The sequence below is a fragment of the Rousettus aegyptiacus genome, unplaced genomic scaffold, assembly GCF_014176215.1.
Source record: "Rousettus aegyptiacus isolate mRouAeg1 unplaced genomic scaffold, mRouAeg1.p scaffold_m13_p_3, whole genome shotgun sequence".
Taxonomy (NCBI): Eukaryota; Metazoa; Chordata; class Mammalia; order Chiroptera; family Pteropodidae; genus Rousettus; species Rousettus aegyptiacus.
This window is the reverse complement of record NW_023416306.1, coordinates 83704207-83848385: the sequence shown is the minus strand read 5'-3', so window position 1 is coordinate 83848385 and position 144179 is coordinate 83704207. Positions and strand designations below refer to the sequence as shown.

At 34.7% G+C, this 144179-nt stretch overlaps 2 protein-coding genes across 3 annotated transcripts; both read left to right on the top strand.

The window, feature by feature from the left end:
* Positions 1–1018: 1018 nt before the first annotated feature.
* On the top strand, positions 1019–5794 carry TMEM202 (transmembrane protein 202). Its single transcript, XM_016126986.2, has 5 exons — positions 1019–2173; positions 2409–2664; positions 4181–4330; positions 4660–4791; positions 5251–5794. Exons 1-5 carry the CDS (start codon positions 2093–2095, stop codon positions 5499–5501), a joined length of 870 nt encoding a protein of 289 aa, XP_015982472.2. The 5' UTR covers positions 1019–2092; the 3' UTR covers positions 5502–5794.
* A 39134-nt stretch (positions 5795–44928) lies between these two features.
* Positions 44929–138719, top strand: ARIH1 (ariadne RBR E3 ubiquitin protein ligase 1). 2 transcript variants are annotated; one of them, XM_036218317.1, is made up of 15 exons: positions 45437–45601; positions 65920–65987; positions 80184–80251; positions 100424–100568; positions 106038–106130; positions 106653–106708; positions 117444–117510; positions 118498–118604; positions 120872–120914; positions 121420–121491; positions 124219–124349; positions 127870–127927; positions 132969–133229; positions 134193–134305; positions 135312–138719. In XM_036218317.1, exons 1-15 carry the CDS (start codon positions 45571–45573, stop codon positions 135394–135396), a joined length of 1398 nt encoding a protein of 465 aa, XP_036074210.1. In that variant the 5' UTR covers positions 45437–45570; the 3' UTR covers positions 135397–138719. The 2 variants fall into 2 exon arrangements, with proteins under 2 accessions (XP_036074209.1, XP_036074210.1); XM_036218316.1 differs by lacking the exon at positions 65920–65987 and having other exon boundaries at positions 44929–45601.
* Positions 138720–144179: the final 5460 nt, after the last annotated feature.

Sequence of the window (144179 nt, the reverse complement as noted above, 5' to 3'; positions counted from 1 at the left end):
CATTTACATTAGTATTTCATCTGTCTCAGGATGGCCTGTACCAAGGTCATGCTCAAACAAAGTTTGAAAGACAATTAAAAACAATTAAAATAGATAGTATTTACTGAGCACTTATTAATTGCTTGATATAAATAACACATTTATCAATAATAACAATAGCCATCAATAATAGAATTTATTGGGTACTTAAGGTATTGTATTAAGAGACTTATGTGTATAATCTTATTTCATCTTCACAAAACTGCTATGAGACGGGAATGATTATTATCCCAATGTCAGAGTGAAGAAACTGAGAGTCATTGAATTTGAGGAAATTTCCCAAAGGAACCTAGCCAGTAACTGTTGGGACTAAATAAGTATTGAAATGCAGGCCTGCCTATTCAAAATCTATATCTAGCTCTCTAGCCAACATGTATATATAATAGTCATGCTGTACAAGCCAGTTTGCTGCAGATAGAAAAATCTTTCCTATAATCATGCCAGTAGAGCTAGAGTATTCCAGCAATTGAAACCTGACAACAAATCACATAGCATGGCATAGAAGACTTTTTATGATTTAGCGCTTGCTCATATCTGTAATCTTCAACCCTTACCTTTGATTTTGTTCCTAGCAGAAGCACACTGCTTCTAATGCCCTGAGAACCTCATGCTGTTTTTTCATAGCTTCCTGTGTTGAGTCATACATATTCTCTTTGCCTCAAATGTTCTACCCGAATTACCTGGCAAATTCCTTTAAAATCCAGCTAAGATATCACCTCTTCCAATAAACCTTCCCCAAGTTTCCTCTGACAATGTTAACCATTCTGCCCTTTGTATCAACTTTTGGTCTTTATTTAATAATGTATTGCAAAAAAAAATGTATTGCTCACTCGTTCATTCAACATTAAACACTATTTATGCCAGACACTAGGCTAAGTATGAAGAGACAGAGAGTCAAATGACACTTTTGCAGAAGGAGGACAACATGGACTTTGAACTGCCAGTAGTTCCCACAAGCTGAAATAAAGAGTAGGTTTCAAGTTGGGGTGGTTTGGATTATAAGTATGCTAGCAAAATGTGATAGAGTGTTCTGATTCAGCCCAAACTTAGGAATCAAAGTTTATCTATTTGTGGAAAACAAGAGCTGGTGATCCAGCTGGGCATTTATCTGAATGGACATTCACACTGTGGAACAGGATGGCACCTGTTCAGCATCTTAGGTTGATTTTTAAGCCCTTGTGGGGATAGGAGTTAGCACCAGCTCTGAGAGAATTGTTAGAAAAGGGGACTTTAGGATACTTTGGACATAAATTTTGCTGGTTGTGAAACCAGGGAAAGGCATTCTCCTCACTCCTGTGTATAACCCAACACTGCTGCAGTTTCTTGAATGGTAGCTTTCAGTGCATTGACTAATATAGCCTCTTGGTTTACTAGCCAATGCTGTAACTGACATTTTTGCAGTGTGCCCTATCAGCAGTGGCAGTGGTGGGGGAGAGGGGTAGCTCCATAAATGTCTTCATGAGCAGAAGACATTAAAGGAAGGGAACCAGAGCAAGAAGGAAAGAAAAGGGTAGATGCTGTGTGAAGGACTATGGCTGATAGACAGATTCATGAGCCTGTTGAGATACATTTGGGCCTTTTCACTTAGAGCTGGGGCAAGATCATGAATTCTGGGCTACTGATGATACACACACACACACACATCAGTATATTGAGATCATGTATATAATCTTATTTATAACTACAAGCTATCGAGTCTTGGAGACATCCGAGATACACTTTTTTATTTGCTATTAGGGAACTGTATCTTATTCATCTTTATGTCCCAGGAGCTAACACGAATCCTGACCCACAGCAACTGCTGACAAAATATTTGTGGATCTGTTTAATAAAGGAGTTGTGAGGAGTCAGAGAAAGGATAGGGAGGAGCATCATCACACATACAAGTACATGCTTAAAATGTAATGATTTCTCCCTGATCTGACCAGACCTGGAATATAAAACAGAAATGGGATTGATGCCATAGGTTCTGGCCCTTTTTGATTCTGCCAGCACGTGTGAGGAGGTGCTCAGACAAATTCCGTGGCAGTTAGAAAGTGAACTGGCTGCCAAGATGGAGAGGGAGGAACAATTAGTCTTGACCTTCCACAATCCTAAGGTTCCCAAACTTAAGGGGAACCGAGAATACCAAAGGGTGAGGAGCTACCTGACTACAGGTCAGATGGGAGGATGAGGACTTACTTAAAGGAAGCCTAGTCAGAGTATCCTAAAGATAGAGAAAAGATTATCCTTTTGTTTTTATAGAAGCGGTAGAGATAGATAACCACAAATCAAACCCACATGGGGATACTCAAGATAGAGTGGAGGAGGAGACTTTGGGGATCAAGGGTTATCTTTTTGGATAGGCAATATTTCCCTCATCCTTGTAGCCTACCCTCCCCACCAACAAACATTCGAGTGCCTCGATGCTACCCGAGAGGCGGCAGGAGCATGTGGATCAGACACATATCTACATCCGAATGTTCTGTGGCAGCCTTTGTGGTTTTAGCCTCCTACTGCTGACCTGTGTGTCTGTACTGAACTGGGTGCAGTTCCTGGTGATCAAGAATGGTCTTGAGCTCTACGCAGGACTCTGGATCTCATGCCACCACGAGCTGTGCTGGACCAACACACCCAAGCCACCTTGTGAGTGCCACTAAATTAAATGCCACAGCACCCCACAGTTCCAGAGCTTTCTGCCACATTGGCTTTCATCTTTCTTCCTCCAAGATCTTTAGGCCCTCACGTTTCCAAGTCCAGGATGGATCTCTGCCAACTTGTAAATATAGCCATCCTTTTCTTTGGTGTCCTCAGTGTACCCTTTCTCTTTCTCCCTCCTACCCCAGGGTGTTTTCTTTCCCAAATTATGAGAGAAACTTCTCTTTACTCTCTAGGAAGAACTCTTTTGTCATTTATAAGCTGATACTGTGAAATAATGTGATTTGTATGACAATGTGGCTTGCAGAATTAGAAAAGAAGTGATTAACTATAGCTGAGAGATAAAGCAAACTGTCTCATCCTCTGCCAGATTTAACTTTCAAGGTCAACTTGTTCTTTTGCTAACAGCAGAAGAGAACTTAAATGCATGTCATACATGTAGTATAACAAATGCCAGGTATTTGGAGTAAATTATTAATGTTAAATTTTATGTGAATTTAAATATGAAAATACAACACAAAATATTTAAAAATAAGCTTTGAGGGCTGGAAGATACCAAATCATGACTTTTCAATCAGAACCAAGAATTAGAGGAAAGGCGTAACTACACTAAACAGTTTCTTCATTATATTTACACAAAGAAACAGATATTGTGAAAGAAAATATACAAGAGTAAGGCATTTATTTCTCCTTTTCAGAGAAGGAGGAGCCCTAGATGCTGGGAGGGGTGGGGAGGGGTGCATCTAGGCCCAACCCTGAGGTGGAGCATCAGTTATTTGGCCACCGGCTAGGGCTTTTAGAACTATGGGGCGGGATCCTAAAGCAAGATCTTGGGAAAAAAACTAAAATTAAAGTTAGGCAGACAATTCAACAGCATCTTCAACTGAAAAAGAAAAACTAGAAAAAATATATGCAACAAGTATGAAAGATAAGAGATTAATAGCCTTAATATATGCAAATGCATCAAAATTATTGGAAAAAGATAAATACTCGAGTAAATAATTTTTTTGTAAACAGAAATGAAAAATGTCTAATGAACATAGGACAAACTATTTTAACCTCAACCATTAAAGAAAGGCAAATCAAATGGTCGACGAGAGAATTTTTCAACCATGACATTCACAGAGATTTTTAAATGGTAATATATTATGCTGCACACTTCCATACACACTAGGGACCATGTATATGGGTATAACCAAAGCAATATGATTAGGTATATATAGAAGTTTACTCACTAGAAAAATGGAGTTAAAGATATAGGCATAAAAATTCAGCTGCAATTATATTTACATACCCACAACTATTTGTATATTATCTTTAGTAAAGAGATTTCAGTATCAATGAATTGCTGAGAAAGAAGATCCTTATTTGTACCCTGGATGCCACATAGCAAGCTCAGGTTTATCTTCCTAATCCTCACTGCCTTCTCAAAGACTCTATCTGTTTTCCTTGTGAGATGTTCCCCACTGGACTAACCGAATCTTTCCTTTCTTCTCCTTGGCAGATTACCTTCAGTATTCCAGGGCCTTCTTCCTTGTCTCTGTTCTCACTATACTCATTGGCCTTAGCTTGCTCTTCAGCTTTTGTCTCCATAGAAAAGGAAACGTGACTACCAACTTGGATCTGAAGGTATCCATGCTCAGCTTCATCTCAGGTACAAACATAGACTTGCAGAGTGATGCCAGGGTAAAATTGTCAAGAGAGCAAAGTTTCTCTGTGGGTCTTTCATCTTTTCTCTTGTCCCTTTTCTGTTCTTCAGTATTACATTAAGCCAGCTCCTGCCCTGTCTTATTGTATAAAATACAATTTAAGTGACATGCCAAGGGAGAGGTAGAAGCCCCTTTTTTTTCTCTCCCATGTTGGTCTATTCCCCCAATTTGATCCTGTCATAGATATGGCATTAAATCAGAAGAAGAGTTTGGGTGGTAGTCAAGGCAGACTGAAGACACTGATGGGTTGTGACATCTTTTCTTCTGGTCCTAGCTATCTGCTTGCTCCTCTGCCTCATCCTATTTCTGGCACAGGTTAACTGGCATGCCAGGGAAGCCCTGGAGTCAAATCTCCTATGGTCCTATTATGTTAACTGGTGGAGTGTCTTCTTAAACATGTTTTCTGGTGAGTCAATCCCCTGCTTTATGCTATAAGGATGGAAGGGGAAATCAATTCTTGAAAGGGAGGTAGACTCTAGGAGAAATAGAAGCACTGACTGTTCCTATATTTAGAATATTTATACATCAAGAAGCAGTATGGTATGGAATTGAAAACCTGGAATTAGTAACCTGTTATACTACTAACTGAGCCATTGACAGATTGAGTGATTTGCCTAAGACTGCACAGAAGTAGTGTAATTATGATTTGAATCCAGGAGGTTCAAGCTTTATCCTAACCATGTAAGAAATACTATAATGGAATGAAAGCACAGGAGGGTAAATTAACTCTGCTGGGGAAGAATAGGGTTGGCTTCACTGAAAAGAGGCCTTTGGAACTGAGTTATTTAAGAGATGAGTAAGAATTTTAAAAGCCAAAAGGCCATGTGTCTATTGAAACTCACCTCAAATTCTTCTCTTCCCCTAGGGATCATCTCTTTCCTCAACTACCTAACTTTCGATACTCCTTCCCTTGATCAAAATGTCACTACGAGTCTTGCAGAGAGGTCAAGGCTGGGGATTGGTCCAGTGACTACTGCATTACCAACTGAGGATGAAGGGTCAAGGCCTGAAGTGACATCTTTAAGTGATAGAGAGGAAAAACTACCAAATGCAGACCTACCAAATGCAGAAGTACCAAGGGTAGAAGGACCAAATGCAGAACTACCCAATACATAAATGTGATGGTGATAGGAAAACTCAACTATTTCTTGTCTTAAAAATGGGGGAGAAGCTTACTGAGTTGCGAATGACTGTGCAGATTCTAAGAAAACTCTCATAATATCATGTCCACATTACTGAAGGAGACAAGGAGACAGTATTAAAGCTGATGAAATGTCTTGTGTGTGTTGGATCCAAAATATGTATGATAGTTATAAAGTAATGAAAACTAAGTAAATAAAAACATTTCTATAGGAAAGTATCAGTGTTTAGGATCATGAATGAAAGAAACTAACAATAGAGGTAGTATGTGGATCAGAGATCTCTTTGGGCATCAAAGATCTCATGAGCCATGGAGAAAAATGTCATCTAATTCTGTTTGCAATTTTCTTTGTTATGTGTGGATGAAAGGTACTTGGACAATATTGTTGAGTCTGAATTGGAGATCATTACCAGAAATGGAATGAACACCAATAACAATAATACCTATCACCTAAAGGTGTTGAAAGGTCCTGGGGTTCTTCTGGGGGAATCCATGAGGTTCCATTTCCTATGAGGATCAGTAATTTGAAACCTTTACAGTCTATTATGTGGACCCATTGCTTCTCCATAGGCAGAGAAATACCTTAACTAGGCATCCAAAAACTCTGAAATTCTATACAAAACTTGCGTTTGTACTTTTCTGTGAAGAGGGCCATGGCCTCCATCAGATTCTTGACAAGCCTATGTCTCTTGATTCCTTAGGCATCGATTATGTTTTAATGAACCAAATGAAGATAAAGGGCTTTTGTCAGCCTAAGTATATTAGTGGACCAAGCTGGAAGATTTTTCCATGTTTTATATATCCTGTAAGACTAAGTAAGTGGGGGGCAGGGGGAGGATTCTGGCAATTACATAGATCTTTTGATGGCTAAAGATCCCTTTCAAACCCAGACCAGATTCCATGAAGAAAGCCTCTGACATTTATTTTGCCCTTTATTCCTTTAGTAGCTGCCACTACTACTGAATTGGTTGAGGTCCATTCTTCTCCTCCCCAAGCCTGGCAATGGAATGGACTACAGTGCCCAGTTTAACCTCTTGCTGTTCTTAAAGATGAGCGCTTAGGTCTTTTGGGTTTAAATATAGAGTCACTGGTAACACCTTTGTAGGAAACAAACAAAACAGACATGGGCAATTATGTAATTCTTATAATCCCAGTCCCTGATCAGTAATTCCCAAATTTTTCCAGATGGTAATGTAAGCCTAATAGATGAATATTTCTGCTTTTATTCTTATATTTATCAGGACATGTTTGTGTGTACTCATACACAGAAATATACATACAAACACATATATGCACACACCTTACTTTGGCTCTGCTTTAGAAAACTCTTTTTCCCGTGTTGGCTTCTCGTCATAGCAGGTGATCTTAGGGCAATATGACTCACTTCAGAGGCTCTTCAGGCTGTTCCTGGGTCTTTGTCTGGTTGTAAGAATAGACATGTAGACAATTCTAACTCCCCTTCCTACTGTCACCAGTCACATGAAGTATACCCCACATACTGACTAATTAAGGATTTGTTGGATTCATAAGCTTTATTTATAATTTGGTTTTAATACTTTAATTGTATGACTAAATTGACAGGGAGCTGAGTATTGACTACTCTTTAGAGAATGGAAGTCTTAATTGGGGTGAGGAGAAGGAAGCAGGCCTGAGTAAGAGTGGAAGATACCAAATAATAAAACAATAATGATAAAAACCCTGGCTATTAGGGAAGAATGGAAGAATAGGCAGTAATTGTAACAAAGTTTTCAACTTTGCTATCAGAGGGTAATCTTTTAAGCAGAGACAACATTTCATTGTTCCTTTAGAAACTGAATACTCTATTTTCTTTCTCTATTTCTGTGCTTCTAGAGAATTCCTTAAAAGGTTTAAGTGGATTTCCAGTAAGTTAGCTCAGTAAATGATCTTTTGATACACCTCCTCCACTCCACATGCATTGCATGATTGATGAAGTGGAAGAGGGAGAGGGAGAGAGAGAGAGAGAGAGAGAGAGAGAGAGAGAGAGAGAGAGAGAGAGAGAGAGAGAGAGAGAGAGAGAGAGAGAGAGAGAGAGAGAGAGAGAGAGAGAAAGAGAGAGATTATATTAATCCAGGTTAAAATGAGACAAGCATTTTCACTGACCAGAAAAATAACAAAAACACAAGGCTATTGTTCAAGTTAAGCCATAGACTTAATGGGCTCTAAGCAGAGGTGAGCAGGAAGATAGCTAGTTCCTGTGGCTTATTTGGAAGTACAAACAAAAGAGGTAAAAGGAGACAAATACAACCTTGTTTGACCAAGCAGCCCTTTGATTCATTAACCATGTCTGTGATAGTCCCTGACCACATAACACAACAGGAAATCTAAAATACCATATATTGAGACCCAACCCTGGACTGGGGCCCTTTGGTCAAAGTAAGGAAATTTCAGAAGTACAGGATGGAATAAGCATAGAAACAAACAAACGAAAAAGGTGACAAAAAACTTGTTTGTACCTACAAATAAAAATTGTAAATATGTAAAAAAAAAAGTTCAGAAAAAACTCAAAGTTAACAATCAGAATATAAATTCATTTCAGATTATTTGGAGTATAGTGTGATAAAGACTATTCTTAGGATGTACAAAGAGATATATGATGGAATATAGATTACAAAAAATATACGAAACTAAAATAGGTAGAAATAAAATAAGAACAAGTTTAAATGAAAAAGAACCAATTAGAAATCATGGAAATAAAGACCTGAAACAATAAATAGCTTAGAATAAAACATAGGTATTAAACTCATGGACCTTGGATTTTGAAAGGATTTTATGAATTTGACCTCAAAGGGAAGAGAAGTAAAAGCAAAAATAAATGAATGGGGCTATAGTAAACTAAAAAGCTTCTGCACAGCAGAAGAAACCACCAACAAGACAGGGAGGCAACCATCTGAATGGTAGAAAACAACACCTTTGATAAGGGCCTAATATCCAAAATATATAAAGAACTCATACAACTCAACAGTAAAACAAACAATCCAGTTAAAAAAATGAGCAGAGGACCTGAACAGACATTTCTTCCAAAAAGACATACAAATGGCCAACAGACATATGAAAAGATGTTCATCTTCACTGGTCATTAGGAAAATGCAAATCAAAACCTCAATGAAATACCACTTCTCACCTGTTAAAATGGCTATCATTGACAAGTAATAACAAGTGTTAGAGAGGTTGTCGGGGAAAAGGAACCCTCATATGCTGCTGGTGGCAATGTAAATCGGCACAGCCACTATGGAAAACAGTATAGAGGTTCTTAAAAAAAATAAAAATAGAATTACCATATGACCCAGCAATCTTTCTTCTGGGCATCTACCCAAAAAATTTTGAAACATTTATCCATAAAGATATATGCACCCCAATGTTCATGGCAGCATTATTCATGGTGGCCAAGACACAGAAACAACCAAAGTGCCCTTCGATAGATGATTGGATAAAGAAGCTATGGTACATGTATACAATGGAATATTACTCAACCATAAGAAAAGATGAAATATTGCCATTTGTGACAACACGGTGGGTCTTGAGATTATCGTGCTAAGGGAAATAAGTCAGACAGAAAAAGTTGGGAACCATACAATTTCACTCATATGTGGGATATAAAACTAAAAGCAACATACAAATATGACAAACGAGCAGAGATTCATGGATACGGACAATAGTTTTGTGGTTACCAGAGGGGAGGGAGAGAGGGGAGTAGTAGATAGGAGTAAAGGGGGTCGAATATTTGGTGATAGAAGGAAATTTAACTTTGGGTCGTGAACCCAAAAGAGCCAAAATAATTTTGAAAAATGAGATGGAGACATTTACCCTAACTGATATGGTTATGACTCGTCAAGCTATCGTAATCAAAACAGTGTGGTATTAACACAGGTTTAAGCAAATGAGTGTAACAGAATAGAAAAACTAAAAACAGACACATGCACCTGTGGAAATGTAATATACAACAGTGGTAGCATTCAAAAATGAACAAGGAGATTATGGATTGTTCAACTAGTAGGGCTGCTTAAATAGAGAAAAAAGATTCTTGTTCTATGATCATATTTAAAAGAAAGAAGGTCAGATACATTAAAGCTCTAACTGTGAAAAAGCAAAACTCTAGAGACCTCCACTGGCCCATTTGGAGGAAATTTGGGCATCAAAAAGAATAATGACAGCAATATATTATAATACTTTGAATTTTAAAAAATCCGTGTGAGTATATGACACTCAACAAAAGAAACAGTGAAAGGAAAAAATAGAGGCAGATTTTATAGAAGAATGCCAATCATAAATATGAAAGTAATGATGAAAAATCATTATTTTATAATCCCCAATATAATTCAGGCAAGTATTATCAGTATATCATCATTGAGTGAAAGATGATTGGGAAACAAGATATCAAATTATCCTATTATTGAACACTTATTAATTCCAAAGGGGAAATGTACCCTTACAATGGAAAGACTTGGCAATTACAATCTTAACTAAATAATTAAGCTTAGCATTGCCAATAGAAGAATGTGCTTCTTGATGTGACATAGGGAGATGTATACAATTACCTTGTGGTGTTTTTGCTAGATATGTTTGACTTGAGGAGAATGATAAAGAATCACACAAATATAGAATGTAGGGCATTATTCTGGATTTTTCAAGTGTATAAACATTTTTTAAAATTAATAATTTTTGTTTTTGCTATAGTTGGCATACAATACTATACTGGTTTCAGGTGTACAACATAGTAATTAGACATCTATAAATCGCATAGTGATCGCCTCAATAAATCATGTGCCCTTTTGACTCTGTACATAGTTATTACAATATTATTGGCTATAGCCCTTATGCTATACTTTTTATTTTCGTGACTATTTTGTAACTACCAATTTTTACCTCTTAATCCATTCTCCCTATTTTGCTGACTCCCACTCCCCACAACCACCCTCTCCGCCCTGGTAACCCTCAAAATGTTCTTCATATCTATGAGTTTGCTTGTTTGTTTGTTTATTTTGTTATTTAGATTCCACATATTCGTGCAATTGTATAAAGTTTGTCTTCCTTTATCTGACTTACTACACTCAGCACCTATCCTCTAGGTCCATCGTGAAATATTTTTCCAGCCCATTACTTTTAGTCTGTGAGTGTCTTTTAATCTGAAGTGAGTCTCTTGCAGGCAACATATGTAAGGGTCTTGTTTTCTTATTCATTCGACCACCCTATCTTTTGACTGGAGCATTTAATAATTTTTTATTTGAAATACTTGTTGATAAATATATAGTTATTGCCATTCTTTTGAAACATATTTTTTTCTTCTTCTTAAAGAAGTCCCTCCAACATTTCCTGTCATACTGGCTTGGTAGTGATGAACTTCAGCTTTTTCTTATTAGGGAAACTCTTATCTGTCCTTCAATTCTAAGATAATTTTGCTGGGTAAAGTAATATTGGTTGTAGGTCCCAGGTTTTCATCACTTGGAATATTTCGTGCCAAGCCTTTCTGGCCTGTAAAGTTTCTGTTGAAAAATCAACTAGCTGACAAGTCTTATGGATATTCCCCTGTATGTAACTAATTGCTTTTCTCTTGCTACTTTTAAGATTCTCTTTGTATTTAACCTTTGTCATTTTAATTATGATGTGTCTTGGTGTGAGTCTCTTTGGGTTCATCTTGTTTGGGACTCTGAACTTCTGGAGTTGTATGTCTATTTCCCTCACCAAGTTAAGGAAGGCTTCGTCTTTATTTCTTCAAATAACTTTTAATTCCTTGCTCTCTCTCTCTTCTCCTTCTGGTACCCCCATGATGCTAGTGCTGTTATACTTGACTTTGTCCCAGAGGCTTCATAAACTATCTTCATTGTTTCAGATTATTTTTTCTTATTGTTCTGATTGGGTGTCTTCTGCTACCCTATCTCCTACGTTGCTGATCTGATCCTCAGTTTCATCCATCTGTTGATTCACTAATATTCTCGGATATTGTATTCTTCATTTCTGACTGGCTCCCTATTGTGTTTTTCATCTCCATCTTTATGTTTTTTTAATCTCTTGGTTAAAGTTTTCACTGAGTTCATCTGCTCTTCCCCTAAGTTCCCTGTAACCAGTGTTTTGAATGCTGCATCTGGTATATTGCCCCCAAGATGCTACTCTATAGTTTTCTTCTTGACAAGCAGACACCATCTATCTTGGTTGAAACTAGAATACTCCTACTCCTGACTTGTCGTTCCATTTGCAACCACTCTATACATATAAATTAACATTGTTTTCTACAACATTATACAATATCTGGCTCCAAATACTCTTTTTTCCCATCTTGTATTCAGCTCTAACATCCTAACATGAAGAGTGTGAAAGAGTATTGATTCCATTTGAGACATAGTTCAGCTTCCATGCAGATGAGCCAGAAAAAGTAGTTTTTTCTCAATAACCACTGAGAAAATTCTACCAGAAAATCTAGGGAAGCTTTGCTATTTCCTACAGGAAGAGAGCCTGCCTCATCTTTGGACCATTAAGACAGCTTTACCCATCAATATATGATGTCCATGTCGCGTTCACTACTCAGAACTGGGTCCTTGTTTGTTTTCCTGTGATCTTATTTCCTTTTTATTCATTTATTTAAGAAATATTTATTGAGTTTCTACAATATGTCTGGCAGATAAACAGAACAAATGCATATCTTGTTCTCTGATTTAGTAAAGGAGGCATATTATACAACAAATAATTACTTAATTACAATTGTGTTAAATGCTAGTGAATGAAATTATAGAATATTGTGAATGTATAATTGAGGGATTACTTAATCCAGGCTGAAGTGGAGTGTGAGGGAAGGCTTCACTGAGGAAGTAATATTTAATCTAAGATTTGAAGAGTAGAGTTTGGCTAGGAGAAGAAACATTATCTGAAGAACAGCACATAGGAGAAGTTTAGGACATTCCTGTGACTAAAAGAAAGCAAGTATATCTGGAGAGCAATAATCACAGAGTAATATAGAATAATATAAGGTCAGAGAGGTGGGAAAAGCTAGTTCATGTAGACAAGGAGAAAATTTTTGTAGATCGGGTAGAGGAAGATCAAGATCAATTTTCCCTATTCTAGAAATTTAGATAAATGTAAATATATACTCTTTTGTGTCCAGTCTCTTTCACTCAACATAATATCTATGAGAGTCATTCATGTTGTGTGCATAGTAGTTTATTCATTTTTTATTGCTGAGTATTTATTCAAATACATGAACATACCACAGGTTCTTTATCCATTTTCCTAGTCATGAATATTTGGGTTATTTCTGGCTTTGGCTATTGTGAATGAAGCTGCCGTGAACATTCTGGTAAAGTCCTTTTCTGTACATATGTTTACAATGCTCTTGGGTAAATATCTGAGAGGAATTATAGGTTATAAGGTGTGCATATATGTTTAGCTTTAAAAGAAATTGCTGAAGTTGTACCATTTTACACTCCTACCAGCAATATATGATCATTTCAATTGCTTCACATCTTTGCCAACATTTGTTGTCGATCCTTTCAAATTTAGCCTTTCCAGTGGGCATAACATTGTATCTCAATATTGTTTTAATTTGCATTCTCCTCACATTTATTGATTTCAAAAGCACCTTTCCACAGCCATTTGTATAACATTCTTTGTAAATTGTCATTAATTCTTCTATTCATTTAAAAAACTAGGTTGTTTATCTTTATTATTAGTTCCAGAAGTTCTATATATATTTCAGGTACAAGTTCTTTGTCATCTATGTTTGCAAATCTTTCTCCCAATTTGTGGTTTACCTGTTCATTTTCTTAGTAGGGTCTTTTAATGGCCAGAAGTTTTAAATTATACTATTCATGTCAATTTCCAGTTATATTCATTTATTCATATAGATCTGAGTTATCACTTGGTGGTACGTCTCTTCAGCCTAAAGAAATTTTAACATTTCTTGTATTGGTGGTCTGTTGGTAATGTACTCTTATCAATTTTCATCTGAAAATATCTTTATTTCACCTTAACTGTTGAAGGACAATTTTGATGGACAATTCTTGGTTGACAGTCTTATCTTTAAACACTTTAAAGAATGTTATTCCACTCTCATGTTCACTGCAGCACTATTTACAATGTCTAAGATATGGAAATAACATGAATGATCATTGACAAATGAATGGATAAAGAAAATGTAGCATGTATATATATATATGGAATATTAGTCAGCTATAAAAAGGAAATTATGCCATTTATGACAACATGGATGGACTTTTATAACATTATGCTAAGTGAAATAAATCAGACACAGAAAGACAAATACTGAATGATCTCATTTTTTTTGTGGAATTTTTTTAAAAAAACTATTTATAGATACAATAATAGACTGGTGGTTGCCAGAGGCAGAGGGTAGAGGGTAGGAGAAATGGGTGAAGGTGGTCAAAAGGTACAAACTACCAGTTATAAGTAAGTCCTAGGAATGTACTGTTTAGCATAGTGGCTATAATTAACGATATTGAATTGTATATTTGAAAGTTACTAGGAGAGTAAATCTTTTTCCCCCTATTCTGGAATGTAAAACTCTTTTTAATTAAAGTATAATTGACATATAATATTATATTAGTTCCAGATGTACAACATAATTTGACATTTATATATCTTACAAAGTGATCACCACAAGAAGTCTAGTACCCATCTATCGCTGAATAAAGTTATTGAGATATTATTGACTACATTCTCTATGCTGTTCATTATATCTCTGTGACTTATTTATAACTATAGTTTGCACCTCTTAATCCCCTTCAAGAGAGTAAATCTTAAAGTTCTCATCACAAGGAAAAAATTATAACTGTGTGGTGATGGATGTTAACTCCACTTACTGTGGTAATTATTTCACTATATATAAGTACCAAATCACTGCATTGTATACCTAAAACTAATGTTATATGTTAAATATGTATGTTTAAATATTTATTATATTATATACTTATATTTATATATACATATATTTAAAGTCACTCCATTGTATCCTAGGCTCCATTCTTTCTTTTTAAAAATCTTAATAGTTGACTATTATTTCTGATGAGAAGTCAGATATATATCATTGTTTCCCTCTTGCATATGGCTTTATTTTGGCTGCTTTCAAGATTTTATTTTTGGATTCAGCAATTTGTAATGCTTAGGTATTTTCTTTATACTTTTCCTTTTGGGTTTCTTTGAGTTTTTTGGATCCATACATCAGTGTTTTTCATAAAATTAGTAAGCTTTCAGTCCTTATTTCTTCAAATAATTTTTCTGCCCCATACTTGCTTACTCTAGGACTCTACTTACACATTTCTTTTCATCCAGTTGGACCCTGACACTGTCTACTTTTCTTCGTTTTTTTTCTCTTTGTCAATTTTCATTAACTTATATTCAAGTTCATAATATTTATTTTCCCCACTGCCTCCAACCTGCTACTAAATCCACACAGTGAATTTTTAATTTTAGATATTGTATTTTTTAGTTTCGGGATTTCCATTTGGTTTGTTTTTATATTTTCTATATGTTTGTTGAGACCACATATCTGTTCATTCATTATGAACTTATCTTCTTTTAAATCCTTATAGAAATTTATAATGGCTGTTTTAAAGTCCTTTTCTTCTAATTGCAACATCTGGGTCATCTTGAGGTTTGTTTCTTTTGATTGCTTTTTTTGAGTATGGATTATATTTTCCTGTTTCTTCAAAGGTTTAGTGACTTTTTTGTTTGTTCGTTTTATGTTTTATACATTGTAGCACCTTTGGTCTCTGTTATTTTTCTCTACAGAGTGATTTTCAAGTCTTTTGCTCATTTTAAAACCAAGTTTTTTGTTTTCTAAGTTTTTAGTTTTAAGAGTTCTTCGTATATGTTGGATAACAGTCCTTTATCAGATGTGTCCTTCGCAAATATTTTCTCACAGTCTGTGGCTTGTCTTCTCATTTTTGACCACATCTTTGCAGACCAGAAGTTTTTAATTGTAATGAATACGAATTTATCAATTATTTCTTTCATGGATTGTGTTTTTGATGTTGCATTAAAAAATCATTGCCATACCCCAATGTCACCCATTTTCTTCCATATTATCTTCTAGGAGATTCATAGTTTTGTGTTTTGCACTTAGGTTTTCACTCCATTTTGAGATAATTTTGGGGAAGGGTGTAATGTCTATGTCTAGATTCATTTTTTCTTTTTGCATGAAAATATCCAGTTGTTCCAGCACCATTTGTTGAAAAGACTGTCTTTGCTCCTGCTTTTGTTCTGTGTCAAAAATCAGTTGACTATATTTATGTGGGGTCTATTTCTGGGATCTCTATTCTGTTCTGTTGATCTACTTCTCTACTCTTTCTATAATAACAGTTGTCTTGATTACTGTAGCTTTATAGTAAGGTTTGAATTTGGGTAGTGTCAGTCCTTTGTCCTTCTCCTTTAATATTGTTAGTTATTGTAGGTTTTTCACCTCTTTATGTAAACACTAAAATCAGTTTGTTGATACCCACAAAATAACTTGCTGGCATTTTGATTGAACTGTATTGAATCTATAAATCAGTTGGGAAGAATTGCTATCTTGATAATATTGAATCTTCCTATCCATGAACTTGGAATCTTTCTCCATTTATTTTTTTATTTTCTTTCATCAGAGTTTTATATTTTTCTTTATATAGGTTGTGCACATGTTCTGTTAGCTTTATACCTAAGTATTCCATTCTGGAGCTTGTTAATGTAAATGATATTGCGTTTTTAATTTTTAATCCTACTTGTTCATTACCGGTACATAAGAAAGTGATTGACTTTTGCATATTAACTTATATCCTTCAATCTTACTAATTACTTATTGTTTCCAGGAATTTTTTGATTCTTTTGCATTTTCTACACAATCATGTCACCTGCAAACAAAGACAATTTTATTTCTTCATTCCTAATCTCTATATTTTTTATTTCCTTTTCTTATATTAGTGCATTCTAATATGGCATTAAAAAAGAGTGGTGAGGGGGAAGAGAGGGAACATCCTCACCTTGTTCCTGGTCGTAGTGGGAAAGCTTCTAGTTTCTCACCATTAAGTATGATGTTAGCTATATGGTTTTCTTGTAGATTTTTAAAAAATCAGGTTGAGCAAGTTCCCCTCTATTCCTACTTTGCTGAGAATTTTTATCATAAATAGTTGTGGGATTACATCAAATGCTTTTTCTGCATTTATTGATATGATCATGTGATTTTTCTTCTGGTTTTTTTTTCTCCCGTTGACATTATCAATTACGTTAAGTGATTTTTTAATGTTAAGCCAGCCTTTCATTCCTGACATAAATCCCATTGGTTATGGTGTATAATTCTTTTAATACATTGTTAAATTCAATTTGCTAATATTTTGTTGAGGATTTTGCATCTATGTTTATAAGAGATATTGGTCTGCTTTTTTCTTTTCTTGTGATGTCTTTGGTTTTGGTATTAGGGTAATTCTGTCTTCATGGAATAAATTAGATAATACTCCCTCTGCTTCTATTTTCTGGAAGAGATTGTAAAAAAAATGGTATAATTTCTTCCTTAAATGTTTGGCAGAATTAACCAGTGAACCCATCTGGGCTTGGTGCTTTCAGTTTTGGAAGATTATCAATTATCGATACAGGTTTAAAATAGATATAGAATAATTCAGATTGTCTATTTCTTGTTGTATGAGTTTTGCTTGTGTCTTTTAAGCAATTAGTCTGTTTCATCTAGATTATAAGTTAGGGACATAGAATTGTTCATGATATTCCTTTATTATCCTTTACTGAGATCTGATGTCCCTTCTTTTGCTTCTGATGTTAATAATTTGTCTTCTTTCTTTTTTTCTTAGTTAGCCTGGCCTAAAGACTTATCAATTTATTGACCTTTTGGAAGAATCAGCTTTTAATTTTGTTGATTTTCTCAAGCAACTCCGTTTTCAATTTTATTGATACTTGCTCTAATTTTTATTCCCTCTTCTGTTTGTTTTGAACTTAATTTGCTCTTCTTTTTTCTAGTTTCCTAAAGTGAGAGCATAGATTGATTTTTTATCTTCTTTACTAATATGTGCATTCAATGTTATAAACTTTCCTCTAAACTCTGCTTTCACTGCATCCACGAATTTTGATGTTATATTTTCATTTTCATTTAATTCAAAATATTTTAAAATTTCTCTTGCAATTTCTGCCATGATCCACATGTTATTTAGAAATGTGTTGTTTACTCTCCAAGTATTTGGGGATTTCCCAGTTAACTTTCTAATATTGAATTCTAGTTTAATTCTATTGTGGTCTGAGAACATACACTGTATGATTTCAATCTTTTAATATTTGTTAGGGTGTGTTTTATGGCCCAGAATGTGGTTTTTCTTGGTGAATGCTCCACAAGCTTGAGAAAAATGTGTATTCAGCTGCTGCTGGATAATGTTGTCTACAGATGTCAATTATATCCAGTTGATTGATGATGGTACTGTTGAGTTTAAGTATGTCCTTACTGATTTCCTTCCTGTTGGATTTGTCCATTTCTGATAAAGAGAAGTTGAAGTCTTTAACTATGATATTGATGTTTGCTTCTTGCAGTTCTATCAGTATTTGCTTCATGTATTTTGATATTATGTTATTAGGTGCATACATTTTAAGGATTGTTATGTTTTCTTGGAGTATTGACCCCTTTATCATTATGTAACCCCTCTATCCCTCACAACTTCCCTTTCTCTGAAGTCTGCTACTCCTACTTTCTTTCGATTAGAGCTAGCATGATATATCTCTCTCCATCCCTTTACTTTTTTTTTTTTGGCATTTGTTTGTTTTTATTAAAATTATTGGGGTGACATTGGTTAATAAAATTAAATAGGTTGATGTATCCAAAGATAAATTTCCTTCCATCACCAAATATTTGACCCCTTTTATCCCTATGTACCTCTCCCATTCCTCCTTCCCACTAATCCACTTTCTGTGTCCTTCACTTTGAAGGTAATTTCATAGGGTATAGAATTCAGGTTGGTGATTTTTTTCATCCTCAACACTTTGAATATTTCACTCCAGTCTCTTTTTGATTGCATGGTTTCTGGGAGAGGTCAGATGTAATTCTTTGCTCCTTTATAGGTAAGGTGACTTTTTTCCCTTTGGCTTCATTCAAGATTTTTTCTTTTCTTTTGGTTTTTGCCATTTGAACATGATATGCTTAGCTACAGTTTTTCTTCTTTGGCATTTACCTTGCTTGGTGTTCTCTGTATTTCCTGGATGTGTGATTTGGTGTCTAATATTAATTTGGGGGGATTCTCAGTCATTATTGCTTCATATATTTTTTCTGTTTTTCTTCTTCTGATATTCCCATTTTGTGTATGGTACACTTTTTGTAGGCGTCCCGCAGTTCTTGAATATTCTGTTCCATTATTTTCAGTCACCTTTCTCTTTGGATTTCCATTTTGGAGCTGTCTATTGACATATTCTCAAGCTCAAAGATTCTTTCCTCAGCCACATCCAGTCTACTAATAAGCCCATCACAGTCATTCTTCATTTCTGTTACAGAATTTTTGATCTATGGAATTTATTTTTTATTTTTTATTAGACTTTTCATTTCCCTTCTTATACTGCCCATCTGTTCTTGCATGTTCTGTACTTTATCCTTTAGAGCCTTTAGCATATTAATCATAGTTGTTTTAAATTCCTGGTCTGATAATGCCAACACTCCTACCACATCTGAGTCTGGTTTTGATGCTTGCTCTGTCTCTTTAAATTGTGTTCTTTGCCTTTTAATATGTCTTGTAATTGTGTCTTGACAGCTGGACATAATGTATGGGTAAAAGAAATTGCAGTAAACAGAGCTTTAGAAATGTGGTGGAAGGTATGGGAGAGGGAAGTATTCAATAGTCCTGTAATTAGGTCTGTTTTAATGAGCCTATGCCTCTAGACTGTGAACTTCACAAGTGCTTCTCAGGCCTCCCAACCCCCTTAGGTGGGATAGGATGGATAGAGTGAGCTGAATTTGGCATTTCCCTCCCTATATGAAAGGTTAGAGCAGGCTGGAGTTATCTATTTTCTTTTCTCCAAGTCAGTTAAACTCTGATAACCGCCCCCAAAGTTTAGGCTCTGGTAAGATAGCTTCTCTTTCGGGAAGGCCTTGTTAAGAAAAACAGAATGCTCTGCATATTTCAAACTGGTTCCTTTTCTCTTCCTTTTGCTAGAAGCATAAGGGGATTTGTCTCTGATTATTCATTAAGAGAACATGCTAGAGGTAAAATTCACTAGCGTGTTGGAACCGCTCTATGACTGGGTACTCCCAGATTTTTAATTTCTCAGTCTTATTCACACTAAACCTTCAGCAATTCCTTAATTGCAGTTCAGATTTTTCTGCCCTGACATTGGTTCCTGCAGAGGTTTCTGCTCTAGTAAATCGTGATTCTCTGTATTTACCTTTCCAGTTCTCCAATTTTGGGGGCCATGGTTTGCCTTGTGGTCTCACTACTCTTATTTTTCCACTTGTTTCATTTTTTCCTTGTTATAATGGAGTGACTACTTCCAAGCTCTTTGCATGCCAGACTATAAACTACGAGTCCACTTTTTTCTTTTTACCTTTTTAATTTTCACGCAATCGAGAAACATTTCCTGAATCATTATTATGTTCTAAGCACTGTGCTAGATGTTGAGTACACAAAGCTGAATAGGATATGTCCTTGCTGTTGAAGGAGTTCATGGAACAGAAGAAAATAGAGACAAATTGCAATACTATGTATAGAAGTTATGAACAAGGTAAACATGAAGTGCTGTAGGAGCACAGAGTTTGGGACTGAAGGTTGGATTCAGGGAAGGCTTCCCCAAAAAAGGTTAGACTAAAATGAATCTTGATGAATGTTAACCTAGACAAAGATGAGGTAGGTTGGATGTGTGATAGACAGTATGTGCAAGATAGATACCATATTCGCCATGTACAAGGGATAGACCATGGCAGGTTTATGAAACTGCAAGAAAACAATAAAATTGTTTGGAGCATGAGAAGAAAAAGAGGGAGTGAATGAGCTTGGGTGTCATAGGCTTTCTTCTTCATGACAGTGAGGACCATATGCAGCAGGGAACAGATGGCTTGCTCGAAATGGTTAATCTGGGAGAGTTAAAGGAATGTTTACAAAGTGTCTTTGCACTGAAAAGGATTTGTAGAAACCATCAGTGGGAAGTCATTACCACTCATAAGCCTGATCACTAAGCAAAAGGAGCAGTTACCAGAACAGAAAAAGGTGGCTGAAAGGAAAGGGCTGCCTGTTAGAGGGGTTCCACCTTAGGTAAAGGGACACAGGCAAGCTCAGCAAGCTGATATAGAACCAGTGAATAAACACACTGATTTCTGGGTCTCTGATCTGCTGCCCATTCCTGTCATTGGTCAAGCCTAATCAGAAGATGAATGGCAGGGGAACCCATTGATGTAGCCCACGATAGTCAGCCTCCTTGACCAAGGAGAGAGAGTGGATCGAGAGGGACACATGGAAAATATCCAACACATCACTGCATGCTCAGCACCTAATACAACACTTGGTTCAGAGGAGATATTGAATGATTGAATGAGGTTGGTTAGCAAGCAGAAACCCATTCTTGCTGGGTTTAACCTATTCATGCCAACAAGTTAGAACTTTACCTCATGGCAATGGGGTGCAATGAAAGTCTTTTAAGCAGAGGAGAGACACAATCAAATTTTTATTTTAGAGCCATCAATCTTGGTAACTTTATGGAGAATAAACTGAAAGAGAGAAAGCCTTATAGCAGAAATATAAGGTAAAAAATAACTGCAAAAATCCAGGACAAAGATGACGAAGCGATGTTCTAAGGAAGTAAACATAGAAATACAAGATTAGCTTAAGAACATTAAAGAGGTGGAACTGGCAGACTGCATTGGGATTGACTAGTGAGAGATAAGGAAAAGGCAGAGGATGGGGGTGCAGGATGGAAAGAAAAAGAATGACTACATTTCTTAAAGATCTCTTGGTTGTGGTGAATCTGCGAGAAATCTAGGTTTGGCAGGCAGGTGTTTCTAAGTGTCTGGAGTTGAGCAGGAAAAAGGGATTGGACTGGATCTAGCAAATAAGACAGTGACACTGTACCATATTACGTGTTCTGACTTCTGTTCTGACTATGTGTTCTATTCTCTGTGGTGGGGAGAGGGGGCAGGAAAGGGTGTTAGGGCAAAGAGCGTTAGGTTCTAGGGCAGTTGAGAAGAGCAGTGAGCCAGAAGCTAAGATGGGAAAGAAGGAAATGTGGTGACCTTTGACAGCGTTTGCAATGCCAGCATTTCGGACTATCCAACATACAGGGTGAGAAAGCCTTTTGTAGGCTGCAGAGAGCGTGGGGTCCTATTGGAGTAAACAGCTTTTGTGTGACATGGGGGAGAGGCAAAAGTTACTCCATTTTCAAAAAACAGAACAAGTGAAAAAGAAATATATTAAGAAAAAGTTAATATTAAAAAATAAAAACCAGTGGGAGGCTCTGGAGCCAGAGGAGAAAAAGACCCTGAAGTATGGAGGCAGGAGGCATTCCCCCAGCAGAGGACACAGGGCTTGTATTTTCTTTGACCAGAAATGGAGACACCTGCAATAAAATGCCTTTTATTATGCCCTTCTCCCCTCCTCACTGCAGCCAATTCTCCCCCACCGCATACACCACTTCTACGCTATCCTGCCCTACCAGCGACAGCTCCTGCAGAGGACCTGAAGTTACATCCTCATGTTCTACGCTTGACTCTTGGGCTTCATGTTGGTCCTGCTGCTCTGTTTGTCCCCTTTACACTGGGTTCAGCTCATCATGCTTAAAGACAACAGGTTCTTGGTGGGGCTCTAGATCTTGTGCCACATTGATCTCTGCTGGAGCCACATACCAAAGGCACTCTGTGTATACTTTCCAAATCCTCGAGCTCCCACCCTTGGTAGATCTGCTCAGATCCCCCACAGCTCGCCACTCTTCCTTCTTCTTTCCCACAACCCCACTTCTTTTCTTCCCTGATTGACAAGCATGCAAGGACAGCTCCTCCGAGTAGGGTAAATCTGTCCAAGTTTGTCTTGACTAGACTCCCCCAATGACTTAAAAGCCACAGTCTCTTAATTATCGGATGCTAACGCCTAATGACCTTGTGCTATTTCCTACCTTTTACACTCACAACTTCCCTCAAAAAGAAATATTAGTCATTTACACCTTAATATGCAAATTACCTCATAAAATACCTCTCAAGGTTACAGTTATAATTTCATCTTTTCTCTCATTGTTTAATAAATTATTTTCCTTGTTAAAAAAATCCCACATGTCAATGAGGAGATGGGAAGAAGGTCCTTACTGGTGTCTGTGAAGCCATCCACTTGTTAGCTCCTTAGTCTGACTCCGTTAACTGTAAGATAAGCCCTGATTCTATCCTCCTTTGTACCTTAGGTCCCTTGCCTAGGTCCTGTGTAGCCTCCTTTAAGGGCAGGTCACCTCTGCTCCAGCCAAGCCTCTCCCTTTCCCCCTCCCCTGGCTACCTCCAAATACTCCAGCACCTTCTTCCTCATCTCCGCCCCCACCATTCTCATTATTATATGATTCAGCATCTCTCTCACCAAAGGGCCACCAGGCAAAACCTACACAGATCTGGGCATATCCATCTTCTGTTTCATCTCAGGTACAACATGATGAGGTTGAAATCCTTGTATTTCTTCCCCTTCTATGCCATTTCTCTTTCCTTTACCAAATTACTTAACCCAACGGAAATGTCTCTAAGATGGGCTGGTGGAAAAATTGTATAGGCTCTTCTGGCACCCAGAAAATTACCATAAAGCTAGTTAGCTATCTAGTCTGTCTATCTTATTTATAGTCTCTACCTTGATAATCTTATTCCAGTCAAAACAGAAGCCTTTCACTCTCCCATCTTGCTTAATTGTCAATTGGGTCTTCCCATGATCACTGTCTCCACAGCATAACTGAGATGGCTGAGAGTGACAAGAAAGTGCAAATAGAGAGAGAAGGGTGGAATGGGAGGGAAGGCAGAAGGAGAGTTATAATGGCTTGTGATAGTTTTCATTCTGATTCCAAGAACCTGTCTACTCCTCTGCTTCATTTTGTTACTGATGCAAGTGAAGTTATACAGTAAGAATGTCTTGGAGCCAAATGTCTTATTAATCTACTCCTCAGTTGATGGGGCAGTATCTTCTGCATGATAGTTGGTGAGGTAATGCTCCTGTTAAATAGTGAAGGTACAGAAAAAGCAGTTCTACATGGTTGGTCCTCTGCACTCTTGTTCTCTCTATCTCTCTGTCTCCTGCGCACATGCATTTTTTTCTTTTTTCTTTTTTTTCCTTTTTTTTTTTTTGGTATATTAGAACCTCATAATTTGGAAGGGATTTGCAAAAGTCATTTCCCTGTCAGTGAACAATCTTTAATAGCAAGTGCTTCCAATTTATTTAAAATACTTTTTCTGTAATGACCCTGCACAGACAGAAGCAAGACTCAGGAAGTAGAGGAAGAAGGCAAACACATAAATGAACCATTCATAGTTATTCTGTTCTCCCAAAAGACAGTTCCTAAATTCTCCTCTTTTTAAAAAAAGCATATCAACCTTTTCATCTTTATGAATCTGCAAAATAGTGTCAACATACATTCCTCTGCAATACTACCAGTATTAAGCAGAGCAATAACATAGAAGTTTTGCCTATATAACACTTCTTTAATCCTTCTAAGCCATGTACATATTTTTACTAATTAACTACAACAGTGGTCTCCAAATCATTGCATCGCATACTCCATTAGTAAAACACTTTTTAGCAAGCATTATAAAAGATACATGCTTATTTATAAAGTACGTGTTCTGTCACTAATATATTCATTTATATTGTAAAATATACTCAGTCATAGAATTTAAAACATAATCTGCTAAAAATACAAAAAGAAACTATTAATTTCTTCCTATGCCCCAATGAATTGGCTTGCATAAACCCTGGGAAACACTACTACAGAAAAGCTGGGATCAACAGTTTTAATCCCAAGTCCCTGAAAATAATAAACAGGATATTAAGAAATGTTTTGTTAATCAAATTCATTATAACTAAGCCAGTGCTTCTCTTCAGGGTGTTTGATGACTTGAGATTTTATCTATTACTAATCCACGATGCTAACCCTGATCTTTTCTTTTTCTGTTAGGGTTCCTCTCTGGACTTAGTCATCTAAGTTCTCAGGTTTCTCCTTCGCATCAAAATCTCTGTGTGATCCCCATAACAAGGACAAGATAGAAAATTTAGTCACAGTGGAAATGGGTCTAACTGACATAAATGTAGGTGCTTCTCCATGGATGAGTCGGGCACCAGAAAGGCAGTCAAGTTCAGGAAACAATCAAGAACCCAAACAGAGGCAGAGACGCAGACACAGCCAGAGATGCAGATAGGGCCAGAGACCCCAAAAGAAAGTCATTTGTATGACAGACCCCAAAAATGCTAGAAACTCAGGCTGAATCAGAGACCTATCGACTCAGACGGAGCCAGAGATAGGAAATGAATCAGTAGTAAGGGATGGGTTTATAATTCAGGCAAGGTTAGCTGCTGAGACCAAGACCTGAGGCAGAGATAATGGGCAATATGACTAGTGAGAGACTTGAAGGTAATGAAAAGAAAAAGACTGAAGACAGGGATAATGGGGACAGAGATTCAACTAATAATGACAAGACAAAAAATTAATCTTAGCTTTAAAATGATAGTAGAGGGCAGATTATACACACACGTGTGTGTGTGTGTGTGTGTGTGTGTGTATGGTTTGTGGTTCTGTATGAAGAATAGTAGGAGCATCAGAGGTAACCCAAAGATGACAGTATAATGACTCTGTTGAACCTTCCCTAAATTATGTCTTGTTCATTGAACCAGTCAATATTATGGATGAAAGAAAGTCATTTGTAGGGGTCAAAGGCACCAACAACTTTAGAATAACATGATACTGATGAAAGTTTATTAAAGGAAATTTCCACATTAGTTTTGTGTGCTGTGACTGGAAAGGCTGGCAATAGATGGGTGTCTAGGCCACCAAGCCTTTCCAGTTTTCCATGACCACACAATGAAACATCTTGCCAAAATGGAAAGAGCATTGAGTTCGGAAATTCGAACTCTTACTTTTGGTCCTCACTCCTCTAATTGTTAGGCTGACCTTTGACAAATATTTCTTGGTCTAAGATCCTTCATCGACCAGCTAGACTCTAAGATTTCCTCTAGTGGTGTTTACAGCCACAGTGATAAACAATAAAGAAGTTTTTCCTGTTGATCTATATAACCCCACATTATTTTAGTAGGCAACTTAATCTAGTCAGAGTAATTAAATTCATTTTTCTACTTTGAAGGCTACTTTTGTCAAGTCACTTCTTGTTTTTTATTTAGACATTTCATTAAAAAAATGTAGGTCGTTCCCACTGTTTTGAACTATTTTCAGGAACAGTAAAGGAAGAAAAAAGGTGGCAAACCAACCTAGACTCTCTGAGAGACTGTACCATCTAGACTCAGGGAAATTCAGTGAGGCCTTGAATAATTTCACAAAATCTACATGGCCTTTGAAAACAGAAGTTAGTTTTTTGTTTGGCAATATGAGTAGTTAACCATGAAAACCTACTCTTAACAACTTCAACAGTCCCTATTTTACTACTGCTGTCTGCCTGTACCTCTCACAAGTTAGTCAAATTCTCTGGCCTTTAACTTTATCACCTTTAAAAGTGGCTTCAACAAATGATGTCATCTCCATTCTACATATTTTACTTTCTTGAGCATTAGATAAGGAATCAAGAGACAGTGGAGGATGCACAGGGCAGAAAACATTAAAAGATATTCCTCCTGGTAAATATGAATTGACAGATGTTTTAAAGTACAAATTTTCTAAAGGAATAGTTAAAATTTTAGTCATATCTCAATTCAAGGATTACTTAAATTGATCAGATAATTACATAACCGAACTACTAAGCAGATTCTCTGATAATAGAAGAGAATGAAGAAACTTTGTAAATAGAAAGTCTAGATGGCAGGAGAATTTTGAGAGCTTTCGGGCAGGATGCTGGGACTGGTTACCTAGAGATCAGGGATACTGAGAGAGTAGAATGAAATGTGGGAGATTGATAAAGATGAACTTCAACTCCCCCATAATTTTTCCAAAAACCATGGAGGCATCAGATGTTTGGCTGTTTTTTAATAGCATTTAAAAGGTGTTTTAATAGCACACAAAAGGCACAGCACACCCAATTCAGTCTAGGGGCTTAAGAGAAAAGTGCTCAGAGGTGGTAAAACAAGAATGAGCTCATTCTTGCAAAAGAGGAAATAACGTAGACTTCGACTAGCAGAAAAAAAATCACTCAAGTCTTTGTTGAAGTCTGTGAAGTTCTGTGAAGTTGACTTTCCTAAAGGTTTTTTTTGGAAACAGAATACTACTACAACAAATTGTATTTAAATAAACTTGTTCTTATATTTTGATGGTTGCCAGATGGGAGCAAGGTTGGCAGAATGGGTGAAAAAAGGGGAAGGATTAAGAAGTACAAATTGGTAGTTACAAAATAGTTAAAAAAATAGGAAACATAGTCAATAATATTGTAATAACTATGTATGCTGCCCAATGGGTACTAGATTTTGGAGTGATCACTTTGTAAATTACATAAATGTCTAATAACTATGTTGTACATCTGAAACTAATATAATATTGTATGCCAATTGCAACTGAAAAAATAAAAAAATATTTTAAAAATAAAATAGAGTGATATTAAAACAAACACATAAACTTGTTCTTAAAAAGTAAAAAGCACAATAAAAACAAAACTTCCTCAGGCATTTTCCTCTTTGGATTTTGCCTTATGTCATAAACTCTTGGCTTTCTTATTTCTCTTCCTTCCTTTGTCCTTCTTTAATTTTTTTCTGCCCTATTCAATTTTGAAGCAATATCAATTTTCCTTACATTTTCTTACACACAGAAATTTCACCTTTCCCCAATCCTTACTCCCAATATCATCTCTGGGTCTCCCTATGGAGATCCGAGGGCTCAACTAGTTATTTAAAAACATTGTTTTTAAAACTATAGTTTTTAGGAATGGTCCATCCCCTAGTATTAGAAAAGAGGTTTATTTAATTTTCTCAGTTACACTTTCTCTTTGCAGTATTTTGCATAACCGTTCCACAACTTCTCTTTCCAACAGTAGGTGGACAAGACAAAACACAATTGAACTGTGATGATTTTCTTTCTCATTCTTCTGGAAAATTACTAAAGCTTTTCTGTTTTTAGAGTGGGTATTTGTTTCACTGCTTTCCTCTTCAAGGTGTGCCTTTGGATTTTCCCCAGGCCTTCCTGAATGGCTAAACTAGTTCAAATGGCCTACATTTGGATAAGGTCTAAGGAAGAAGTCATTCTGATGCCTCATTCAAGAGTGTCAGTTGTTCCATTCTCCTCTTCACCTCACTGTTCCAACTTACCATCAGAACCAATTAAAAAAAAAAACATTAGTTATATGGATGAAAGAGCGACATTCAAAAAGCAACAGGTAATTTTAAAATTAGTAATATACCCAATTAGAAAGTGTAACAAAATACATTCATAATAGTAAAGAATAATACACCGAACAATAAACAAAAATAAAAACTGAAAAAGAAAAATTGGGAGGAATCATCTACCCATTGTTAAGGCTTGCTACAGAGCTACATAATAAAGGCAGTGTGGGTTTGTTGGAGGGATATATACATAGATCGAAATATAGGACATGGAAATAGATGAACACAACTATACTGGATTGAAGTGCAAAGACAATTCAAGTGAAGAAGGATAGTGTTTCAACAAATGGTTCTGAAATAATTAGATATCTCGTAGCTGAAGAACTGATCCTCAACCTAAATTGTACACCTTATACAAAAATTATCTCAAAATGGATCACAGACTTAAATATAAACTGTAAAACTATAAAGCTTTTAGAATAGAAACTAGGAGAAACTCTGTAGGATCTAGGTCTAGGTAAAGAGTTCTAGGTAAAGATCTGACACTAAACGCATCAATTAAAAAAAATTGATAAATTTAATCTCATGAAAAATTAAAAACTTTGCTCTATGAAAGACCTCATTACGAAGAGGAAAAACAAAAGCCACGGACGACTTGGAGAAAATACTTACAAACCACATATATGATAAAGGACTAGTATCTATAATATAGAACTCTCAAAATTCAATGATTAAAAAAAACACAAATGGAATGAACCAATTAGAAAATATACAAAACACATGAACAGTTTTTTCACCAAAGAGGATATATAATAAGCACACAGAAAGATATTCAACATCATTAAACATTAGGAAGATGCAAGTTAAAAAACCACAGATATCACTATGCACCCATTAGAATGGCTAAAATAAAAAATAGGATACTCCCAAATGATGTTGAGGAGGCAGAGAAACCAGATCATCCATATATTGCTAATGAAAAGGTGAAATGATACAAAATAGCTTGGAGGTTTTTTATAAACTTAAATATATGATTACCATATGACATAGCAATTGCACTCTAGGGCATTTATCCTAGAGAAATGGAAACTTATATTCACACAAAAACATGTACATGAAAGATTGTAGCAGTTTTATTCATAACAGCCCCAAACTAAAAACAATTCAACGTCCTTCAATAAGTGAATGATTATACTGTGGTATATCAACACTATGGAATATTACCCAGCAATAAAAAGGAACAAACTATTGATAAAGCAATTTGGATGGCTTTCAAGGGAATGAAAGTGGGAAAAAACAACCTCAACATTAATAAGCTGAATGAGCCTATTTATATAACATTTTTGAAATGATAAAATTTTATGGAGAAAAAATTAGTCATTATCAAGGGTTAGGGATGGAGAAGGGAGGAGGATGAAAGGGGTGTGGTTATTAAAGGACAACAGAAGGAATCTTTGTAGTGATGGAACTGTTCTGTATTTGACTGTTTTAGTGGATGCATGAAGCTAAATGTGTGATAAAACAGAATAGAACTAAATACAATTAAGCTTCTAGAAGAAAACATAAGTGAATATCTTCATGATATCAAGGTGTGCAAAGATTTCATGAACAGGACACACAAAAATAACACTAACAATAAAAGAAAAATGGATATATTAGATTTCATTAAAATTAATAACTTCCATTTTTCTGTTCATCAAAAGATACCATTAAGAAGGCAAAAAGCCAAGGCACAGCTAGGAAAAAATATCTGACAAAGGACCTGAATTATCATGAAGGAAATTGGTTTGTAGTTCTTTTCTTGTATGTGTTATTCTCTGACTGAACAATCCTATTCCTAGATTTCCACAGAAATACAGGCATGTGTTCACCAAAATTCACATATAAGATTGTTTGCAGCAGTTTTATTCATAATAGCCAGAAACCAGAACCAACCCAAATGTCCACCAAAAAAAAATAGATCAATATGTTGTGGTATATTCATACAGATGGAACACCACAAAGCAATAAAAGAGTGAAAACCACTGATACATGCAAAAACATGGGTGAATCTCACAGACATTATGTTAAGAAGACAGACATGAAAAATTCCCTAGGTATGATTGCATTATATGAAGTTAAAGAACAAGCAAAATGCACCAACAGTGATGAAAGTGAGAACAGTGGTTACCTTTGGAGAAGTACAGTAATGATGGAGGTTTTGGAAATGTACTATACTGTTATCTTGCTGGTGATTACATGGGTGTATTCATATGTAAAATTCATCAAACTAACAAATGAGCTCTGCAAGGTTACAGGATGAAAGATCAATATAAAAAAATCAATTGTATCTTTGTATACTGGCAATGAACATTATGAAAATAAAATTAAGAAAATTTAATTTACAACAGCATCAAAAAGAATAAAATAGGGATGAATTTAACAAAAGAAGTGCTGTAAACTGCAAGACATTGTTGAAAGAAATTATGTAAATAAATGAAACGACATTCTATATTCATGGATTGAAAGAAAATATTGTTTAGAAGGCAATCTTTGCCAAATTGATCTATAGTTTCAACACAATTCCTGTTAAAAATCCAGCTTCCTTTTCTTCCCCAGAAATTTACAATCTGATTATAAAATTCATATGGAACACAAGTTACCTAGAACAGCCAGAGACAGCTTGGATAAAAGAAAATTGGAAGGCTCACAGTTCCAAATTTCTAATCTTCCTACAAATCTACAGTAATCAAGATAGTCTGGCACTGGTAGAAGAATAGACATATAGATCAATGCAAGAGAACTGAGAGTTTGGAAATGAACCCATTCATTTATACCATACAAAAAATTTAACTCAAAATAAATTATAGACCTAATATGAGGTAAAACTATAAAACTCTTAGAAGAAAACGCAGGAGTATATCTTTGTGATCTTGAGTTAGACAGTGGCTTCTTAGATATGACACCAAAAGCACAAATGATGTAAGAAAAAAAATAAATAAATTAGACTACGTCAAAATTAACAACTTTTGTGCTACAAACAGTACCATCAAAAAAGTGAAAAGACAATTCATATAATTATAGATGGCTCACAGAAAATGAAATCCAAATGGTTCCTGAATACATTAAAAGATGTTCAACCTCAACAACAAGGTACTACTGCTTTTCATCTATCAGATAGGTAAATGTTAAAAATTTGGATATCACACATTTAGAGTGGAAAATGTAAATTGGTACTACCTCTTTTGAGGGCAGTGTGTCAGTAACAGTCGAAATGTTTAAAATGTACTTATTCTTTTTGACCTAACAATTCAATTTCTGGAATTTAATTCTACAGATATATTGATACATAAGGAAAGTGATTTACACATGTAGTCATTCATTGGTAAAAGTAAATCTTTAAACTTAAATGTCTATCATAGATACTGAAAATAAATAATCATTTATTTAGTCAATGAAATACCATTAAGCTGTTAAATAAAATAAGGAACCTCTTCATAAATCAGTAGGGAATAGTGTTAAAAATAAACAATTTTTAAAGGTGAAAAAAGAATTATATGTATTATTATACTTACAGAATTATATAGTATATAGCACCCATACATGTTATGCAAATTATATATAAATATATATAAAGTTTTAAAGGTAAAAAAGGAATTTTATATATATATATATATAACTTCTACGTATGTTTTTGAAGATGAAAAATAAATTGTGTATATAAAACAAGTTATATATACATAAAAATTTTCAGTTAAAAGGAAGAGAGAAGTGGTAAAAAATCAAGCCTGTCCCCTTACTTCAGACTCTGTTCTTTCCAATTTGTACTGCATCCTAATAGGTCAAATTTCTAAAATGCCAGCCTTCGTCAGTTTATTAAAATGAAAAATTCGGATTCAGTAGATTCTAGGGTTATGAGGTTCTGCAATTTTAACAGTTCCTAGGGGATGCTTTTGTTGCTATTCCATGGACCACAGTTTGTGTAGCATAGAGCTATAATGTAGACTAAATTCACATGACATTTACTATATGCAACTTAGTGTTATAGTGTGCCTTTGTTTTACAATGTGAATGTCTTGCCTACGCAACTGCATTTTATTCTAAAAGAGCTCTTATCAGCACTTGAATGGCTGATTATTTTTTCTTCCTCAAAACAATGTTTTCTACTGCTTCCTTGACATTAGCCCCCAAGTTTTACTTGTACCTCAATGGCCCCACCTTTCAGTCCTTGTATAGTGAGTGCTAAATAAATACATAAATCTCCTATGCAAATCCATTACCTATTGTTAATTAGATACTAATATAAATACTACGCCTAAACAGGGTTAGAAAGCCTTTCTTAGACTGTGCCCCCCAATAAAAGTTTATAGTTGTGTGGGTGGACAATTGCCATGTAAACAAAAAGTTGGTGATAAAGCTAAAGATCCAAAGACTCCAGGTCATGTACTCATTGATTAAATTATTAAATATAATTCTGCTATGGTTTGAGGGTTTAGAGCTGGTCACATTATACTTATTTTGAAACAAAGTGTTAGGCTGAATCTCCTGCTATTTTTTATGTATGTATACTTAAGACATTTTCAGCTATATAATGATTCCTGACTCAGGCTCAAACAATATGAAATTTTATTATCTCGCAAAACAGAAAGTCTAGTGGTTAGGGTCTCTCTGGGTAAAGTGCAACCATGTTCTGGCCCCATTTCTACGCAATTCTCACAGCTCTGCCCTTCTATCTGTTGGGTTCACCCTCAAGTGGATTCCCTCTTGGTCACATGATAATATCCAGCAGCAATAGTGGTAACGTGTATACTTGTTCACTTACAGGTTGAAAGAGAAAGGAAATCTCTTACCTACTATGGAATGTACGTCTTTCCCTTCAGTTTGATTAGATCAGACCAATAAAAGTCACCATAAGAAAGCTATGTGCTGACTGCCATAAGCCTGGTGCTGGAGCAATAACTAAGGATTAGGTTAGCTTCAAAGAATCATATGTAGAGAATTCTTAAGTGCCCAAAACTATGAGTTCAACTGATTTTGGACACAGAATTAATTTATGGAAAAGAATCATTAAGTCCATCTGGGTTCCACTATAAAACTCAACAGATTTTCTGCCTCTTTTCATGTTTCTGTTAATATAGCCCCAAATTATGTGAACTGACATCTGTGCCAATTGATTGTTCATATGTAGAGAATTCCTGTTTCTCTGCCTAAGCTTGAGTAGAGTTTTCTAAAGTTTAAAACAGTACCTAAACTCCATCCTCATCCTCCTCCATTTTAGTATCATGCTGTAAAAGACTTGTTTATATAATAGACTTTATATTGGAGGTATTCAAGCAGAAGCTATTTGAAAGTACTGATGGGATTGGTGTATCTGATCAAAGCCTGGACCAGAGAATACTTCCTAGGCATAGATGAGCAAAAGAATTAACTGGGTAGTTTCTAACAATACAGATTTCATATCTTGACCATACCGAATCAGAATCCTAGGAATGGAGTCCAAGATATATATCTCTAAGAAGCACTACTAATAATATTTTACAGCCAATTTAGCACCAATTCCCGGGGAAGTATTTAGGAACTCCGGATCAGTTTTTTTAAAACCAGTTTAAATATACATAAAGTTAATAATCCATCAGAGTAGAAAGAACATTGTGCTAGAAGTTAGGCAATTGCAATTCTAGTGCCAGCTCTATTACTGGTCACTTGGTGACATGCAAACCAGTTTACTCTGTTGAGGCTCAGTTTCTCCTTCTGTAAATGAGGGACTTCTAAAGTCCTTTCCAGCTCTAAACCCAGTCAATTCTATTTGTTTGGACATTCTGGGGAATCAAGCACATATTATAAAAAAATTTTAATTTCCAATACGCTGCCGTTTAAGAGAGATTATGCATATGGAACTTTGTCATCTCAGGAGAGAGGTTCTATATGGGGTCCATAGAACTCTCAGGAGTGCTATTACTGTTACGTTAACTTTGAACAAGTTTCTCTGAAAAAAGTGGTGACAAAAGGCCATACCACAAACACTTGGACAAAAAGCCTCTTTGTTTGCCAATGGTAAACAGGTATGCCTGCAGCTACCACCTGAAACTATTTTGGCTCTGACTCCAGGACCAAACTTTCTGCTGTTTGGGTGTTACAAACCACATTATACTTAGGCTAGCTTTTTAAGAGTGTAAAGAATTAGTTTTCTTATATAATTAATGCTTATAGGAAGGTTTGTCTCTCTCTTTCTCCTTGTCTTTTTCTCCCCCCCCCCACACTCCCCCACGTGTCTCTCTTTCTCTCTCTGTCTCTCTCTCTCATACACATATACACCTTGGCTCAGAAAATATGGTTTTTGAAGTCTATGCCTACTAAGACCCTAAGGCTACCAACTCCATCACGGCCCAAACTTCTACAGAAATTTCAATCCATTGTTTATTTAAAATTCTCCTATGATCCAGTTTTCGTCTAGTTATCTTGCTCGAATTCAATCCTAGTTTCCTGATTTATACTTTTCCTCTCCACCCCATGCCCTTTTTCTATTTTTCCCACCTCCACACACACATTCAAGTTCTTTGACCCTTTCTTCTCCAATTTTTTAGGTGCACGCCTGCCTATCTATCATGTTATAATTTAAATACTTTATTTATGCTGAATAACAACTAATGTTTATTTAATTCTTACTATGTGCCAGGCACTGTATTAACAATTTACATATTAATATGTCAATCTTTACTAACTCCTAAGAAGTAAAGTCTGTTAGTTCCTCCACTTTACAGATGAGACCGAAAGATTAATAATTGACTTACCCAATATTACATTGCTAGTTATGTGGTGACCCAGGATTTGAAACCAAACACTTTGATTCCAGAGCCTCTATTATACTGCCTCCTATGTGAACAACGATTAAAATAAAAAAACAGTAGATTAAGAAAAAAGAATGAGGGTTTTGATTTAAGCTTTTTTGACACTAACTAGCTAATAATGCCACCATGGGCAAACCATAACCCTTCTAATGTTCTTATTCAGAAAATAAAAAGCTTGAAGTAGAGATAACTAGAATTTCGTTTCACAATATTCTGTGGTCCTCATGTGAAAAATGTATCTTTGGATTTTATTTTTTCCTGACATGGAAAGGCTTTAGCATTTACCCTCCTCTTTCTCATATTTTCATATTTATTCCAATACTGGCTTACATACTAACAATTAAACATAAGTATACGTTCTATTTTTATTTTTGTAAAGCAAAATGTATTTGAGTGGGATAAAACTTCAGAAAATTTCAAATCTCATCCCTGTTTTTAGGGCATTTTAGATCTGACCTCTCAATGATGGCATAAGATATTTAAGGGTGAAAGATCATTGTGGTTTTGCCCAAGAAATCAGTGTTTACTTGGTACATATCCTATAGTTTCCACAGCTGTAACAACTGGTTATTACATATTGATCTTTCAAAAAGCAAATCTAGTCCATTACTTTTTTTTTTGATTCCATGTTTCTATTTATTTCTTGAATATTTTTTCCTTAAGTTTATCAAGTCTAATTCCATTTACTTTTAAGAATTAAGGTTGAGGTTAGAAATTTTAAGGGCTCCAGAACTAAAACTCCTTATTCCTTTAAGCTGAAATATGTTGAGAGGATCAGCAAGGTCAGAGAGAAAGAGGGCAGGTAGGGATAAAAGAGTAAAGCCCTTTTGCAAATAGGCACACATACAAACTGAAAGCAGGTTGTTCAATCTCTGTGAGTCTTCAATCCCTCTGTAAGAATTAAAGGTTATTAGCTTGTTAGCTTTTTCGTTCTTTGGAAAACCTTTCAATTGCCATTATAATTATTTTGGGATTTTATATTTTGCCTTTTTTTTTTTTTGGAGAAGTCAGTAGTAAAGGAAGAATTTAACTTTAAAAATTACCAGTTATACACACATATTGTAGAAATATAAGAAAATATAGGTAAATAAGAAAAATATCCCTTTAACCGAAATAGGACAGTTGCACAGCTCTGTAAGCTTATTTACAACCATTGTACATTTAAAATGGAAGTGACCCTTATGATATGTAAATTAAAACATAATAAAGTTTTAAAAAGCCCCTTATTTGGCTCATACAAGTGCTCACAACACACCATAGGACCGGCCTCTACCAATGCTTCATAACTGCCTCCCCCACCCCATTTAACCACATATCATGACCATCTTTCCAGACCAATTCGTATTTTTCTGCAATATCATTTTAAAATGTAGCATTTTTAAATTTTTATATTATAATTTGTTTAATCATTGTTTAATCATTTCCTTCCTTGTACATTTTGCAGCTAGAGTTTGGTACAAATTTCCTTAGGTTAAGTTACTAGAAGAATTAATTCTGGATTGAAGGGTATACTTATTTTAATATTTTTCTTACTAAAAAAAAAGATTTTTCTTGCTTACAAATCATCCTCTAGAAAAGCTGTACCAAATTGTACTTGCAGAAGTTGTCATTTTGTCCCTGTTTCTTTCCCATTAGTATTAGCATTTTATAAAGTCCCTACCATTTTGATAGGTGAAAATTCTTATTAATTTCCATTTCAGTTACTAATAAAGTTGACCTTTTAGGTCATTTGTATTTCAGTTTATATCTCTATCCCCCAAATATACTAACACATGTACATATGTATGCTTCTAATTCATATGAGATTTTTATACGTTAAAGATAAATAACCCTTTGTCACATTGCAAATATTTTCCCAGTTTGTCTTTGTCTTTTGTTTATAATGTTGTTTTTACAAAATGGAGCTTCAAATTATGTAGTCGAAACTATTAATCTTATGCTTAATAGATATTGCCATTGATAAGGCTTGATAAGGCTTTCCCCACTCCCAGATAATTAAATATTCACCAATATTTCATCTACAAATTTTGTTTTCTTCAGACTTAAATATTTAATTTATTTGGATTTTATTTTGATATATGAAATGCGGTAAGGATCTAATTCGGTTGAAAGAATGATTCAGGAAACAAATTAAGGTCTATTATTACTGTATTTTGTATGCCTTCTGAGTATCAAAAACTGAGTTATATATGTAGTCTATAGTAATAAACAGGACAGGAATAGTCTTCTCCCTCATGTAATTTACTAATTCAGAGAGCAGACATATTATTCAGGTTTGATCAATGCTATGAAGAAGAGCTAAATTCTAAGGTGGTGTGTACTAAGCAGAATCTAACCAATTATTTTGGTACTTATTGAACAATTGATCATTTAAAAGTTGATATTTTGGTTGAATTTCACACAACAAAAATTATCTCAGAGTATCTGTGGGTCAGAATCTGGGCGTGGCTTAGCAGGGTCCTGTGTCTCAGGATCTCAGGTGTTGTTGGGCAGGGCTGTTTGCCTGCAGGAAGATTCACTTACAAGCTGACTCATAAGGCTGTTGACAGAATTTAGCTCCTTATAGGATTTTGAACTAAGGCTTTTAGTCCCTTGTTAAAGATTCAGTTCTTCATAGGCAGTTCACCAGAGATCCCCCTCAGTTCTTTGGCAAACAGGCCAGGAGAATTCAACTTTTTCCTGGGGAGGATACTTTAACTTTGATAAACTGACTTGTTAAGAGTGTCTATATAGAGTAAAAATTAGCATAACATTTGTAGTCTTAGTTCTAGATTGAGGACTAAAATGAATGTATATACCCTGTGAATCTTCTGGTTGGTATATACTTCTGGCCTGTATATAAATTAACATGTGAGTGAATTAAGAATTCATAGAGAAGTAATTACATACTGAAGAGGACAAACATAATTCTGTACAAGTTATGAATGTCAGGAAAAGTTTAAGATGATTAGAGTGGGCTGAAGTTGAAACAATGATCGAACTTGAGTTTTTCTTTCAACCACATCATGGTTATATCTTCAGATTATTTTCCATTCTCCCCTTCCCATCACACAGACTATATTGTTGCACACAATGTGGCAATCCCAAACTCAACCACACAGGAGTGAATATACAAAATTATTTGTTTTTTGATCTAATGACATGAGTTTTATTATTAGCTCAGGAAATTTAATTTTAAATTATATTTAATCATTGGTAGATATTTGCCAAAATTCTGAAACCAGAACTTGACTACCAATCTTAGACTTTGAATGTGATAACCTAGTCTAGCATATACAATCTCAACATGGGGAATATTGCCCCCAAGTGAGTTAAAATTGTTTTTTGAGGGTGTGTGTGGAAAATATAATGTACTCTTTTTATGTATAAAGCACAGATATACATACAGTACATAAATATACAGCATATCTGTGGTATTAAAATTTCACGGGTGGAGGTGATTAGGATTAAAAGCTCTAAAGCTTCCTTAGAAATTGATATTTTTAAAAAATATTTTTAAAAAAGCTGAGAACAACTACCCTAGCATTAAGCTTAAGTGATAGCTGTTAAACTGATTTTTAATTTTTTTTTTATGGTGACATTGGTTAACGAAATCCAGTAAGTTTCAGCTGTACGTTTTAACAGTAAGGCATATATATATATGTATATATGTATATATGTATGTGTGTGTATATATATATACATATATATATATTTATATTGTGTGTCTACCTCCCATAGTTAGATTTCTTTCTGTCACCACATATTTGACCCCTTTTACCCTATCTACCTTCCTCCTTTCCCTCCCCACTATAGATGAGCTGTTTTGCATTCAGTATCTTCCTGTATCATTTTCTGTATTAGATTGTAACCTTCTTAAGGGTAGGAAATTTAACATGCTTTGTATTTTTTTTTTGTATGTGGGAACCTTTTTATACAGTTTTTTTGTACATATCCATTAATTTTATTTTTAAAATTATTTTTTAATTTTTATTTTTTAAATAGAGTTGACATTCAATATTCATTTATATTAGTTTCAGGTGTATAGCACATTGGTGAGATATTTACATAATTTATGAAATGATCCCCCTGATTTGCCTGGCACTATATATAGTTATTACAATATTCTTGACCATATTCTCTATGCTGTGCTTCATATCCCCATGACTATTTTGTTAACTACCTATTTGTACTTCGTAATCCCTTCACCTTTTTCGCTCAGCTTTCCAGGACACCCTTGTCTGCCTCCTACACTGAGATGTCTATCTTCTTGCTCTCCTAACCTCTCTCCTATCTGTAAATCATCGGTTTGTTTTCAGTACAGTATGAGTCTATTTCTGTTTTGTTTCATTCTTTAGATTCTACATATAAATGAGATCATGTGGTATTTGTCTTTCTCTGTCTGACTTATCTCACTTAGCATAATACCCTCTAGGTTTATCCATGTTGTCACCTTTGCTTTGTATATTCAATACCTACTACAATGGTTTTTGTCCAATTACATTCAGTAAATGTATAATGAATTGAATTAATGTGGAACACAACTTTCCCTTCTTCCACCCATCCTATTGTCCCATGTAATCCAGATGCAATAATCAAAATTAGTTGAATAAAGCAAGTAACCTGACATAGCTTCTCTCATAAAAATCTTAGGAAAATAATGTCAAACATTACTAAAAGAGTGAAAAATCTTCAAAGGATAGCAGGAGAAACATAGACTCCGGAGACAGAGATATGAATCGGGGCTTTGATTTCTAACTCTACCATTTGCAGGCTATAGAAGCTTTGGCCAAGTTACCTAAGGAGGAAGGGGAGAGAGGATAATAAAGAATGTGAAAGGGGAAAGGAATATGTGAAGTGTACAGAGAAGGAACAAGCGCATTTTTAATGATCTCATGTACATCCTAAATTTTAGGCATGTTGACCAAACAGGACGTAGTTCGAATACACCAGATTCTTTCATATTTATATATACTCCCTCATTCTAGAACATCATTTATATTTCCTTCAATACTCAGTTTGGCCACACCTCCTCTAAAAAGCTTCCCATGACACCCTTGTCTGCCTCCTACACCGAGATGCCTATCTTCTCGCTCCCCTAACATTCAGATCATACTTCATTATACTACATATTATAATGTAATTAATGGTGTATATGTCTGTTTCCCTCAGTAGTCTGAGCATCTTGAGAGCTGAAATGCTTTTATTTATCGTCTCATTCTCAACATCTAGCACAGTGCCTGACATACTCTTGGTGAATAAAACAACCTGTTGTGTTAACTAATAAAGAATCAGGCATATCAGAAGAGCATAGCAACATTTTTGACAATTTGACAAATGGATAATGGTCTGTATCTTCAAAGGGCCACTGCTTTAAAAGTGACTCAATAATTATCTTTGTATATTCTCAGGGCTGAAACAAAACACTGTACATTTTCTGCATCCAATAATGATGATATAATAAGTCCTTTACATTAAGTCAGTTAATTGTTACAATCCAATGAGGAAAATCCTATTATTATTGTTCCTATTTTTTTAGATGGGAACGAGGCTCTTAAGAGGTTAGGTAATTTGCTTAAAATTATATAATATTATATACACTAGTTGTGGAGCCTATGGTGCTAACTGACACACCATAGTACCTCTCATAGTTAGCCAAGAATATCCACTTTGTACAACATTCCTCTATCTGACTCTCTCTACCTGCAACCTCCCACATACACTCACCTAGAAGAAAACTAAAGCTCATAGCTATACATGCAGTTTATTATTATTCACAAAAAAATGTCCGCATATCCTGACTTTGCTTTATGTAAAAATATATACCAACTGATAACTATGGTATAACTCTTTGGAATTATTCCATTTTAATAACATTTGTAAATAACATAATGATTTGAATTATTTTATTAACCTTTCAAACTCTTTAAAATGGGAACTCTGTTTAGTGCTTCGGCATGTGAATGTGTCAAACCATGCATCCAACATGTTAAATTATCTTTCATGAAAGTAACATGTAAAGCATTTCATAAACAATTCTGGACAAGAAGTCATGTATCAAAAGTTGTCCACTATTACTTTACTGTGTGAATAGAGAATAACACATCTATTTATTCATTACTCTATTTTTATTACATATTTCCAAGAGGAATGAGTATTACATATGTTTATGCTGACAATCTGGACGTTTATCTGTTGGAGGGCATGTACTCCACTTCTAGTTCCAACATTGTCTTAACACGTAATATGGATAATTAGTTGTATGAAATCTCAGGTTCAGTAATAAAGTCTACAGATCTTGTTTTCTAAAAGGATAGTAGAGGATATCTTAAAGAAAGGGCTGTAGTCAGGAATCGAATTATATTTTTGGTTATTACTATCTCTCTCAGACTGCTAACGAGGCATAGAACCTCAGTTTCTCTAAGCCTTATTATTATTTACCGCCTCTCAACAATGATGTAACACTTAATTGTTGTTTGTAACAAAACTTGAAGTACGCAGATGTTTTTAAAGAAATGTATAGTACTCAATTAGCTTTTTAGTATCTCTTTGCACTTTTGCTAAAATTTAATTTAAAATTAACTTTATATTAAAATTTTTTCTTACCTTCTGCCTGGTAAAACACAGGAAAAACAAAAATAGTTTTTTAAAAAGCAAAAAATACTGCATTAAAACAGACTTTATAAAGAAAATGACAAAAAGTAATTTCTTTCCACTTAGTTTTAGAAACAGTGTTCTACTTATATAATAATTTTTGTGGGGTGCATTATAAGGTGACCATTTCATTTTGTCTGCGATTTCCAGTTTTAGCACTGAAAATTCCACATGCAAAGAAACCCCTGCTCTATGCCAACTGGGATGGTTGGTCACTCTTGTGTTCTGCCATTACTAGAGGCTTTTCCATAATTTATAGCTCTATTGTTTGTCCTTGAAAAATTCTAGTGCTATTTTAATTTCTATTTACTTGAAAAGCACTTGCATATTCTTCCTGTTGGTATTTCATTCATAACCATTTGGTGAGCATAAAAACATTTATGAAAGTTTGCTCCATGAGAATTTAATAAATGTGTACTAATATTTTTTTTACTTTATTTGGACATGGGGACAATGGAAACACCTAATTACCAACAGTGATTCTTTTGGCACCAAAGAAGAATTAACTTGCCTATTCAGTTTTTTCAAGGACCTTGTTCTGTTGTTGTTTACAGACTATATTTCTACCCCATAATCACCATAGCTGAGAAAGCAATAACACAGGCAATGCCTTTACAATCAAGTCATTTAGAAAACATTGTATGTGGGTCATCCCTTGGCCAATTTGGGGCCAGAGAGAAGTTGTTATACTGGTTTCCTTAAATAGCACAATAACCTAACCTGATTCTAAGATAATTTCAAAAATATCGATGAAATGAATGTTGCTTAAAAAAATATGGTTATGAAGGTTTATCCATGAATAGGAGATCCCAAAATTCAGAAGCATTATGATATTTCCTATGACATTGGCCAAATAAGAAGTCATAAGATAATGGAAAAGTTTCTGAGAAAGAAGCAGACCAACTTTTTTTCCCTAGAAAATGGGGATGACATTGACCATGTACATACATGCATAATTAAAATAAAATCAATTAAAAGGTTATAAATCCAATTGGCTATATTTTTTTTTCCACAAGATGCAAGGTGATACATGACACGTTTTTAAAGTTCTATTTTTTTAAGCAGTTAACTATGTGCCAGACACTGTGTCAGGTGTTTCAAATCATTATTTCACTTGATGCTCTCAAAGAATCCTATAAAAATAGGAATTATAATTCTCCAAAGTGAAACTCAGGGAGGTTCAGTAATTTACTCAAGGTTATAGACAGCAACTGGAGGATCAGAGGCAAATTCGGCTGTCTTCTTCAAAGCCTAAGCTCTTAACCTTTAGCCTACGCTGTTTCTTAACATTGTAGACATAAATCTGGTGAAATTCTATCTCCAACCCTAACTTCTCCTGATCTTCATTTTGTATATTAGTATACGGAACTACCTATTCAATACCTCTACTTCATCTCAAATTTAACATGCTTCGGTAAATGACACCCAGTTGTTTAAGCCCCAAATCTAGTAGGCATCCTTGATTCTTCTAGCAACCCCAGTCAAGCTATCAGCAAATCTGGCTCTACTTTTAAACTATACCCGAATTTGACCACTTACCTCCACTGTCACAACCCTAGCCCAAGCCATTATCATTATTCGCCTGGACTGCTGAGATAGCCTCATAACTGGTCCCTGCTTTCATAGTCCATTCTCCAAAAAGCAGCCAGTTATTTTTTTTTTTAAACACCATTGTATTATTTCATTTTTCTGCTTAAAACCCTTTAATGCTTCCCATTGCAATGATATAAAATTCTTAGGATGGCCTCCACGGCCCTACTGGTCCCTGCTTTGATCTGTCTTCTCTGACTATATCCCTTAACTTTCTCTTCTTTGATTAGTATGCTTCAGTCGCATTGGTCTTTATAATTTCAACTTTCTCTGTGATGTAAAGCCACCTACTTTGAGAGGATTTGGATAAGCAAGGTTGGGGTTTTGTGAAAACTAGTGAAGATTTGAAAGAGCTGGCTAGATGGGGGGGATAATTGATTAAAATTTAACAGGATTGCTGGTAGCGTCAAGGATTCCGTTGTGATTGCTGATTGGAATTTAAGAATAGAATTAATGCTGTTGTATAAATTTCTCCAATAGTGGTCATTGCTCCTGTTCCAAAGGGGAGGATATGAATGGTAGGGTTCATTCAAACAATGGGAAAAAAAAGATAGGGCAAAGAAATTTAGGATATTGATAAGTACTGCTGATTTTCTGTAGGTATATAACAATGCCCTAAATGTGGCAACAACTCAGAATTGCTAAATAGAAACAGAATCAAAGGACCAAGACCTACCAGCATAGATGTTAAAAGCTTTACTCTGCAAATCCTGAGATTATTTTAGGAAATCTGATTTATTTAAAATCTCACAAAATAGAGGCTTATTTACATTTTAAAGGAATTTTTAACTTTTCAAAATTTCCAAAGGGTACCTGTAGGTTGAACACTAAGGTTTATCAAAAAGTTAGATTCAGATTTGAAAAGATTTTCAATCTGACCAATTCTTTAAGTTTTCCCAAAAGGGAGCTTTCTTATGCCTCTTCTTGCTTCAGAACACTTTTTAATTTTTTTTGCGCTCCTGCCCTACTAAGATTGAAGTCCACTCTTAGAATGGCATAAAATACTCTTACTGTCCTGGCTCCTAACTTTCCTGATATCTTGTTATTTACCCTGCTACTCTTTATGTTCCCCAAGCTACTTTACACCTACAGCGCTTTGCTTCTATTCTTCCCTGAGGGCATCTTTGTTAAACTCCTAGCATGGGTCAAAACTCAGCTTAGGTATTTCCAAGTATGAGAAGAGCACTATATCCTTTGCTATATTTGGTCCTCGCAGTTATTTTCATTATTGCCTGTACTGTGTTGTATTAAAATGCACTTTATATACTCCAGTATATAATACGTATTATGCATTATAAAGCATTTAATGATATTTTAGGCCATCCAGTGGCTAAAATAGGGCAAGGATTCTGCGGCCTTGGTCAAAACCCCTTTCCAAAGGTATAAAATAGGTACTGCGACTCCGTGAAGATAAGAAAAAAATATATCTAAAACCCTTATACAGTGCTCAATTGGCGCTCGTTGAGCTTTCAAGAAAAGCTTCTTTAAAATGACGTCATTACAGGCTACTTAAAAACCACTGCAGTCTGTACCAAACGTACTGAATCAAACGAACTACTTAAAATGAGGTTCACCTGCCACAGTTTAGAGGTTCCGCATAAAACAGATTTCCATTTAGTAGCGTGAGCAACAGGAATTTTAGCTCAACAGCGGGTCTTCACCAGATTGAGAAGGGGGCTGGATCCCTATGGCCTGAGTCAAAAACCAATGGGCGGTCCGCAGGCACTTCTCTCGGGGACAAGGAGGCCGTATCCGCCTCAAGCATGGGGTTCACGGGTCTCGGCCCATAGAGCGACCGCCGTCAGAACCAAGAGAACGACTGTTCCGGTGCCGCGTTCCCAGGGCCAGGAAGGGCCGTGGGGTCTCCCCGAACTTCACGCAGGGGCAGCGGGGCGGGGCGCGGTGACGCCAGGAGTAGTGACGCGACGACGCAGCGCGACGCGGTGACGCACGCCCCTTTGTTGGCTCAGTAGCGGTAGCAGCGGCCGTGGAGGTGGCGCTGGGGTCTGTTTTCTGTCCGAGGCCGGAGCAAAGCCGTGTTTGACTGAGGCGGGCGGCGAGCGGCCCCCTCGCTCCTTCCCTCCCTCCCCGCTGCCGCCAGCCTCCAACTGCCAACCGCCGCGCCCGGGGAGGAGCTGCGGCCCGCGGGGCCGAAGCCAGGCCTGCGTCCGGACATCAGCCGGAGCCGGAGCGAGAGCCGGGGCCTCGGCGTCCCCGCCCTCTCCCCGCCTCAGGGCCAGCGTCCGCCGGGCCTCCGCGCGTCGCACCATGGACTCGGACGAGGGCTACAACTACGAGTTCGACGAGGACGAAGAGTGCAGCGAGGAGGACAGCGGCGCCGAGGAGGACGAGGACGAGGACGAGCCGGACGATGATAACCTGGATTTGGGCGAGGTTGAGCTGGTGGAGCCCGGGCTGGGCGTCGGCGGGGAGCGGGACGGACTGCTGTGCGGGGAGACAGGCGGCGGCGGCGGCAGCGCTCTGGGGCCCGGAGGTGGCGGCGGCGGTGGTGGCGGCGGCGGCGGGCCGGGGCACGAGCAAGAGGAGGATTACCGCTACGAAGTGCTCACGGCCGAGCAGATTCTGCAACACATGGTGGAATGTATCCGGGAGGTCAACGAGGTCATCCAGGTGAGGGTGGCCGCCGTGCTGGCTTGACCGGGCCAGACAGGGGGGCAGATTCGAGCGGCCCCAAGGGGCAGGCCTGGGCCTGGTGCGCAGCCCAGCCCGGTGCCTCCCGGCCTTGTCTCCGCCGCTGCCTCTGCTGGGGATAGAGGGTGTCGAAAGCAGACATTCGCCGGTTAGCCGGTGTGGGGAGGTGCGCTGGGGGCGGTGCTTTTCGGGTCCTACTATGGCGGAGGCCTCCGACCGCCGGAGACTTCCCTTGCGGGCAATGCCTGCCTGTCGCTGGGCCCGGTGTCCTTCCTCTGGCCGAAGGAGCGCCTACAGGGGCGGGGCGGAGGCGATGTTTGAGAAGAGCATGAAAACTGGGCCCCTTAGAGGGTTACCCCAGCGTTCAGTCTTACTTGAGCACTTCTGGAAGCGGGTAGAATAGGCCTAAGAGCAGCTTGGTGTACGGTTGCCCCAAGTGGGCACCAGTTAATAAAGAAATGGATCTGCTTGGCAATCTGAAGTGCCTACTTAAAGGTGGGGGAGGGGAACTATTTCTCGGAAGAGGTGCTGATGGGCCTTCTTTTTCGATGGTGAGGCTCTGCTTGCATCTTTTTACTGTTTGCTTGAGACCCAACTCCTGCTCTTCCCGGTGGTAGCATATGACTTAACTTGAAGTTGTTGGAAGAGTTACTGCAGATTTGTATACCCAGCCTTGGAGCTAAAACAACAACAAAGCGTAATGTTATTGTCTAATATTGGACAAGACTCTATTGTGAGTTAGAAAGTAGAGGCTTTTTGCTTCTGAACTCCTTTCTCTGGTAATTTCTATTTCGTGGTCAGTAATTTAGGCTTGGTTTAAGTTGATAACCACATTTTATTTAACCACATGTGTCAGATTTTGCATTCTTGCGCTTTAGGAAATAAAAAGTTTCCATTTGTTTGGAAAAAAGTTATGATTGGGGTCAGGTGTACAGTCGAATGAAAATGAAGTCTCGATTCAGTGCAACTTTTAGAGAACACTAGTTACATGGAAGGAAACTATACATGAGCAGTAAGTTCGATTGCCACTTAGTCATTACATTTTTATCTTAAAATTGGTTGGCTAATATTCACTGGCAAATTAGCAGTGTGTCACACTGCCTAGTCTTTGACTTTGCATGATTAACAGACTTTTGAAAATTAAACCATTTAGACCCATTTGAAGAGTGTTTCGAATAATATTTTAAAAAAATCTGATAGCTGTTGCTATTACTAAACAATGAAAATCTCAAATTTTCATATAGATAATGCAGTCTAAGGAGGAAATTGAAGGGTTGTGGGAGGAAGATAAGTTTTACCGCTCTTTTTCTGATCCCCAAAATATGACAGTTGACCTCTTAGGCCACTAAATTGAGTTTTTTGTTTTTCGGTTTTTTTTTTAGGAAACTAGCAAAAAGAATTCACAGTAAAACACTGAATTCTCTATATTTGCAGCTGTATAAAATCTGATGTTTTCAAACTTATTACTTGGCTTCTTGGTATTTCAGTTAGCTTTTAAAAAACATAGATATTTATAATTTAACTTTATAACAAATCTGTTTTTATGTAGTTAAAAATCTCATCCAACTTTCTCAGCTCTTAGGTGTGTCTTAATCACGGAGGCTAAACCTTACAAGTTCTTTATGTTACTTCTGGAACAGAGATGGAGCTAATGCATATGACATCATTCTTTCTTTGTTAGTGTAGGGGAGAGAGAATAAACTCAGATGAACTGAACTAAAAAGACCTACAGAATAGTAGGGATTTCTTTAGGTGTCTTACTATGTTTCCATGTTTGATCTTTGAAAACTTTTTCTAGTCTGTGTTAAGGATGCTTTTAAAAAGAATTCTTGAATGTATAAATAACTCCCTTGTTACAGTTCAGATTTAGAAATATCAGTAAATCAAAGGATAAGATTTATCCCAGTGTATCTTTTTTCCAAGTGGTATACTTAACCACATCTAAAGTAGGTTCTGGTAATGTTATAGATTATTTATGTTAGTAATTTTAAAAAGTTACACAGGCAATAACATGCACATTGTAAGAAAGAAATTGCTTAGGCAAGAAAAAAAGGCAAAAGGCAAAATAAGCCTGCCACCCAGAGAGATATACCAAAATTTGAACTGTAGTTCTTTCCAGACCCTCTGGGTGAGCTATACATATTTTTAATGACAACAGAATTGTACTCTATGTTCTGTTCATGTTTTCAATATGAGAAAAGCAGAAAGAATCTTTCTCCTGTCAGTAAATATTTTTGAAGTGCGTACATGATCATAGATCTAAGCTAATTTATTTAATAAGTCTGATATTGGCCTTTGTGTTTTCTAGTTTCTGGCTTTTATAAACCTCATTGGGCATACCTTCATAGGTAAATCTTTAAATATTTTCTTAGGATAAATGAAATCGCTGAGTCAAAGGATTTGCTTATTTTCAAGGGATTTGAACTATTATTACCATATTTTCAGAAAGATTATGCTAGTTTTCTCTCCCACCAGTTGGTGCTTACTTAGGATAAAATGGTAATCAGTTATAGAATTTGCTTTTTGAAAAAGGGATGAACTTTTAACATGTTTATTGAGCATTGATATTTCTTTTGTGAATTACTCTTGCATTTGTTCACTTTACCCACTTTTGGCATATTTATCTTCTCTTGCTTTATAGGACCTCTTTATAGTCATATAGGCTTTAAATATCAGTCTAGGTTTTTCACTTAAACTAATGTTGGTTTAATGTGACAATAAGTTTTATTTTTATCAAGTTAAAAACCAGTAGAGAGCTTACTGTTAATTCTAAAAAATTTAAATCTCCTGCTGCCCAGTGCTACTTTTCAGTATGAAATCAGGTATGTTATTAGTCTATTTGAAAATAAATTTGCAGTAGAAAAAGACAAATGTAAAAAGATGGCCAAGTTGATCTTTCCTTGGAAATTTTGATTACCTTTTCTGGGAGAGTAATTCTGGGCAACAACAAATAAATACTGTTATTTGTAGATATCTGCAGGTTAGTTGTAGTCAAATAGGTGAACAGTGTTTTGTTTTTGAAAACTCTTGGTATTCTGGCTTCCTGTAACTCTCTTGTTATGGTTTACTTTGTTCTTATTTTATTTAAACCCTTTGGGGCTACGTAGCTTACTTTTTGAACTCTTAAGGTCAAGGATTTTCTTTAACTCCAACCTATACCAGTGATAGAAAAGTGCTTAAAGCCTTTAACTTACCCAACTATATTTAACTAACATTGCTAATATTAAAAAGTAGTTTTCTAATGTAATTGCCTGAACAGCTAGGTAATTTGTTAAACACGGCACAATTCTGCAGTTGAAGGATGTTTAAACTTCTCATTTTGTTTCAACAACAGTGTTCAGCAAATATTGGTTATGCCTTGTGTTCCAATTACTATGTTAAGTAGAGGGCCTAGTTTTTGCCTTAGAAGCGGGGGACATAGAGGTCCCTGGGCTCCATTCCCAAAGATTGTTATTCATTAGTTAAGTCTGAGTTGGAGCCTGAGCATCTATATATTTTTAGCCACTTCAGTGATAGTTCTGAACCACTAGAATAGTCATAGTTCATGCACTGTCATGATTTTGACCCTCAAGGAGAATGAGTAGAGGGCAGTACCTCTTATGAATATCACATTTAAAGCATGTACTGAGGGAGAGGACCATGGATGGGGCAGGATGTGAGCGGTCAGGTAGGAGGTATAGAGAGGTGGGTGGGCATCTTGTTGTTACAAGATTTGTTATACTAAATACTCTGCTTTAAAGACAATAGTAATAACTAACCCTCAGTGGGAGAAATTTTCTGTTGGCCGTTGATTTGAAAATTTTAATTTTATTTCACCTATTCGTTTAAAAGATTTAATTTAAAGAACTTCTAAGGTGAGATTTCAAGCATAGATGGAGAGGCACGTATATTCTAGTGTATTGTGCACTGGCTGGGAGCCCTGGCTTTTCCTCTAACTGGTGATTTATAACTTAGAATCTTCCATTTTTGTTAGGTTTTGTTTTGTTTCTTTGTTTTTAATTTGGGAAGTTAAATATTGAGAATTAAACTGCTAGATTGATCTTTTTTACATCAATGCTTTGTTTAACATCCTTAATTGGAGTTGCGCATATCAAGATGAACAGTTGTTTGGGTGGAAAAGTGGGGTGTAAGGGAGAGGAAGGTGAGAGAGAGACTCTGTGGGTGTGTATTTTGAAGCTGTTAAAGTGTTTGGTATAATTTACTCTTGAACTTCTATCTTTTCCCAGCTGATATCCATGAGCTCTAAACTGTAAATTACCTTAATTCTTATTGAATTGTTTATGGCAGTACTATAAATCAGAAACTCTGGGGGAGGGGTCCAGCAATCTGTTCAACAAGCATTCCAGGTGATGCTGATGCAAGCTAAAGTTTGGGAACCACTGATGTAGTTAAAAGTTAACGGCAATGTTTCTCCGTGTGTTACTATTAGTTGTGAATTACTACAGATGTGGGTTAATGATGGATGGCAAGTTGTTTAAGAAACTAATGAAAGGAAAATTTCAAGAGTCTGGACAACACTTATTAGGCTAAATCATAGAGTTGAAGGGGATTTGCCATCATTAACTGCTATCTTTCAGATAAGGTGGTCTTTACTCAGTTATTTCAACTGTACAAACCAAACTAAGGACATCTCACGTTCTAGGTTGGAGCACATGATTTTCCTCCCACCCTTCCCCACTGCTTGGGAAGTTTTTTTTTTTTTTAAATCAAAATAATTGAGTCTCTTTAATACACTGGAAGGGATATAAGGTCTTGTTGATACTGTAAATGCTGCTCAGTACTGTATTAAATGTTTCTATGAGAAGGTTTATTCTGAAGGAGTTCATGTTCTCTTTGAATTTAGACACTCAAAGCTGTTAGGTCAGTGAGTAGATAAGTGCCAAGTAGATAGTAGTAGGTATTCAGATGTAGAAGATGACAAGGATTTGGATGGGTAGAAAAGAGGAATGGGAAGCCATACTAAGAAACTGAACCAAGTGAGAATGAGGAAGGTGCACACCTACCTAATGGTGAGGTCAGCCAAAGCAGAAGAGTTTATGAATTGCTGGGGATAAGCGGCAGAAGCTTGGAGGTTTCGTATTATGAAATAAGATAGGCAGAGGTCATCAGTTTAGATTCCTTTCTTTTGGGTTTGACCTTTGGTAGCTACATGAATTCTCTTTAGCCTCATTACCCCAAAACTTAATGGCTTAAAAACAAACATTTATCATTGCACGGTTTCTGTAGGTCATGATTCTGGATGCAGCTTAGCTGGGTGCCTCTGGCTCAGGGTCTCTTCTTATAAGGCTGCAACCAAGGTACCAAGCCTGGATTGCAGTTCTCAAGGCTTAATTGGGGAAGGGATCCCCTTCCAAGGTCATTTATGTGACAGTTGGCAGGCCTCAGATTTTCACTGGCTGGTTGTTGGACAGAAACATCAGTTTACGTGACATGTAGGCTTCTTCATAAAGTCACTTACAACAGTAGCTTCTTTACTTCAGAGCAATTAGTCTCAAGAGGAGGGGATTACATAAAAGTGTGAAGACCTGGAGGTGGGGGATCCTTGGGGCTCCCAGGAGCTGCATACCTTGATATATGTCTTACTTAGTCAAGAGATGAATGGACAACTATTGTATAATGCTTATCTATCCAGTCAATATGGATACTAATGGGAGGGCATCGTAGTTTGAATTTTTTATTTTGGATACATTATTTGTATTTGTCTTTGCAGAACATTATTCTACCTTTAAATGATAAGGATTCCTAATTCCTTTCAGTGATTAAAAGAATAGTTTGCAGTCTCTTAACAGAAATATAAGATTCTCCAGTCCACTGATTTACTTTTTTTAACTTAAGCTACAAAGCAGAATCACTTGGGGATTTTTTCATCACACTTTTTATTTTGAAATAATTATAGATTCATATGCAGGTACAAGAAATAATACAGAGAGAGATCCCACATACCCTTGAGTGATTTTGCTGCAATGATAGCATCTTGCAAAACTATGGCATAATATCACAACCAATATGTTGACATCGATGTGCTCTTATCTTATTCAGATTTCTTTACCTGAGGATTTTAAAAAATATAGGTGTTTAGGTCCCACTCCAAGCTAAAAATGAGTCTCTGGGAGTTTAGACCGGGCTTTGTCATTAAGCAAAAATCTTCTTTTCCTTGGATTATTTTAATGCACAGGCAGTATTGAAAGCCCCTGTTCTTGACTAATATCTGTAAAGAATCCTATCTAACATTTTAATCTCTGCATAAATACAAATAAATGACAGTGAGCTATTTTGTGATGTAGCTCATTTCAGTGTTTAACTCTTGATTTTTTTTTTTTAATGAAATTAAAATCTGCTTCCATATTCCCTTAAATGCATTGTTCCTAGGGTGGCCTTTTGAATGGGAGGGAAAAACTTTTAACGTAATTATTTTGGAAGCTTGAAGGAAAAATTTTTCTTCCAGAAGTTAATCAATCCCCTTTTCTTCATTTCTTTTATGACAACGAATCTATATCTTTGATTATGCACATTGTCTATTTCTCTATTTAACATCAGATACTGTCTTCCTTTTAATAGGCACCTTATCACAGGCCATAACTTTCATAAGACCTTGACAAAATATATTCGAGTTTCCCTTTGATCTTGACACTGGTACTGTGTAACTTTGTAAATAGCTTAATTATTACCTTTAAATGGTGGGATAAGTAGGAGGATGAAAATTTATTTAGGCCGACATTTGATGATTACTTATTATTAGGTGAGAGAATGATCTCTGGTCATACTTCTAACCTGGGATGACTGGATCCTTTGGGGCCCACAGAGATAGTGGTGGAAGTCCTTGCTTTATTTTCAGTGTTTTAAAAAGCCGAATGTATTTAAAACAAAGCAAAACAAAATCGTCAAGCTAATTAAAATGTAGGCCAGTGTTGAATATTCAGTTCCAGAAGAACAGCACATTTTATAGTCAGTAGATTTCTACAGTCATATATAATTTAAGTTTATTTCTAAATTTTTGCTTTTTTCCTAAATTCTCATTCACTCAACAATATGTGGTCATCTGGCTTTGTCTTGAATAATGTCTCATTACTTAATGTATCATGGTGCACAGTAGATGCCGTTTGTAGTTTGGTATCTTAGAAAGCAGCTTATAAGAGTTCTTATTGAGCTAGCAGCTGCTCTGGCAGATTAAATTTTTAGAGCCCTGCTTTTTTTCAGTTTTAAAAATGAGAATGCTGGTATTAAGGACTAAAAGTTGTGAGGATTTAAATGAGAAATGTTAAATACTGTGCTGGGAGTTTTCAGATGTAATTTTTTAAAAGCTGTAAACATTGTTCAATAGCATTTTCCTTTTTTGCTATATTCCATTTAAAAGAAGTGTCACAGTTGACCTGGTACTTAATACATTTTGGCAGAAAACACAGCAGATAATGAAGTATTAGGTAACATTTCCTTAGTACTAAAACATTTGTTTAGACAATGCTAAGAATAGCTGTAATCCCCCAGTCACTTCTCCCCAGGCTTGCTTTGCTATATCTCTTTTGAAACTGTCATAATTCAAATGTTAATTGACTCCAATTACTTGATAATATATTTTCTCTTAATCACAATTATATATATATATATTTATTTAGAGATTAAGTATATCCTAGAGACTGAGAATATTTTTTGATTATTAGCAGGTACCTATACATAGAAATCTCTAATGTGGATACATTGAAATTTATGACATTTTGGACAGATCTTTCTCTAAAAGCTGTTTGAAACCCAGATTTACTGCCTTCTCTCCTTAAAGCATTTCTTCCTTTGATTGACTTACCAGTTAATCATTCTTGGAATTTAAAAGTCATCTTTGATTCTTTTTTTCCCCTGCACTTCCCATATCCAGTTAGCCTTAAGTTACCTCTGAAATTTGTTTTCTGTTATTTCTAACCTTTTTACTTACTAATCCTAATCTATGGCCTTTTATTTTTCCTCCTTTCCTCTAGTATGGTAGTCTGCCATACTATCAAATACAAACGTAGTCATTTTCCTGCTAAAAAAGACTTCATTGTCCCCTACTACCCCGTTATAAGACTACATCAGATTCCTAAAGAGGGCATTCATGACTTCCCCATCATGTCAGCTAATTTTTTCAGTCTAATCTGTTGTTCCTGATTCTCCTACCACCCATTGCACTACCTAAAATTCCTTAACATGTATTACTGTAACACAACTTTGTTTTCCTATTTTTGCTCAAGCTGGTCCTTGGAAAATTTTTTCTCTTCCTTACTGCCTGATGTACTATTTAGACCCTACTCAGATGTTACCATATCTTTTTTCTGGGTCCCTCCCCTCTACCTTTCCAGTGCTTCCTTATCTATGCATAGCACTTCATATGATGTTTAAGGTTGTAATAGAGCCATCCCAATATCTAAGTGTCTCTAGCTAGCTGGATGTGAGGGGCGGGAACTGAATCTTCTTTATCCATAGCATATAGCACACTAACACAATCTCTGACATTGTAGAAATTCAATAAATACTTGAAGTTTGTTCTTACTGCCTTGTTTTCCTTACCTGTAAACCAAAGGAAGGCAGACAAAATTTTTTTTCTGGCACTATTTTGCGGTTTCTAGGTAATGCCACTGTAATCATATGGGAAGATGGCAAGAAAAAAGTGTTTAAATTCCAAGAAGACAAGCTTTTTAAGGTCTCTGAACATATGGCGACCCTTTTAGATTAAACTTTATTTGCATGTAGTTCACTGGCACTTTATATAACCTGACAATGATGTTAAAAACAACTGAGTCACTCTAACACATTAGTTTTCAAAGTAGTATCTATGAAAGTAAAACTACTTTATGATAATACTAAGATATTACTTGCTTTTCTTTAATATGCTGACGTTTGTACTGATGGTACAGAAGCGATGGGTGGTTAAAACCACAGGAACCTTAGCACAGATCAGATCAGTGGCACCAAGCTATACTAGTAGTTATTGTATTCTCCACTGCTACACACTCAGTAAAACATAACATTTTCACTTAACTGTCCTAGATGAAGCAGTAAAAATTTCTAGTTTTATATCCCAGCCTTTTTAAGTACACATCTTAATAGTTTATGTAGCAAAATTGGAGGTATGCCTAAAGCACTGCTGCATACTGAAGTACAGTGGTTGTCTCAAAGAAAAATATTTGTGCAGTTTGATTTGTGACCTAAAAAAACTGCTTGTTTTATAGAGCACCATTTTTACTCAAAAGATTGACTGACAAACTGGTAATTTATACAAATGGCAAATAAACATACGGTAAATGTTCCTTCAAATGAATGAAATACACCTGTCATTTCCAGGTAAACTACATACAGTTATTTGTTGCTAATGATAAAATTTTTAAAGTTTTTAAGTGAAAATTAGAATTTTGGAAAGCTCATATCTGCTGCTGTGAAACTGACAGCTTCCTAGTTCTTAAAAACGTCTGATAAGCTATTGTATAATAAACTATATTAACATTTAGAAGATCTTCATAACATAAGGAATCAATATTTTCCGAATGACCAATTGTTATATTTCACAATCATGCATTGGTAAATAATCCATTCAAAGTACAAGATGAGCCATTGGATTTTGATGCAATAAGAGTATGAAAAGTTCTTTGCTCAGGTTTCAGATTCTACCTTGTAACTAGCCTTTAGGAAACTACTACTTTTTGAGTTTTGGTGTAATAACAAAAAACATCCATAGTTATCTGAAAAGGCTATGAAAGTGCTCCATCTTTTTCCAACTACGTACCTTCTTTATTTTTCAAACAAAAGAACATGTTCAAGAGATTGAATACAGAAGCAGATATGAGAATCCTGCTATTTTCTAGTTAGCCAGATAGCAGAGACTTTCAGATATGTAAAATATTATGCTCTTTACACTAAATTTTTGTTTTAGAACATATTTTCATAAAAATGTTTTTGTATTAACAGTGGGGTTTACTAGTTATTTTTAATGAATTAATATTTTTTAAATTCTCAGTTTTAATATCTATGATAGATATAACTCATATAAACAAAACTCTATGGCATCTGCAATAATTTTTAAGCCGAAAAGGTTTTCTGAGACCAAATAGGTTGAGAATTGCTACTCTTATATTTTGAAATATTTGTGAATCATAAAGGAAATGTAATGTCGGCTTGCAGGCAGATGAGACTAACCATACTATATGAGTTTACTATAAATTAACAACGGGTTATAAACTATAAATTAACTATTAGTGATTAATCAGAAACATAATTATATATAAGCTATGTTAGATGCTGTGGGGAGTATGAACAGAAATATTAGGTTCTGTGCTTAAATAAAATATAAGAAATGTGAAGCATAAGATATGACTAGTGAGGAATGATGATTGGAAATGAGATTGGATGCTTAATTTTTTTAAGGAGGAGCTAGCAAAGATACCTGTCTTACATATTCCATTTGTTGTTTTGATTGTATTCAGACTTCTTACATTAAGATAAAAGCTCTGTGAGAGCAGGGTCTTTGTTTTATTCATTGCTGTACTCCTGGTGTCCAGAACAGTACCTAGCACATCGTAGGCACTTAGTAAACATTTTATTGCAGATATTTTTATTTCACCTCCATTTTTAAAGGATACTTTTTATTAGTATATAATTTTAGGTTGGTAGTTTTCTTTTAGCACTTTAAAGATTACATTATTTTCTGGCTTCTATTGTTTGTGGTGGTGGGAGGAAGCTAATGCATCTTTGATATGGATGCTTGTGAGGTTTTTTACTTCGTCTTTGAAAGGCTGAAAGAAAATTATTAAAGTTTCTAATCATGGTTTTCTTTGTGTTTATCTTGTTTTGGGTTTTCAGATCCTTTTCAATATGTGTGGATAATGTCTTTATCCTTTTTTTTTTTTTAATTTCTATTCCTTTTGAAACCCTTTTAAGGTTTTTTATGTTCTGTATGTGTCTACTGCTCTTTTGTGTATCTTATACTCTTTTCTCTGTGCTTAAGTTTGGATAATTTATATGGATTTATCTCTATGTCTTCAAATATGTCTTCTGTGTCTAATCTGTTGAACACCTTAATTAGTACTTAATTTCAGATATTGTATATTTCAATTCTAGAGTTTCCATTAAATTTTTATAGATGGTAATATTCTGGTGATTTCTTCTTTTTCATGTTTTCCATCTTTTGCTGTATTTTTTCCAGCACATTAATCACTTATTAAAAGTTTTCTCAGCTAACTGCAGTATTCAGATGATCTGTTAATCTTTTTTTCCTCTTTTTTTCCCTCTCAGTTTTCAGTCATGTGTTCCTATCGTTTGGCATACTCTACTTGCATGCCATATGTTGTGTATAAACTATTTTAGAGATTCTGAATAACGATAGATTCCTCCAGAGGGAATTTTTGTACTTCCTTCTGATTAGTGTTTAGAGTGGTAAATGCTCACCTTAATCCAATGAGACTGAGTTCTAGCCCTGTCCAGTTTCAGTTTATCTTATGAATCTGCTGTTGGCTCTTTAGATTCTTCAACTAAGAGCCTACTATATTCTCAGCAGTCCCTCCCTTAGGGGGTCCCAAACTTTAACCATTGTTTCCCTAGACTGCTGGAACCGCTACTCTGCTTTTGGGAGGCTTTACTTTTAGATTTTTATTCTTGGCCCGTGCAATCCCAGGATTCAGCAAAATACTTGACGGGAAGACTGACCATTCTTTGAGATACCTCTTCAAGTCTCAGTATTAATTTCCTTTTGTTGCTGTAATAAGTTACCATAAGTTTACTGACTTAACACAAATTTCTTAAAGTTTTGAAAGTTAAAAGTCCAAAGTGAATCTCATTGGGCTAAAATCAAGGTGTTGGCAGGCTGTGTTCCTTCTGGAGGCTCTAGGGGAGAATTTATTCCCTTTTTGACTTGTAGAGGCCATCTAAATTCCTTGACTTGTGGCCCCTTACTCCATTTTCAAGCCAGCAGCATAGCATCTTCAAATCTCTGATGTCCACTTTTGCTCCCTTCTTCCACTTTAAAAAACCCTTTGATTACATTCTTTTGACCTAAATAATTCAGGATAATCTTTCTTTTTAAGGTTCGCTGATTAGCAACCTTAATTTCATCTGCAACATTAATTCCCCCTTGTCGCTTCACGTTCCAAGTAGTAGGAAGTGAACATCTTTGGTGGGGCACTATTCTGCCTCTAAGTAGCACCCCTCTGTGGCGGATTGTCGGTCTGCTAGTTCTCAGAATTTGCAAGTGCCCAGGGTAAAAACTACTTCTGTTGTAAGATCACCAGTTCCTCCAGTTCTTGTTGCCTCAGCAGCTCTCTACTGCTTTCAGATTGATGATTTCTGGACAGTATTTGGCTTTTCTAGTTCTAGATGGGAATGCTAGCCTACCTCTTAGCTACTCTGTCCTACCTGGAAGGGGGACAATAAGTGTTTTAAAAAATCATTGAATATCCTTAGTCTCTGGGTTATGTGTTGGGGATTTTTGAAGTATGTGTACCATGGGAGCAAGCAACCACTTTGCGGACTGTAGAATGCTCTTTTGAACTTGGATTCCAGCTAGAAAGTATGACATTTTACAGATTGGAGTAAGGGATCTGAGAGTTGGGAAAATGACAGGTTGGAGTGGGAAAAAAAGATCTAATTTACTCATTTTATGTAAGGGAGACTCACAGACATAGACAAAAGTGGTAATAATAACTGATATTAATGGACTGTGTTAGGGGTTTTCATGTGTATTAATTTGTTACGAAATCCCAAAGAAATAGCATTATCTTCATTTACAGATAAGAAAATTGTTGAAATTAGAGAAGCCAAAAAATGGTTTCTCAGAGAAGACTGGTGGAGGTAATAAAAAACTCTCTTTTTGACCTTTAAAAGTACTAGCTCTTTCTGCTGTACCAAACCTTTTCAGACTTTAGTTGGACTTTTGACTAGGCCAAATTCTTTTACTTAAGTTTTTTTGTGTTTATGTACTGAAAACAATACTAAAATAACCTTTTATTGTAGTTAATTGACTCTGATTTTAGATGAGTCACTTGTTAGTTATCTATTGCTACCTAACAGCTTACCCCAACAAGTGACTTGAGACTTAAAACAACACACATTTCTTATTTCAGAGTTTTGAGTGGTACAGCTGGGTGGTTCTAGCTCACTGGGTCTTTGCAGAGGTTGTGGTCATTCTGTCAGCTGAGGCCACATTTATCTGAAGGATTGGTTTGTGCTGAAGAACTGCTTTCAAGATGGCTCACTCACATGGCTATCAGTAGGAAGTCTCAGTTCTTTATCACATGGGCCTCTCCAAACTCGAATGTGTCCTCATTGTTAGCTGGTTTCCCCCAGAGCAAGTAATCAAAGAAAGCAAGACAAATGCTATATATATATATATATAGCGGTTACCTAGTCTTTGGAAGTCATACTTTATGATTTCTGCAATGTCCTTTTGGCTACAAGTCAGCCTTATTCACTGTGGGAGGGGACTACACATTTCCCAGGAGGCAAGGATCATTTGGGGCCATCTTGGAAGCTGGCTACCATAGATACCCTGTTAAAGGAAAGATAAGATACAGGGATATGGCTATAAGGCTAGATTTTAGTTCTAGAATCATGAGATTTTTTTTTTAATGCTGTTATGCTTAATGAGTAATAAAAAGTGAACTTGAAAGCCCTCCGAACTGAGAGTAGAACAGCCTCCTTTTGCATAGTACGGTAGATTTGCCAAAATCAAAATTTAAAAATTGCCATAAGTGGGACAAGTATTTATAAAGCTTTTAAGTACCTAACAGTCACTTTGTCTATTTAATTCACATTTCATAAATTTCATAAAACTCTTGTACTTTACAATCTAGGTTTAGAGTCTAGTCTCATCTATAATACCAAATGTGTAACTTTAGACTAAATCAGTCTCTGGTCTGAATCTGCCCTTGCAAAAGAAAAGATTTGGACTTTGAAAGTGTTTTCCAATTATAAAATTCAGGTTATGACAAAAGATAATTAGATAATTAGTGCAAATGCTTTCAAGATAAGAAGCTAAAAGACCAAAGCTTTCTTTCCACCTGATCTAATGCCACTGGCTGTCTTGAACTTGATCCTCTTGGATTTTACTGTTCCTAAAACCATTATACATCTTCTCATCACCATGTTCTGCCATATCTGTACTCAATCTTTATGGCCACATGGGACATGTGCTTGACAGTAGGAGTACAGAGATGAGTAGAAAACATTCCTTTCTGTTCCAGGGCTCCTAGTCTAGGAAGGAGCAGAAACGTAAATAAACACCTGATTACAAAGGCAGTAGCTCACTTTTATCCATGTGTAGCCTGATCTCACTTATTTCCTATTTTTGGACTTGCCCTGGCCTGGTTCTCAAAGTGGAGGATATTAGTGTATGTACTACCATTACCCAGAGCCCCACACTTAACTAGTTTTCCTTTTGAAGTGTTATTTTACACATTGTTAACCCTGATGTGTTTCACTTTTGTTGTGGGTTGGCCCCTCTTTGTTGCTTGGTTAAGGAAGGCCCTGTCTTCCAGAATGATTAGTTGGTATTTAGGAAAGAAGGAACATATTGATGTGTAGATAAGTAGAGTCTTGTTAAAAGTGATTAGAAGTTATTAGAAGGCTCTCATTGGCAAAATCAGAAAAATCAAAAGAACATGAAAAAGGTGATAATGATGGAAAACGAGACCATATGAGTAGTATAGTATAGTCACCGCAGATTTTTCAGAAAATGCCGAATGTCTTTTTTTACAGGCTGGTCATCCTATTCAGTTTATGACAGTGTCAGATATAGTCATACTTGGTCTCAATTTATGGCCTGAGAAAAATTTACCAGATCTTTGATCATTCCTGATAAGCAGTGAGGTAGGAATGGGATAGGAAATGGTGTTTATGAGGAGCATACTTAGCCTAGGGGTTCCTGAGGAGGCTCTGGGTCACAGTAACTAGGCTACAAGAGGATGCAAATTTGGAAAAAAGATTCTTTAGCATGATAAATCAGGCTTTTCATATTTCAACCCTTATATACTTATCTGCCATTTCTTTACACTCATTCTGGCATAACAAAATAATATTCCCTATGAAATTTTTCTCTGTGCTTTGGTAGGGCTTTTTCCTTTGCTTCAAATGCTTTTCCCCAGTAAACTTATTCATACTTCAAGATCCAACTTCAACATCATTTTTCTTTTTTGAATCCTTCCCTATGAGTGCGTCTAAGAATTTTGTAATACTTTTATTTTAAAAAGCTCTAATCTCTGTTATTTACTTTCCCACTGAATAGACTCTGAAATCCTTAAGAGTAAGACCAGTATATTTATTTTAGTATTCCTATTTACCAGCACAGTTCCTGGAACATAGCTGATAACACTTTGAATAGTCAAAATTAAATGTGAGTTTTCTTATTGATTTTATTATTGATAAAAATAAATCTTAGTACTATCCCTATTTTTATCATTTGCACATTGTTCACATTCCTCTTCTGTCTACTTCACTCAATTAACTCTTCTCTCATTCTCTAATATACTCTGTTTTTTTGCTCTTAAATCAGTTATTTCAAGGAATGTTAGTCATCACAACTACTCTCTGAAGTAGATGGCATTTTTACCGTTTTATGGATAAGGAAATTGAGACTAAGAAGAATTAAATAACTTGCCCAGCTTTTCATAGTTGAGGTTAGAACTCAGTATTTTATATCATTAAATAGAAATAAAACATGTGAATGTTGTCTTTTGTGCTGGGTATTTTCTGATGGCTCTACCTTTCTCCATCTAGCTCTGTGCCCCAGGAGATTGACTTTTACAGAGTTAATGGGCTTTGACTTGTGACCTATGAATCCAAATAAGAGAGGAATAGAGTCAGAAGTCTAACATGCCCCACTTACACTTTCTAGCCTGCAGATATACCATCCACAAGAAAAATTTAAGCCGAAATTGCTATTACAGCATTTACTATTTTCTAGTCCAGTGTAAGCATGTAAAAACACAGTTTTAAGCATAAAATAATTCCACTACTTGACCTGTGTTATAATATGTGTATATATTATGTAAAGTTTATTCATGATTTATGTGTGAAATTACAAACCGAGACCAGTTGTCCACAAAGCCCCAGCATTCTTCTGACAGAAGCACTGAGAGATTCTGGAAGAACAGTATTGTGAAATTGTTGTGGGTATGCTAGATAACAAATGCTTGATATGTTTAAGGAGAGAATGGCTGACTACTTATTTTGCTAAATAATGAGGAAGTTGTTCTTTTGTGAAGTTCTCAGAGCTTATTACTGATACCATTTAAACTCAAATATAAAGAAATGTCTTTACCTTTCATTACTTAAATTTGTATGAAGCAAAAACTTAGTGGGCTTGAGATGGTCATTTCATATGGAAATAATATTCCTTTGAGAAGAAAGCATATAATTTTATTCACTATGCTGACTTTTCGATATAATAATTCCCTTTGTTGGCCTTAAACATCATATCTGTTTTCTATAATCATCTCAAGTCATTACATTAATTTAGTTATAGCTAGGTCCTCAAAATATATGATGGTGTCTGAAACTTTATTTATATTTTTGCATTCTACCTAGGTGTAAAGCCGGAGGGGTGGAAATAGGACTTTAAAATTCACAAAAATATTCTAGTCACCCTTAAGAATGAAAATAAAACATTTAAACAATAGCTAAAGAATTAAGGATGACATAAACTTGTCTAATCTTTATTTTGTATCAGAGTCAACACAATTTTTGATTCACATAGAATCAGATTAACAGGATTAAAGGGGTCTTAAAGGTTATCCAGATTAATCATTTACCAACTACTACCTCCCTGTAAAGTAGTCCCTGAGCCTAGTCTTAAACCTCTATAGTAATTTAAACCCCCACAGATGCTTATAGAAGTAAGCACATTTCATATTTGAATAGATCTGATTTTGAGTTCTTTTATATATTAATACCTGTCTGTGGCTTTTTACTTGAACCTACCCATCTTAATTCTTCTTCATGATATGATAGCCTTTCTTTGTTTTTAAAGATTTTTTAACATTGGTGACTACCAGTGTATTAAACTATATTCAGGCTAACACTTTTTTTTTGTATGTGTGCACAATCCAGAATACAACTTTTGCTTTACTTCTTATGGATTGTTGATTAGGAAGATTATTTTGTTCTGGTATTTTGGGTTCAGACCTGTTGACTGTCTGCTCAAGCATAGTTACATAAGTTACAAACCTACAACAGCACATGTGCATGCACCCTGTTCAGTTAGATAAATGCCAGACAAGAGGAACGCAGATCTGTTTGTTCATACCCTCCTTGCAGACCCTGGGAAGTTTTGCCATATCAAGTGATTCACCTTGATGTTACTGTGTTAATAGTTTTGGGGTTTTGAGTGCTGTATATTTCCTCTGACTCTGCATTTATAAAGATAAAAACAGATTCTAGACAAATTAACAAATTAGCTCTGAATAAAATGTTTTCTACTACCTTTATTAAGCTCTGGATCAGTTTAAGTGAATAATATGAAGTTGCAGTGCACACTTCTTATCTTTGTGAATCAGGATTTTCTTCATTCAGTGTAACCAAAATCAACAAGTTGGAAGCGGAGGCCAACATAACTGAGCTCTCTTCAATAACCTCTTGATTAAAAAAAAAAGTTTTAAATAGCCTTAGTATTCTAAACTGTTGATAAACTTTTTTTTTTTTAGGATTTAAAAAATATTGTTTGACTATATGTATATTTTCTTGGCTCTAAATTCAAAGTACAAAAGATTACTAAGTAAAACAATCTCCCACCTTAATATCTTAAGGTGTTCCTTTCCTCAGAAGCAACCACAATTATTAATATGTTCATTCTTAATACCTTTCTCTTAAATGTAGAATCTCCATCCTCCCCTGCCCAATTTTAAGACCCTAAATATCATGTAATGATTTTATACAATTCTGAGGTTAATGGATTCTTAAAAATAATACTTTAGTTTAATTGGGCACAATATATAAGTTGAGTACTTAATTGATTTTTTTTTATTCCAACTAATATTCTTTATCTGCTACACTGTGCTGGAAGAATATAGATACTGAACAGCTCTTTAAGGAGGCATGTATAAATAAATTACAGTGCAGTAATATGTGCAACAGTAGAATTACAAGGTCAGAGAAGGAATGTTTAATGCTGTCTTCTAGGAGAGATTGACAAATCCTCCTGGTGGGAAGAGGTCTGAAGCTAGGTTTTGAAAAATGAATAGTAGCTCACTAGGCAGAAGGGGTTGGAGATGGCATTTTAAACAGAGGAGGAATAGAATATAAAAGAGAGAAGGTATTAATGGTTTGATGTGTTGAATGAACACTAAAGAATTGAATATTGCTGAAATAATTGGTAAGTGGTTTGGTAGGTGCTGGACCTAGGCAGACATTTTATGAAAGACTTTAGCATAGTGCTAAGCAAGATGGAGTTAGCCCCTTGGGCCAGGTGAAACAACTTTAAACTTTTAAATTAATATGGGATTATTGTTTAGAAAGACCACTTCGCTGACAGTATAGAAAATAAATGAGAACAAAATGAGATTAGGAAGCAGGGAGAATAGTGAGAAGTCTATTACGATAATCTCAGCCAGCAAGAAATATATGGTAAGGTTAGCAAGGCAGGAATGGAGAGGAGGGTGTGGCATTCAAGATATTAGGAGATAGAATCAGTGAGAATTGGTGAATTATTTTGTTAGGAGACAGAATAGCTTTAGTGGTTAAGTCCTTGGCATCATACAGAATTAAGTTGTTTCAGTCTTTCCATTATTACATCTGTTGTAAGTACATTTGGTTATTATCTGTATGTCTTTGTATCAGTTATTTAATTTTAATTCTTTTTTCTCATCTGTAAAAATAAGTATTATAATAATGTAGTTTAAGTTTTAAGAAGCCTTCATTTCACTAACTTCTTGGATTAACAGTTGCTCTTCATTCCCTCAGTGAAACCTACTTAGCAGATTATTAGAGGTCCATGACAAGCTTTCAATTTGTTGGCCTTCCTAGATAAGTAAAACCAAATGTTGAAATTACTTAGTCATAATAGGCCTCATACTCTGTGATTCCATTTATATGAAATGTCCAGAAATAGGCAAACCCATAGAGACAAAAAGTAGATCTGTGGTTGTCAGAGGCTGTGCTGGGTAAGGGGAGAATGGGGAGTGACTGCTGATGGGTATATGGGGTTTCTTTTTGAGGTGAATGAAATGTTCTAAAATTAATGGTTAACACAACTGTGTGTCACAACTTTGAATACAATCAAAACCACTGAATTATAAATTTGGAAGGTGAATTTTACGATATGAATTATATCAATAAAGTTGTGGTAGAAGAAAATTTAATATACATACCACATCCATATTTCTCCAGTTTTGTTCATTAATGTCTTTTAGAGCTTTTCTTTTTTTAGTTTAGAATTCAGTCAAGGATCTTGTATTACATTTGATTATCATGTTTCAATACCTGTTCATGTTTTTGAGGGATTACAGTAATAAATTTGTAAATGGCTCGATCCCCTGGAAATAAAAGGGGAAACATTTTCCCTTAGTGTTTCTTGCATGGATCTATAGTATTTTAGATGCATGCAAAATGAGATTTTTTATTAAATTAAAATGGGTTTTCCATAGATATAAGCTTTTGATTAAACTTAAGTCAAGCCAACATTTTGAGATATTAAGATGCTTCTTAAAAAAATAACTTTTAGAAGCTACTTTTTGAATACTTTTTTGAATGGATTTGAGGCAACAAGAGGGCTCTACATAACTTTTAAAGATACTGTTGGTAATTTTATATAGAATGTTTTATTATGTCTCAGAAATTGATCTAAATGGCACTATAATATATTTTAAGCCCCCAAAGTTATCTAGATGTGGTGCTAGAAACCATTTTTACATAGATAGGCAAATGTAGAATGGTAAAATGCTGAAATATGACTTGGATTCAGTAATTTCTGATTAGATAGACCTTGGCATTACAGTAGAAAATTTACGCGTGTAATAATTGCTTTTTAATTTTGGCATAGGAAGTCTTCAGTTTTGATAGTTTCTTGTATATTAAAACAGCAACCCCTTTTTGAAGAAATTGTGTGGCATGGTTACAGAAGTGCCTGCTGTATTTGTACTGTCGATGTTATTATGAGAATCAAGAATATTTGGGTATGTGTATTGGGAGGACTGCAGATGTGAAGTTCAGTTAATTTACTATAGAATATAGGTAGATATGTTTTCTTCTGGTTTCCCCTTCCCCTTTATATACCTTGATTTTAATTTTTATCAAGTCTGTCTATCTGGCCTTTGCCGCTGTGGCCCATTGATCTGTCCATCTGTCTGTTACAGTGCATATTGGGTACTTCCAGAAGTATGAATTCAGTGATGCAAAGGACAGGCGGGCTGCAGCAGCAAAGGTAGGACAGAATCATTCCAAAGACAAGTCATTAAAGGACCATTAAACACAAATGCACGCACACATATTGGCAGCAGGTACTTCATTATTTAAGGTCATAATGCTTATCCTGTAAATCTTTATGGAAAAGCCTGTTCTGACATGACAGATTTAACATATGTATTTATAAAGGACACAGTTTTGTTTTGTCTTTTAACCAGAAGCTTACTTGGCACTTAGGCAACAAAATAAATTGCCATTTACCACTATCTTTTTGAAAAGTGCTTAATAATAGAAGAATTGTTTAAATGTATAGGATATGATGGTATTTGATCGATTCATAAACCTGGTTGATTTCAGAAACAGTGGTGACAAAAGTTCCTATTTGTAAACTTCTGGGAGAAGAAGCAGGAAAGATAGATTGATGTGCCATGTGTGTATTTTTATATGTTAATATTTATTTATATTTTCGATTCTGGAATATTTCAATGGATATAATCTTAAATTTCAAGGTTGTTTTTTAACTTCTATAAGGAAGCTTAAGGATTTTAATTTAAATATTTGTATCCATTTACTTGTTAAAAGATAGCAATTATAGCAGTTCCTGGCTTGCTTGCTTGCTTTTTTAAAATGCTGGGTTAGAATGAGAGCAATAGTAGCATTTTTATGCTAAATCTTAAGACCTAAGTCACAGACTTGTTTTAAAAATGTAGGCAATACAATGCAAACATTTGAATGAAATGGAAGACATATATAAGGTGTAAAGTGCTACTCGGTTGTTTATATTACTCATAATTGGTTGTAAAGTTAGGGATTATAGGGATAGCTGAATATAGATAATTTGCATCATTTTCTTTGCTATTAGGTTTCTAAAAGGAAGGGGCTGTGTTTTTCCAAATAAGCTAATAGAGTACTTCTCAAGGCTTCTCAATGAAAAGACAGATAAAAGTTCGTATTTGGTTTTCAGTGAGGATTGCTGGGTTTTCAAAATGACTGTAAAACCTAGTATCTTAAATATCCACAGCCTTAATTCTAGTCCAAAAGTCTAATATTAGTAGCTAACACTTTAATAAACTCTGTGTACTTTATTGAGAAGATTAGTTTACTACCTTTTGAATGTGCAAACATAGTAGATTGTAGTGAAGTTTCATGGTATACCATAGTAGAGGTATTTCTATTCAATCGTGTTAAAATAAGATGCTTTAGTGTTTTAAGATGCTCACCTCCCCTTTTGTCTCGGAAACTTTTTTTGGTTAATTATTTTACTTTCCTATTTCATACTTAGCTCCTTCCAGATGTATTTTAGGTATTTCATGGTCTAAAGAGATCATAAATAATTTTTTTTACCTATTATAGTATGACTATATTAAAATGAATATTAGTCATGAATCTATAATTTATTCAAAATGATCAGATCTAGCAGTCCAACTCAATACAGAGCAAAATAGATCTGAATTTTAGAGGCCTGTATTTGTTCTAATCCTGTCTCTGCCACTGTCTACATTTCAGAAATAACTTCTACTTTTCAGTTTCTCCTTTTTAAAATGCATGTTGGTTTACAAAATTTCGTTAATCTATATCTTTGTGAAAAGGGATTCTTAAGGTGCTGAAGATGGGAACTGTTTAATTGGATCTAAATTTTTGCTAAGATTTGATTTTTTTAAAACATATGCTTTCTTATGTCAATAAATAATCTACAACCAAAATGATTTTAGAAGAAAAATTAGTTGTATTTGTGCTCTTTCCCATCTCCTACTCCAGTTCAACTTTATTCTGCAGGTTGCTCTTTTATTTTACTATACTGTGGATTTAACACTAGTACAGTATTTTCTCATATGGCCATATGAGTTTATCATTTTCTCTACTGTCGGACATTTTGTTAATTCTGTATTGTGTGTCTCCTTCCCTTTTGTCCTTTCCTTTTCCTTTCTAGATCTAACCTTACCTTGGAAGTGGGCTTGCTGGATTTTGGGTATAGACATTTACAGTTTTTATAAATAAGACTGATTGTTTTCAGAAAAGATTATTGAGTTTATCTTCACACCAGCAGTGTATGAACTATCATTTTCTGTACACCCTTGCTAACACTATTAAGAATCTTAACTTTTTCATTAGTCTGATAAAATAATATTGTTTTAACATTTTTTTGAATTGCCTTTTTAAATCCTTCCTACTTTTTCTTAATGAGAAAAACAGTAATACATGCATACGTTAAAGAGGTATTATGCCTGCAAATTATTATATTTATAACTTTAATGTACCTCTTTTTCATCACCTTTTGACATTATCTCTTTCTTCTTTTCTCACCTTTGAGAATCCTGGTTTATGCCAGCTATATTTTTCTGTTATCAGAGTCCTTTTGCCAAGTCTTCATTTGCTCATAGCTTAAATTTAAAAAATGACACTATGGAACAGTGTTTGTGTTTATGGTTATAATTTCATTCAGTGACAATCCAAGAATGTATTAAGATTGTTATTACTTTTTTTTTAAATGGGCCTAATGTCAAATGTTCTGGACATTTCTTAAGAATAGTGCTTCTGGTATCAAGGTCATTTGGATTGTGTTTATGCTCCTCCTGGGGCCCTCTATCCTGTTCTTCTCTAATTAGGATGTTCTTTTTTTGTAAAGCTATCCATCATGAACTTTGTATCACTGTTCTCCTGGACTGGAACCTCTGCTTCTTAGATATGTGTCTTTTTTTCTTGGTTTAATGTCATTTTACTGGGATACATTCTTAATTTAACTCCCACATAACTTTTCTTAGGATATTTTCATTGTGGCCTTGATAGTGTCTTTAATTTGTCTCTAAATTTGGTTGCTAGATTGGCTAGCTGGGAAACTGTAGATTGGAATGTTTGTGAAAGACATTTACTTCTCTACTCTTTGTTACTAATTCTAATACCAGTCTGGTTCTCATTTCTTTATGACTTTTTTTTTTTTTTTTTTAAAGTTTCTGCCTTTTTTCTTTATCTTTAGTGTTCTGGAGAGAGATGTGTGAATCCTCTAATGGATTGTGTTGGACCCTTAGCGGACTCTCATCTGGAAGACTTGTGTCCTTTTAAGGCTTTGGGAAACTAACTTCTAATACTGCATTGATAATTTTCTTCCCTCTCCTCTCTTTCTGAAAGCTTGTTAGTTGGTTGTTAAAAACAATGGATAGTGGCATAAATAAAAACGAGAAAGATTGTACAAGCAAGATTGGGGGGAGGGTGCATGTCGGAGTGCTAACTCTTCACTTTCACATTAGGAAGGTGATATGTAATATTTAAATGGAAAGATAGTCAATAGCTGAACATTAACATTTATGATAAAATACCAAAGAAACAGCCAAAAGAATTTAAAACAGTTGCCTGAGGGAACTGGGAATAAGTAACTAAGATGTGGCAAAGAAGCTTGTTAAACCTGGAGGTTACTATTAACTTCTGAAACTACACATACATTAAATTAAAAAAAAATAAAAGCGATTTAGTTCAAGCCTATAATCAAAGACGATATCCTCAGTAAATGTATGTAGAAGTGTTCTTAGTCCAAGAATTTATTATTATAAGCCTTCATGAAAGAAGATTCCATTTCCTTTTTTGTGATTCTTAATCATTGAGCTGTGTATTTTGAGACTAATTGTCAAGTGGATGTATTGAAGATGTACATGTCCTGTTACAGCTTGGTTTTAAAACTTTCTTTAAATAGTACAGGAGTATATTTGTGTCTATTTCAAGGTCATTTGGATTTATGACTACTTTTTGAGCTTTAAAAAACTTAAAATAGCTTTCTTATAGATTTTCTTAGAAAAAAGTTTGTGAAATGCAAATTTACCTAAATCAGACTTCCATACTCTTTTTAAATAAGCACTATGATTTTCAGGTAATCTCATGTTTATATTCAATATTGTGTGCACTGTAGAAACATAGGGTAGAATGATAATGACTCAGAATCCTACTACTTATTTTGAGTTGCTATGATGGGATGGGAAGGGAAGGATATTAGTAAAAAGACATGGTTTGCGAAAGTGCTAGTTCAATTACTGTTAAAATTTGTTATTAAGAAGTTGGGAACATACGTGTGTATCTTTTTTCTAAGTGTCTCCAGAGGTAGAGGTGACTACATACAAGACTTCTTAACGGTATTGCAGTTCACTTTACAGAACTAATTTAATTTTCGTATACCATCTCTAGGTAGTTTTAGAGATGGCTGGTGCTTTTGTTAGGTGAAATGGCAGTACATTGAAGTCACTCAGGTGTTTTGGTTGTATGATTGGTGGAACACTTTCAGTGTGTGCCTCAATAGTTGTGTAGAATACTAATACTTTGGGCTTGACAGCAGTTGGAACTCAGAGGTAAAACCGTGAATAGATAACTGAGATGGTTACTAAATAACATCAGTTATCTCTTACAATTATGAACTACCACAAAAATAGTAAAGTAGAATGAGGTGATCTATCTAGAATCTTCATTTGTGGTTTAGATTAGCTCCATCATGCCAAAGTAGTTTGGAATTGAAGTTACCTGGTTCTTGCCTTTAGCTTTGTAGTTCTTACCCTTTTCAATCTATAAGATACCACCACCACCTCCTGCCCTGCTTCAGGGAATGGACAGTTAGGAGACTTAAGACCTAAGAAAATCTTGCCTGAATGGGGCCTGGTGGTTTTTAACTAGAGTTATATTTGTAGGAAGTGATTTGGCTCTTGGTCAAGTAGATGCTAAAGCATATAGTGGGAAAAAAAGAAAAAGTACTATTTTAAGTCTTGAGTTTGTTTTTCTAATGTAAAATAGAAGTTTTACTTTATTTATTGTTTCTACTGTTTATATAAATACATCCCTTCCAATCTCCACCCCCATTGGTTTAAGTTTAACTTTTACAGAATAAATCAAATAATTATGCACAGTATTAGTATCCTTCCTTACATTTACAGAAACATTTATTTTATTAAATTCTGATTAAACACTTGACATTCTGTAGAGGTGAAACCTTTGACTTTCCAAATTTAAGATGACAGAAATAATTTCTTAAAATGCAGGTGAAGAACAGCAAAGCCATGTTTGAGATGTTGTTATGGGTAGTTGACTAGGTGTATTCATTAACAAGTTTTGGTACATCAGAATTACATTTGTGGTTCAAATGATTATCTGAGCATAATTTTGGAATTAAGTATCATAGATGTACGCAATTAAAAAAGATAGTTGGTCAAAACTTGTCAGTGTTAAATTTTGTTTTAAATAATCTCCAAGTGAAATTTTTGCCAAATCTTCCAGGAAGCATCTTCAATGGGAAAGTCTCTCAAGAACATTAATTACCCTCAGCATTTTTCCTTTCTCTCTGGCCTTCTCCTGAGGGTAGCTTTGAAGTAAATATTCAAAACTGGAAATGTCAAGGATTAGTGTTGTTTAGTTACAGATTCTTTTTAAATGCATATAGCTTTAAAATCATCTGGGAATTCTGATTGTCTTCCTCAACCCTCCTAAGCACCTCTCTGTACTGCTGGGCTAGAAAGCCAGAAACTTTATTTCTCCAGCTATTTGCATCTGGGGTTTTAGATATGAAATAGCTGACAAATATATCTGTGTGTGAGAAATGTGAAAGGAGTTCATTGTTCTTCTCTTTTCTGTCACACCTCTTTTTGCTGGGTTGTGAAGATGTGAGGTTTTTCTGCAGTATCAGAAATACAGCATTGTGCTGTTTGTTTTTCACCTTTCTGTGTTATCAGGAAGCATTTGGGGTGAGCTCCTCATGATTCAGTTGTGTAATGTATCATTTCCCGTAGACAGTTTATAGCCCCACTCCTCAATCCTCCTAACAGTTAAACACTTAATTCCTTTTATTAACTCTGCCTTGGTTTAAAATATTTAGTTAGTGGGTTCTGTCACTTGCACCAAATCCTGATTGATTCAAGTCCAGAGAATCTTTTGGTGGCAAGGTAGTACTCTTCTTCCATTTTGCCTGTGGTACTATATGAACTTTGGATACATAAAGAATTTATTTTATTGTATGTCATTGACTATTAATTATATTGAAACCTTTTAGAGACTTTTAGTATATGAAGCTCTCAGCATAACTTTAATGTGGATGCAAATCATCTTAGGAATTTGGTGGTCTGATTGAAATGAAGATTCAGTAGATGTAGATTGGGTCCTACGATTCAGCTTTTCTAACAAATTCTCAGTTGATTGTGATTTTGTGGACCACACTTTGAATAGCAAGGCCTGTACTCTTTATAGTTATTATAAAAGTAATATTTTAAATTTCTATTCATGTCCATAAAATAGAAAAAACAAAAAAAACAACACACCATTTCACCCTGCTCTGAAAACAGTCCTCAAGGATAATTCTCAGGGACAGCTTTTATAGCCTTTGAAACTTATTAAAAATTGCACATTCGCTATGTCATAGAAATTTACCTTTTTTAAATTTGTAACTAGAATGTTGTATACTGGTTAGTAACTTTTTTTATTTTACTCATTGGTCTCTCATACTTCTATGTCAGTGCATACAGATCTATTTTGTCCTGGGTTTTTTAATTGCTGCATAACACAGATACCTCAGCTATTGTGGTTTTGCTTACAGATCACCACAATAAATGAATATTGCAATAAAAGGAGTCGTACGATTATTTTGTTTTCTCAGTGCATGTAACATTATGTGTACACTATACTGTAGTCTATTAGATGTGCAATGGCATATGTCCAAAAAAATGAACATACCTTATTTTGAAAAAGTTGCTTAAAAATGCCAGCCATCATCTGAGCCTTCAGCAAGACATAATCTTTTTTTTTCTGGTAGAGGATTTGCCTCATGGTTGTTGGATGCTGGCTGACTGGTTATGGTGGTGGTTGCTGAAGGTTAGGTGGCTGTAGCAGTTTCTTAAAATAAGACAAACTGAAATTTGCCACTTCAGTTGACTCTTCCTTTCATAAACAATTTCTCTGTAGCATGCAGTGCTGTTTGTTACCATTTTACCCACAGTAGAACTTCTTTCAAAATTAGAATCAATCTTGTCAAACCCTACTGCTGCTTTATCAACTGAGTTTATGTAATAGTCTAAATCCTTTGTTGTCTTTCAACAATCTGTACAGCATCTTCACCAGGAGTAGATTCCAAGAAACCATGTTGTTTTCTTATCCATAAGAAGCAATTACTCATCTTACAGTTTTATCATAAGATTGCAGCAATTCAGTCACATATTCAGGTCCTACTTTTAAGTTTCTTGCTGTTTCCACCATATCTGCTTTTACTTCCTTCAGTGAAGTCTTGAACCCCTCAAAGTCACCCATGAGGGTTGGAATCAACTTCTTCTAAACGCCTGTCAATGTTGATTTTTTGACTTCCCAAGAATCGCGAATGTTCTTAAAGGCATCTAGAATGGTGAATCTTTTCCAGAAGGCTTTCACTTATGTTACCTACATTCATCAGAGGAATCACTATCTATGGCAGCTATAGCCTTATGAAATGTATTTCCTCAATAATAAGACTCAAAAGTCAGAATTACTCCTTGGTCCATGAGCTGCAGATTGGATGTTGTATTAGCAGGCAGAAAAACAGCATTAATCTCATTGTACATCTCCATCAGGGCTCCTGGATGACCAGGTGCATTTTCACTGAGCAGTAATCTTTTTTTTTTTCTTTTTTTCAGTGGTGAGTCTCAATAGTGGGCTTAAGATTTTCTGTAAACAGTTGTGCTTTCATCCAGTCTTTGTTGTTCCATTTATATAGCACAGGCAGAGTATATTTAGTAAAATTCTTAAGGGCCCTAGGATTTTTTGAATAGTAAATGAGATTTGACTTCAACTTAAAGTCACCAGCTGCATTAGCCTCTGACAAAAGAGTCAGCCTGTCCTATAAAGCTTTGAAACCTTGAAGCCAGGCATTGATTTCTGTCTAGCTGTGGAAGTTCCAGATGGCATCTTCTAATATATGACTGTTCCTTCTACATTGAAAATTGGTTGTTTGGTGTAGCCACTTTCGTTCATTATCTTAGCTAGATCTTCTGGGTTACTTGCTGTAGTGTCTACATCAGCATTTGCTTCACCTTGCACTTTTGTGTTTTGGAGATTGTTTTTTCCTTAAACCTCATGAACCAGCCTCTGCTACTTCCAACCTTTCTTCTGCAGAGTCTTCACTCACCTCTCTCAGCCTTCATGGAATTGAAGAGAGGGCCTCCCTCTGGTTAAGGCTTTCACTTAAGGGAATGTTGTAGCTTCTAGACCACTAAAACTTTCTCCATTTCAGCAATAGGACTGTTTCACTTTCTTGTCATTGGTATGTTCAGTGAAGTAGCACTTTTAATTTCATTTAAGAACTTTTCCTTTGCATTAACAAGTTGGCTAACTGGCAGAAGAGGCCTAGCTTTCAACCTATCTGGGCTTTTGACATGCCTTCCTTACTAAGCTTTATTATTTCTAGCTTTCAATTTAAAGTGAAACTCTTTAAATTGAACACTTAGAGGCCATCGCAGAAGTATTAATTGTCCAAATTTTAATATTTTTGTGTCTCAGGGAATAGGAAGGCCCTAGGAGAGAGAGAGAGCCCGAGGAAGGGGAAGTGGTTGAGGGAGAAACAGCTGGTCTGGTGAAGCACACACATTTATGATTAAGTTTACCATCTTATGTGAGCATAGTTCATGGCATCTCAAAACAATTACAATAGTAGCATCAAGGATCATGGATCACAGATCACCATAATCAGTACAATAATAATTTGGTGAGGATTACCAAAATGCAGCATACAAACATGAAATGAGGAAATGTTGTTGGAAAAAATGGAACCAGTGACTTGCTTGACACAGACTTGCCACTTATCTTCAATTAGTAAAATAAACAGTATCTGCAAAGTGCAATAAAGCAGATATTCCTGTATTAAGTATAAGTACAGCATAATTTATAGACAATCCCTTCTTGGGAAAATGTAGGTTATTTTTGCTTTATTATGTTTCCAAATAATTTGCATTGTCAAATTTCTTATTCCTGCCCTTTTACACTTGTGTATTTTTGTTGGGTAGGTTCCTTGAAGTGGAATCTCTAGGTCTTAGGTTATTTGCATTTAGAATTTTGATCAGTTCTACCAAACTGCTTTCACAAAAGTTTTCACCAAAATTACCATCTCACTCTTGTTATGGGCCATTTCCCCACATGTTCGTCACTGGATCTTACCAGTTTTTAAAGATCTTAGCCATTGCAGTAGATTAAAAACTCATATTAAGGAGATTGAATGTTTTCTTATTTTTAGCCAATTGTGCAAATTCATAAACTGTCCATTTGTTATTGACATGTATGTTTGTTTATTTACCTTTCATTATAGGTGTTATAAATATTTCTGTACAGAAGTTTTTGTACTTTATGGCTTTTGGGTTTCTGATGTTTAAGAAGGTATAACAAAACAATCGTCTATAAATTTGGGGCTATTAGCAGCTCTCTCTTAAGGAACTTATAGATTAAGCTAGATAAAAACAGTCTTAGAAACACGAGCCCATTCTTGTGTCAGAAAATAATCAAACTGAGTTTTGAGATGGAGCCTGTAACCCATTTAATTATTTTTACATCAAATACTGAAATGAATAAAAAGCTAGGCCCTTCTGTGTATGTTAATTAGGATTTAAGAAATCCCCCTAACTTCTCCAGAATTCCGATATATTTGGCTTGGGTGTGTCCTGCAAATCAGTTTAAAAGCTACTCAGATAATTCTTATGTGTTATACCAAAGTTAGAACCACTTGACCAAAGGATAGAGGATGATAGTGCATTGATATCTAAGCCTCAACTGGGACAGTTGGCATATTTACACCCACCTTTTAAAAATGCAAAAGAGAACTTTCAAAGCAAATACTGCTCCTGTAACCCTCGACTGTAATTTTCTTCAAATTATTAAAATAATATGCTTTATATTCATATGGGAGTTTACATATATGCCTTACTTTTCAGAGCCCCCATTGTGGGGAACTGTTTAGAATAGTAGCTGCTAATTCTGGCTGCATTTTGCTATTATTTGGTGAATTTTAGATGAAAACTTGGGGTGAAAAATACAGATATCCTTGTTCCACCATAAGCAATTGAATCAGAATTGCTGGTGGCAAAGTGCAAGTATCGATATTTCTAAAGTTCCTCTTGAGATTCTAATATGTAGCCAAATTGGGAAACAGTTGTTTTAGAGCTAATGACTAGAAAAGATATGAGATTACAGGTTGCTTTATTGTCCTAAAAGTAAAATGTACCTCTGCTAGTATTAGTTTTCTGATTATAGTTATTTTGCTCATTAACTGTTTTCGTTTGGTTTGTTTATATCTTTAAAAAATGAGGAACACAATAAAAACAGAATGAAGAAGGTTTTTCTTTTTTTTTAACCAAGAGTTTGAATTGCCTTTTCGCTAAACTAATTATGAATTTTGGTAGTACACATAGGTAGATTCTTTCCTTTCACCAGGCTCTGACCTAGAGCAATTAAATCAGAATCTTTGAAGTAATGCTACAAGCATAAATTTTTATAAACTCCTTCTAATATTCAGATTCTGTTTACCTGTTTTATATTGAATCAAGTCACTTAACCTCTCTAACCTCATCTGTAAAAAGTAAATAATGCCTACTTTGCATTAAGTATTGATGTGAAGATCAAATGAAATAATAATGTATATAAAGTGCCTGAGAGTAAATAATTTCACATCTATGTTCCTTCTATTCAGCATTGCCCTTTTGACATTCATACTTTTAACTGTACGAACTCCCACTATAGGTACTCTAGTGCAGGTTAGATTACTTTTATAATTTAATATTTTACATTTATATTTTAATTTACATACAATAAAATTTATTCTTTTGAGTATACAATTCCATGAGTTTTGACAAATGCCTCGAGTTGTATAACTACCTCTGCAATCAACTTACAAAACAGTCTTATCATTATTCCCTGTAAGAGTCCCTGTTTCTTCCTGTTTGTTCAAACCCTCCCTCACACTTAATCCCTGGCAACCAGAGATTTGTACACCAACCCTGTAGTTTTGCCTTTTCCATCCTGTCATGTAAATGGAATCACAGCCTTTTGGAGTCTGGCTTCTATCACTGAAAATTTGCATTTAAGAGTATTCATATGTTGTATGTATCGATAGGTTTTATTGGTGAGTTGTAGTTCATTTTATAAATATGTACCACAGTTTTTTTTTTTCAGATCCCAGTTATGGAACATTTTGGTTTCTAGTTTTTGCCGGGTACCAATAAAGCTGTTAATGAACATTTTCCTATAAGTTTTTGGGTGAACATAAGTAAGTTTTCATTTCACCTGGGTAAGTCCCTAATAGTGAGGTATGGGGGTTGTAGTAAGTATATGTTTAACTTTATAAGAAACTACCAATCTTTTTCCTCTTGGCTGTACTCGTTTGCATTCCTATGAGAAATGTATGAGTTCCAGTTGCACCACATACTCCATAGCACTTTTGTGTATCTTGAATAACTAATGATATTGAGCATTTTTTCATATACTTTTTTTATGCCTCTGTGTAGATTTTCTTTGAAGAGTCTGTTGAAATTGCTTATTTTTTAAATTGGCTTTTCGTTTTCTTCTTCTTGAGTTTTAAGAGATTTTTAAAATATATATTCTAAGTACAAGTTCTTTGTCAGATGTATGTTTTGCAAATATTTTCTCCCCGTCAGTGGCATGTCTTTTCATTCCAAGAGCTGGTTGCCTAACCCAAGGTCACAAAGATTTTCTCCTAGAAGGTTTATAGTCTTAGATTTTACATTTAGTTATCTCTGTTCTGAAATTTATATGAAGTCTGGGGTAGGTTAGAATTGATTTTTAAAATAGGAATGTCTTAATTATTTCAGCGCTTTTTGAATCAACCCATTGAGTTGTTTCAGCATCTTTGTAATAAATCACTTTGCCATATTTATGTACATCTATTTCTGGCTTCTACTCTTCCGATCTCTGTATCCTTTTGCCAGTATGTAGCTTTCTAGTATGTTTTGAAGTTAGGTGGTATCCTTTTGAAAATTATTTTGACTATTTTAGTTTCCTTGCTATTCCATATAAGTTTTAAAGTCATTTGCTTACATCTACTGAAAAATCGTAGTGAGATTTTGATTGGTATTGTGTTAACTATGTAGATCATTTTGAGAAGTTAATATTTTAACTACAGTTGGCCTATCATATCCGTGGGTTTTTCTTAAGAGGATTCAACTGTCTGAGGTTTGAAAATAGTATTTTTGATCCATGATTGGAAATCTGTGAATGCAGAAGGCCAGCTGTATGTATTGTTCTACACCAAGGGACTTGGGCATTCTCAGATTTTGGTATCTTCAGGTGGTCCTGCGACTATTTCCCCGTGGATACTGAGGAACAACTTTTATTGAGTCTCCAAAGCCACAAAAATGGTTTATCTTTCCATTTATTTAGGTTTCTAAAATTTTCCTTCATCAATATTTTGTAGCATGCAGATTACTTCACATATTTTGTTAAATTCGTACCTTAAATATTTCATATTTAGGTGCTATTTTAAGTGATACTTTAAAAACAATTTCCAGTTATTTATTGCTAGTCTGTAAAAATACAGCAGGGTTTTTGTTGCTGTTTTTAATCTCTTTGCCTTTCTTTTTCTTGTCTTTTTGCATTTTTAATACTTCTAAACCTAATAAATAAAAATATGGGAGTGGAACCTTGAAATCCAGATTTTGCAACAACTTACCGCAGTAATTTTTGATGAATTAACAGCAGGTTTGGAAACCTGTGGTTGGGACCAGTTTTTGATCTTAGAACTCAAACAGGAAAGGCACTAGGAACAAGTCGGAGGGCATTTGCCCTCCTCTCCCTTTTTTCTCTTTGTAAGTTGAGACTTAATTCTTGGATCATTTTTCCCCCAGGAACTCCGTCTAGTGGGAGAAAATATAGTGTATCTGGTGCCACAAAGTAACTCACACAATTCTAGTGAACAGTGCTAGATTTAATTCTCCCAATTGATAGGATTATTGCCTTTATTTTACATATGCCTAAATCTAAATGAATAACTTTATTTAAATGGTAGACAAATCCTATTGTGAAAACCTGTTGTCAGACTCAGGACATTTTCTTTCCTTTTTATTTATTTATTTTTAATGAATTGTCGAATCCCATTTCTAAGAAAGAGCTGGGCATGACAATATTTATATATTCTGTACAAATAAACACATTATAATTGAGGATCACATAATAGGTTTTCTTTCACATATTAAATGACTTGCAGATTGTTGGTGTCTGTCTGGAGTGCTGGGTTAAAGGAAGATTCTTTAAGAAAGTCTAGGTTGAGAAGTAAGGAGTACTAGATGCATTAGTAAATTGTGCCTGGAGTGGTAGGTAGATGGGTAGGACTTACCATGTCATCTTTGGGTTTTGAGAGTATGAATGTGTGTGTATTTTCCTGTAACAAGTGGTATTTTTAAGAATACCTGATAGAAATTTCTTTCATGACATGATTTTTATAAGGGATTACTTTTTAACTAAATCAGTTGTTAACCGATATTGTAGTCTGTGGGGAAATAAAGGTTTTATGCACAGCAACTTTTTTTTGAAATATTGATATAATAAAATTATTCATGAAATCCAAATAAGCTGACTCTGACATTGCAACTAGCTCTGGTATCTTTGAACCAGTCAGGCTTAGCTAATCTCTTAGACACCATGGCATTTTCAGTTAAAATTCTTGCCCAAATGGTAAGCTTACTGGTTTCATGGGAAATGGAAATATTTGTGGCAGCATTCAATGATATAGGGCAGTAAGTTTTTATTTCATAGCAACCTAAGATTACACTCCATAAATGATTACTCAGTGCAGATATTTTGTCATTTTTATTAAATATCTTTGAAGGACCATCTGACTCAAAATGGTTTGGAATCATTTAAACTATTCAATACTTAAGGTATTTGAAATTCTATTAATAGTGCGTCGATGTGGCAGCCATTAAATCTTAATGGCATTAAAGTTCATTTTAATTACTGCTTGATTTAATATAGTAATTTTTCATTTAAATACTTTTTGTCTTATTTTGAATTCTGCTTTAGAATCCTATAGAATCTTGCCATATTAGTGTGACTTACTATTTTAAAATAGTTTTGAACTTATAATTAATTTTTTTTGTTTTCTTAGAGAAAGAAAGAAATATCTTAGGGAAACTTGGGTGGAGTGTTACAGAAATTTAAATTCAACCTAAAAATTCACTAAATGTCAATGAAGTGCTCTTACCTTAAATTGACTTTTTTTTTCCCCCTTTAGAATCCAGCAACAATCACAAGAATACTCCTTAGCCACTTCAATTGGGATAAAGAGAAGCTAATGGAAAGGTAAGGAACTATCATATCAGCTTTGTATTTAGAAGTAACACAGAAAGCCCATCGAACAGAATTTATGAGAAGCAAGTAAACATTGGTTTATATATCGATATGTGAACAAACCAATGTGCAAGTAGTATCTGCTTTAGTAAATCTGTAAATTTTGCAATAAATTTAATGTTAACGGAACTGAGACTTAATGTTTCTTATTTTATTTTGGAGGTGAGGTGGGGCTCTACTTCAGTATCTTCTACGTATATTTTTTTAAAAAATTAATTTATTTTCAGTTCTTCAATGTCACCACATATTGGCTTCTTTTACCCCATCTACCTCCCCCTTACTCCCTACCTTCTGGTTACATAGACTTTTGAATATTGAGAATTAAAAGTAGTTTTTAGTGAAGCGCTTGATACATTCTTGTAACACAGGAATAGATCTTTTAATTATTTAAAATTTTTTGCCCATAAGCCTTTAAAGCTATGTTAGGTATGTTAATGACATTCAGTAAAAACAAAGTATATCAGAGTCTCCTGGTCACCAGATCAGCTGTTTGAACTAGTTCTCAGGTTGGAGTGCAGGATTTTATTCCCTTGGATATTTTTTGTATTTTTCCTCTGAAAATGTTTCTTGTTCTAAAAGGGAAGAAATTACTGGTACTGTAGAATGACAGTACTAATTAACATTCTTAATCGTTTTCCTTAGATTGGAAATTTGGAGTACTTGTTCAGGTGATAGAGTGACAGCCTCTATTCTCTCTGCTTTATTGTGTCTAAAATTTGCAATCCTAGAAAGAAAAAATAAAATAAAATTAGCAATCCTCATTTTAATAAAAAATTACAACTAGTGATTGGGAACTGAGAACCCAAATATTGTAAGAAATAAATGAAAATGTTTTCCATTGGATTTAAAAATCAAAAGTACTTTGTAAAACAATTACATTAAAATAATACCAAGAATATTATCCAATTTCTCACACCTTGTACCCCAACTGCAATTGAACAGCGACAATTATAACTCGGTTTTTGAGCCTTCTGTGCCAGACAGTATTTCATTTTATCCTCTTGATAGCTTTATTGGACTAGAAACTATTATACCTATTTAATTGATGTGGAAACTAAAACTTAGAGCGTAATATATTTACCTCAGTTTTGTTACTCAAGGAGTTAGCACTCAAACTCATGTTTGTTGAATTTCTTAAACATATACTATTTATTACGGCTTTTGCAGGGTTCATGAAGAATAAAGTGCTCCTTATAATTAGTGTGATTATAATGTGACCTCCCCAACCCACCCCCCAGCGCCATGGATCTCACCATGTTTTTTGAAGTCAGTGATACTTCTTAAGTTTGGTAACATTTATTTCCAGGCATATTTTATGACACCAGTTAGGAAGAGTTTTCATTGTTTGTATGTGGTACTCTTCTAATGAATTAGACTTAATTTACAGTTTGTTTCTTATTAGTGTGTTTCTCCAAAGACATTCTGAATTTTGTTCTATAACACCGCTAATACTGCTGAAACCATCTTTTAAATAAATTTTCTGCTTAATTTTGGTAAGTTTGAATTAAAAAGTAGGTGGCTTCTGGGAAACTTGTGTGTGTGAACTTTTCAGCTTCCCCTTGTTAATTTCAATTTTTTGTTTTATATATTCTGAAGTTATAGAGTACCTGTAAATCTTCAGTGTTTTTTAAATCTATGCACTATTTTTGTCTCGTTTAATGAGTTTCACATTATATCGTATGTTGTCTGATATTAGCACTGCCACAGTTTATTTTATGGTAATTAATAATGTTTAGATTTAATTACTGCAATTGTAAGTCGTGTTTTATAGTCACCATGTTTTTCTTCGGTTATTTTTTTGCTTTGATCAAATTTTCTTGCCCATGTCTCCTCCCTCCCCCCAACAATAATTTCAAAGTTAAATATTTTAGTGTTTCTGGTGGTCACTCTTAAAATCTGTATATGCATACTTTTCTTCTGTCTTTTCTTCTCTTAGCTTGATAATTAAAATTTTTGTTTGATCTTATTTTTTTTTTTTATTAAGTACGTTTAACTCTTTTAAAGTTCGTTTTCTTCTCATTGTTTTCTCCAAATTTATCTTTTTTTCCCTCTAGAATATAGTCATTTAAAGTCAAGTTTCAGATCTGATAAATTTTTGAGTGTTCTAAGAGAAATTCTTAATATTCTGAGTTTTTGAGTTAGGTTTTGAAAACAAAGCCTTTGGACCTCTTAAGTTGGAGAACTCATGTTTTTGGTTTGGGGAAATCCTTAGCTGTTATTTCTTCAATGTTAATCCCATGTTGAATCTTTTCCAAGTTTGATTTTTTTCAAGATACTTCTGTACTTGTCATCTTTGTCTTTCTACTCTGGTCTGTGAAAGTTCCTCAAGTTACCTTTAATTCACTAACTTTTTTTTTTTAACTCATCAGGAATTTTATTCTGATATGAATATACCATTTTACAGAAAAAAATTTAAAACTTCTGGTATTTCTGTTACTCGCTTTTTCTCTGCATCCACTCTGCTATCTTGAATTTTTACTTCAACAGTATCCAACTTTATTCATTCTAAAAATTTTATTGTTGTTTTATGGGTGCTATCTCCATTATCTCTCTTGGCATATAACTATTCTTACACTGTTTCCTTTTAGTCTGTTTATAAGTAAATAAACATAGAATTTAAAATATGTATTGGTATGTGGTACCCTTCAGAGTATATTATTTTTAAATTGGTCACATTCTAGGTTATAATAAATTTGAAGAAAAATAAATACATTGTATTTTCACACTTCCAAATAACTCTTAGGAACCAAAAATAAGTAAATAAATAAACCTTTAAATAATAAGAACTAAATAATTAGAGTACGTACAAATATAGAATGCCACTGAAGACATACAGGGAAATTTACAGTATTCATATCTTTATAAGAAAAAGAAAAAGAGGTAGAAAACAAACTAAGCCTTTGAAATTGGAAGTTAGAAAAATACAGAATAAACCCAAAGAGAGTGGAATATTTTAAGATAAAGCAACATAAAGGAATTAAGAACAAAAACAAATAAAACAAAAGATAGCTCTTTGAAATGGATTTTAAAAAGTAATTAGCAAGGGAATGAAAATACAATTCTCAGGGAGAAAATATTTGCAAAAGACATCTGATAAATGAGTGTTATTCAAAATATACAAAGAACTTCTAAAATCTACCATACAAAGAACTCTTAAAATCTAACAATAGGAAAACAATCCAATTAAAAATAGGCAAAAATCTGAATAGATGCCTCACCAAAGAAGATATACCGATGTCAAATGAGCATATGAAGGGCTACTAACATATTTTATAATTAAATCACTGCTGGTTAATGTGAGATACTACTATACACCTATTACATTGACCAAAATTCAAAACACTGACACCACTAAATACTGATGAGGATGTGGAGCAGTGGGAACTTTCATTCATTGCTGGTAGGGAATGCAAAATTGTACAGCCATTTAGCTTCCAGTTCGGCGATTTCCTGTAAAACTAAACATACTTTTACCATGCAATTCAGCAGTCAGCCTTCTTGGTATTTACCCAAATGAATTAAAAACTTAAGTTCACACAAAAACCTGCATACAGTTGTTCATAGTAGCTTTATTCATAGTTGTCAAAACTTGGAAGCAGTCAAGGTACTCTTCAGTAGGTGACTGGATAAATCAATTTGGTACCTCCAGACAATGGAATTTATTGTTCAGCGCTAACAATAGATGAGCTCTCAACTCAAGAAAAGACATGGAGGAACCTTAAATGTGTATTACTAAATGAAAAGCCAACCTATATGGTTGCATACTGTATGATTCCAACTATGTGACATTCTGGAGAAGGCAAAACTATGGACAGTAAAAAAAACAAAGTCAGTGGTTACCAAGGGTCGATGTGGATGGCGGTGAATATGCAGACCAAAAGGATTTTTAGGGCCTTGAAACTATGCTATATAAAATTGTTATGGTGGAAAAACATCACTATGCATTTGTTCAAAGCCATAGAATGTACAATACCAAAGTGAACCCTAATGTAAATGATGGGCTTTGGGCGATAATGATATATCAACATAGGTTCATTGTATCAGATGTATCACACTGTTGGGAGATATTAATAGTGGGCGAGGTTTTGCAAATGTGGGAATAGGAGTATATAGGAATATTCTACCTTCTGCTCAGTTTTGCTATGAGCTTAAAACTGCTCTAAAAAAAGTAAAGTCTATTTTGAAGGGGGCTTGTAATAAACTTTTGGCAAATATGGGAGTAGGGGGAAAAGGCACAAATAAAACTGGGAATAGTGCATAATTACGGATAGGAAAAATATTTCAAAATTATAAATGATACTGTATACCACTTTTACCAATACATTTGAATGTTTAGAAATGGAAATTACCTAAATTGCCCCCCAAGAAGAAGTAGAAAAATAACCATGGAAAACTATAGTAAATATACTAAAAGATACATGCTTCTTCCCGAGAAAAGCAGTAGATGATTTTATGGGCAGGTTCTATCTAATAAACCTTCAAGGGACTGCCAGTCCTACCGAAAGTTATTTCAGAATGTAGATCATTAATTCACGTTAGTCAAATCAAAGTAACCCCTGATTACAAAACTTGACAAAGATGACCACATAAGAAAACCATCTTCATTATGAACACAGCCGTTGAATTCATAAATAAAATAATAATTGAATTGGATTTATGGCCTAATAGGGTTTCTCCTAGGAATAGAAGAATAGGTCACAATGGGCAGGAAAATAACTCATCTAGAGCATTTTCTATTTTTTAACAAGTTAATGAAGAGAAACCAAAATGTAAGCATAATAAATGCCAGTAATGCATTTAATAATAATGTGCATTAATCCATGATTTAGAAAAAAACAATTTTTAGCAAACTAAGAAGGTAATTTCTCAGCTAATAAAGGGTATCAGCTAATAATCTACAGCAAAGTTATACTTAATGTTGAAACATTAGAAGCATGCCCATTAAAATCAAATAAGGTTACTGGCTGTCACCACCATTTTAAATGTACTGAAAGTTCTGATAAAATAATACATGGAAAATTTAAAAAGTGTGAAGATTAGAAAGGAAGAGAAATTTTATGTAGACAATATAATCATCTACCTAGGGAACTCGAGAATCAATTGATAAACGTTAAAGTAGTTGTATATTAGAATCATCTGAGAACTTTAAACAATTACCAATACCTGGGCCCCTTTCTGTTCCTTCCCCCAACACACACACCTTAATACCCTTGGAAAATGGAAAAAAGAAACAAAAACAAAATGTAAGGAGTCTTAGTTTCAGTGACACTATGGTACCTCCCAATTCTTGAGTATAAAAATGAAGGATACTGAATGTATATAAACAAAATGAAGTATAAAAATCTTATAACTATTTAGAATCCCAGGAATCACAAAATGTAGACACTATGACCAGTAATTTTTGTTACATAGCATTAAAAAAAAATCTTGTTTCCAACTTGATAATAACAATGTGGTCAAGTATTATTTCTATTCATTTTAACATACTTGAACATAAATCTTATCTTGGTCAAAATTGTAAAATATTTTAAATTTTGACTTATCTGTCCTCTTTCCTCATTTCTATATACCAGGCTTATCACTGTTCTTTTCTTTTATTCATTGGTGAGCCAGAGCCCCTGACCAGTGAGGAAAATAGAGGTATAAGTAAATTCTCATCAATATTTCTTCTTATTTGCCCCCCAGCTTCTAGTCCACAGTTTAAACAAATTTATCCTGACCCGAAATATGAGTGATGTATATTCTTTTTAAAAATAAATTTTGATGAGGGAAGTGTGGAGGGAGAAGAAGGGCTGGTGGAGAAGAAAACATTTTAACTTTTTAGTCTCTTTTCTCTCTCATAGCAGCTTTCCAGACCTTTGACAGTTTCTTCCATACCTGGCCTTCAGTGGTTTTACTCCATAGATTAATTTCTCTTCTGTTTTACAGATTAGTTTTCTCTACTCATTAGTTTCTTCCAATGCTACTTCAGATGAAGAAAAACAGCAAATCAGAAATTTAGAAGTTCAGCAATGACTGTATCTGGTCTCCTACTTTAAGGCAAACCTTTCTCTCTGGGTTTTGATCCTATCATAATTTTTTGGGGACGTTGTTTCCGTTATTTCATCTGTCATATCTTGAACCTTCTTTTCCTTTCCTTGTATATCAATCAGGATTTCTTGTTGTAAACAAATTTTATGGGGTTAAGGGAAAAAGACATTAAAGACTGAGAATTAGCCATGAAAGCTATGCAGCCAGAAAAATTCCAAAATCACTGTGTCCCACTATTTCAGTGGAAGCGCTGTTGCTGTTACCATTGGGCATAGGCCACACAGCTTATATCATCAATATTGGGCATGTGACCACACAGCTAGTACTTCTGCTATTGCAGCCTCTGAAAGCTGGATATCTCCTTACCCCATTGATAGGTGAACTTCTCATTGAACCTTCTCCAAGTACTTTGCTTTTCATAAACCTTAGGTCAACCTGTCCTGCTAGGTATGAATCCTCCCAGCAGGAGAGACTGGGAAAGTGAGTTGTCTCTTCCCTTTCTTTTTTATGACATCTCTTAAAAATCCAGCTCTGTCTGTCTGACATCTTTATTTTTATATCTTTCTTTCCATTCTCATATAATTAGTAGGTAAAACTTTTAAGGTGGTTACCAAATTCATTTTTGTGTTGTCTCAACTTTGGAAATGATTTCTTTGTCTGACACAGGGCTTCTATGGGTATCAATGTAGGCTGTTAGCTACACAGCTCTGGGGAACATCTTTAAAATTGTGCTGTCATTGGCCCATGCCCGGCATGCCTTTCCTATTGCCCTTTTTCCTAATTGTTCTTCAGAATTTAGGCTTTACTTCTAAGATGACTTTTCTTATTTCTCAAGAGTTAATCATTCCTTTGCATCTTAATTTGTGTTTTATTTAATATTTCACCATTTCTATTAGAGTTCTTTGTGCAGGAGCTGTCTTAACTCATCTTTCATTCCTAGCACTTAACAGAAGTCCTAATATGTAATCAGTGTTAAGTAGATATTTTAATTAAATTTAGCCATTTCTAGATATTCTTTTCTGTAATAGAACTTGTATTGGAATTATGCATGGATGTAAATTAGATTTCAGTTTGGCAGGAGTTACAGGCAAACCCCCCTGAATAAAGCTCTTTAGGTTGGAAACAAGTAAAAAGTCAGTATCTTCTCTCCTGCAATGCATTTCTTTTCTTAAAGGCCTATTTTAATAAATTTTTAATAGTCATTTTAGTTACTAGTATATAACGTGGGTGCTAATGAATTAACTGGCATGTTTGAGGCAAGGGGAAATGTAGGTGGTCAGTAACTCATTACTTTTAACAGATTGGTGTAATCAAAGAATATTGAAGACTGATTTTAATCTTTTCCAGATTGTGTTAAAAATACTTTTCCATTTTTCATTCTGAAACATTAATACCCATTTGGTGAGTACTAGAGTTAGCATTTCTATGTTACTATGATAGTCACATTAGTAATAATAAATTGTTTCATAATTAAATTCTGCTATGCGAAGATATTTTTATTTTATCCATTGTCATCTCTAGTCTTTCTACAACTTGACTGCTTCATAAATTTCAAGGATTTTTTGAATATCAGCTATGTGTAAGATATTGAGCAGAAGTTTGGTGACGAAGAAGTAGACACAACAGTGTATCATACACAGTTTCTAATCCCAAGGTTCATAGAGATAAAACTTTATAGGAGTATATTTAAGGTTATTTCTGACTTAGTTGGGAAGAGATTTATTGATGAGATAGATGGCATTTGATTGTGTTTGGAAGGGCAGAGGGAGGTTGAAACCTGGGCAGTTCAGGTTCAGGAAACATTTCCTAGTGTGGAGGAAGTTTAAGGAGCATATGTTGAATGGTAATGAGACATAGAGTGGCTGGAATACATGAAAAATAGAGGGGAAACGATTGGATGGATTTAATAGGAGCACATTATGGAGGACCTTGAATTCTACGCAAATTAATTTGGACTTTTTTCCTTTTAAGTGAAAAGGCTTTGAAGGCTGTTTTATGGAGAAATGTTATGTAAGAGCATTACTGCAGGGGGAAAAAAAATCTAGTAACAATATGAGCCCATTGGAGGCAGGAAGACCAATTGGAAATGATTTTAATAATCCAGGTTAAAAAAATGTTGGCCTGACTTAGGATGGTGACAGCTAATTAAAAGCAAAATGTAGATAGAAGAGGTAAAAGTAGAGATTTAACTAAGAAAATATAGGAGTCTTTTTGAAACATCTGTTAATTGGGACCATTCCATCCACTAAGTAGAGAGAATATTGGAACATCTTGTTAAAACTTATACATCAAAGAATTAGTAAAATAGGAGTTAGAGGATTAAGGCCTAATAGAATCTGGGAGTCTAGAGTAACGAACCAAGTCTTCCACTTTGCTTTGTCCTAGAAGTATATGCAGACCCAGAAAAGACTAAGCCGTGTTTTTTTTGTTGGTCCTTTGTGTGGGATGAAAAATTGGAGCCCTAGGCCCACCCAGAGTGAGTATTAGGTCAGCTAGCTCTTCTGAAGACTGAAGATAGAGGTTCTCCCACCACCCTAGTCATGGTCCTAGTAGGTTGTTTAGGTGGCGGGAGGAGTGGCAGCTGCCAAGCAGCCCAGCTTCCGGCCTGGCCTGCCCCCACAACGCCCTAGAGGAAAGTTGTATCTCCTGAGGCAGTGGTGAAGGACAAGCCCAGGAGAGCAACAAAATTGTAGCTACACCTGCTCTTGTAAAAGTAGAAATGAAGGCCAAAAAGGTGGCAGGAAAGGATAAATCAGACAAAAAGTACAAACAAAAGGGAAAGGGTTAGCAAAAGAAAAACAGGCCAAAGTGGCTAACCAAAAAACTAAAGATTTACTTGCAAAAAATGGAGAAACTAAAAATTAGAGGAGTGCAGCCTCCGATGAATCAGGAGAGAAAGAAGCCAAATCTAATAAATGTCATATACCATGTCTATCAGAGGTCCCTGTCTCCCTTCTTGTACAATTAAGTGGAGGGTTTTTATCAACTATTTTATAAATGAGAGTTTTTTCGTAGCTCTAGAAATATTTGTAAGAGGAAGGGAATTCCACTTCATCCCATTTTTAAAGTATAAATGCTTTTAAGAGGTAAAATTATTTGCTGGTTGTTTTATTTTTTGGTATACCCAGGAAATAATGAGATACTGAATATGGGAGGCTTTGATTGTCTTGGGTGTTAGCTTAGTATTCCATAGATGGAGGTAGTTCTTATATCCCATATATAACAACACAAGCATATTAAATGACAGTTGGAGTCAGTCGTTCATTTAATATGTCTTGAACGTTTTTTTAAAAATTTATTTTTATTGAAGAAATGATTTTAATTAATTTTTTTTCTCTGTCTACCTCCCCCCATTTCCCTCCCCCCTACTTTCTTGTAACCACTAGTCTGTTGTCCATGTGCATGAGTCTCTGTTTGTTTGTTCTGTTCTTTTTTTGCTTTCAGGTTTATATCCCACATATAAGTGATATCATGTGATTTTCAACTTTTTCTGTCTCGTTTATTTCGCTTAGCATGATCATCTCGAGTGTCATCCATGTTGTCACAAATGGCAATATTCCATCTCTTCCTATGGCTGAATAATATTCCATTGTATATATGCGCCACAGCTTCTTTAGCCAATCATCTATTTTAGGACACTTTAGTTGCTTCCCTGTCCTGGCCACTGTGAATAATGCTCCCGTGAACATCGGTGTGCAAATATCTTTTCGGATATGAGTTTTCGAGTCTTTGGGGTAAATACCCAGTAGAGGGATTGCTGGATCATATGGTAGATCAATTCTTAGTTTTTTGAGGAATATCCATACTATTTTTCATAGTGGCTGTACCAATTTGTTGAACATTTTAAATTACCTCTATTCCTATATTTTCAGTAGAATTGTTTCCTAAAGAAAACCACAACTTGATCTTGGGTCTCTCTGTCAGAGTTTTGTGTACTGTGTAACATCTTTATCATGGTAATCCAGTTTTCCAAGTGACTTTGTTAATGTGCTATGAAAGATTGAGAATTTGATTATGTAATGTATATGAGATTGTGAATTAGTGGGACTTTGATGGCATATCAACATTTGAAGATATTGGTACTTCATATTCAAATTGAGGAAAATTAGCCTCCAAATTTTAAGCTGGAAATTTACCAGAATAACTGTTTAGAAAAGAATCACAACTACATGACTTAGACTTAGGTTTTTGATATGTATATTAAGAATTGTATACAAATTGAAATGTGTACTTATTCTCAAAACAGAAAATAAAATCTCAGTTATTAAAAACTGAAGATAATATTCATGTTATCTGGGTGGCCCAGAAAATCTTAAGCTTTGGATTAAGATGGTCCCACACTGTTAATGTACCCAGACATATGAGAGAAGCAGATGTAAATCTTTTCTAGAGAAAGAACATTAAGGCCTCAAACTACTTTCTGAAATTACTTTTCTAATTAAAACATACCAACTTGGGACTCTAGATATTAGAATTTTCAGACCTAGTCTAAAATGGATATGGTATCAGCAGTGAACTAGAAAATATGAGTTATACAGATTTGAAAGAAACAGAATTTCTAAAACTAAACAAAATAAGGAAATCAACCTAGTGGATTAGTTTAACAGCAGAGTGGACATTGGTAAAGAGAAGTTGAGTGTACTAGAAAATCAAAACACCATCTAGAATTAAAGTACACTAAAAGATGAAAAAAAAAACAGAAGTTAATATAGAAGACTTAATGAGAAGATTTCATTGAATCTTAGAAACAGGAGAGAATGGGGCAGAGGCAATATGTGCAAAATATATTGGCTGGTGATTTTTCAGATTGGTAAAAGACAAAAGTGTCAGATTCAAGAAGCCTTACAGTTCCCATGTATTATAATAAATATGATTTCAGTGATCCTAAGATGTAGTTTTTCACATTTTGACATGTCTGAAATCTTTATGTATTTTTCAATTGATGGCCCTTTACAGCCCAACAAGATTGAAATTATGAGTTATGTGAAAATTTTCCCATTTCACTTTTTGGTAAGATCATGAAATTTAGGTACTAAAGCATTTAAGGTGTTATGAAATATGTTGAAAAGGATTCTACATTTTAAAACATCATAGTAAAACTACAAAACAACAGCAAAAATAAAGGTACAGAGAAAACTGTAAAGTCGATTAGCTACAAGAAAGATTACTTTCAAAAAATTAAAGTGTGTATGTATATATACTGTAGGTAGAGAAAAAATGTAGAGTATATATTATACTATTCTAGAGAACATCTGCTTCTGAGTAGCAACAGTGGAAGTGATAGTAGGATAATACCTTAATAGGTTAAAAGAAAATAAATGCCGACCTAGAATACTATGTTCATGGAAAATGTGTTCACAAACAGTGCTGTCTTTTAATATAAACGGCTTTGTATTGTACCTAGCCTTGGTATTTTTTTAAGCCAACATTTTAAGTTCTATCAGTGTTGATTGAAATTTCAAATACACTTATTTAAATAAGTATTTGAATATTATGGGGGGAAAATGGAGAATACAGACTAAGTTTTGCTTAAAAGTAGAGCTTATAACCTTAAATGCGTAAATAAGGAAAGTAATAAACTAGATATGTCCAAAGAAAGAGCTAAAAAGTAAGTTCAGAGAAAATACAAGAGATAACAGAGCAGAATTTAGTAAAGTAGAAAAGAAATAGAGGGAATCAAGAATCCAAAAGATGTTTGTGGGGTTTTTTTTGTTTGTTTTTTGTTTTTAGAAAAAAAAAAAATTGACACACTGGTGAGATTAATAAAGGAGAAAAATGGCCACAAATAACCAATATCAGGAATGAAAAAGTATGTCACTTTGAATCCTGCAGACATAAAAAGTTTCACAAAATATCATGAATAACTATGTCAAATTTTGGAATTTTACATGAAATGGACAAATTTTTAGTAATTTGCCAATTACCTAAATTGACATAGAAACAGAAAACCTGTATGGGCTATAACTATAAAGTGAAATTTTCTGTAAATAAAAGTCCTAAGTCCAGATAGATATACTGGAAAGTTCTAACATTTATGGAAACAGTACTCCAACCCGACATTCTCTAACCTTAATATTCTTTTAGAAAATAGAAAAAAGGCATTCCCCACCTTCATGAGATTATCACAACCTTGATCACAAAACCTAAAGAATTACATGTCAGTTTCTCTCATGTATATAGATGCAAACAAAAAACCAAACCCTAAAATATTTGCATATTGACTTCAGCTATACATAATCCAGCAAGGCCAGTTGAGATTTATTTCAGGAATGCTAGATTGGTTTAACCTGAAACACTTCAATATGATTGGTCCCTGGAACAAATTAAAGAGAAAAACAAGTAGATGCAGAGGAGAGTTTACTAAAAATCAGTAAACATTCATGATTTTAAAGGAGGAACTATTAGCAAACTAGGCACAAAAGAGAACTTTCTGTAATCTAATAAATCTATAAAAACATTTGTAAGAGATACCAGTTTATGTTGAAGTGTTGAAAAGATTCACTTTCTAGGTTGAGTTCAGGTCACAGATATGTGTTCTCTTCAGTTTTGTTCAGCATTATACTGTAGATGTTCCTAGCCAGTGGTGTACCAAAAAAGAAAAGGTATAACTGTTGTAAGAGAGATGCTAAATAGTTAATATTCAGTGATTTTATGAATTGTATACATAAGAAATCCAAAGTAGCCCACAGATAAGTTGTTAAAATTAAGTGATTTTAGAAAGAAATATAAAAATGAATTCTATTGTTTTTTTCCTTAACATGGACATGCATATCTTTGATCTAGTAATTCCATTCCCAGATGTATACCCAATAGAAAGAAATATGCATATCTAATTTGAAAGTCATATACTATAAGCTTGTTTACAGCAGCATTATGCATAATAGCTCCAACTACTAACAACCCAAATATCTATAGACAGGTAGAGAGATAATTATGGTCCATTTATATAATAACTATTGAGCAATGAAAAATAAATAGATCTAAGTGACTACATAGATGAACTTTAAAATCATATTGCGTGAAAGGAAGACAGTTCCAAAAAAATATCTGTCTCCTATATGCTTCTGTTTACATGAATTAAAAAATAGGCAAAACTAAGCTATATTGCTTAAGGATGCGTATTTAGGTGATAAAACTATAAAGAAAAACGAGATCATGATTATCTCTTGGGAAAGAAGAGCTTGTTAACTGAGAAGGGATGTTTGGAGTACCAGCAGTGTTCTTGTCCTGGGTTTTGGTTATACTCAGGTGTTTGCTTTATAACAATTTGTAAGCTGTTCATTTATGTTTATGAAATTTTCTAGAATTATTACAAAAAAAAAAGTTAAGATACACATACATAGACGTAGGAAAAGGAAAAACCTTTAAGGGAAGTTTCATCTTATTTTTGGACATGTAGGATTAATAGTGCCTTTGATACCTTACAAGTAAATCTAAAATTTTGCCAAGACAAGTAATTGCCCCACTGTTTTCCTAGGCTCTAGTATCAAATCTGTCTTAAACTTAACTTTGATCATGTCAGTTCATTTTATCACTACCTTTGTAGTTGTTTCTACCACACATGAATTATACCATCTGACTTGAAATCCTTCCATACGTTTACTCCATTCTCTATGTCTGTACTTAATTTCTGTACACTCTGTTGGAATGTCCTCAGCTGTTCAGGCCCCAGTCTCCTCAAGAGCTATACATGTCTTTGTACAAATCAGAGAGCATCAATATTTCATTCTGGGGTTGTGCTCCCAGACATTATGTACAATTCTGTACATCATGAACAACTCGTATGATGCTTTCTGGATCTCCTGATTCTCTCTGTATTCTTACCTAACATTCATTGTTAAGTAATTTGAACCTCCTTCCACCTCTCTTACATACTTAGCATATTGTTTTTGCAAATAGTTGTTTCTGTCTTCCTTCAGAGCAGTAACATTGCTTTTAGCTAGCAGAATTCCCACATGTAGTTGCTTAATCTGTAAGGAAACTAAGTAAAAATAGATCTTAATTATATACTGTCTTGTATTTTGATTGCTTAATCTTAGTTTTAGTATAGCTAGATTTTAAACATATTTTGGTTTAAGACACTCAATGTTTACAACCTGAAGATTTCCATTAAATATACTGAAACATCATGATCAAAAGAATAAAAGGATACTCGTTTTCATATACTAGAAGAGACCATATTTCTGTTTAATTGAAAAATATATATTTAGGCCTATGCTGGTTCCATCTGTACAGAACATGTACAGACTTTTTTTCTTGTCATTCCCTCAACAATACAGTATAACAACTATTTCTATAGCATTTACATTGTATTAAGGCATAAGTAATCTAGAGATGATTTGAAGTACATGGGAGGCTGTGTGTAGGCTGTATGCAAATACTACACTATTTTATTTGAGGGACTTGAGTAACTGAGGATTTTGATATCTATGGAGGGTCCTGGGACATTCTCCCTAAGATTCTGAGAGACAACTGTATTTATTTATTTTTTTTCTTTTCGTAATAGGAGTTGGAGCCCTTTTGGAAGATGGCATGATTTTGCTAATTCAAGCCTAGGAGTTATCTTACCTCTGTTCATTGTGTTTAGTTTTCTTAATATACTTCCATTCATCATGGTTCAAACAAAAAAAATAAAGTATAGAGAAACAAATGGCCAAAAATTTCTCAAAAATTATGCAGTAAGATTTTTGGACTACAACTTGAAAGTAGTAGTATTTAATAGCTTCTTTATAAGTGGTCTTTTGCTGAGCAGTAAACAAGCTCAGGAGACTTTATTATTTTTTTATTATTAGGTTAAGTTTTCCCCAATAGGGGGGAAATTTTATATCAATCTCAAAAAGTATTCTACTTTTCCTTAAGAATACATGATCAGTATGTTTATTTAGCTATATACCACATATAATAATATTAAAATGTGAACTAAATTTATTTCTTAGATTAGCATAAAAAACCTAAAACTTTTAAAGCAGGTTATAGACTCATGTAAGTCCTCATAAGACCTTTTTTTTTTTTTTTTTTTTTTTTATTTTAAACGAAGTCCAAAAGTCATCCTTAGAAAAAAAGATTTCTATCCCTATGTCCTTAGTTTTGGTTCTTTAGAATTCTGTAGCGTTTATATGTGTGTCAGTCATCTTACATAATTTTAGTCCTTCTTTTGAGCAATTAGTTTTTAAAACCACAAAGGATGCAATGAATCTTTTATTTGCATGAGAATTTATATTCTACTTCAGGAGCCCTTTTAAAATTTTTATCAGTCATACAATTATAGTTTTTTAAAAAAGTCTTAATAGTTTAATAACTTGTGTATACTACCATACTGTACTATATCTACTGGCTTCTTTCTGTAGAAAGAGAGTTAAGCTCAAACTAATATCTATATATGAAGACTGGGGAAAATCTCTCCTAGTGTGTCTTGTGTCCTGTTCTATTTTGCTGTTTTAAGACTCATTTTCGTGCCTTATTATTTTTGCTTTTTATAAATTTGGCAGTTCTTATTCAGATGATTCATTTAAATGACCTGAATTATAAATTAATCTGTTTCTTTGCTCCTTTGACATTTTTGCTTTTTAAATATGCCTTTTCTAAAAGTGTAAAAACTACACTGTTAGAAGCAGGTAAATGGGTCCAAAATACAGTTGAAATGACAATTCTTAGATGATGTCACAGATCTTTTTTAGTGCTTTGTCAGAACTATAAGTAAGGTATAGAATAATTGTGGCTGTTTTGTTGTGTTTTGAAATTGAAGTCTGGTACCCATAAAATGCTACCTGAAAATGTTGAAGTAAAAATTATTTGGTTATTCAGATGTAAAAGTATGTGTATATCTATGTTTATATATGGATACATATATGTATAGTGTATAATGTGTGTTTATAAACTTTCATATGTGTGTGTGTTTTCGCTCCCTCTCAGAGTTATAGCAATAGGTTACTAACTTGTTACAAATATGTAATAAGAGCATTTAAGACCTATAAGGAGGATTAAACTCTGATAACCTAAGAATACACAGTAGGAAAGCCCACTGTATGACACCCTAGTGGCTTTTAAGATATATTTCTAATGGCAAAATTAAATATTGATTTTGATGCAAACAACAATTCTACAGTCATTTAGAATTCAGAAAGAAACAGTAAGTGGTGATACACCCTGTCGGCCACATCTCCTCTCTCCACAACCGTAGTTTTTAGGCTGTAACTGTTCCTGCCGTGTAATTTAATTTATATTATTTGTCTTGTTGTGTCTAGCAGTCAAATAATATGAAAAATTAAGCTCTAAATAGTCTGGAAAGTTGACTGATTAAGTGCTAATTTGCTTAACTATATTTCTTTTGCCCATACTAGCTGAACAGGAAGAACCCTAGAGAGAGATTTACAGACTCTACTGAGAATCTTCTCAAATTGCCCTTCTAACAATCTTAATCTAGAGTAATCAAGGCCATCTGAGAGATGGGATTAGGAAACTAATTTTACCCTTCTCCCACTGAGGAAGGGCTGCAATGAGGGAAGAACCACAGTGGCATTCTGTTTTTATTTTCATCAATATGGTTTTCTCAAAAGGATGGGCAAGGGTTGCCCAAATGGAGGGAAATAATGTCCCAGGATAAGCTTTGCAACTGTTTACCAAAGTCAGTGAAGCAGAGAGAATTTGTGTTAACTCATTAAACAGGGTGCTTGAATTGCAGCCCTACACTGAATCAATCTCTCTTCACTTTTGGCTTGTTTTTCACCAGCAAGGACGTACATAAAAGCTGCAAACTAAAGGAACTTTCATAGTGACCAGGTAAACAGTGTTACAAATCCACTCATGCTCTTGAGCATAGTAATCTTTACTAATAAGGGGGGGGGGAGGGAGGATTTCTTTGCTCTATTTAAGGAAATTAAAAAATACTGTGAGATTAGGAATCAAAGATGAACTGATAAAAGAAGATGAAAAGGAAAGCTCACAGAACTAAGAAAAAAAAATGAAGGGACAAATTATTACTTGCAGAATTTAAAACCACATTGGCAACAGCAAGAAATAGAGCAGATACTATGTAAAATAGAGACAAGTGAGACAGGAAAAGGTAAAGAAGGAATTAGATGGTAGACACAGGAGACAAATTACCAAATATTGAGTTGGGTACAAATCAAGCAGGATGGTCTTAATAACTAAAAGATCTTGAAGTAATTAAGAATGGCATTTCAAAAGAGAAAGTTAAATGCTAAGGTAAATCCTATAGAACTACTACTAAAGTTCAAGAATGAGACCTATATATGTATCAGAAAAAAAATGGATGCCGTCAATATAAAGAATATTGGAGAAGACATGGGGGAGGGGAGATTTGGCCAACACAAGTATTTGAGTACATTTAAACATTTGAATTACGTCTAAGTAATTGATAACCAAGTTTAGGAAACAAAAAGTGTTGTTATCATTATTTAAAAAGTTACATATTGTAAAAACAATTTAGTGAAAACATGGATGCAGCAGCAGATGGACTCAGTCTCATATTTGGACTTGATCTCTTTTGGGACTACTATACCCAGCAATATGAATGTATTCTTTAACTCCCCATTCTGTTCATGAATACAGTATTTGAAAGTTTTTTTGTAGCTTCTAGTATGGATCGAAAAGCTGTAAAACTTCACTATGTGCTATATTTAAGAACTATGCCTAAACCATAAATTCAGATTTATTACTGTAATTTTTCTTTAAAAAGTTACTCTTTACATCAGTTACTCTTTAGAAATTGAATGATTAAAATAGAGATTCTTCTAGACACTAGGGGTACAACAATAATAAAATAACCCTTATGGGTTTACATTCTAGCAGAGAAAACAATGATTACAGAGTTAGTAATGTAACTATGGTTAGGACTACAGAATACCATGAGGATGTAACACAAGGGAACCTTAGCTGGTAGGGATTAGGGTGGAAAGAACTGTCAAAGAAAACTTACTTGAAGAAGTGAGATTTAGACCTAGAAGTAGAAGAAACACCCTTCAGTAAATTGTTAGCCTTAAAATGAAATGGAATTCCGGCTTTATTATGTAAAAATAATTTCCATGTGACTCAATAGTTTCGATGGAAACAGTTTAAAGGAAAGGCCTAAATCATGGGAGAATTTTTATAATTTTGGCTATAGATAGAGATCTTTCAAAACCATGGTAAATCTAGAAATCACAAAGGGTTGCATGATAATTTGCCTACATATAAATTTGAAGTGGCAATTTAACACCATTAAATCGGGTTGAAAGACAAATTAGAATTGGGGATGAAAGCAGTCCACGAAACTGAGTTGTTTATTCCTGTTCACATGCTGAACTTATGAAATACTAGTAAAATATTAATAGAAAAATACGTTTATCCTCACTCATAAAGAAGTGCAAGTTAAGTCTAGATATTTTTTCCCCTATTGGATGGCCCAGGATTTTAGTCTAGGATTGATTATATTTGAAACAGCTGAATGTTCCTCGGTATAAGATTGGTTGAGTAATTATAGTACATACCTACAGTGGATTATTACACAACAAAGAAAAAAAATGTAGACCTATGTTCATTGACAAAGATGTCTGTTATATATTGTTTAGTGAAGAAAGCAGGTTATAAATCTAGAGTAATTTTTTCATAATTTTTATGAAATTATATGCACATATCTCTTTTGCTTTGTATGGATAGCATACTGTCTAGAATGTTTACCAAAGTATTAGGAGTCACTAGTTTTGTGTAGTTAAGTTTCAAATGACAGAAGTTTGTTTTGTGAGCATGAGTATTTGTTTATAAAAAGGTGCTGAATTGGCTTACCTATTTATGTTTGATGTGAGATATGCTTTCTACTTTTCAGATAAAACCTGGCTTTCTCAGAGATAAAATTTGTAGGAAAGCATTTGATTTTCTGCTCCATGTCCTTTGATTAGCTGAACCATCCCCTGATGGTTCATCAACTTTAACATTATATGACTTCCCCTTATGTAATGTGTTGACATTTTGATTGATAATTTGATCATTTTATTGAAACTTACTATAGTTAAAGTACATATTTATAAAAAGATATTTATTAATCTTAGATTTTTTTTCTCATTTGAGTGATTTTTCTGGAGCTAGAGTAAGTGCTTTGGCACAAAGCCAGAACAAGACCTTTATTAAAAATATTGGAAATCTCCTTTGAGCATAGATTATTTTTTAACCTGAGAATCTTTCGTTTGTAAAGGACATTGTAGTTACAGAAACCTGGTCTTTATAAGTTGAAAAGTAACCAGATTCTGCGTTAAAATTTTTGCTGGCTATATTGATTCACAGATTGAAACAAAACTTTAAATTTATTGCTTTTCCCTTTTAAGATATTTAAGGAGGCCCAAGAATCATGTCTCTCAATTGGATTAATGGGAAATATCAAGTATTTACCACTGTCTTCTGTCAAGAAGTTTGCAGTTTAGTTGAAACCCTATAGGTAGTACTTGGCATACCATGCTTCCTGATTGTTAGATAGTGAACTCTACTGTATATTTAGGTACATGTTTAATGAAAAGCTAATATATAGATTATTTGATACAGAAACATTTTAAGGTATACTTTTTTTCCTTTTTCCTCTCCTTTCTCAGTAAATTAAAAATTATTTCAAATGAATATTTAGAAAGCAAGCTTATTTTCTAAGATGAGAGTTGCAAAATAATTTCATTTTTTAAATGATTTGCGGGATGAGTTATGGTTTGTAGGTGATTTACTTGCTAATATATTTAAACTAAAATTATTGATAAAATGAGTTTACTTGTATAAAATATAACCCAGCCTTTTAAAATAACATTACTCTTTATAAAGTACTACTAGAGATAGTACTTAGTTGTAGTACTGTTGAAATGCTAATAGCTTGACTTCCCAGAATAAGAGCTAAGTAATATATATCAAAATAGCAACAAAAACTCATTCTGCGTATGTATATACCTCCTTTTTATATAATGTGTAGCCACACAAATCATTTCCTCTTAGCAAAAAAGGTTATTATCTTGCTTTATTTTTATTCAGTTCATTGCTTTTCCCTATAGAAAATCAGATTTTGGGAGAGCTCTAACAGTGTGCTATTGCTCTCCTCTCATCTTTTCTATTTAAATAATACAGGTACTTTGATGGAAATCTGGAGAAGCTCTTTGCTGAGTGTCATGTAATTAATCCAAGTAAAAAGTCTCGAACTCGCCAGATGAATACAAGGTCATCAGCACAGGACATGCCTTGTCAGATCTGCTACTTGAATTACCCTAACTCGGTGAGTATCTGGTAGTTTAAGGCTCATACTGACTCTATTTCAGAGAGAAAAATCACCTTTCATTATTTAAACAAAGGAAGACCTGGGAGTCTGGGGTTGTAGTAAAGCAGTAATCTATCAATATATTAAGGATAAGGAAAGAAAAAGAATAAGGCCCTGTTCTGTCTCCCTCCTCCCCTGTTTACTTTTTTAAGTAGCAACTTGTCCAAGTTGTCATTAACATCTAAATCTTTTCCGAGTTCATTTTATCACCATGGGACAATTGTATAATTTTATGAGAATTATTTTTCATCCAAATTAAAATAGATTTAATATTGTTCTTAAAATATATGTATCTAAAACTCTTGTAAAATGTCTTTAATATTATTTCCCTAGGGAGCTTTTAGGACTCTTCATAACAAAATATTTTTACTTATACAGACCCATTCTAGTGGAGATCGGTAACAGTGAAAATATCCCTTTTAAACCTGTTGAATTTAGATGATTTACTTTGGCATGTCTAGTAAAGAAATTTTAGGCTTAAATAAACATAAACTTCCTACGAGGGTGTTACTTTATTAGTAACCATAGGAAAATTATATTTGTGGCATAGATAAGTTTAGTTACTTGGAATTTACCTCTTAAGATTTTTTTCAGATATCTAAGAAATAACTTAATTCTACAATAATTATAACTATTAAATCAGATTCTCTGATTTAATAGTTAAGCAGCTCTTTCTGTTAATTACCATATACCAAGTCTTTGTCACCAGTATTTCATATTTTAACATTTTGGATATTTTTCATTATTCATCTTAGAATGTTATATGTATATCTCTAAAGAGACTCGTTTGAAGGGAACTAATTTGTTCACGTGTACAAGGGCTTAGAAAAGAGCTTTAAAAGAATTAGGTCCTCTTAAAGAAAAAGAAGAATCAATTAATTACCGTAGCCGATACTGTGCTGAATTAAATTTCCAAATTCCAAATTTTTGGTTGTAGCTCTAACACTAGCTTTTCGACTCTGGGTAGTAAATCATTTAATCTCACTGGGTCTTAGTTGTTTTTCTTTTGATCTTCCAACAGGATTTAATAAGATATTCTTTCATATTTTTTCAGCCTGAGAATTTTATCTGTTCTCCCTGTTGAAATCACAATCGTAACTCGAGTATTTAAAACAATCTATTGGCACTAGTATTAAAAATACATTACATTCATGTTTTGGCCATTTTATTATCTTTAACATTCTCTTTGCCAATTGACATTTATATAGTGTTTATAGTTTATAAATATCTGTGAGGTAAGAGGTCATAATACTAAGACCCAGTCCCAGGTTTAAAAGGCCTCCTTGCCATACTTTTTGGCATTTCTCCTCTTGCTCTATTATAGCCAACTCCTCCTTGGTTTAAATCTTAAATGTAATTTGTATACTGAAACTAGCTACTTACAGATATCCGCTATAACTTTCTCAGCGCCATTGTCTAACAGTCTCAGCAGATTAGCATTGAAAATCATGACTGGAGATTGCAGTATAAATTTTACTTGCATTTGTAACTGATGATGGAGAACCCACTATTCATTCAGTCAACACAACAGGCACTATACAGGTTAGCTGGGCAAATAAGTAAAATGCCTTATTCAGAAAGAATGTTAAGTGGTTCCAAAGGGCATGATACTATGGGAACATGCTGGAAAGACAGCTAACCCAGTTTTGGATGGGGAAAGACTTCCCACAGAAATTGACATTTGAACTAACCTCTGAAGGTGTGATTGTTTGGAAAATGTAACAATACAGAAGCCAAAGGAAGCGAATAAACTTCCAAGAATGGTAAATAGTGCTAAAAGCTTCAGTGCAAATAATTGAAAAATGAATTTGGAAATAACATGAAGTTTACTGATGATCTTGGAGGGTTATTTTAAGTAATGTGGTAAGATGTAAAACCACACTGCATGAGCTAAAGAGACCTTCACTTGAAAGTGGAAAAGGAAGTGACAGCAGTAAATATAAACAAATTGCTCTTCTTGAGAAAGTTTGGCTATGTAAGTGACAGAACAGCAGCATGGATGAGAATGTAAGTTAAAGAGTTATGGAAACTGCCAAGCACTATGAAAAATATAATGATAGTAGGACTTATAGTTTTTAGACTACTATAAAAGGATAATTTTAACCTTTAATTTTGGAACTAAATGTCACCTGAGATTCTTTAGTGAAGCATTATTAATTTCTTTTATACTTCTGTAAGTCCCATGTTTCCATTTCTACTACTATCTTCAAACACTGATACTTATCTTTTATTAATGTATATCTTCAATACATTTATTACTCTTCTAGAAAGCAACTTTAGCTTTATACAGTGCTGTGTGACAACAGGCTTTTTTTTTTTTTTTTTAACTAAATGCTTCTGAAAGCTTGGAGTTAACTGTCCTGGTGGTCTCTTCTTTAAAAACAATTACTTTGGAGCACTTTTTAAATTTGTAGGTTCCCCCCGCTCCCCAATCTTAGGGCAACAGTTAGTCACTTTATAATATTGTTTCAAACAAAGCAATAAGATCTAGATATACTAACCCCTTTTTCTACTAGGAAATATAGCTTGGGCTACAATATCTCATTTTTATGAAGTAAATAATTTATATTTTCGAAGAATAAGATTTGTTAATTAGATAAAAGCAAAGTTAAAGATTGTGAGTATATTCTATCCCTCATCCCCTACCCCTGAGGCACCTCAGTGTTTTTTCTTTTGAGTACACCAAAATATCTGATCTAATTCCAACCCTATCTTCCCTTTTAACTTATTCCATTTTACAGAGGAGGGAACTGCTGTTTTGCTTATTTGCTCAGTTTTTATAAAGAAAATGGCTTCAACTTTAGAGATTATTATATGGGGAACCTCTGATGGCATTAGTTGCTGTGTATTTAAAATGGAGGAAGCAATTGAAATCTTAAGAGTGTTTACTGTTCCTGAAGAAAAACTTTCTGTTTTAGGTAATATTTTATACATTTTTAGTGTATTCTTAGTCATATTTATTCATGATGTAAAGAGGGAGATGTTTGATGAATAGATAATCTGATTTCCCGAGTCAGGGAAAAGCTCAATGAACCAAGTAGGTAAGCACAAGTTAGTAAGGGAATAAATATGTCACATGAGAAGGAGGGAAAAGAGAAATGAGACAGACAAGGAAGAAACTCCAGATACATTCATTATAAGGACACAACTCTTGAGCACAATGGATATGTCTTTATACCACAGGTTAATTTTTGCTTTATTTTTAGTCACACATGTGATTTATTTTTCTAATTTATCTTGTGTAGTCTTATTTAATTAGAAATGTTATTGAAAAGAAGCCTTTAAAGAATTAAAAGCTTTTTCTATATCTTTTTATCTTATATGGGCTTTGGAATAGAAGTACCAAAGGTAGAGATGTTACTTCACTTATAGTCATCATTCAATAACCATTGTGACCTTTTAAATCTCTGTCTAAAGGATTTCTTACAAGAATAAAGCACATGAGGATGTGAATGTTTTTATTTGTCAAGCTGGGAGAATGGAATGAAGAGTTAAAGAAGTATAAATTAGTAGTTGATAGATAGTCACAGGGATAAAGGAGCATGGCATAGGGAATGTACTAGCATTAATGTAATGGCTGGGTGGAGAGCCAGAGGAGAGAAATAGCAATTAGGGGGATCGTTTTATAAATTATATAAGTGTCTAACCAATGTACTGTGTACTTGAAACTAATAAAACAAAGTTAAAAAATAAATAAAATTGTAAATAAAACATTTTAGAATTATAGATATATGACTCTTATATTTTTTCTTTTACAGGATACCCCTTCTCATTAGCCATGAAAAACAAATGCTCTCCATTAGTGATCTGGCAACCAGTTATTGCCATATCTCCTTCACTGGTGGGGAGTAATAAAAATGAATTTTTTTTTCCCCAGATCTTTTTTTAATGGATGAGAATATTGATTTCCCAAACATTTACCTTCACTTGTTTTGTGAGTGCATTAGAATCATTGTCAGTCTGAAAAGCACTGTATTTTAAACTTAGTAAATATTTTCCATTTAATTTGGTTTGTAAAACCAGTCTCAGCACTGGTTTTGGGCATTTTTTTTATGTAGTTGATGTGCTGTAATATAGAATTTTGAATCCTGACTATTCACATCTAATTTCATAAACATATTTCAAATAACAGCTAATTAGAGAATGTAATGGAATTTTAAAAACTTACGAGGCACAAAAAGAGTGAAAGAGCTAGGAATAAACTTGGCAAAAAATGTGAAAGATCCATATGAAAAAACTTTAAATACTAAGGGAAATAAAAGGAAGACTTAAGTATTTGTGTATGCATGACATTTTTTGTAATGACTTTATTGAGATGCAACTCACATATCATACAATTCAACTATTTAAAGTGGTTTTTAGTACAGTTGTGTAGCTATTGCCACAGGTAATTTCAGAATATTTTTAAAACCCCCAAAAGAAACCCTGTGTCCTTTTATAGTCACTTCCCGTTTCCTCCCAAGCCCTAGGCAACCACTAATCTACTTTCTTTGTCTATGAATCTTGCCCATTCTGGACCTTTCATATAAATGGAATCAAATACTATATGGTCTTATGTGACTGGCTTCTTTCACTTAGCATAATGTTTTCAAGGTTCATCCACATTATTTAGTATGTATCGATACTCTGTTTCCTTTTTATGACTAAATAGTATTCCATTATATGGATATATACCACATTTTGTTTATCCATTTGTCAGTTGATGGACATTTGGGTTCTTTCCACTCTGGGGCTAATACAGATAATGCTACTGTAAACATTTGTGTACAGGTCTTTGTATGTGGTTATAAGTGTTCATTTCTTTGGGAATATACTTAAGGTTGGAATTGCTGAATCATATGTTAATTCTATGTTCAGTTTTTTTTTAAATTAATTTTTTATGGTGATATCGGTTACCGAAATGAAATAAGTTTCAGCTGTACACTTAACTATGTTCAATTTTTGAGAAACTGCCAGAGTGTTTTCCACAGTTCCTACACCATTTTACATTCCTACCAGTATTGTGAGTGTTTTCATTTCTCCGCATGCTTGCCAACACATGTTGTTATCTCTTTTTGATTCTAGTTGTCCTAGGTGGATGTAAAGTGGTATCTCATTGTGGTTTTAATTTATGTTTCCCTGACGGCTAAGGATATTGAGCATCTTTTCATGTGTTTTTTGGTACATGACATAGTCTTATATTTAATAAAAACTTGGCTATCTTTCCTAAAAACTATAAATATGTACTATAGATGCATTTCTCATTAGGTGTTTTGTGTTCACTGTATTTGCATGTCTATATTCATCACCTGGAAGTTCATTTTAGGAGCCCATCTAGTCTTGTCAAATTGGACATTTTAGCCATTATGACCTAGTAGAGCCTTATTGAGTCACTATGTATAGTGATTTTTCTGATGTCTTTTAAAAGTTCATGTATTTTTGTTGCAGTATTTCACTGGCCTTGAATGTGGACATAAGTTTTGTATGCAGTGCTGGAGTGAATATTTAACTACCAAAATAATGGAGGAAGGCATGGGACAGGTAAAGATGCCTTTTTTTTTTTTTTTTTTTTTTTTTTAATTTTAGTCTTTGTCGACTTTCCTACAATGTTTAGACCTTTGCACAAATATAAACAGAAGAAGCATTCTGGATTATGAATTGCATAGGAACTTTTTTCCTAGATTAAAACACCTGTAAGATAATTGAGGCTTTTCTCTGTTTACATTGTGACATTCCAGATAACGATCCAATTCAGATAATGTTTTCTCAAGGGGCATTAACATTTGTATATATCAGGCTAAACTTTTTGAGCAATTTTTTCAGATCTCTCTCTTCTTGCTTTTCAAGTTTTATATTGAAAAACCAAATATTCAGGTCAGCAGTTCTGGTTACCTTATAGTGATAAACACAGTCATGCACATATGTTGCCTTTAATAGAAAGGGAAAGGTTAAGACCTGTAAATGTAAAAGTACCCTCAGAACCTAGCAAAGTGCCTGGCCATGGTAAGCATTCAGTAAATATTTGTTGAATGAAGACATAGTTTAAATTTCAATCTTTTTCAGACTATTTCGTGTCCTGCTCATGGTTGTGATATCTTAGTGGATGACAACACAGTTATGTAAGTATTTTTGATAGATTCTGCATGTTGAATATTGTTTAGTTGATTTGACCCAATTTTGCTCAGCACCTCAAAGGAGGTGAAGTTTTTAAAGTCTAAAGAGACTTTCTAATCTATATTCCTTTGTTGCACAAAAGCCTGTTGTAACTTGGTTAAATGCTCAGTCACTATTCTGGTAAACTTGTCAATTACATGATAGTTAGATTTCACTAAACCCTGGAATTAGAAAATAGAATATGTCAGTGTATCAGTTGAAGCCCTCTGGGAAGCAGATGCCAGATAGAGATAAAAGGGAAAAGATTTATTGTAGGATAACATCTGTGCAGGGTAAAGAAGAAGAAGGAGCAGAAGCAGACAGACCTAGATTCAGGTCTGACACCTGTTAAAGGAGAGAAGGAATGAAGGATTCAGTAAGAAGAGACTCAGACTGTAATGCATCTGTGAGAGTCATCTGGCAGCCCTGTTGGGTGCTCCGTGGCATAAATTGACCATAGAGCAATGCCTCAACAAGCAGAAAAGGCCCCTGCCGTGCTCCGTCATTCACTGGGAACTACCCAAGGAGAATGTGGCCTCAGCTGGAACACTCCAGAGGCACTGCAGCTGGAGGCCGTTGGCTAACTATTCTTGTGAAAGATTCTCTTTTGAAGGGAGAAAGAATCTTGACAAAACAAGTCTTGTTAGTCTCTGAACCTAGGTTAAAATCCCAGGATGCTTAATTCTGAGGCAGTGCTGTTTTCATAACCTCAGAATACCTGTTTGACTTAACTCTAGGAGGATAGATAGATTGAGGGCCTAAACAATCCACATATTGTATTATTAGTCCTGGATAATGCCTATGTAGAAAGGTATGTCTGTGTTTAAGCATTGAGATTTGAAAGTATTAAAGTAAAAGCAGCCCATGGGCTTTAATGAACAAATTTCTTACCCCAATAAAACCATAAATTGACCACCAGCACAGTTTATAAAGCTCACTGATTCTACTTTAACCTCAATCTACTTTGTTTTACTAAAATACATTTACCGTTGTTCTCAGCTCTGTATTAATACTGTTTCTATTATTCAGTAAATGTTATTTTTGTCGCTTTGATACATGGTGAAAATAAACCATGTATCATCTTGACGTACCACCATCCTTCTGATACTTTGATGCTCTCTTGTATTTTATCAATATGTCAATTTCAGCAGTACATTTCATCAGTATAAGTCACCATCTTTTCATCCATTCAGCATTTACTGGGAGCCTACTATGTACAGGAGAACAAAAAAATTAGGATACATTTCCTTTCCCCAAGAGTTTCATAATAACTAAATTCAGAGTTTAAGTTTTATTTATAAGTGTATTTACAAAGTACCATTAGAAAGAAACAAAATATTTCACCTGAAGAGTTTAGGGAGACTTTACCTAAGGAGTAATATGAAAGGTAAAAATTTGGGTTGAGAGAGTAGAGAGGGTAATACTGGTTAAAGAAGTGTTGCCAAGTAGGTCATGAACTTCTCTATTAAGTATTCTGTGGTAGCTGGAGGACAGAATAGCAGAATATCAGCAGTGAGGATGAAAAGAGTATGACAGTTTATGATGGGTTTTGCCACAGAAGGTTGTTAAAACTGTGGTAATAACATTGTGTTTTAGGGATACAACTCTGATGGTATAGTGGAGGATAGTTTAGAGTGTGGAAGCATTTGGGCAGTGAGATGTGGTTAGAATGCTATTGTTTCATTTTATATTGGTAGGGATTAAAGAATTTGATAATATCCAAAGTGAGTGAGAATTTAATTAAATAGGGAGTATAAACAGTTGCAACTTTTGTAATGCAGTTCGACAGTTTCTGCAAATTTACATATTCCTTGAGTTTTCGTTCAATAGTTTCATCACTTTGTTATTCTACTGCCTTCTTGCCTCTGTTGTTTTCGATAAGTCTTCTGTTAATCATATTGTTGTCTCCTATTTGGTACTTTCAAGATTTGCTTTGTTAGGATTTGAAGTAGTTTGACTATGATATTATCTAGATATGGTTCTCTGTGTTTATCCTCTTTGGGGTTTCTTTAGCTCTTTGGATATGCATGTAGCCTGCCTGGTACATGGCACAGAAAACTTTGAGAATATTCATAAGAGAATATTAATAGCGATATATAAGCTGGGAGTTGGGGGTTAGGAAGAGAGATTTTTATTTTTTACTTTATTTATGGTATACTATTGGTATATATCTTCCATTTTCTTTCTTTTAAATAAATAATGTCTTTTAGAATTTAAAAGGTTAATTAGAATGCATTTTGTAAGTGTTTAATCTCAAGGTCCACTAACTGAAATGTGCTTAAAATTTTCTTAGTATGAAAGAAACAATTTGTCCCAATCATGGTATTATCGTTTTTTCATTTCCCATTTGATAGATTAACAATTGTTTTTTTTGTTTCAATTTGAATTAAACTCATTTGGAACTTGAATTGAAATTGAAACTCAGTTCTTTCCTGAAGACATGTTTTGCTATAACCCTCTCAGGTTGACACTAGGCTTTTTTCCCCATATATACCTTATGGTCAAGAGGTGAAGTAATTTTCACCCTTAGTCCCAAATGTCTTTTCCTTTACTTCATAAAATCCATAGATCCTTTGAGGCTTGTGTTATCCTGCTGTATCACATTCCTTTGTGCTTTTATCTGCTTGAGTTTTTGGTCTCTTCCACTTAATTATTCATAGTACTTACACCTCAGTTTTTTCTTCCTCAGTGCCCCTGTGTATAGTTTATTCTATCCCATAACCCTGTAGCTCTCAAAACGTTGTCCCTAATCAGCAGCATCAGCATCATCTAGGAACTTGTTAAGAATGCACATTCTCAAGCCGAGCTCCAAGCTTACAGAATCAGAAACCCTGGGATGGGGCCTGGCAATACGAGTAACAGGCTCTCCCAGGGTGGTTCTGATGCATGCTTAAGTTTGAGAACCACTGTCTTAGCCTTTTAATACCCTGATTTGTTGATTTCCAGTAAAATCTCCTTCATCTCAGCCACCTACCCCTAAGCTCACCACCCTACGTCTACTCCACATCTACTCTAATTGACTTTGCAAGGTCATCTTTTTCTGTCTCTTCCTAAAATATTGCTCCTTGGGGTTCTGTCCAACCCACTATTTCTTATCTCTCTGTACACTTTATATGCTATTCCTGGGCATTATTGGAAATTCCCAAATTTAAATCTCCAGATCAACTCTCTCTTTTGAGCTTGGGTCTCATATATCACCCTAGTCATCTTCATACGAATATTCCTCAGGCTTTATCTTGGCTAACCTTCCTACTTCCACCACCACCAAACTCACTCTTCTTGCTTCTCGCCATCAAAGAATGGCATATTAGGTGTTAAAGACGTGCCTAAATTAGAAACCTTGATGATATCCTTGATTCGTTTTTTTCTTGTATTTCCCGATCATTCTTATACCAAATTCTGTTAAGTCCACATTCTAATTACCCTTATATCCATCCATTTCTTCGTTTCTACTGCCATTAACCTGATCCAGGTTCTCTTCTTCTTTTAGGTGGGAATCTGCAACTGGCTCCTAAGGGATTTCCTTACACCCGCTTTCATCACCTTTCAATTCTTCTTTACAAATGACTTCCATTATCTTATATTGCTCACTTGTGCAGCTTCATCTTCTGCCTCACCTTTTCTCACATTCTCTATTCTAGCCATATGGAACTTGGTTTCTTGAAAGTATTGTGCATGTTATTTGCATTTGCTTTAGTTTGATTGTGTTTACTTTTTTCTCTACTGTCTCCTGGCTTTCTTATATGCAATACTCTCTTCTTGTTTTATTCTTCAGTTCTCTTAACCTACTAATCCTTTTAAGTCATTTTTTAGGCTTTAGTTTAGATTTTCATTTTGGTTTGGGCAAACGTACTATATGTGCTCCTTAGCTTCTCCTTATTTCCCTTACTATTAGCTTTTGTGATTGCCCATATTCTTGTCTATTTTTCTTAGGTACCCTGTTTATGTTGACTGAATTCTTTGCTTGCTTCCATTAAGGATGTGTGGCTCTAACCTTGGAAACGCTACACTGAAAATCTTTATTCACTGACTCTCAATGCTTCTCAGATTCTTACATTCTTAAGAACAATGATTCCATGGATTCAACTTTTTATTCCTTAGGAATAGATATGCAGTAAGCATGTATCCTTGAATAAATAACTGGAAATATATTATTCTCCCTTGCTTTCATAAGCATATGCCATCATTGCAAACTTCAGTGGTTGAGTCGTGCCACGATACCATCAAGGTTTTTGGTAAGTGGGGCTCTGCTACACAATGGCTTCATATAGTTATGCTTCCAAAGTTAGAAAAGTACAATATACTTTGAGAATTTTTCTTGGTCCCAAGATTTGTTCTGATGCTTTTGTGAGATTAATAAAATTACTTCTCCAAATTAGTTCACTTGAAATCAAATAAATGTTCATCTTTTTCTGTTCATCTTAGCAATTGGTTAGTTTTTTAATGTAGTTTAGGGCCTAAATTTATTTTACTGCATATAGTCTCTCTAGTAATCTGAGGGATGATAAAGGTGAACTCGTACTTATTATATCTTCAGTGACTTTCAAGTAGTATATACTTAGCCTCATATTGACTAATCTTTTATAGTATTAGCACACATCTGCATTGTAATGTTTTGATTCAGCATATTTTGAGGTATGTCTAAAAATGTATGATTTATTTTCATATAAGGATTTTAGGAACAGAGACAATGACAGGAACTTTTGTCACTTATTTCTAGCAAAATTATACTTTTTAAAAAGCTTTAATTGATATATAAGATCTTTTTAAAAATGGATCTTACAATTCTGGTATAGATAATGGATGCCTCTGTTGGCTAATTCTCCACTTGCCAAAGTCCCCCCCCCCATAATAGATTGTTTTAAATTAGATAATATAAGTTAAATGCTATTCCTTATTTTATTCTTGTTCCATCAACTTGAAGCAGTATATCTTAAATCTTTACTATGTAAGGTGAGATTGGTGCCTCTATGCTGTCATTCACCTTTACCTCTTTTACGTCCTAATTTCTTTCTGATACATAATTAATTACTTTATGTTGTGAACTTTATAGTTTTTATTCTGGGACAGATTCTTTCATATTTTATCAATAGGTCTATTCACAAAATTGTAAGGTAGTACTTTTATAATACTATAACTATGTAAATACTACATAAAAGCAAGTAATTGAATGGATCCAGAGAGAAGTAAGTGTAGTCCTCTTAAGTCTGTGCTGCTCTAAGAAGACTGTTCCACTCATCCAAATCAGATGATTAGTTTTTGCATTGTTATTTTAAAAATCACAAATAGGATTGTGAAGCTGTCTAGACCCTCACATGGTTTGAACTATTTGAGGAAAGAGATAATCTAAATTTTCAAATGTGAGTTAATCTTGGTAGAGTAGAACAGGAGTCCCTAGTCCCTGGGCTGCGGACCGGTACCAGTCTGTGGCCTGTCAGGAACAGGGCCACACAGCAGGAGATGAGCGTCTGGTGAGCAAGTGAAGCTTCATCTGTGTTTGTAGCCACTCCCCAGTGCTAGCATCATTGCCTCAGCTCCACCTCAGATCATCAGGCACTAGATTGTCATAGGAACACTGGTCCCTGGTGCCAAAAAGGTTGGAGACCACTGTAGTAGAGCATCTTTTATAGTGGAAAAACATTATTCTTATTTAATTATAATAGGCTTAATTTACTATGTATTGATTTTTATTGTATTTTTTTATTATGTTCTAGAATATATTCAGCAAAATATTTAAAGTACATTAGCTTTTAAATTATGTTTGTTTTACTAACCATCCAGATCAAGACATAAAACTTTTCCAGTACCCAAGAATGTTTGTTATATGCCCCTTCCCAGATAGTACCCATCTCACTTCTGCTACCTGTCCTGACTTCTGTCACCATCAATTTGTTTTGCCAGTTCTTCAACTTCATATAAATGGAACAATGTAGCATGTTTTCTTTTATGAGTATCTACTTCAATTAATGTCTTTGAGACGTGCATGTTGTCAGATATATCTTATATTTTGGGGTTTATTTTTTTTCTTATTGCTATGTAGTTATTTCATTCTCCTGATAATAAACATTTGGAGTTTTTTGATTTTTTTTGATTTTTTTTTTTTTTTTGCGGGGGAGGCTACTGTGAAAAACCTACAAAGAGTATTTCCTATATATGTTTTTTGGTGGACAAGCACTGATTTCTTTTGAGTATATCCTTATAAGTGAGATTTTTAGCTTTACTAGATATAGCCAGATGATTTTCCAAAGTTACTGTTTATACATTCTTCCCAATTGTGTATGACTAATCTAGTTCTTGTCCACACTTATATCACTAGGCTTCTTAAATTTTAGGTGTTCTAGTGCATGTGTAGGGCAATCTCATTGTGGTTTTAATTTGCAATTCCCTGGTGGATAATGATGTTGAACACCTTTCCATTACCCATTTGGGTATTCCTTTTTGTGAAGTGCTTTCCTTTTTATTCAAGATACTTGCCCATTCTTAAAACTTTGTTACTCTGTTAATTAAGTTCATAAGACTTCTTTAAATATTCTGGTGTGTCTTTTGTTAGGTATATTTATCACAACCGTTTTCCCCATTGTTTGGCTTCCCTTTTTTCTTTGAATGATTTTGGTTGAATAAGTTTTCATTTATGATTAAGAAATCTTTACTTACCCCAAGATTGTATTTCTTTTTAAGGCAGTCCACAGAGAGTTTATGGGTAACGCTTTAATAGCATGATTTTAGAGTTATCTGTCTCATAGTGGAGTAAATTGAATGCCCCAGTCCTTTCTCCACAATGAAATAAAAAAGCACTATTTTAATATTCTAGGTAGGAAATACAGCATGAAAGCTATAGAGTACTATCTGTTTTAAAATAAGTGCTTAAGGGATCATCGCTCAAATTCACACTGAAATAATTTCCTATTCTCATTGAAACGATAAATGAAATGATTTGCCAGGCTTTGTTAGTTAATAAAACAAAGTATAGTAGACAGGAGTAAATTACTAATAACTATTAATTTAAACTTAAAAAATGTTTTTGAGCTGAAAATGTAAACTTATAGATTGAAGGGAGGCACTGAAGGGATGTATGAAGCTGATTATATAGGACCTTATAGGTCATTATAAGATTTTTGGCTTTTTATTCTTAGAGCACTTAGAGGATTTTGAGCAGAGGAGTGATGTGGCCATAGAGGATTACTCTGACTGCTGGTATTAAAAAGAGTCCATAAGTTGGAGCAGGGAGATTGGGAGACTATTACAACAGCCCTGGTGAGAGATAATGGTAGTTCGATCCAGAATATTAGCAGAGGAAGTAGTGAGAAACAGTTGGATTTTGGTTGTATTTTCAAGGTAGAGTCAGGGTTATATATGGGTTATAAAAGAAAGAGATGAGCCAAAGATGACTCCTAAGATCATTTTAACATTTAATTGTGATTAGATGAATTCACATAGTAAATATTATATTTTTAATGACCAGAAATTTGAGCAAAGATTTATTATAAAGATGTTAATCACATTGTCATAACCCTACAATCCAAAATGTCCAAGAGTAGGGGAGGATGGGCTGTAATACAGCCATTAAAAAGATTTGTGAATTATATAAATGCATTCATTGGAAAATGTCTATAATGTTAGTGAAAAAAACTAAGATATAAAATTATATGTGGTAAGTTGTCTTTTAAATTATGTATCATACATTTACCAAAAAAAGAAAAGGTTGAGATCCGTAAACATACCAAATGGTTCTTCTGCCTGAGTGGTATAGTTACAGGTGATTTTTATTTCCTTCTTTATGCTTGCGTATAATTCGTATATCAGGTAGGGGTACTTTTTAAAGAAAAACATTTTGAAGCATAAGTTCTCTTGATTTGCTCAAGGTACTATGTAAGCATAGGCGTATAACTGTTAGTACCTGGCACAAAAAACAAACAAACAAACAAACAAAAAACAAAAAAAACCCCTCGTATATAGAGTCACCTGTTACTGCATTTGTAAAAACAGAACTATTCCAAAACACAAGGGTGGTTAGAGGCACCTGATGCTCTGCTCAGAACGTGTAGTAGACATTTAGTAGAAGTCATTTTGTCTACTTTTATAAAGAACTGCCTTTTCTATGAGGGTTGTCATAATAACTATTTTCAGCACTGATGGCAACAGGTCTTTGTCAAGAGAATTAGCTTATTAATGGCCAGGATGACACATTTGCCTTCTTGATAATGCTTATTCTTAAGGTTGAGAGATCACTTTTTTTTCTTCCCTATTACAAGATAAACTATGACCTAATAACTAAGACCTAATAACCTTGGCTTAATAGCTATGGCTGACCTTTGTTCTTACCAGTCCTGGTGGTCCAAACAAGGCTTAGACAGCTGCTTTGACTAGAGTCAGCTATAAGAAATCATTAGAGTTTGTCACATTTATGGGTAGTAGAAGTAAGGTGTGTGTTTGAGAATTGCATTTGACTTTGGGTCTGATTCTTTCCTTAATTTTTTTTTTAATTAATGTAAATTTCATATACTATTCACCATTTTAAAACTATTTTAAAGTACAGTTCAGTGGCTTTTAGTATATTCATAATGTGCAATCATCACCACTATCCAATTCCAGAACATTTTTGCCACCCTCAAAAGAAATCCCATATCCATTAAACAGTCACTCCCCATTCTCTCCTCCCCAGAGACCCTGACACCCACTCTATACAGATTTGGTTATTCTGTATATTTAATTTAACAGTCATAAAATATCTGGTCTTTTGTTTCTGTCTTCTTTCACTTAACATAATATTTCCACGGTTCATCCATGTTGTAGCATGTATCAATACTTTATTCCTTTTTATGGCTAAAATTCCATTATATGGATATTCCATATTTTGTTTTTCCATTCATCAGTTCTTGGATATTTGAGTTATTTCCATTTTTTGTGGAAACGTTTGTGTTATTATATGAACATTTGTGTGCATGTTTTTTATTGAACGCCATTTTCTTGAGTATATATATATATACCTAGGAATGGAATTGCTGGATCATGGTAACTCTGCATTTTAACTTTTTGAGGACTCACTAAACACACTATTTTTGTTTTTATTTTTAAAAATTATTTATATTATTATTTGTGTCTACAGTACCTGGTCTTCCTAGGTGGTCTCCCATCCAACTTACTAACCAGGCGTGACCCTGCTTAGCTTCCGAGATCAGACCTTGAGCTTGTTCAGGGTGGCATGGCCGTAGACCATGGACCATGGCTCTGCTGGGGTGCGAACCCAGGACCTTCTGCGTGTAAAGCAGACGTGCTTACTGCTCTACACTATGGAACCACATCCAAAATACACTATCTTTAGACCTCAATTTCAACATCTGTGAAATGCGGAGGTTTACTCATTTAAAAAAAATTTATTGAACACTTTCTGCAGGCTAGGCAGTTTGCTGGATACAAGAGATCCTTTCATGGAGCTTATTGTTTAATTGGGTACAGGGTAGCAGGAAGGCTGGTATTAAATAATTATACTGACAACAGTCTAATGAAAATTATGACATTCTATAAAGGAGAGGTTTATAAGGTGCCATTGAGAACTGAGAGAGGGTTTGCATCTAGACTGGGATGAGGAATTGTCCAAAAAGGCTTCCTTGAGTAACATTATATTTTAGCAGAAGTAAAATAATAGTAATAGCAGCATCTAATATTTATTGTGTGCTTACTCTTTGCCAGGCACTATTCTAGTCTCACAACTTTATTTCTGCTATCCATTTTGCAGATTATTAAACTGAAAAAAATGGAGAGGTCAAAGAACTCATCCTGAGTTCATAGCTAGTAAGTTGTGAAGCCAGTGTTCAAACCTAAGCTGTCCTACCTTAGAGCCCCAACACAATATTCTTCCCTTTTCTTTCCTAACAAAAACCTCTGAGAATGGGTGGTGCTTATTATTTTGTAAGAATACCAATGTGACTGGAGTACACTGAAAGTGACACAGGACAGGGTGGGGTCTTGTGAAAGGGAGATCAAGTGCGATAAAAAGCTTAAAAATTAGGTGAGGCCAGATTGTACAAAACTTTCTTGTTTATTCGAAAGATTTTATTGAGGTTGGACTATGTGCATATTTTATACAGTTCTTACTGGCTTTGTTAGTGCTTAAGTTAATGAAACCTAAACTTCAGGGTTCTTCAATTTTGTGGATTCCTGTGTTTCCTAGAAATTGTTGTGAAGTATAGTGTGTTCTACAGGGACAAGAAAAGCCAGATTGCAGTCAGTAAGCATTTCTGGTAAATTACTGAGAGATCTCAGAAGGCGGCCCTCAAAATTATATTTAGCAAAACCTGGATCCATTTCTTAACATTCCTGTCAACATCTCTTACTTCACACGCTGATTTTTTAGAAGGGGTCCGAGGGAAAGTGGCTAAGAATTACAATCTTAAAGCAAGATATCAGAGTCAGAAGACTCTGAAAGGGGCCTAAATTTGGCAATAGTTGGTAAGTCCTTTGATCATTATATAAAATATTTAGAGTGTAAGATAAATGGGGAAAACATATACCAAAGTAAAACTATAGAAACTTCGAAATTACTGTTTTGATTACTACAGTTATGTTTGTTGATAATCTGTGTGCATTTTAGTATTTTTAATATAGGGCAGTTTTATAGCCATAGCATTGAAATTTTATTTGATAAATGTGGAAAATACTCTTGGCTGAAAACTTCCAAATTATTTTTATTCTTGTTTTCAGGCGCCTGATCACAGATTCAAAAGTTAAATTAAAGTATCAACATTTAATAACAAATAGCTTTGTAGAGGTGAGTTCTCTTGTTTTCTTTCTTTTTTAAGTAAACAGAATTCTGTTTATTAATAGAAATACTAGTTTTTCTTATATAAAAATACTCTCGACAATAAGAGACACCTTATTCACACCATAAACATGGGTTATGAACTATATTTATGAAGCATACCATAACACCTTTATTCTCAAAGAAATGTGACAAATCAATAAGTACATGTCTCTTCATAGATCCTGAACTTTGATCATAAAGTTATTTTTATAGTATTTTTCTCCCTAGAAGAGAATTATAGCTGATTATTAATGATGTCATGTTTAATCATTTTTGGCACTCTAACTCTGTCTCTCTGCTTATTTTAGCTTTCATTACTAGTAAACTTTGTTAATAAAGAATGCTGTAGTTATATGTTTTCATCAATTGCCTTTTGTCAGAACAGAGGTCTACAAACTGGCCAACCTGTTTTTCCAAAATAAAGATATTTTGGAACATGCTCATTTGTTCTCTACTGCTTTTATGCTACAGTGGCAGTGTTGAGTAGTAGATAGAGAAGTCACTATGGCCTGCAAAGCCAAAAATCTTTTCTTTCCGGCTCTTAGCTTGTTTCAAATTATTTTGTGTCAACTGAACACCTTTCCTGAGTTGAAGCATATTTTTTTATCCTGCCTCTTTGAAAATTGCCCTGAAAAAGAACCATAAACAAATTGATAGTTGTTAATGATCACATAATGGGTAATTATTTTTAAGTTTCTCAGTGGAATTTTGAAGAAGAGAGTTTCTTCATATATTTTATAAAACCAGGTCTTCAAGGGATCTATAATCTTGGAAAAACAGTGCATTCAAAAGCATTCCTATAGAAGACTAAGTATTGGTGGCAGGTTTTTTATATGCTTGTGTTACCTTTGCCCCTTGTGCTAGGGAAACAATATAAATGATTGCTTGTGTGCTAGGAAATCTTGCATCTTGATTTACCTAGTGTCATTTTTTCTTTTCTAACTTGTGTTTTAGTGCAATCGATTGTTGAAGTGGTGTCCTGCCCCAGATTGCCACCATGTTGTTAAAGTCCAATATCCTGATGCTAAACCTGTTCGCTGCAAATGTGGGCGCCAGTTTTGGTAAGCAAGTGATTTCTTAAATTGGAATAGTGCACATAGCTTTACTATTTATTCTTGGTAGTAAAATAGAAAATTTTTTTTACATCAATTAGGGAGGTGGGTAGGATTGGTTTAAATGAGTGCATATTTCTTTTAAATAAGAATTAGATTTAGAAGTCACATCTTAAATAATTTTCCTCTTTCCTTTTTGCACTAACTTTTGGGTATATTTTATATATGGGAAAAAATACAGCTGTAATCACATTTTCTCATGTGTTCCAGTGGAACTTAATTGGAAGCAAACTTGTAGATCTGAGACAAGAACTCAGTTCTTCTCATTTGTGATTGACTGCTTAATTTGTCATATTATGTTTCTTTTCTTTATGACTTTTGCTGTGTTTTCAAGTTATCTCTTGTAGGAATAAAATACAGTTAGGACTTTTCTTGTTCTTAGAAGAGCTTTTCATGGTCAAAGAGAGAAATTACATGTATATCCCTTAGCTTATTTCAAACTACTCATATCATCTAAACACCTTTCCTGAGTTGGAGCATATATTGTTCTCCTGCATCTTTGAAAATTGTCCTGAAATAGAACTATAAACAAATTGATACTTGTTAATGATCTTATGTTTCATTTCTTTATGACTCTTGATTTGTTTTCAAGTTATCTCTTACAGGCGTAAAATACACAGTTAGGACTTAAAAAAATTTTTTCCCTTTACTCTGACAAGTGTAATCTTATTCCTAGAATGAGAATGTGCAGACAAATTTGGAAAGATAAAAAACATGATTAATTAGATAAGCTTTTTAACTAAGAGTTTTCCTATGGCTTCTCTGGCCCCAGCTTTCTTGGTAACCTGGGTTCTTGGAGTTTATTGTATATTCTTCAGCCTTTGCATTCTAGATATGATTTACCAAGGAATATCCAGTAATAACACAGAGAGTTAAAATGATCTTCCATTCCTGCATGGACCTTTTAGGAATGAGAAGCCAGTCAAGCCAATGGGCTCTAGAGCTGGCAAATAGACATTTTATTGGCATTCCATGCCATCCTTTTCTTTCGTTCAAACATCTATAGAATTAGACTTACACATCATTAAATTAAATATTTCCAAAAAGTGTAGGTAAACTCAAAGACATTAAAATACGTGCTATTTTGGTAATTATTAAATATACATTATTGTTTCTGTAGAGAGGGGGTAGAGTCTGATTCCAAATATACTTTCAAATATATTTCTAGTAGGAAACATTTCTAATATAGAATAAAGCATAGAGACTAATACTTATGCAGTGAATATTTATATAGCTACAACCTAGCTTAATCAAAATTAGTAATTTTTTTTATTAAGAAATAAAACAGATATATTCGAAACCCTTTGGTTCCTTTCTCCTTCTCAATTCTCATCATCTTTTCCAGAAGTAATTATTATCCTGACTTCATTTAAATTTATAGCACTTTGTTCCTCTCATTTGCCAAGGATTTTAGGCATTCCTAAATTATCGATTAGCTAATATATCAGCCATGGTTCCATAGTTAATTTTTCGTAAACATTTGTGTTGATTCTTAGTTTAAATTTTTTAAACAAATGGATATACCATGTGCCTAGCAAACAGAAAGGCATTCTCAATTACTATATTCTTAGAGAGAATATTTAGTCACACTCTTGGTTTACACCTTGTTTGGTACAATTTACCTCTGCTGGACTGAGGTTCATGTTTTTGGATCAAAGATTTGGCCTTTTTGCTTCCTGCATATTGCTTACAGTATATTAGTACTAAATTATATATTACCTTACACAGTCAAACTTTTACTCTGTATTTGGGGTGTTAAGTAAAAGATTTAATATATGCTGATTATGAAGCATTGGTTGAAATTTAAGTTCAAATTAGTGAAAATAATTTCGGTCTGGCTTCACTTAGAAATGGTCGCAGCAGCTATACATTTTATAACAATCAGAAAAATACAGGTCTAAATTTTTTTTTTTGTCTTAACAGTTTGGTAGCTGCTTAGTCAGTCATTTATTATGAAATTGTCATCAAAGCATGTCTTCATGCTTATTATAGTCATTCTTCATACATCCTCCCCTCCCCCCATATACACTGGTTCTAATACTAAATTCTAAATATTTATTGTAGAATAAAATAAACATGGTTCCTGCCCTTGTATTTGCCAATTACTATAAACTGGTGAAAATATCGAGAAACTATAAAGCATGAAATTGTTTGTTTGTTTACATACTTACAGTAGGTAGGACTTAATTTTTTTTTAACTCTTGGTTATTTAACAGCTTTAACTGTGGAGAAAATTGGCATGATCCTGTTAAGTGTAAGGTAAGTTTGTCTGGCCTTTTCATTTTTAAATAATGTAGTAGAACACTTCTAAGGCTTGACTGAAAACTACAGCCTGCAATTTTGTTATTTCTCTGTTAGTAGATAGCAGATTTTATTTTGCTCTTTTTATTTCAGATGATCATTGCCAAGTATTCAGGGAGCGTTCCTTAGGAGTAAGTCAGCTCCTGATATATTATCAAGATGATACTGGTTAAGGCACCTTTTTTGGCAGGCTTTGTAATTAGCTGAGGGGAATGACACATCTTGGGGCTGGCTTCTTCTCAAATTCTAGGTTCCCTATTCAGCTTCAGCCAGAGAAAGTCCTCTTTGGTTGGTTTTATATATAGTTGATGTGAAAACTACAGGATTTCCTCCATTTATAAGGAGGCAAACCCAGCGATGTCTGTTGGCTTTTATATTTAAGCTTGATTACATTTAAGTATTGAAATAATCTACTACTTCTGAAGTCTTTTGTTGTACCCTAACAGTTGTTGTTTTCAAACAGTGGTTGAAGAAGTGGATTAAAAAGTGCGATGATGACAGTGAAACCTCTAATTGGATTGCAGCCAATACAAAGGTTGGTATTTTCCTTCTGTAAACTCTTGATAATGAACTGATGAGGATAGATTTCATCAGCATTAGCAAAAGCAGTTAAGTATACCTAGTTAAAGGCCTCGTTTTGCCTTTTTCTCGATTAAGGTTTTTGTTTTTGTTTTTTTTTCCCCAGAATAATCGCCTATTAATAATTTTTTATATTTTAGTGTTTGAATTTATTTTATTGAATATTATACTGTAATATGCACAGTACTCTAGAAGTTTAGTTAGAAAAACACTTCCTATAGAAGAAAAGACTGATAATTTTTCTACCCTGGCATTTGATATAATGCCTTTTTCTATTGTTCTTGGCCACCTTTTAGTATACAAGTGTATTGTAGAGTTTACTCCTCCTCGCTCGATTTTATTGGTCTAATTTGTGTTTTCTGCCTTTAAAAATCTCTAGGGTTTAACTTTTAAGGAATCATTCCTTAGATCATTATTGAATCAGAATAATTGAGTAACTTTGTTATGTAATATTTTTAGCATGTTAAACTTCTATGATTTATTAAGAGACTTGACTCTTGAGAAATAGAAGTTTTGGGGGTAATGTGGGTATCCCTTGTTATTTTGTTTTTTATTTTTTGAAGTGCATTGCTCAGGATACTGGTTTCAAAATTTAATCTCTTTATGACCACGATCCACTTCTTTAATGCTAGGCAAATATCTTTTAAATGTTAGTAATATTGGGTATCCTTGTTTTCTGTCATTGATAAGCAAGCATTTGAATCTCAAATGTGTATCAGCCAGTCTCTTGATAGGAGATTGTATAAATACCTAGTTTTTATTAAATTCATCTTTATATCCCATCCATATAGGAATTGACTTGTGTGATGAATAATAGGGTTATTCATGCTCTATTCATTTTTAGTATTGCCTTTCACATGCGAAGACGATGCTTTAAAGAATATTGAGTTGTTTGGCTTTGTACTGTTTTTATCACTGTCACAAGGTGATAAGAATAAGCGGTACTTAAATGATGAAAGCTAACACTTGATTTTATACCATTAGTACCCTGCTTTACCCAGAAAGTTTAAAAAATATGTATTCATTTCTATATCACAGAAAGCATTAGCAGTGAAACAGTGAGTCCTGTCATAATACAAATGCCCACATCTCTGAGGAATGTATGGTTGAAATACTTTTGTGCTCGCTAAAACTATCAGCTAAACATAAGTCATAACAATTATGAAAACCTAATGTAATGTCAGAAAGTGGTTACTTTTGTTATTTAAAAAATTTCTTACCCAAGCTTTCGTTTTCAAAAATTGAAGATTTTTCCACTAAATGAGTTTGTTAAGGCCCCAGAATCCTTACATATGCTTGGTAAAACTAGTATTTAGAATAGGGCAGCTGTATTTTCATTAAGTCATTTGATTAAAATCTCACCCTCGTTCTGCATCTAGAGAAATCACCAAATACTCAACCCTCAAGATATTTAAAATAGGGAATACAGGCTTGAATATGTTTGAGTTTGTTTAGAAAGTAGATTATTGAGGAGGAATGGCAATTTGTAATAAAAAATTTACCTACTTGGTAGTTTTGAGGTGAAACAAGCATTTTTCTCTTGAGAGGTTTCAGAAGCTTTTATTTATAAATTGTGGTTTACAGATTGTTTATAGTATCCTAAACATATTGAGAGCTTAATACTACTTGGTTAATTATAACTAAGTAGTGTAGAGTGAAACAGGTATTTTAGGCCTAGACTTGCTTCTTTGGGAAAATGTCTCATGTTAAGTGACTTCAAAAATATGATTAAAAATTGCCATGTTGATATATTTAAAATTACTGTTGTTTATGGGCAGTGTAGTCTGTTTCACAAAGGTTGAATTGTGCAAATAATATAATGAGTGTTTCCCCCACTCCTTATGGGAGTTATAGACATCAAACACAAATACAGCAAAAATATAAGCTTTATATCTTATTTATGGTTTTATTACAAATAATGAGTAATTCGATTTTCTAGGTTTTTCCAAAGAAAAATACAATAGGCCTACACAATAATAACTTTGGCTCAGTAGCAACCAAGAAAATGATAGACTGTGAGGAAAAAACCTTGATCCCTGTAGCACAGTTATAAATGGACCACAATGAGAAGAGATTAAGACAAGGGTATTGACAGAAGAAAATTGAGAAATTCAGTATCTACTTGCCTGATTCTTGAGGCCTAATTGCTTGGGTTTGAATCCTGGCTATCATTTGCTACTTGTGTGACCTTGGACTAGTTTTAGTTTCTTTATTATTTTTCTCTCCTTTAGTTTTATTCATCTGACAAATAGAAAAGGGAGTAGCACCTCTCTAAAAATTATGAGTTAATGCATATAAAACACTGAGAACAGTGAGATACAGGAAGTACTCAATAATTATTTCTAGATGACACTAGAGAGTATATTATTATATTTACATGAACAAAATGTTTTTATCTCCCATAAAACTATTGTTACTACATGTATGGTTAAAAGCACTTAAAGTGTTTGTGTCCTCCAACCCCACTAAAACAAATCCTTAGGATGTATATTTTAAAAGCCAGTAATATGATAACAGTTCATTTATAGTAGTACTGTTTGACACTGTTCTAAGTGCTTTACCTGTATTAATCACAATAAATGTGGTATTTACAAATAAACCAAATCTAGAACTGGCTTTTCCTCAGTGGTAGTAATACAACCTAGTGTAGCATTGACACCAACTTTATAGTTTCTCTTCATAGGAATGTCCCAAATGCCATGTCACAATTGAGAAGGATGGCGGTTGTAATCACATGGTCTGTCGTAACCAGAACTGTAAAGCAGAGTTTTGCTGGGTGTGTCTTGGCCCTTGGGAACCACATGGATCTGCCTGGTAGGTTGGGGAAATGAAGGGAAGAATATGTTCACATAAGTATGTGATGTGTGCTGCATTATGAATAAGGTTTCTACCTCATGGAAATCACCATCTAACTTGGGAGCTAGCTAAATGAATACAGTGCATGATCAGTGTTAGAAGTATATGCAAGATAATCCAGAGAGAAGGATTAATTAGCCATATTTCACAGAGGAAGTAATAATTGAGATGAATTTTAAGGAGGACTTAAGAGTTCATTAGTTGAAAAAGTGTTAGAAAAACATTCAGGGCAAAAGGAGCAGCATGAGCAAAGGTAGAATGATGTGAACATACATGGCTTATTTGGAGAGTTGCATTGTCTAATAAGCCTTTCTGGGCAATAGTTATAAACAAAAAGACTATTGACAAAACCCAGTGTGCAGTTAAGTGTTTTACTTTGCCCACCATTAGACAAAAAATTTATCTTAAACTTTGAAAATTGGAAAATTGATCAACATAGTCCAGATTTTTAGCTTCTCTTTGAAACATAGGAACAGGCCCTGCATTTCTGCTTGGTAGCAATTGCCTAGAATTGACTAGTAGCCCTTTACATGGGGTCTTTTCTTTACAGTGTGATGTGTTTCCTCAAGACTGAAGCTTAATGGCATTTGCATGTATCATGATGGCACTAATCACATTTAGTAGAAGAATATACCTTTGCTCTATGCATATTCTTATCAATTTGGAAAAGTGCAAGTTAGACTGAGGATGCCTTGAATTTTGAGAAAAATGGGAGCTAGCACATTTCTTACTAAAAGTGAAAATATTTCTGTATTAAAATATTCAAATGGCCTGTTTCAGTAATTTGAGTTACCTGCCTTGTCCCCTATTGACATTTGAGTTTGTGACCCCTCATAAGTTGTGGGGAATAGGAAAAGAAAATGTAGACTTGGACCTAAAGTAGTATGGACATTATCAGATGGATTTTAAGGGAGTGACATGATTGGATCTTATTTGGATGAGAAGGTTCTATATTATGTTACTTATATACATTATCTCATAAATGTGGCTACTTTGTAGAAAGTGGATGGGAGGGGAAGAAATTGCAGGTTCAAGATAAGATGAGGATTAGAATTTAAGACAATGGCAAGTCTTCCCTTTTAGTTAACTTCATTAGAGGAATGGTATGAGAGATTACTTGTCTGAAATTAATTCGGAACCAGGTAAAAACTAATTGGTTAAGTGGAAGAAAGTGATTTTACAACTGTCAGAGCCAAGGAAGGGTGTTTGGGATTTAGCCAGACAGATACATTGGATTTTAAGAAGGCAAACTGGAGGATTAGTGTTCCCAGAAACTAAATTCACTCTAGAGTATTTTAAACAAGGCTGGCGAAGGAGAGAGAATGGGGAAGAAGAGTTATTAAATAGATACATTTTTGTGTGTAAGGCAATCTGTGTTCACAACTTAAATTTTAAATGAGCTATATTGAAAACTGAAAAGGGTGTGAAACAGATGATAGATACAGAAGAATACAGACTGACCTGGACCAGGAATGTCAGGAATGTTGCTTGTGTCTTGCCTTTACCCATGACTAACATTGCTAATGAATCATGCTATGCTTTCTTGTTCAAATCTGAAAATGCCTCAGAATCCTCAAAGTCGTGGTCCAAGTAGCACTATCAGTCATCTGAGTTAAAAGGATAGATGAACCCTGTTTACTTTCCTGGCTTTAATATTCTTATTAATGTTGACAGATTAAAGCCCAGAATGAGGTGAGGCTTATAAATATCTTTTTTTTTAAAAGCCTCAAAAGGAAAAATTTGAAGGGTATATCAGATAGGAAGAAGAAGTATTAATAGTTACCAGTAGAGAGCAAGAAAAAGTGATCTTTGGGCTTAATTGAAAGAGCAGTTATTGTTAAGAGAGGATTATAACCCAAACTGGGCGGGGGGTGGGGGGAAAGGGAGGGAATTAATAAAACTCTTGACCTAGGTGAATTGCGGTCTAGGTTATTTTAAAAACTTGAGATCGGTGAGTCGTTGTTGGTTATTTCTGAATAATTTTTGAAGATAAGAGGGATAGCAAAGACTGGTAGCAGACAAAATGTAATTCCAGATTTTATGATTGAGTCTACAAACCAATGGTATTATTAGGATGATGAATTAGGGAATGTTTTATAGATAATCAGCAAGGTATTTCAGTGGGGACTGAAAATTTGTGGGCCTAGGCTATGAATATAGACAGGGAGGGATATTTGGGATTAATTGAAAGATTATTTCTTAGAGTACAGATAATGAAATGGGTTTGTGTCTTCCTAATGGAATGCTTTAATGGTTTGCTGAAAAGCTTTGTCCCTATCTTTTTTTTTTTTTCGCATAAATTATATACTTCTTTTATGGTCAGTTTTATTGATGACATTCTTAACTAACATGAGAATCTTACATGCGTTTGGGGTAACATCAAAGAGGGCTATTGAATATAGCCCATTAAATATATAGACCATTAAACTCCTGAAGAACTTGACAGATTAGAACAATGGATCTAGTTTAACAAGATTTAAAGTAAACTCGAAATCCTTTCTTTAGTTCTACGAAGATCACTGTTTAAAGATCCTGTAGACATGACAACAGCATGTGAAGAGCATGGGTCTCAGTTGGCAGACATGCATAAATTTAATTCCCAGCTCTGAAACTCTAGTTTTGGAACCTTGAGTATTCTACTTATCTTCTCAAAACTTAGGTCTTCATCTGCTCAATGAGGATAATAATAATAATACACATTTCATAAGGTGGTTGAGGGAATTAAATGTGATAGTATATTTAAAGTTCTTAGTAAGTAGATTGTAAGCACCCAGTAAATATCAGCTGCTGCTTCTATAATACATGCTCCTATAAAAGAAGAGGTAGAGTAAGCAGGGCAAGGGAAATGTCAATCTTAATTATCTCCACTCTGGGCAGGTTTTCCTCTGCTCCCTGTTTGTGTATCATTCAGTTTTCAATGACTTATAAACTGCAGTAGTAGTAGTAGTATATAGAGCAAATAACATCGATTACATAGTAGTCTGTCAACTATTGGTTCTCTGGTTTATGAAAGAGAAGATAAAAAGGTAAGTAACTCTGGAAAAATTGGGACTATTTGACCTAAATAATTGCCTAGGAGATGATGTGAGCTCATCAAAAATTGAGTTAGAAGTTTAAACTACAGTCAGTAAATGGTAGTTCTAGAATGACAGCGTTGTAATGATTATAGGTGAGTGATTTGGTATGTACTATCTCATACTTCAGGAGGTGGGGTATTCCCTATCACTAGATAGAGAACAGATGCACTATTATAGAGAGAAACAAGCACTAGGTGTAGATTAGATTCAAGAACACAGAGTGCCTTTCAGTCTGGTGATTCTATCATAATGGTAGAACCCTGGGTATTTTAACACCTCAGTTTATCTATATAAAGGAGAATATTGGTTCTTAGATAATCTCTAACCCAGGCTAAAATTCTGTGGTTTGTTCCCTTTTCATTGATTTATGGGTTTATGGAATCCTCTTACTTTACTTTAAGGTACAACTGTAACCGCTATAATGAGGATGATGCAAAGGCAGCAAGAGATGCACAGGAGGTAAGTACATTTACTTTGGGGTAACAGTTGAACAGGCTGTGCTTTATGTGTTTATTAGGGGATAAATTAGCAGAGTTTTCAATTCTAAGATATTCGTGGAAATATACTCCAGTGAATACGGGATATCTGTACATTTAGAAAGGGAATCTACCCAACATGCTTATCAGGAGCATTTCTATTTAAAGATTTGTTTGCTTTCTTTTAATTAATCTACTCATGTAGCACAATTCCAGGTTTCAGTACTTGTGTCAAGATTTTCCCTCCCCAGCAAGGAGACTAGAGAATAATATGTTAAATACCTCTGCTATTATTTATTTTATATGCAGTCTTATTTTTAAATTCTTTTCTTTTTTTTTTTTTAATCATTCATCGAGAAGCTCTAATGATTATAGGTGAGCTCATTTGGAATGTACCGCCTCAGGAGGTAGAGAATTCTCTATTACATGATAGGGAACAGCCACTAATAAGGGATTCAAACTCTAGGTGTGGATTAGATTTCAACAATGAGTTCTTTTCAGCATGGTGATTCTATCATAATTGTAGATTCCTGGAATTCCTTATATTCATCCATTCCATATTGAAATTCCCCAGTTCTCCCAAATATATTTTCAAATGGTTTTCCTTGCCAGGATGCAATCCAAAACATCTGTTTCTTCTTCTTTCACTTTAACATTCCTTTAAGATTTATTTCAAATTAAAGAAGCATAAATTTATTTTTAATTAAAAATCCCATTAATACAAAAGAACATGTATAACCTAGTTTGTCATGTTGTTAATTTTTTTTAAATACTGGACAATTATATTTTGTATTTATAAATAATGAGTTGTGTTTCACAGACTTTCACAACATTTGTGGTCCTTTATTTAAAAGGGAAAAATTTCTATAAATTCCAATGTTGATTTAAATTATATTCATTATGTTATTACTTAAATATGTTTAAACATAAAACCAGCTATAAATAAACTCTTATGCTTTTGTACAGCTAGCTATACAGCCAAACCAAGAGAAGTACAAAACCAGTGAAACTCAAGTTAAAATTATTTTAACAGATAAGTTGTTTGCTGAAATTAAATTACTGTTGATAGACTTATAGCTGGTTTTTAAATTTTAATGTAATTTATTTTTTTCTGAATGCCATATGATCACGTGTTCCCTCACCAGTTTTCTATATCTCAGTTATTGCAAACCGTCATTCCTGATTTGATTTGATCAGAATTATATATTCTCATCACTAATTTTTTTTTTCTCATTCACCTACTATATAGGTAAAGTAATATTGCTTGGTGCCAGTTTTAGCCATTTCACAAATGTAAGACCTGAAATAAAATTTAGGTTTTCAGTTATACGTTCATTCAGATGATCCACAGTGTTTTTGGGGTTTTTTAGGTTATCAGATTTTTAAATATTTTAAAATTCCATAATGTTTTTAGACTACATCATTTCATAACCTTACCCCGGTCACATCTAATATACTTATTAGACTTTAATTTGAGACAAATCGCCCTATGTAATTTTGATATAAAAGTTCTACAGTGATAGTCATGCTTTTCTAACGTCCCATTTGGACTTGATTCTACTGTTGTGTTTTTTATTTAGCTCAGTTTGTCATAGTATCTCCTTCTGTTGTTTTTGTCTTATCTTAGACTTTTCTCCCTTATAGCTTTCCGCTTCTGTTTTAAGTAGTCATGATTATCTTAAATGATATCGAAGAGACCATAAACTTTCCTAAAACTGTTTTGTAATTTTGATAATTCTTCCACATCCACAGAGAAATATCCTTTTTCTCTTATGCTGTATTATATTTTTCTTAATTACTATAGCGAGCTTTTAGTTTTTACATACCCCGAATGTGGAGTAGTCTAGCTAGATGTAGCCAGATGCAGTATTTGCCAACAGAGAAAATATATGGATTATCCTTGGCCTCACCTAAACTTCGTTTGGGTACTGGTAGAATCCCTTTTTCCCCCTTAGCTTTCTTGAAATATAATAGATAATTGCTTGTATTTATGTTGTATAATGCAATGACTTTTCTTTAATTATAGTTGGCATACAAAAATATATTGGTTTCAGTTGTATAGCATAGTGATTAGAGAGCTATATAACTCACAAAGTGATCAGCCACTAAATGTAGTACCCCTTTTCCCCCTTACATATTTATTACGACATTGTTAACTATTTTCCTTATGCTACACTTTATATCTCCATGTCTATTTTTTAACTATCTATTTGTACTTCTTAATACCTTTGCCCTTTTTCACTGTCCCCTGCAACCTCCCTCCTATCTAGTAGCCCTCAAAATAGTCTCTGTATCTATGAGTTTTTCTTTTTTGTTGTTGTTGTTTATTTTGTTCTTTAGTTTCTTTATGTACGTGAAATTATGTGATATCTTTCTCTGACTTAATTCATTCAGTGCAGTACCCTCTAGATCCATCAAGGCATTATCTTTTTTTCTGGCCTCTTCCTTTTAGTCTGTGTCTGTCTTTTAATCTGAAGTGAGTCTCGTGTAGGCAGCATGTGACGGGGCCTTGTTTTCTTACCCATTCACCCACACTGTCTTTTGGTTGTAGCACTTAATTCTTTTCCATTTGAGGTACTTGTTGATAGGAATGTAGTTATTACTGTTCTTTTATTCACGTTTTTGATACATGTTCTTTTTTCTTAAAGAGGTTCCTCTAGCAACAATTCCTATAATACTGACTTGGTGTTGATGAATTTCTTTAGCTTATTTCTGTCTGGGAAACTGTCTCTGTCCTTTGACTTTAAATAATAGCTTTGCTGGATAAAGTATTCTTGGTTGTAGATCCAGGGTTTTCATCACGTCAAATATTTTTAATCAAGCCCTCTGTCCCGCATAGTTTCTTTTGAGAAATCAACTGCTAGTCTTATGGGTGCTCCCTTGTAGGTAACTTAACTACTTTTCTCTTGTTGCTTTTAAGATTCTGTTTGTATTTAACCTTTGGCATTTTAATTATAATGTGTCTTGGTGTGGGCCTCTTTGGGTTCCTCTTTCTTGGGACTCTATGAACTTCCTGGGGTTGTACATCTATTTCCTTCACCAGGTTAGGGAAGTTTTCCATCATTTTTTCTTCAAATAGCTCTTAAACTTCTTGTTTTCCTTAAGGTACCTCTATGACATGAATATTGTTACATTTAATTATGTCCCATAGGATCCTTAAATTATTATTATAGTCTTGGCTTCTTTTTTCTTGCCGTTCTGATTGAGTGTCCTTGGCTTCTCCATCCTCTATATTGATGGTTTGACCCTCTTTATTCACTCTGTTGATTCCCTCTAGTATACTCTTTAGCTCAGATGTGTTCTTCGTTTCTGACTGGTTCTCTTTTATAATTTCCTTTTCCATTTTTATGTTTTTTATCTCTTTGTTAAAGTTCTCACCGAATTCATCTACACTTCCTAAGTTCATTGAGCATCTTTATAACCAGTGTTTTGAACTTTGCATTTGTTAGATTGCTTGACTCCATTATTTCTGGATATCTGTTCTATTCTCTCATATGGTTTCTACTTCTTTGGTCTGCCTTTCTGTATGTTTCTCTGTACTAAGCAAAGCTCTTAAGTCTCCAGTCTTATTAGTGTGGGTTGGTGTAGTAGGTTTTCAGTGGCACAGTCCCGAGAGGGGTTCAGCTACAGGCCAACTTTATCCCCAGCCTGTAACCCTGCAGGGCCACCTGTTAAGATTCAGTAAGCAATCCACAGATGCTGTGCTTATAGTTGCCTCAAGAAACTACCCTAGAAACTGAGGTCAGCTGCCACCAGTTAGGGTCTTGGAGCTGCTCATCAAGTTTCACAGGACTTGCTGAGGACACACCTGGATGTGACTTGGATGGAGCCACAGAGTTAGGAAGGTAGAGTTTCAGGGAATCCTCTGGGCGGGTCGACCTGTTATCCAGTTTGCTGTGTCTCAGCTATGGCAGCAGCACAGAGTCCGCACACTGCAAGTTTCGAGGGCTCAAGAGGAACAATGGATTCTGCCAGCACTTCTACCTGGCAGAGAGCCTTGCCTTTGGCCCGTGCTCCCACAACTCAGTGTCCCCCTGTAAGTCCCTGGTACTCCCTGAGCAGCCATTCGGGTGCTGGTGCTCAGAGCGAGCAGGTCCGTCACCACGAAAGTCCGCAATCTATCATTGTTATTATATATATTATATATTAGAACATGTATTATTTTATAATTAAACTATATCTTTTTGGAAAGCAGTACTTTGTTAATATTATCAACTCTCCAGTGTTCAAATGTCCCTATTTATCTCATAAATTTTCTTTAATAGTTGATTCAAATGAGGATCCGTACCAAACCCCAAATTAGCTTTGATTGATATTTCATGAGTCTTCTCTAATCTTTAGGTCTTTCCTTTTTTCCCTTTTGTTTTCCTCCTTGCCATTTATTTGTTGAGGAAACTAAAGTCCGTTGTCCTGTAGAATTTTCCACATTCTGAATTTTGCTGTTTGCAACTGCCCTGTGCCATTAAATAGGTTCTTCTCCTCCTGTAACACTCGAAGCTGATGGCTAATTCTAGGTGGTTGAATTCAGACTGAGTTTAGATGGGTGGGGTGTGGAAAGGACATAGAACACTTAGCTGGTAGAACTGTATACTTTTTATTGCAATGTGTCAGAAGTTATATGATGTCCGGTTGCCTCTTTGTTGTTTTATACTTTAAAACACTGATGCTTCTTGCTTGTATTATCTAGCTTATTGCATACTGCAAACTGATGTAGGAATTTCTGTAATGATGGAAGTGTGCTTTATCACCACTGTCCAGTTTGGTAGCTACTCACCACATGTGACTTGAGCACCGAGGAACTGAATTTTTAATTTTAGTTTAAATAGCCACATGTTTCTCATAGCTGCTGTATTGGAAAATACAGCTATAGGATATTCAAAGCGGTTTATTAAATAACAAAGCTAGCAAAAAATGTCTGTTTTTTCCTGATTTTAGCCAAATTCCTATACTGCTTCATCAGTAAATTTGATAACAGCTTTTGTGTATATATAATTAATGTGACATTAATTTTTTTAATGGGACAGAGATCTAGGGCAGCCCTGCAGAGGTACCTGTTCTACTGTAATCGCTATATGAACCACATGCAGAGTCTACGCTTTGAGCACAAACTGTATGCTCAGGTAAAGCAGAAAATGGAGGAGATGCAACAGCACAACATGTCCTGGATTGAGGTGCAGTTCCTGAAGAAAGCAGTTGATGTCCTCTGCCAGTGTCGTGCCACACTCATGTACACTTATGTCTTCGCTTTCTACCTCAAAAAGAATAACCAGTCCATTATCTTTGAGGTAGGAATAATTATTGAGTGGGAGAAAAACCCACCTTATATCATAGGACTACTTGGTCTTTCATAAATAAGATATATAGAGTTTTAAAGGTTCCTATCTGCTCAGGAAATGTGGATTAAAAGTGTAGTATTAGAAAGATACGAGAAATTTAGATATTTCCTAAACTACATTTACACATGTTGTTATAGCCAGCTAGTGATTAAATATGCAGGCTGTGCAGTCAGCACTGAATTTGAATCTTGACTTCATCACTTTTTGGGGGGATGTTATGAGGTTTAAGTGAAACAGTTCATGTATATTGCTTATGTAGCAACTGACACATCATAGTTCTCAATAAAAGCCTTTATTCAGGTAAAACTAATACATGGCATTAGGAGTTAATAGTTACTTTTGGTGGAGAAGTAATGACTAAAGGGGGCTTTTAGTAGTAAAGGTTTTTCAGGTAGAGATGTTCATTTAAAATAGATGCATGAAACATTGATGTCGATAGATAACACTAACTAGCAGATGGGAATTTAGATGGGTAAATGTACGGAACTAGCCATAGTAATAAAAGATAACAAAATTTTAATCTTTCATACAGTGTTCTCATAAGAAGATAGATACAGCCAGATGTAAGCAAGAATGGGTTTCTATTTTTTATTCATTTTCCTTTTAGTTTTAACAAATAACAGTTCTCAGAACTAGAAGATTGCTAAAGACTTTTTATGTCCTTTCAAATTGTCCTTGATGTTTTTCCAGAGGTTAATGGGTGAATCTTTAGTTCTTTTAACATTTAACAAATTGTCCTGGAAAAGAGAAAACAAATTGTTAGAGGCAAAGTAGAGCTTTGCAGTTAAAACCCCCTGGGAAAATTATAGAATCAGAGTTGAGAGTAGTCTGTAGGCAAGGAAGCAGCTAAGATGGTGTATCTTTTAGCTTTCTTTTGAAGCCAATATTTACTATGTATTTGTTCTCTTACAGAATAACCAAGCAGATCTAGAGAATGCCACAGAGGTGCTTTCAGGTTACCTCGAACGAGATATTTCCCAAGATTCTCTACAGGATATAAAGCAGAAAGTACAAGATAAGTACAGGTGAGACTTCTTAAAAACAATTTTTGAGCAAAAGTTTCTGCCATTGGTGGTCTGTTATCCCTTAGTGGAGTGAAGTTAGGTGATAGTGAAACTTGGGTTTAGCATTTTCAGTAACTGAGCTGCTGCCATGTTTCTCAGAGATTGCTTCTGTCCTTTGGACAACAAATTGCAGATTGTAGTGCTAGTTATGTTTAGCAGAGGAAGTCAGCCATGTGTCTTGCCAGCTGATTCTGTTTCTTCTTTTTAGCTTTTTCTGCTTAGTTGCTGCCCTGCAAGGAAGAGCCTAAGACAGGTGAATGGCCATTAGGATGAGGGGTGAGATTAGGATCCTGGTCATAGCTTGGGAATCCTGGGGATCATGGTTGTTGACAATTGAGCTACCCAGTCTTTCTTTCAAATTTTTATTAGATTTTTTTCTAAGGAGATATTTACTTTATCCCAGGGGGTAGATGGTACTGAAAATATGCTGCCTCTTAACGCTAAAGATGCAAAATGCTTGCTTTCTCAACATGGAGGGAGGTCTTTTCCCCTAAAGTTGTTTCCTGGCAGATACTTATATCTTTTTAATAGTAGTAGAAACCATTGGGAATTTAGAAGACTTGGAGATTTAGTCCTAAGTAATATTTTTCTTCCCTTAGCCAACTGTAGCTACTATGTTGTGTTAAGATGTGAGTAAATAATCCTTGAAATTATTTCTTCTTGAAACTTCGCTTATCTGTAGAATGGCAGGATTGAATCAGATAATTTCTAAGGCTCTTAGGAATTTCTAACATTCTATTGCTCTAAAATTAGTACCACAAAGACAGGATCATGGCTTTTGAAAAATACCTTTTTAAAATTAGAAATAGTTTGTTGTGTCTTTATATTAAGACCTGAAAATGCACTGTTAAAAACAAGTACTTAATTCCAAGTCTGGATACAATGTAGGAGTACCTTTAAAAAAAATAAGTAAATGCCTCTTTTTTTATTAGTGGAGACTAACATCTTTTTTTCTCTTTAATTACAGATACTGTGAGAGTCGACGAAGGGTTTTGTTACAGCATGTGCATGAAGGCTATGAAAAAGATCTGTGGGAGTACATTGAGGACTGAGAATGGCCCTGCATAAAATGAACTCTGAAAACTTTACCATCTAGAGTGCTCATGCAATTAAAACAAACAAAACAAAACAAACACAAACAAGGAGGCATGAAGCCTATTCTGACACTGCTGGTCTGTAGTACCAGAATTCTGTTTTGTTAACGGAAAGTTTAAGTAAATTATATTGTAATAAAAAAAGGTAGATAAACCATTGTACAACAGTATTCTAGGCCGCCAGCAAAAGTGTGACAGACACACTAAAAAGCCCTCCAACTTTAACTTGTAACGTAGCTTCATTCTCAAAGCTGACTCCTTTTTTTTTCTTTTTCTTTTTCCCAAGTGTAGTACAGTTAAAATTTAAAACTGGTCCTTGACAACTGCTTTTCATGTCCAAACTAGCCATTTTGTTGTACTTTGGTAGAGGACCTCTTCCTCTTCCTCACCTACATATACAGATACACCCACACACACAGACTGACTCTCTTTCTCTCATACCCCAAGGTCATGAGTGATTGATGATTAGTTCCTTGTAAAGAAAATTCTTGGGGCGGGGAAGGGGGTAGGCAGCAAGAGGAATTAAACAAAAACAACAACAAAAAAAAACTTTGTATATGACTTTTAAAACAAGAGGACAACACAGTATTTTTCAAAATTGTATATAGCGCATATGCATGGACAAAGCAAGCGTGGCACGTGTTTGCATAATGTTTAATTACAAAAAAAATATTTATTCTTTAAAAATCTTCAAGATTATGTCTATTTGCTGTGCATTTTCTTTCAGTTTTATCTTTCCAGGGTTGAGGGTTGGGATAAAAAAAGTGTCCGTTTAGCACCTCTGGAATACATAACTAGAGCTCTTTGATTTCCCTTTCCTGAGATTACTTTGCCCTTTCTGGTTTTCATATGTCTGTTGCTGGTTGTGGGCCTCATGCTTGGAATTCCCAGTGCTTGATCAGGGCCAGGGAGGTCAAGCACTGACTATATGCTCCGACCTGGGAAGGGCTGCAACAGGAGCTTTGTTGCTGCAGTTCAAGAATGACCCCGTCCCCAGCCTCATTCCCCTTTGTGGCCTCATGCATCTACTTACACCTTCGTTTGCCCATGTCACACACACAGGCGAAGGCTTCCTAGGCTCCCTATCACATCCAGAGGAAACATTTCAATTTTTTTTTTTCTTTTAATTGCTGCTTCGAGCCTTTTAAGATTTTAGTTATGGCTCTTCTCTCATCCCTTCTTTACGTTAGGGTGTCAAATAGAATGTTTTTGCTTTAAATATGAATATAAATAAATAGCCATTCACTTAGTTACAGGTTGTGAATTTAAGATGGCAAATACTGAAATTGCTTGTGTGTGTTGCTGTGGGTTCCAGTTTGAAGGCAAGCACCCCTAGAACATGATATTCCCATCTAGCACATTTAAACAGAAATCACTGACTTTGTTTCTTTTTTATTGTCAGCAGATAGGAGAATTAATAATGCATTTTAGCTGTGATGTCCATTTTTATGAGATTTCTACTAAGAGCTATGTTAAAAGTAAAGGATGGTGGTGGTTTTATTAACTATATACCTGTTTAGGCCATTCTGGCTGTGATATTTTCAACAGGTCAGCATCCCTAAATTTTCAGTTTTATACAGGAGTGCAGAGTGAACTAGGCAACTTATATTAAGAGGTCTTAATCTTAAATACCAGTTTGGGCTGAGGACCTCTTTGTCTTCCTTTAAATGTCTTGTGCCTAGGGAGTGTTTACCATTTGTGAGGCAGCTTTGTCTGCCCTTGCATTGTACATCTTATTACTCCATTGGGAAGTAGGTTCACTTTCCTCTGGCCTTTTGCCTAAGTTAGGCTTCGCTGAATCAACCCTACTTTTCCTTTTAGAAAAGGTTGTTACATGAGATGTACTTGCAACTGTTCTTTTCCCATCAAAAATCAGTGAATGTTTGCTGAGTATATTATGCTGCTTCCTTAAACCACTTGTCGCTTTAGGATCAACCTTACCTGTACCTTTTATTCTCTCCCCCTTTTCACCTCAGGTGCAGATCTGAACTTGGTTTCTGCTTCTTCTATATTCTATTCTCTCTTTTTCCTCCATCATCCATTTGACTTTATTTTAAATGAGTGCATCAATCTTAAAAGGCATTTGTCAAAACTAAGGATTTTTTTTTTTTTTTTTTTTTAAAGAAAGCTTGAATAAGTTCCTTTCCCTGGTAACTTTGAAAAGCAGCCAGAGTTGCTATCTAGATATATATGGCTCCCTTAAACTGTTTTGTGTATGTGTGGTGTTTTTAAAAAAAATCTTAACCAATTAACTGCAGTATCTAAGTTTGAGTGTCATAAATTCTCTTTACACACTTCCCTTGCAACAAGTATCCAAAAACTGTGTGCACTTCGTAATATCAGCCCCTACCCAAGGAAGAACAGTGCTTTTTTAGACATGCTTTCTAGATTCAGTATTGGCATATTACCTGAGGGTATTGCAGTTGTGGGTGCATTCCCTAATTTGTATGGATCAAGGTGAACTGGCCTTTTCTACTTCCAAGCTTTTAACAACTATCTCCATATTTGACAGATTTTCCTGAGTTAATTGCTTTCATTATGAGTAGCTTCAGTGACCCCAGCTGGGATAGGCAAGCCATATTGTAAGACAGCTTCCCCATTTCACTTACCTAAGTCTATCAAGAGGGCTCTATTCAGGGTAAGCACCAGGGTCTCCCTGTCTTCTTGAGGGCAGTTACATTGTCTTTCGAAAAGTGCATGCTTCATTTGAACAATTCATTGAGCAATAGATGGACTTTTAAATTATTTACAATAAAATTTTGATCCAAAGCTCAGGACACAAACCACAGTGGTAAAATTGAGTAGCATATAATATCATCAGACTAAATTCTGTGTAATTTGCTGTGACCCAGATTGTATGTGTTTTATGTGTGTTTAAATAAATATATTAAATACACGTGTATACATACACACATATATATAACAGATCCAAGACTGACAGACTTGATTTGAAATGGTTGAATCTGCAGTGTATAATGTGATTCAGCCATGATTAGGAACTGAAATTTAGTACAAGAGAGAAAAGGACTTGATGTAACATTCTTTTAGCTGCAAATCCCGGTTTAGAGCACTTGGGGGATGGGAGGGGGCGGGTTGGTGAGACAATCAGATTGGTAAAATTGATTAAATGCTCCTAACCCTGTAATTTTGTGCATAGAGCACCCTCTGCTGTGGAAATAACTGTTCTTAGATTTTCATTGTAACTGGACTGTTCAGGTTGCCCAGAGGGAAAGAACATTCCTAATTCTAATAAAATAAACTTTTATTTTGTTATTCCATTAGTTACTTATGTTTATTTTTATAGTAAAAAAAAAAAAAAAAAGACATACTGGTGGCCTAACAGTCACCTTAATTATGTGCCTTACTCACTTCCTACTTAATATGTCAAGATTTTGTTCAGTTTCTTTGCAGAGAACTGTGAATGAAACTATCCCCAACAATTAACTTGGTTAATGAAGCCTTCAGAACATTTTCTGAAAGTTTTTCGATTTCCGTGTCTTGAATATTGAAGTTAGATTGCTCTTAATGTAACGATGATGTGTGTTAGATACTTAGTAGATCTGTGTCAATTTCTTAAAGATAAAATATTTTAGAAGTGATTCTCAACCTCAAAACTTAACATTACTTCCATTTAGCTTACTCTATAGAAGCTAGTATCTCCCATAAGGATGAAGGGAGAGTTGTCTTAAAGAATGTCCTAGGTTGGAGATCTTTGTCATTGTTTGTCTAGCCAAGTCCATATTTCAGGGCAATTTTATTTGGTTTTATTTGGATCTATAGTTACGAGACTTAATTTATGACTTTTATCTTTAAAGCACTTTAACTTAAATTACCACCTAAAGCAAGTGGGGTAAAAATTGCTGTTTTATAAAAGAAGGAAAGGTTCAATGAGTTTAAGTAACTTGCCCCAAATTTTACAATTTCTTCTCCCTGGGACTCCATTAACATAGAATCATATTTTTTAATCTAGTTTCAGAATGACCTAGGGAAGGTGGTTATTCGCTATGGTGTTGTACGTCAAAAACTATATATAAATGCCTATAGCTGCTACTGTTAGGGGAATGCTATATAGTATCTGTAATCTTTAATTCGTTGCAGTTTGCAACTACTATGGCTCTGTGTTTTGCCTAATCAAGAAACCAGCCATAGATAGAGAATAGCCCTCATCTTACTGATTGGGACAGTCCTCATGAGAAGACTATCACATGTGATAAGTTAATAGTAAATGGTTCAGCATCGTTTTATAAATAGTGGCCAAGCATTTAGTAGTAGTTCTAGTTATTTGTTCAAATGAATTTCCAGTGTAAAGAATTTTGGATAGTCTGGAACTTATTACAGAATTTGTTTTATAGCTGGAAACAAAACACAGATCACCCAATATCCATTTGTTCTCAGCATTTCTCCTTGAAACTGGATGACATATGGGACTTTAAGAAGATAAGTAATGAGCATTATAGGGGAATCTTGGCTCCTTCAGAAACAGGAAAATGTGTAGACCCGTCAGATTTTTTTTCAAATTTCTTTGGAGATAAAGTTGGTTTGTTTCTGGTTTTATTTTTGTTGTTGTTGTTGTTGTTTTTAGGGAATTTGCTTCTCCACTTAATTACCCAAGATGAAATATCTAACTTGGAAATGCTCAACTGGAAATAATCAAATTGTGCCTACTGTAGGAGTAAACAGTAACACAACTGAGTTTTAATTTGTTTGCAACTGTTTTCAAGGCAACTGTTTATCTTTGTCTAGTCAGTAGCATTTAGGGTGGGGAAAAATAGATTATTTTGAAAAGCAGTATTCAGACTATGATTAAACCACCGATATGCATGTTTATGGCTATTTTTAGTATAGGAGCCAATTAGTATACAAATCAGTCACGTTTATATGTAGCAGCTCTAACAATGCTAAAGGCACAACTATTACCACAGTAATTCAGGAGTCTCAAACTCAGATGTCTACAAGAGCCAGGTAGATATTTTAATAGACTACTCTGGGCTAAATGAGCTCTTAAGAGGAGCCTGTGAAATAACACTTTATGTGAATTGTCAATTTTGAAATGTTGGCAATTATTCTTAAATGTGAGTCAAAGGAAAACTGCATTTGGCCATTTTTTTAACTTGTGTTAGTCTTGGCTTGCAACTTAATACCACTGTCCATCTGACACATTGGAATCACCGAGAAGCTTCAAAAGAACAAAAAAAAACTAATGCCGGAGTTCCCATAAAAATGATAAATTTAATTGCTCTGGATTGTGTCCTGGGAATCAATAATTTTTTAAAGCCCTATCCCCACCCCCATTCCTGATGGTTGTACAATGCAGTTTGAGACCTGCAGACGTGGTTGAGGCCATTGATCAAGATTCTAGGACTTAAGGGACAGGAGGACTTGGGGCAAGTTCACAATCTCAGGGCTACACTATAGGCCCTAACTGAGTGAGGTTTGTGGAATGGTGCTTCCTAAGGGTCTAACATGAAATGACCAGTTTGTCAGTTTTCTAGTAAGTGGTCCATCTTGGGGAAAATTAAATCCACAAAACTAGAAGAAATGTAAAACTGACAAGCAGAGTAGAGTGGTCACATCAATTGGCAATATATTCTCTTTCTAAGGGAGAGAAATCTACCTGGAAAAGTAAATTAGTATAGAGCCTGAGTCAAGGTAGTGTTTCTTAAATGATTCAGATCATTTTAAGAGTAACAAGTTTCTCATTGCTACTTTCATTCTTTTGATAACCTTGTGTGTTAAGATTGGATTTTCCTGTTTTTATTCCCTGTGTGTAGTAGAAAGGATATCATATTTCTCTGCCATATTTTTCCCTTTTGTAAAATGGAGGTAGTAATAGGAGCTGTAATTTGTTGAGTGCTACTTGTTAAATGCCTTATTTTTATTATCTGTATCTTCTAAACAGCCCTAAAACAAAGTAGGCATTGCTGTCCTGTTTTATAAGTTAGAAAATAGGTTTATAGGCTATTAACTCAGATGTAACAGAATAGATGTCATTCCTGCTTGTCTGTTTCCATGTTTTCATTCTGTCATGCTGTATTGTCTTTTATAGGAATTTTGTGAGGATCAAAGATAATGGAAAAACAAGGCTAGTTATAAATAATAATCATATTAGTACTAGCTTGGGCAAAAAAAATGAGAATACAGAGCTGTCTCATAGGCTCCCAAAGGCGGAATGAGATTGGATCCAAGAGAGCTATTTTGGACTCCCGAATTGGCATTGTTTGCCACGAGTACATCCACATTATTCTAACAGCTTCTGCTTTTCCTGTAGCTACCCCATAACTCCAGTTACATGTTAAACTGTTCCAGACACATGTAGACAGAACCAAACAGCCATGGGAGATGTGGCTCTTGGGTGCTTACCCCTGTGGGTTGGGAGGCAGATCATGGAGATTATGGTTTGCTAGCTGCACATCACAAAAGATGTCTTGGCAAAAACAAAAACAGAACAAAAAACCAAAATGACCTGAAATGAAATAACTAAGAAATTGCTATACAGTAGATAATTGTGGCTAATGTATTTAGTTTTACTAAATACTGCATGTCCATCTTTTTAAAACTCACAATCCTATGAGATAGTTACCATCTCCATTTTATATATGAGAAAACAGAAGCTCAAAGAAGATGGGTAATTTCCCTGAGATCATCTTTTTCTAAGTGGCAGAGTGAAGATTTAAACCTAGGTTCCTTCAGTCAACACCCATGGTGTCAGGCACTCGTTTAGACACCGGAGGTATAGTAATGAAAAAAGGCCTGTTGGTTTATCTGAAGCTCAACCCTGATACTACATCAAGACTCATGGATTGCCCAAGGTCACCCAGCCAGTTAATGGCAAAGCTGGGGGCCTATTCGACCATAATGTTACATTATTTTCATTACGCTGTAACCACTTCTCAAACAGCCTTTCCAATAGCACCTGCTAAAATTATAAAGATCAGTTGGGGAGGACTTTCAGCTTTAGATTACCCTGAGACTCAATGACCAATTTTTATTTTTGGCTCTTCTCTGTTCAAAACATGTCTCTTGTTAACTTCACATACTCTACAAAGAAGGATCCAACACATGCCTTTTTCTCCCTTATATTTGAGAGCTGCCCTATCATTTTAATGAGAGTTAAGAAGCAAGCTCCATATTTCTAAATCTGTGGAAGGCCAATCTTAACCTATTTTGAGCTGGTGACTTGGCTTCATGTTATGCACAAAGTAACATTTCCTGACTTGGTGTCTTATTCGGCACCTGTATATCTCTTCTCACTGACTACACCTGTATAAAAGTTTGGTCTTTTCCAGCTGCCTGCCTTTTACCATCGGAGAATTCAGGGTGGGAATTTAGAAGGTGGCTATAGAAATATAAAACATTCTCTGTAGTAGACAGTTCTCCAGATAGTTCTTAAAACTTGTATAGATTTTAGATTTCCTTCTGATGGCTAAAATTGGTTTCTGTATGCATAACAAAGCCAGTTTGGTGCACACTAAATGGCCGTTTCTTAAAATTGGGAATCTGGGGCTTGTGCAGTGAGGATCTGGCTCTCTGGGATCAGTTGGCCAAGTTGGGATTCCTGAGTGAAAAACAGCAGGATTTCATTGTTTTCTGAGAGATCCTATCCCCAAACACTCCTAATTATTGAATGTCCCAGCTTCCTCTTGTAGGGAGACTCCCTGTGTGCACTCTCACTGCTGCTATTTGCATCATTTTCTCAGAGGAAGTATAGCATAAAATTATAATCTGCATTTTTGGAGCACCTCTTGCAGGCTTAGGCAGTAGACTTTCTAACAGAATGTTCTAAAATTCTAACTTATTGCAGCTGTTCTCATTTATAATCTAATAGCTGGTCTTCCTGGCATGGACAAAGTTTGCTTGTTAATAAATTCCTACCATATAACCCTGACTTGTGGTCCACTTCTATATAACTAGGGCAAATACTGAAGTGTTTCCTAAAAAGGGGGAGGCATGACCTGAGCATCCACCTGTTCTAGAAGAGATGCCTTCTTTGGATAGGAAATGATTTTTGTATTCCAAAATACACAGCGACTGTGTTGGAGCATAGTAAAGGTCATGGTAGCAAATACCAGAGAATGGATTTAATGAAGAGTGATAGTGTTCTACATGCCTTTGAATAATTCACTTTTATTCTGTTATTTTGACTAGCTTGCAATAGAGTAGATTAAGTATTGTACAATCTATTCATGTTAAACCACATTAGTACAAGTCAGTGCCTTACGATGGTCCAATGTGTTGCTCACTAATCAATGGAAGTAAAATGACTTCACAGATCTCTAAATGCTATTTCCTTGAGACACTAGATTGTGTACATTTTAAGATAAATTCCATAATCATGGTCCTAGCCCTGAACAGATTAGAGCCCAAAGATCACACTGAAGAGATCAGTAGAGGGTTGGGGACAGATGCTCCAGAAATAGAAATCCTCCACTCAGCTTTATGTTAAGTTGATATGTAGAAAGCAATACATATATTATGAAATGCACACATCTTAAGCATTCAGTTTGGTGTTTTGATAATTATATACACCTTGTAATAATCACCCAAAAGTTGATAAAGAACATTACCATCAACCCAGGAAATTTTCTCATGCATCTTTGAAATCGTCCCTACTCCAATGATTTTTATCACTAAAGATTTATTTTGCCTGCTTTGGGATTTCATCTAAATGGAATCATATGATATGTGCTCTTATATCTGGCTTCTTTCACTTACAATGCTTTAAAGACATCCATATTGTATGT

What these genes read in the sequence shown, in the direction of transcription:
- TMEM202 (XM_016126986.2), top strand. Translation starts at nt 2,093, where the DNA reads ATGGAGAGGGAGGAACAATTAGTCTTGACCTTCCACAATCCTAAGGTT. An exon ending in CAACACACCCAAGCCACCTT is followed by an intron (nt 2,665 to 4,180) that starts GTGAGTGCCACT and finishes TCTCCTTGGCAG; the next exon opens with ATTACCTTCAGTATTCCAGG. An exon ending in CTTCTTAAACATGTTTTCTG is followed by an intron (nt 4,792 to 5,250) that starts GTGAGTCAATCC and finishes CTCTTCCCCTAG; the next exon opens with GGATCATCTCTTTCCTCAAC.
- ARIH1 (XM_036218316.1), top strand. Translation starts at nt 45,239, where the DNA reads ATGGACTCGGACGAGGGCTACAACTACGAGTTCGACGAGGACGAAGAG. An exon ending in AGGTCAACGAGGTCATCCAG is followed by an intron (nt 45,602 to 80,183) that starts GTGAGGGTGGCC and finishes TTCCCCCTTTAG; the next exon opens with AATCCAGCAACAATCACAAG. An exon ending in ACTTGAATTACCCTAACTCG is followed by an intron (nt 100,569 to 106,037) that starts GTGAGTATCTGG and finishes TTTTTGTTGCAG; the next exon opens with TATTTCACTGGCCTTGAATG.